Source organism: Pristiophorus japonicus, chromosome 15 (genome assembly GCF_044704955.1).
Source record: "Pristiophorus japonicus isolate sPriJap1 chromosome 15, sPriJap1.hap1, whole genome shotgun sequence".
Lineage (NCBI taxonomy): Eukaryota > Metazoa > Chordata > Chondrichthyes > Pristiophoridae > Pristiophorus > Pristiophorus japonicus.
The window spans coordinates 129,831,676-129,975,854 of NC_091991.1; the positions used below are offsets into that span (position 1 = coordinate 129,831,676).

Sequence of the window (144,179 nt, forward strand, 5' to 3'; positions counted from 1 at the left end):
TGATGTTGCCTATCTTTATAAGTGTATATGCATATGTGTGTTATATAACAGCTGTAATAATCCACCAATTATAAATTAAATTTGATCCTGTACTGAATCAATAGTGAAAGATACGTAATTTAAAATTGACAAAACACTGATTTCAAAATGAGAAAACAGAAAAGTGTTATAGACTTCAAATTAAATTGGCAACATTGGGGCATCATTAGGGTTACCAGGCAGGACAAACTCAACGGGAGTGATTTTAATTCTGCCAGCCTGGCAGAAACTGGGCAGGTGGGCAGTTCAAAATGCCCCAGTCAGTTACTCACCTTGGCGTCGGTGGGGAGCTGGTATCCACCTAAAGCTGGCAAGGCGCTTCTTAGCATAGGACAACACCAGGACCCGACTGCAATTTTTACTAAAATAAAAACAGAAAACACTGGAAATACTCAGCAGGCCAGGCAGCATCTGTGGAGAGAGAAACAGAGTTAACCTTTCGTCAGAACTGGAAACAATTAGAGATGTAACAGATTTTAAGCGAATGTAGGGGCAGGGAAAGGGGGAAGGGAGAAAATAATTTGATTTTAATTTTCTGCAGCAGAGTTCTCGGACCACCGTGTTCTGGATTAGCTGAACATATGAAGTCTGGAGGTGGAAGGAGCATTGGAGAAATAAATCCTTGAAGTGATGAAGACATGGAGAATGATTTTACAGTGGAATGGTGAAGTAGTGGCATAAGCGAACAATGTTCTGAAGATGGAAGCAGGTGGCTTTGATGACCAAGACTGTGCACCACCAAAACTGAGTGAACAGCCACGTTAGTTGACAAGAATACGTCGCATTTGCACGGTGGTTGCTGGATAGAAGAAAACAGCATGCTTTGCCAAAGCAGGTTTGAACACTGCAGAATCTCTGGGGTATAGTTTCTCCCTGAGCAGAGTTTGTGCGGCCAGTGATGGAGCATGCAGACCCGATAGTGCTGATGAGACCAGGCCATGTTAACATGCGGTCGGTGGGCTGTGGATGGAAAGTGAGAGTCCTGGAACAGCCTGCTAGCTCTGGGCTACTGCAATAATGGGCAGGCCGACTGGCCCCGGGGAGGAAAGGTCCGTTCATGACAGGTGGGGAACTGGTGTGGCAAGTTGTTCTTGTGGAGCCCTGAGGAGTATTCCTGCTCCTCCCGGCCTCATAAAAATCAACTAACAGTTAGCTTCTTCACTCATCTTTGGCTGGACTCAGTGGGTGTCAGCTGTGGGCTCAGTGGGTAGCACTCTCACCTCTGAACCAGAAGGTTGTGGGTTCAAATCCCACTCCAGGAACTTGAGCACATGAATCTAGGCTGACACTCCAATGCAGTGCTGAGGGAGTGCTGCACTGCCGGAAGTGCCGTCTTTCAGATGAGACATTAAGCCCAAGCCCTCAGGTGGATGGAAAAGATCCCATGACACTATTTTGAAGAAAAGCAGGGGAGTTATCCCCGGTGTCCTGACCAATATTTATCCCTCAATCAACATAACAAAAACAGATGATCTGGTCATTATCACATTGTTGTTTGTGGGAGCTTGCAAATTAGCTGCTGCGTTTCCCACATTACAACAGTGACTACACTCCAAAAGTACTTAATTGGCTGTAAAGCGCTTTGAGACATCCTGTGGTCGTGAAAGGCGCTATATAAATGCAAGTCTCCTTTGGACTGTCAGCTGAAGCAGTGCGGAGGGTGCACAATCCACTTAGTTGAGTCCTACAATGGCAATCGGAGAGCTATGTGCATCGTAGGACCCTGATTGCATATTAAAAGGTCCTACCACCTGACTCGGGCAATAACTCTGACCACCCAACAGTAGTCCCTGGGGAATATGGAGTCAGCCACACTGTCGGTGGGAACGAGGTGGTAAGTCATCTCCCTCTATTGTCGGGGTACTACAGTTCCATTTCTGCTGGTTGAGTGGCCTCAAAATCTCCCCCTCTGTTCCAGGATCTTGATGATGCATTTCCCATTCAGACGAGTTATATTGAACTATTGTCTGTTAGAACCTGAAAATGAGAGCGTAGTTGGCCTGGAATATGTGTGTAATCTCACAGCAGGAATAGGTTTTCGAATTAAACTAACCAATATTACATAGAACGAGCCAGCAAAGGGAACTCAGTGATGCAGTGGATTAGACATTCACCTTTCACCTCTGACACTAGGGTTCAAATCCAGCCGAGACTGATGGGATGCAAATCTCCTCTGTCTATTGGCGGTGAGGATTCTATGTGCAATGAATTTTGTGCTGTCTCAATCCAGTTTTTAGAAGGCATAGATTGACTGAAAGATAAACTGGCACTAATTGGTAATCTCACTCAGAGAAGCCACAGGGTAGCTGGTGTGGTTAATGGGAAAATGTCCCACTGCTGCCATCGGGGCTGCTCTCTGAGGCTGGGATTGAGGTATATTGTTGGGGCAGGCTAGAGGGAGCTTCACTGTACAGCTGGCTGTGCTATACACGACCTGGAAGTCTTGATGCCGACACTGGGGAAGGGAATGAAAAGCAGGCAAGTTCTACAACTGGCAGACGATCTCCGTCAGGTAGCGAAAATGAAAATTTATGACTGAGTGTCTGAAATGGAAAGCATTCCTTTCTCCAGCATTAACGTCACTCACTTTCATGAACACAAGAAAAAAGGATTAAACAAAAGGCAAAGAACTAGCAGTTTGGTGAGATGGTGGTGAGCAGTTAGGTTGTCTCAGATTTGGCACTGCCGAGACATCTGAAAAGGTTTGCACATCATATACAAGTCTCTCTATGGCAATTATACTTTGGAGCTACTGAAAAATAATGTTATTGCGAAAGCCGTGAAAAGGAGTGATTATCTAAAGTTCTGCTTCAGTGTTAGATGCAATTTAGATAGTCTGAATCTAAACTATAACCTAACATTTGGTTAGTTTCTTCAATGCCAATACTCGGGCTCCTGAAAACATGAAATATTTGTTTCGGACCATCTGCATGGCATCTAATGCCAAATGTTGAAAGGTCATCCCTAATAATGGCATGCTGATCGCAATATTTGATTCTTCCCACTCCACAATCTGGCATTACTTGTACACAACCATCTCTGTCTTGCAGCACATAAATACATCTCTGCTGATGTTACTGTGAGGCTCAGCTATCGGTTTTAGTGGATTCATTAAAAACACAGGTGTTACGCTACATTTTTCAGAAGAACTGTATAAAGGTTTGAAGGAATGCATGGTAAAAAGCAAGCTGAATGTTGCATTCTGCTGGTTTTGTGGGAGAATATGAAATTCAAAGGACCCAGGTTAAAAATCCACGCTTGACTGAAATAACTCAGCTGGAGTTTTCACCTACCGATGAGTTTTGCTGGTAGGGAAGCTGGCTTCCATAAGGCAAAATATGAAGCAACAATAATGGCTGGCCAAGCCATTCTCCAAACTCCTCCTCCCCAAGAACTGCATGAAATTGACACCTCAATTTACTCAAGTGGGCCAATTGGTGATAAACACACGAGCTTTTAAAATAACAAGTAAATGCTATTTTTTATATTCATTCTCAGGATGTGGTTGATGCTGGCAAGGCCGCATTTACTGCCTATCCCTAGTTGTCCCAGGAAGGTGGTTGCCCGTATCCATGAGCCAATGCAGTTCTTGTGATGATTGTGCTCTCACCATGGTATTTGGGTAAGGAATTCCATTGACGATGAAAGAAAGACAATATACATCCAAGCTGTGTCACTTCACGAGAACTTGGAGATGATGGTACTCCCACAACATTGTCCTTCTCAGAGGTAGAGGTCACAGGGGAAGGAAATGCTTCATTATAAAAAGATGAAGGGAATAGATTGTGTTTGAGTTGACAGTTTGTTCCAATTAAATAGGTTAGGGAGGACCAGGGGTCACAACTTTAAGTTGTATAAGGTTAGATCTAGGTTAGATGTCAGGAGGTGGTTCTTTTCCCAGACCTCTGGAACAGGCTGCCGTCTCATGCGGTGAACGCAGATTCGCTGAATTACTTCAAGCGAGAGCTGGACCTGTTTCGAGCTAGGCTGGAAATCACCTCTTACAAAAGGTAGGTACTGCATAGAATTATCAGGGCCAGAGTGATTTCCTGGACTAGTTTTGATCACCAAAGGGGGTCAGAGAAGAAATTCCCAGCTTTTTGTGTGGGACAGGCTGGATGGACGAGAGGATCTTTCCCTATCTGTCATTGTTCGTATGTTTCTAAGTAACCTTAGTGAGTTGCTGCAGTACATCCTATATATCATATATATCATATACACAACAGTCACAGTGCACCAGTTGTGTAGGTTGTAGATATTAAGTTTATTGAATGAGATACTGAATTATTAGAATGGGTACATTTGATGGAAAACAAAATCTGATGGGGTATGATTTGTGTTGCTAGGTTTGTTCTTGTGCCAAATGCTGTTACGCATGCTGTGTTAGGTTGTTGAAGTGTTGAATCTTGGAACAGATTGTTAATTGTTGAAGTCCCTGGGTAATTCATTAACATTACTACGAGAGAGAGTCATTGAGTATACGTGTGAGATAGTGTGTGAATTCAGGTGTAAGTAAGGAAGAGCGTAACAGACAGAATGTGGGAATTCCCATGTGAATGTGTACTTGCGAGAGAAATAGATTGTACCTTTGGATGCCTCTGTCCATGCATGTGAGAGACACTAATTGTATGAGGTAACGACTGTCTGTCCCACCTGTGACAGAGACTGTAATTCCCATATTGAACTGTACAGTCACCTGAGAACTCACTTTTAGATTGGAAGTAAGTTTTCCTCGATTTCGAGGGACTGTCTATGATGATGATGAGGTAGACAGACAATCAGTGTGCATGTATATGTGATAGACTGTCAATGTACATAAAAGTGAGATAGACAGAATGTCCAAGTATGTTTGTGTGTGAGAGAGACAGGCTGAGTGTGGATTCAAATGAATGCATATGAGAGAGAAACTGAGTGTAAGTACAAATGTAAATGTGTGTATGTGATGAGACCGATTGAGTGTGCTTGTGGTTGTGAGTACATGTGGCAAAATTCACAGTAATTCTTATTTAATATATTTATATATTAATGGGTGTTGTCTTCATTAGAAAGTGTTGTGCAAAAGCTTTTCTCACTTCAAACAGATAATACAGTGATGTAAAATGTATTGGAAGCCATCATCTGCTACTTGCATGTGATGCATATATATCCTTTGTCAAACAAGAATCAAATGAAATCAGACTTTTTTTTTTATTGTGTATTTTTCTCATTTTCTTTGAACACTTTTATTTATTTGTTATAATAATAGGGGTGATAGGGGGGAAAAAAGGATGGGACAGTTGATAAAACCTCCAGGAATTTTTGAATGGTAAGGGAATCAAGGGTTATGGGGAGTGGGCAGGGAAGTGGAGTTGAGGCCAAGATTGAATCAGCCATGATCTTATTGAATGGTGGAGCAGGCTCGAGGGGCCAAATGGCCTACTCCTGCTCCTATTTCTTATGTTCTTATGAAAGAGTTTGTCATAATTTGATGAAATCCTCATCCATGCCTTTGTTATCTCTAGACTTGACTATTCCAATGCACTCCTGGCTGACCCCCCACATTCTACCCTACGTAAACTTGACGTCATCCAAAACTTGGCTGTCCGTGTCCTAACTCGCACTAAGTCCCATTCACCCATCACCCTGTGCTCACTGACATACATTGGCTCATACGCATTCATTTGAATCCACACTCAGCCTGTCTCTCTCACACACATGCACATCGACATTCTGCCTATCACACATACATACACGGACATTCTATCTATCTCACATATATGCACATTGACAGTCTATCACATATACATGCACACTGATTGCCTGTCTACCTCATCGTCATCATCATCATAGGCAGCCACAACCGAGACTCCAGGATGATATGTTGCCTCCCTGGTGCAAGGGTCAAGGATGTCTCTGAGCGGGTGCAGAACATTCTAAAAAGGGAGGGAGAACAGCCAGTTGTCATGGTGCACATTGGTACCAACGACATAGGTAAAAAAAGGGATGAGGTCCTACAAAACGAATTTAAGGAGCTAGGAACTAAATTAAAAAGTAGGACCTCAAAAGTAGTAATCTCGGGATTGCTACCAGTGCCACGTGCTAGTCAGAGTAGGAATCGCAGGATAGCGCAGATGAATACGTGGCTTGAGCAGTGGTGCAGCAGGGAGGGATTCAAATTCCTGGGGCATTGGAACCGGTTCTGGGGGAGGTGGGACCAGTACAAACCGGACGGTCTGCACCTGGGCAGGACCGGAACCAATGTCTTAGGGGGAGCGTTTGCTAGTGCTGTGGGGGAGGAGTTAAACTAATATGGCAGGGGGATGGGAACCAATGCAGGGAGACAGAGGGAAACAAAAAGGAGACAAAAGCAAAAGACAGAAAGGAAATGAGGAAAAGTGGAGGGCAGAGAAACCCAAGGCAAAGAACAAAAAGGGCCACTGTACAGCAAAATTCTAAAAGGATGAAGGGAGTTAAAAAAAACAAGCCTGAAGGCTTTGTGTCTCAATGCAAGGAGTATCCGTAATAAGGTGGATGAATTAACTGTGCAAATAGATGTTAACAAATATGATGTGATTGGGATTACAGAGACGTGGCTCCAGGATGATCAGGGCTGGGAACTCAACATCCAGGGGTATTCAACATTCAGGAGGGATAGAATAAAAGGAAAAGGAGGTGGGGTAGCATTGCTGGTTAAAGAGGAGATTAATGCAATAGTTAGAAAGGACATTAGCTTGGATGATGTGGAATCTATATGGGTAGAGCTGCAGAACACCAAAGGGCAAAAAACGTTAGTTGCAGTTGTGTACAGACCTCCAAACAGTAGTAGTGATGTTGGGGAGGGCATCAAACAGGAAATTAGGGGTGCATGAAATAAAGGTGCAGCAGTTATAATGGGTGACTTTAATATGCACATAGATTGGGCTAGCCAAACTGGAAGCAATACGGTGGAGGAGGATTTCCTGGAGTGCATAAGGGATGGTTTTCTAGACCAATATGTCGAGGAACCAACTAGGGGGGAGGCCATCTTAGACTGGGTGTTGTGTAATGAGATGGATTAATTAGCAATCTCGTTGTGCGAGGCCCCTTGGGGAAGAGTGACCATAATATGGTGGAATTCTGCATTAGGATGGAGAATGAAACAGTTAATTCAGAGACCATGGTCCATAACTTAAAGAAGTGTAACTTTGAAGGTATGAGGCATGAATTGGCTAGGATAGATTGGCGAATGATACTTAAGGGGTTGACTGTGGATGGGCAATGGCAGACACTTAGAGACTGCATGGATGAACTACAACAATTGTACATTCCTGTCTGCTGTAAAAATAAAAAAGGGAAGGTGGCTCAACCGTGGCTATCAAGGGAAATCAGGGATAGTATTAAAGCCAAGGAAGTGGCATACAAATTGGCCAGAAATAGCAACGAGCCCGGGGACTGGAAGAAATTTAGAACTCAGCAGAGGAGGACAAAGGGTTTGATTAGGGCAGGGAAAATGGAGTACGAGAAGAAGCTTGCAGGGAACATTAAGACGGATTGCAAAAGTTTCTATAGATATGTAAAGAGAAAAAGGTTAGTAAAGACAAACGTAGGTCCCCTGCAGTCAGAATCAGGGGGAGTCATAACTGGTAACAAAGAAATGGCAGACCAATTGAACAAATACGGTATTCACTAAGGAGGACACAAACAACCTTCCGGATATAAAAGGGGTCAGAGGGTCTAGTAAGGAGGAGGAACTGAGGGAAATCTTTATTAGTCGGGAAATTGTGTTGGGGAAATTGATGGGATTGAAGGCCGATAAATCCCCAGGGCCTGATGGACTGCATCCCAGAGTACTTAAGGAGGTGGCCTTGGAAATAGCGGATGCATTGACAGTCATTTTCCAACATTCCATTGACTCTGGATCAGTTCCTATCGATTGGAGGGTAGCCAATGTATCCCCACTTTTTAAAAAAGGAGGGAGAGAGAAAACAGGGAATTATAGACCGGTCAGCCTGACATCGGTAGTGGGTAAAATGATGGAATCAATTATTAAGGATGTCATAGCAGTGCATTTGGAAAGAGGTGACATGATAGGTCCAAGTCAGCATGAATTTGTGAAAGGGAAATCATGCTTGACAAATCTTCTGGAATTTTTTGAGGATGTTTCCAGTAGAATGAATAAGGGAGAACCAGTTGATGTGGTATATTTGGACTTTCAGAAGGCTTTCAACAAGATCCCACACAAGAGATTAATGTGCAAAGTTAAAGCACATGGGATTGGGGGTAGTGTGCTGACGTGGATTGAGAACTGGTTGTCAGACAGGAAGCAAAGAGGAGGAGTAAATGGGGACTTTTCAGAATGGCAGGCAGTGACTAGTGGGATACCGCAGGGTTGTGTGCTGGGGCCTCAGCTGTTTACACTGTACATTAATGATTTAGACGAGGGGATTAAATGCAGTATCTCCAAATTTGCGGATGATACTAAGTTGGGTGGCAGTGTGAGCTGCGAGGAGGATGCTATGAGGCTGCAGAATGACTTGGATAGGTTAGGTGAGTGGGCAAATGTATGGCAGATGAAGTATAATGTGGATAAATGTGAGGTTATCCACTTTGGTGGTAAAAACAGAGAGACAGACTATTATCTGAATGGTGACAGATTAGGAAAAGGAGAGGTGCAACGAGACCTGGGTGTCATGGTACATCAGTCATTGAAGGTTGGCATGCAGGTACAGCAGGCGGTTAAGAAAGCAAATGGCATGTTGGCCTTCATAGCAAGGGGATTTGAGTACAGGGGCAGGAAGGTGTTGCTACAGTTGTACAGGGCCTTGGTGAGGCCACACCTGGAGTATTGTGTACAGTTTTGGTCTCCTAACCTGAGGAAGGACATTCTTGCTATTGAGGGAGTGCAGCGAAGGTTCACCAGACTGATTCCCGGGATGGCGGGACTGACCTATCAAGAAAGACTGGATCAACTGGGCTTGTATTCACTGGAGTTCAGAAGAATGAGAGGGGACCTCATAGAAACGTTTAAAATTCTGACGGGTTTAGACAGGTTGGATGCAGGAAAAATGTTCCCAATGTTGGGGAAGTCCAGAACCAGGAGTCACAGTCTAAGGATAAGGGGTAAGCCATTTAGGACCGAGATGAGGAGAAACTTCTTCACCCAAAGAGTGGTGAACCTGTGGAATTCTCTACCACAGAAAGTAGTTGAGGCCAATTCACTAAATATATTCAAAAGGGAGTTAGATGAAGTCCTTATTACTAGGGGGATCAAGGGGTATGGCGAGAAAGCAGGAAGGGGGTACTGAATTTGCATGTTCAGCCATGAACTCATTGAATGGCGGTGCAGGCTAGAAGAGCCGAATGGCCTACTCCTGCACCTATTTTCTATGTTTCTATGTTTCTATGAAATTGAGGAAAACTTACTTCTGCTCTAAAAGTGAGTTCTCAGGTGACTGTACAGTCCAATACAGGAATTACAGTCTCTGTCAAGGGTGGGACAGACAGTCGTTACCTCATACACTGGATTTCAAAATTCCCATCCTTGTTTTCAAATCCCTCCAAGGCCTCGCTTCCTCCCTATCTCTGTAATTTCCTCCAGACCCACAACCTCCACACCCCCCCCCTCGAGGTATCTGCACTCCTCTAATTCTGCCGTCTTTACGTCGTTGATTATAATCACTCAACCATTGGCGGCCATGCCTTCAGCTGCCTAGGCCCCAAGCTCTGAAATTCTCTCCCTAAACCTCTCCACATCGCTACCTCGCTTTCCTTCTTCAAGATGCTCCTTAAAATCTACTTCTTTGACCAAGCTTGGTTCGGTGCCAAATTTTATGTCTTATAACACTCCTGTGAAGCGCCTTGGGATATTTTACTAAATTCAAGGCACTATATAAAATGTTTTCTGGTCATTATCACATTGCTGTGTATGGGAGCTCTGTGTATGGGAGTTTGCTGTGCACAAATTGGCTGCCGCGTTTCCCACATTCCAATAGTGACTACACTCCAAAAGTACCTCATTGGCTGTAAAGCGCTTTGAGAAGTCCGGTAGTCGTGAAAGGCGTCATATAAATGCAAGTCTTACTTCAAAGTTTGATCCTGACGTAGAATTTCTCAATGAAGATTTTGCACTGGTTCGAAAATTGGTTGAATGGCGGGAGGAAATATTACAACTACTGAGTGTCTATAATTTACCTGGGTAAAGCCGTGGTGCAGCAGCCTGTCAGCGGCCCCCATCGCCGCGATGCCGCAGCCAATGATGACGACGCGCTGCTGTCGAGTCCTCGTCGGGGGCCTCCGCCGCTGTCAACGGCCATCAATTGCAGTATGGTCATCGACTGTGGTATTGTGAGCTGGAGCGCCGGGCCGTGGAACATTGTGGGCCGCCCCACCAGTGTGGGAATATCTCCGCAGGTCGGGGCTATAAAAAGTGCTGGAGCGCCAGGCCCTGGAATATCGTGGGCGAATAAGGGTTCGGGGCCCAGAAGAGCCGAGGGCCCAGGTGCAGCATATGTGTGCGCAGTAGGTCCGTACAGCAGAGCAGGTCTCCAATCGTTCTGGACCCTTGCTGGACACCACACTGGATCAAGCCCGTGTGGTGGCTGATGGGCAACGGTCACCACACGTTAAAAAAATCCACCCCCTCAATTGGAGTCCAGGACTGGAATATCGGGTCCTTCATTGAAACATCTGTGAACTCTCATGGAAGCAAGTCATCCTCGTTCGAGGGACCGCCTATGAGGATGATGATGTTGTTTTCTTTCAAGGCTTTTGTTTTCTTTTCTTGCTACTTTGTTTTTGTTCTTTTCCTGTAACTTCATGCATGTTATGTCCTGTAGGTGTGGATATTATTTGATCATTTAATTCTTTTGTTTCGTAATTTGTTTGTATATTCCATGTTCCTTTTGTGCATTTGAATGTGTCCCTGTTTATGTTTATATCTGTCAGCCATGGCCTACCAATGGACTTCTGGTGGAAGAAGTTTCCCGTCCTCTGTAAAAATAAAAACAGAAAATGCTGGAAATATACAGTAGTCAGTCTGGAGAAAAGGCAGTTAATGACTTCTCGGGTCAGCACCCTTCTTCAGAACACCAGGGCTTGTCCTTTTTCTTTACAGATGTCAACTAATTGCTGTATATTTCCAGCATTTTCTAGTTTAAGTTTAGACATTTGCAACTTTTCCTTTTTTAACATGTTTTCATGTTCCTCACCCTGCAGCATTAGGCAAACCACACCTGAAAAACAATCTTTAAAATCTGCCATTGATGCAACTTTAACATTAGCATTGCCAGGCCCGACACCCTTTTTCCTTTTATAGCCCTTTTGTTCATTATTTTGATGGTCCCGAGTGTTTGCAGCTGTGCTTTGAAACATTGACATTTGCATGCTGTGTTATAGCCTTTCCAATCAACACTATTGAACATCAGACTTCTGATCAGACCCATTTTCAAGCAAAATCCTTTGTGCAAGAAACATGGAATAAAGGGACATCCTGTTGGAAGATTGGTTAAAAATCACTGCAAAATGTGATTTTAAATAGGCCTACCATTTCCCTTTACGTGCAACAGGTATAATTCAGTGAGCTATTGGCAAAGCTACTCTGCATGTTGGCCAGTGTGATTTCTTTCAAAATCGCTGAATGGTTGACCTTCAAAATGTTCTTCATTGGCTTTTTGATGCAACGGCCCAGTCAGTAGGAAAGCTAAAAATCTTCATATAAAGAAAAGGAGGAGCACTTTGCGGCAATCAAAATAAACCTCTCAACTTTCAGCATCGGTTTAATGATTGTAGATAAGCTGGAAAAGCCAATCATTATAATGAGGTTTTGTTTTGTCTCTCGGATTAAAGTTGCTGGTGTCACAGCACGCAACTCACTAGGGGGTTGCAAGGCTCCAGTGCTGTCTGTATGGTTTACCTCATGCTCAACAAATTGTTTTAAATCAGCTTTTCTTTGGCGTGTAGCCAATCACATGCTAATTTAAAGATTAAAAAGAAAATTGCCTTATGATTTTTTTTTGTATTATTTGATGTTACTCCTCTGTATTCATGTACCTCTGCAATTAATTCACTCATAAATTGAATTAAAAAAACGGTAAACCCTGGAAGTCTGCAATAAACACAGAGGCCTGGCGTTTCCTCCCTGGGCTCAACCTGGAAGTTTGATCTGATAATGTGTCCATCGCACCGATGTCAAGTTACACCCAAGTATCCTCCCACTATCATTAGAATACGCACAAACTTAAAATGGGCATAAATATTTTCTATCAGAGCAGTTTAAGTGCATAACAACTAAAGCTCTGAATTCAATTATGTGATCCTTCTGGCCACATTCCAACACCTGTACAAGGAAAGCACTGTTCTTCTCACCTCTGAGTCAGAAGGTTGTGAGTTCAAGTCCCACTCCAGGAACTTGAGCACATAAAAATCTAAGCTGACACTCCTGTGCAGTACTGAGGGAGTGCTGCACTGTCGGAGGTGCCGTCTTTCGGATGGGATTTTAAACCTGTCTGCCCTCTCAGGTGGCCGTAAAAGATCCCATGCCACTATTTCGAAGAAGAGCATAGGAGTTATCCCCAGTGTCCTGGCCAATATTTATCCCTCAATTAGCATAACAAAAACAGATTATCTAGTCATTATCGCATTGTTGTTTGTGGAAGCTTGCTGTGCACAAGTTGGCTGCTGCATTTCCCGCATTACAACAGTGACTACACTCCAAAAGTATATCATTGGCTGTAAAGCACTTTTAGATGTCCAGTGAATGTGAAAGGCGCTATAGAAATGCAAGTCTTTTTTTCTTTGTTTAAATATGAAAATTTAAGTTTCAACTCATGGCACCATCATCACGCACAGGATGTTTATTAACCTACAATCGGAGAAGCTATCAGTTTTTAATGTGACTTATGTGCCATAAAAATGCATTAAAAAAAACAGAAAATACAATGCAAGCCTCAGTGAGGATCACTTTTTAAAAAAATGCTCTAAACATTGCAATAAAACGGCAACAGGATGACTTAATTTCCTGCTGCGCCTGAAAATCAGGTCGCAATGTTGAGAGATAATCCCAAGATGTGCAATTGGAGGATACTGGTGTTTGAGGGTTGGAGGCGAGGTCAGTTTTGTGGGCAGAGATTCGTTCGGATGGAAGGTTTGATGAACAGACGTAAGAGATCGCGGAGTATGGTAGCTAAGCGCGTAATTCACTTATGCCCAAAATTACACGATCGTTTAAGCCACGTTAATTGGTCTACGTAGATTAATAGCCCGGAATTTGCAGTGGGGATGGCAGCGAACTGGCAGCGTTTGCCGTCATTCCGCCGTCGAAACTGACCGCAACTTCGGGATTTGGCATCTTGAAGTTGTGTTCTGTCAATGACAGCTCCAAAACTGGTTGCACTCTGTACCCCCCGCCCCCCAACCCCCCGCCCCCACCCACAGAGCCGATAATCTGCATAATCATCCAAATCAAGGAAACTGGCAAAAACTTCAGCTCTTCCGCAGTAATTACACTGATAAATTCCCCACTAAAAGTTAGACCCAAAGGGATTAGATGACATTGGGGTTATTGCTACTTAATGAAGGTTAAGGGCCTGGAAAATTCATTTTAATTTTCTACAGTGTGAAATTTATCCATTTTAATAAAAATTTAACTTTTAAAGAATCTTTTCAAAAAAATGTTTTTACATTTATTTTTAAGTTTGTTCATCTTTATTTCAGATTTGCCTTTTCCCCGTGTGAGAGCCCTAGTCTTTGTTTTGCTCTCTCTAACAATTTTTAAAAGTTAGAATTTTATGAGCTTACCCACTTCCTTGCTCGCTGTCTGTGAGAATTCTGCCTTTTGATTGGCTGCTTAGACAGCCTGTAGCCATCACAGCAGTTCGCACTAGGGATGAAGGCCAGGAGGTCGCCGATGGGAGGCAGGCCCGAATGTCGCCTGAGGGAAGGCTCGTGCGTGAGGTAGGGCCCAAACCTGTATTTGAAGCTGGTCGGTGGCTCACCGCCATTGAGATCGCCGGGGGTTGATTGGAGCAGCTGAGTCGGCCAGTGGGGAGCGAGAAGCAAGGGTCCAGCTGGAGGAACTTGGCAGCGGGGAGATCGACCTGGACGGTAAACTGAGGTTGGGGGTTGGGGGATAGGCAGTGGACCCTTGCAGCACAAGATTTTAGGGCTTTAGAGGTAGGTGAAATATTTTGGGGGGTCAAAGTTAGGGCTAGAGGGGGCTTAGACAGTGAGGGGGAACGTTTAAGGGAGAAAGAGGTGGAGGATAGCAGCAGATGGTCAGAAGAAGGTTTTTCAGTGAGAGCTCCCTAGGGAGCTGCTATCCCATCCGCCACCTTGGGCAACTAGACTCATACAGCGGAGCATGGTCTCCAGTCGTCTTAGAGCCCCTTGCCACTGGACCCAGACCTTGCTCTGCTAAGCCCGTGTGGTAGCCAGTGTGCAACAGCCACCCCATGTTAAAAGAACTCACGCACAGGTATCTTCCACCCTTCAAAATGAAGTTCGGGACCTGGAACTCCAGGACCCTCATGTACATGGACAATTCTCGCACTAGGGGATCCCCACTATACTTTATTGATCCGAATTGAATGTTGGAAAACCTGAAGTTCTCAACACGGAGATCGCGAGATCATTGTGCGAAGTTTACTTCGGGGCCAACGGCGAATGCCTTTGCTTCATGACTGACCGCAATTTCCGGGCCAATGTCTTGCTGACCGCAAATGTGAGCCAAAACTCTCAGCCACAAAGTGCTCAAGATGCACAGCAGGCCCTGGGTTACATGAACACCCCGACATTAACTTATATTGCCTGAAGAATTATTATCCACAGTTTGTGTTTCTTTCAGATCAATATGTTAAAACGTATATTAGCATGTCATTGTTGTTGAATACTTCAATGGAGGTGTTAGCCCATTTAACTTCAATGAATTATTGCCTCTATTAAAATTGTGAACAGACGATTTCCATTAACTGGACGGCACTGAAGGGCATATGACCCAGTGTGGCAGTACTCCGAAAGAATTCTCCACTTGATTATTTCTCCACACTCTTTCAAAATTAGTCATCTTTCCCTTAGTGTGCATTATGTCTGTAGACCAACATTATAAACTTCCTTATTTCATGTATGTGAAAAGAACACATTTCCTTATTTTTCCTTACCCAAATCCCTAATGTTTTTTTCTGGAGCTAAACATACCTTTTTAGTATTTAAAACCAGCCTCCTGACCCTAGTGTCTTATTTCCATAAAGGGGAGGGTGTAGGCCGTGGCTGGAGATCTGCACCAGAGATCAGAGTGTTGGGATCTGTAGTGAATGAAGTACAGAGAGCTCGCTGGGTTTGATCAGTGAATGGGAGACGGTCCAAGTGCTATCACAATGATTAGATGGAGTGTGTGTGTAGTCCTGTCTGTCGCCGTGATCTTAGAAGCAGCTGTTCCCCCGACACAAATTCAAATTAGCCAAGGTAAGACAAACGTTCTGTAAGCATACTTATATTGTTAAGAATTCAAAAAAAGAGGGACTAATTCAATGACTTTGTCAAGTACACAAACATGTCAGACTTTTTGGGGTCTACAGTATTGCAATGCTACGTTTTAGATAAAAGATTGTAACGGTGTTTATGTGCTTTTTGCTTTTTTCGCTGTTAATTTCGCGTCAAAATCGGACAATAGATTGGGCATAACCCCCGACTCGGACATGTACAACTTGTAACATTTTTCTTAATTAACAAGCTTATTGAAATAGCGAATGAAGATTTAGCCTGTAAAATATCGCAGAGCGCATACTGTTTGCAACCGAACATATTAGTGCCAGTAATCAGGTATAAATGTCAATGTAACATCCCCCCCTGGAATTTAGCACATTGGGCACAACATTCCGGCTTGATTGGAAACTTCACAAGCTTCGAGTTGTCAGTTTCACTCTCTGTCCGGCACTTTGTTCCTGATTATTGTGTGGGGAAGGCGCTGCAGACGGCACAGAGGAGTAACAGCACTACGAGTTGGACCATCTTCATTATTTGTTAAAAACTTTAACACTGGAGAAAGCACTGTACTGCATTGGACTACATCATCAAAAGCCATAGGCTTCAGTATAACAATCAAAAGTTATCGGGAGACTATGGTCCACTGACTGATGGTGTAAGCATGGCCTCCCCGAAAAAAGAGATGATCTTACTGTCCTGGCACAACGGTTACTTATTATTTGCAAAACCAGTTACTGCTTAATTTCTAATACTAAAGCTAAACACTGTAGATGCTGGAAATCTGAAATAAACAGAAAAAAATGGAAATACTCAGCAGGTCAAGCAGCATCTGTGGAGAGAGAAACAGCTTCAGGCCGATGACTCTTTTTCAGAACTGGATGTACCAGACTTTTAAGCAAGTCTAGGGTCAGGGAACGAGGGAGGAAAGAACAAAAGGGAAGGTCTGTGATAGGGTGGAAGGCAGGAGAGATTAAAAGACAAGAGGGATGATGGTGCAAAGCACAAGGAGATGTTAATGGGACAAGTTAAGAAACAAAAGATGAGTCTAGATAGGGTGTAAATGGGAATGGCAGAATCATCGACAGCTGCCATGGGAAAACAGGAGACAGTTGCCAAGGGAGATGTGGCTGTGAACACGAGTTGTGATAGATCCCTGATCAAACACAAGAAGGGAAGCAGAAAGCAATAATGATGAACAAGGTAAAAGAGACAAACAGAATTCCCATTGGGGAGAAGAGCAGAACTTCTTCAAGGTGGGCATTTCTAGAAGAAAAGTGGCAGTAAATTAAACACCAATACAAAATACTGTGGATGCTGGAAATCCGAAATAAAATCCTGGAAATACTCAGCAGGTCAGGCAGAATCTGTGGAGAGAGAAACAGAGCTAACAAATTATTCCTTTCACACTCATCACCATTGCGGGTGGTACCCTTATATATCACCATTCACTGCAACTCACTAAGCCACTTCCAAAGCTGCACACAAATCTGTGCAAGAATGCAAAGTGTTGAACATAAAGATTTTTATTTTGACACCACGTTAACAGAAACTTTACATAAACATTGGATAAAACACCAAAGTGGCCCCTCTTGTATATTGTTAGTTGGTATGATTGCACTAGGACAAAGGTGAGTGTGAAGGGTGGCTAGTGAGATGGGGATGTGATAATGTAAAAAGAGAGGTATGTGTGGAGGTGCAAGATAAGTTGGTGTGATTAAGGATGTGCTGGAGTAGGGTAGGGAAGGCAGAGTGATGAGGATGTGATGAGTGGCACAGCAGAATGAGGTTGAATGTGGCTTTACAGTAACGTTTCGTGATCTACTGAGACCATTGGAACATTTGTGGCACTGCAGCCAGGTCCTCCTGACCACATCCCTGCTTGTGACCTCTTCTGAAATCTGCAACCAGGCTGATTGGTCTCCTGGGGAGGTCTCTTCCATCTATCGAAAGGGAAGAGACCTTCTTGCATGCTCTGATTCTCTCCATAAGCATATGGAGGGAGTCATCAGAGAACCTGGTGCAGCTCTCGCGAGGCCTCTGTGTTGTCAGTGTTTGTAACATTTCAATGCTGTTGTGTGTACTGACAGCACTATGTTAGATTAAACTTCAAATCTATGGTCCCTTTAAATATCTTGGAATCATGAATGACGTCACCAGACCCGCTCCATTTCATTGGGCCGGGTAATGCGCTGGGTGGGTTGAATAGGCCTCATTAAGGTAAGTTCGTTTTCAGTAGCGGGATGGAGCCAGCAGCCGGGTTACGACCCGCCACGGACACCACCTGCACCAGGTAGGCAACATTCTGGCCAATGGATTTAATATGTTAAAAATGCTAATGGAGAGAATAATGGGACTTATTGTAGACAAATCTTCAGGACCTGATGGTTTCCACCCCTGAGTTTTAAAATAAGTAGGTGAGGAAATTGCACATGTGTTGATCATAATCTTCCAAAGCTCCCTAGATTCAGGAAATGTACCTTTTTGCATTGCAAAATTGCAAATATCACTGCATTATTTAAGAAGTAAGGGAGGAAGAAACCAGATAACTGCAGACACATCCGTTTAACATCAGTTGTGAGGGAAATATTGGAATGTATCATCAGAGACAAAATGACTGAGCACTTGGATAAGTATTATCTGATCAAAGAGATTAAGCATGGATTTGTGAAGGGCAGGTCATGTCTGACTAATCTCATTGAATTTTTTCAGAAGGTCACCAGGAAAGTATCTATTAATGTTGTCTTTCAGCATGGACTTTCAGGAGGCTTTTGATAAAGTTATGCATAAGAGATTATTAACATAATTGAAAGTGCACAGAATTCAAGGTAACCTTTTGACATGGTTTGGTAATTGTTTGAGAGATAGGAGACAGAGCGGAGGAACAAAGGAACATTCACTGATTAGCGGGACATGATAAATGGTGTTCCGATGGATCTGTACTGGAGCCTCTGCTTCTCACCATATATATAAGTGACTTGAATGAAGAAATAAAGAGTTGTACATCCAAGTGTGCAGACAGCACTAAATTAGGAGGCACAGTAAGCCGTGTAGATGGGAAGAGGAAGTTGCAAAGAGACATAGACAGATTCAGTGATTAGCAACAAACTATGGCAGCTGGAGTTCAATGTGGGGAGTGTGAGGGCATCTACTTTGCATCCAAGAAAGACAAATAAAGATATTTTCTTAATTGAGACTTAAGAGCTGTGGCGGAGCAAAGCGATTAAGGTGTACATGTGCACAGATCACTAAAAGCTAGTACACCGGTACAAAGCGTAATTAAAAAGGATAATGGGATGTTGGCCTTTATCTCAAGTGGGGCTGGAATACAAAAGTGAGGAAGTGATGCTTCAATTCACGGAATTTTAGGAAGGATATTGTGACCTTGGAGGGGGTATAGTGCAGATTTATCAGAATAATGCCATGGCTTAAAGGGCTAAATTATGAGGACTGGTGCCATAAACATGGTCCGCATTCCCTTGAGTTTAGAAATGTGAGAGATGACCTAATAGTGGTGTTTAAAATGATAAAAAGGATTCAATAGGGTAGATACAGAGAAACTGTTTCATCTGGTGGGGAAATCCAGGGGGCATAATCTTAAAATGAGAGTTAAGCCATATACAAGTGAAATCAGAAAGCACTTTTTTCACACAAAGAATAGTGTAAATCTGAAACTGTCTCCTCAAAAGGCAGTGGGTCAATTGAAAAGCTCAAGACTGAGAGCAATAGATTTTTGTTAAGTAAGGGTTTGAAAGGTGATGGAGCAAAGGTGGTTAAATAGAGTTGAGGTACAGATCATCCATATTGATGAGGCCACACCTTGAGTACTGCATACAGTTTTGGTCTCCTTATTTAAGGAAGGATATACTTGCATTGGGGGCAGTTCAGAGAAGGTTCACGAGGTTGATTCCAGAGATGAAGGGTTTGACTTATGAAGAAAGGTTGAGCAGGTTGGACCTATATTCATTGGCGTTTGGAAGAATGAGAGGTGATCTTATTGAAACATATAAGATACTGAGGGGGCTCGACAAGGTAGATGCAGAGAGGATATTTCCACTCATGTGGGAATCTAGAACTAGGGGGCATAGTTTCAGAATAAGGGGTCGCCCATTTAAAACTGATGAGGAGGAATTTCTTCTCTCAGAGGGTTGTAAATTGTGGAATTCTCTGCCCCAGAGAGCTGTGGAGGCTGGGTCATTGAATATATTTAAGGCGGAGATAGACAGATTTTTGAGTGGTAAGAGAGTACAGGGTTGTGGGGAGCGGGCAGGGAAGTGGAGCTGAGCCCATGATCAGATCAGCCATGATCTTATTGAATGGCGGAGCAGGCTCGAAGGGCCAAATGGCCTACTCCTGCTCCTATTTCTTATGTTCTTATGATCTACTTGAATGGCGGAACAAGCTCACGATGCTAAATGAACTACTCCTGTTCCTGCATTGCTACGTAACCTTAGGGTTCACTTCAGTCGTAACAATCTCATGTGCAAATGGCCCGTATTTTGAAGTTTGTCGACATAGATTGTTATGTTTTGACTAACAGAGGAAAAGGTGGTAATCGTTTCAATTCATATTGAACATTTATACTGAATTTAGTGGTGACCTGTCTTTTCTTTACTTTTATATGTACCTTAGACCTCATTATGAAAACATGGAAAATATCTAAAAGAAAGAAGGACTTGGATTTATATAACGTCTTTCAGCCAATGAAATACTTTTTGAAGTGTAGTCACTGTTGTAATGTTGGAAACGCGACGGATAATTTGCGCATAGCAAGCTCCCACAAACAGCAGTGCAATAATGACAGATAATCTGACTTTTTTGTTATGTTGATTGAAGGATAAATATTGGCCAGGGCACCAGGGATGACTCCCCTGTTCTTCTTTGAAATAGTACCATGGGATCTTTTACGTCCACCTGAGAGAGCAAACGGGACCTCGGTTTAAAAGTCTCATCTGAAAGACGACACCTCTGACAGTGCAGCACTCCCTCAGTACTACAGAAGTTTGCGTGTCTACATCAGAGACAGGAATTGAATGTATTTAAAGAAAATTTTGAGTTCAAGTCTCTGGAATGTACAAACTGATGTGACTGTAGTCATGAAGACAACTGGGGCCTAAATTCAGGTCCGCCCGAAACGGGTCGCATCTACTGCTTTTGAAGTGTTTTTTCCACCACTGTGGATGAGGTGGCCTCATTCGCGAAATTCAGCTCTCTGGCAATTTTTTTGGAGTGGGCCAGAAGCCAGTCATAATGGGGGCAGAAGTGTGGCAGTGAGCACTCTAGAGGGGTGGAAGTGGAGGCGGGACAGAGTCTCCGCTGCTGTCAGTCATCAGCCTAGCACTGCTGACATCATGATGCATGTGCGTCACCACACTCTCCCCTTCACTTAAAGAGGAGAGCCTTCGCCATTTTAAAACTTCAGTCCACTCAGCCATCAGGAGGGTTTTGGCCGGGCCAGCGGCCTGGCACCCAAGAGGGGGTACCAGGCTGCCTCACACTGAAAACACAGTGCACCAACACAAAAAGCTGTCGGGGGCACTGTGTGGCAGGACGAAGATTTTTACAGGTGAATTTATATGGAGGTGCAGGAGATCGGCAGTGCACGCTTTGATAGGAGGGGTGGGCAGCAGCGGGGTGGAAGTGGGGATCCCCCACCCCCCGAGATGAAATTCGCTGTCGGTGGTCACTCAACTCCGCTGCTTGACCGCAGCTTTCCAGTGGTAAGAGACCTTTTCGGGAGGCTGAATTTTGGTGCAAGCATTTCACTGAGTTGGTCCCTCAAAATATTTTTTAATAATTTAAACTTCTTCACCTGTTGGAATCAGTGACAACACTTGAAAAAAAGTGCTTTATTGGTTGTATAGCCATTTGGGATGTATTGAGGTCAAGAAAGGCGCCATATATAAAAATGCACATTTTTCTTTCTTGTTTCTCACTTGCCACTGCTGAGTAGTTGATCAGAGTCAGAATGATGTAGCTGCAGGACTCATGGCCAATTATTGAGTAACAACTTGATAATGACTTAAACAGAAAATACATCAGAATCATGTTCAGAAAGAACACACAATCCCTGTGAACTAAACCAGAATAAGTTTTATTCAAAGAGACGATGCTGACAGCCAGTGTCTTTTCCCTTGCTGCAGATCATTGAGCAGAGAGGAATGGCTTCTCGAATTGACTGCCATTGTGTGAGGCTCTGTGATGGGCATGTGCAAATGCAAATCGAGACTGGGGACACCAGGAACAAATACACAGGGAAGCTAGGGAGACAAATGCTTGTTTTAAAAAAAGAGTTTTCAATTTGTTAAAATGAAAGGTGGAACAATTTGTTAAAATGAGGGTGGGTCCATTTTTCTCATGGATGTGTTCCTTTTGAGGAAGTCTAATGTATTGGAAATGGAGTAGGGCAATGTATTTGTATATTATCCTTTCACCTCTGGGACCTTGGTTCAAATCCAACCTATACAGATGGGGATTTGCTCTATTAACTTATAGGACTTATGTAAAAAGAGACGTTGATAGGCCTGGGGCCAGACCATGCAAGTGATTTGGCACAAATTGACATTAAATTAGCAATCTCACTTTCATGAGTGGTATTATTTCTTCGTAGGATGATTGGTGTTGGAAATGGGGAAACTATCACACGTGTAATGGGGCAAGTGTACTTGCTAACGCTTGTATCAAGGGTTATAATCCCGAGTGGTGACTTACTTGAGGGCTATCTACCATAAAGGAAATCCATGTAGTTAATATTTGAAACATTTATATTTTTTTCCTGTTTAAATCTAAAAAGCTGAAGCAAGCCCAGGACCCAGTGATCAATTAGACCCGCAGACCAGAATTTAATGGTTAAAACAAGTGAGGTTTATTCACCCGCACCATTTGGATCTTCAAGTGCAGCGATGAATCAAGCGGTAACAAGAATTACTCTCTAACATAGCTCTTCTCATTCTCAGTTCCTTCCTCTTGAAACTCCTCAACTGAACTTTTTCCCTGCCTTTTATCCTTACAGGCTGGGAGTTGTTCCTGATTAAAGGCAATTAAGGTCAATGATTTCTTAAAGCTGTGATCATATTGAATGGTGATGCAGGCTCGAAGGGCCGAATGGCCTACTCCTGCATCTATTTTCTAAATGCTGAGGAAGAACACCAATTCTAATGGGTAAACAGCAGCAAGAGACATTTAAAGGATAGAACGCTTTCAAGGAAGAAAAAAACATTAGCACAGTTGCCATGTAATTATGTAGAACGTAACACAGGCCTTGTTATTTGTGGGATCATGAAACAAATATATAAAGAAAGAAAGAAAGATTTGGATTTATATAGCGCCTTTCATAACTACCGGACATCTCAAAGCGCTTTACAGCCAATGAAGTACTTTCGGAGTGTAGTCATTGTTGTAACGTAGGAATGATGTACATTGCCGATGGGAATGTTGTAGGAAATATATATATATATATTCAGCAGAACACTAGGATTAATGCAAGTTGAATTCTAGTTTCAGTCATAACATTCCTGACGACAAGGGTGTCAGCCTTGGCTCAGTGGAGGCCCTCTCAACTTTGAGTCAGGTAGTCATGAGTTCAATCTCCACTCCAGGAATTGGGTCCCTAATCCAGGCTCTGGGGGCGGAGAGAGGGGGCGATAATCATCATCATCATCATCATCATCATCATCATCATAGGCGGTCCCTCAAAACGAGGATGACTTGCTTCCACGCCAAAAAAGGATGAGTTCACAGGTGTTTCAATGAAGGACCCGAACCACATCCTCAAGGGTGGAAGATGTCTGTGCATGGATTTTTTTAACGTGTGGTGGCCGTTGCACACCAGCCAACACACGGGCTTGACAGAGCTAGGTCTTGGTCCAGCGGCAAGGATTACCCAAGACAACTGGAGACCTGCTCTGCTGCATGGACCTAGTGCGCACATATATCGCAGTGTGGGCTGGCCCGTGCTGCCCCTGGGCCCCGATCACACCCCTCGACAATCTCTCGCCGCTCCTTCGCCCCGACCTTGCCGCCCCTGCTGTATCTGCCCACGCTTTAATCACCAACGTGGACCTTGCTGACGTCAGTGTTCGCTGCCATCACCCTCCTGCACCAGCTCGTGCTGCTCCCTGCAGGTCGGGGCCATAAAATGAGCAGCATGGAGGCCTCAAGCTGTGTGAGAACACCAGCGGCAGGTCGGGGTGATAATGGGGCACGAATGGCTACCGACCGGGCATGCAAAATTACTAACGCCCGCGAACTTCCCTGCCGGGTTGGCGCTGCTGCTGAAACTTACTGCCTCGATCTCCTGCACCCTGGAGATCATGACGTCATCCGATGCGCAGCGCCCTGTTATCGCCCCGGATATAAAATTCGCTTCCGCCCCCTGCAGCCTCGCCGGGCGTCCATAATGGCAGCCGCAGGAGGCATTGTGATCTCGACTGGCCGCTTGAAGAGCGCTAATTAAAGGCATTGGTGGTCAGGTAGGCTAAAATTTGATTATCTCCCCAGTGGCCAGTTTTAAAAAAACATTTCCAGGCCGAGATTGATCAGCCCTGCACTCTCTTAGAGCTGGGGCTGCTCTGTGCGTATCACAGGCGCCGTCGATAACCATTCTCAGCCTTAGGCTTCAATGACCGCAGCATTTGCCCTTCCCTTTAAGGAAGGAAAGGAACCTGTAAGACTGGCAGCGCTGCACGGAACATTGGTCATCGCTCCATTGCTACCGCCCCTCTCGTTCCCTTTAGCACTCCAAGGGAAGTGGTAATGGTTGATTTAGCACTCCACTTCCCTCTTGGAGTGCTAAACCGGAAGTTCCCGTCGGTATCATTTGTGTAGCGCCCAGTGCTCCTTTTGCACTTCCACAAAAGATATTGCCCCAAACGGGGCCAGAGGGGGTTGCTGGAAGACTGAAGGGGATCAGGGGTCAGAAGGGGGAGGTTGGAAAGCCGGAGGGGGGGATCGGAGGCTAGAGCGGGGGATCAGGGTCCTTGTGAGGAGGTAGGGGTGGTTGGAGGCCTCATGGGGAGGTCAGGAGGATGCCAGGGGGAGATCGGGGTAGATCTGAGGTCTTGGGGCAGAGGGGGTTGGATGCCTCTTCTGGGGAGTCGGTAGCCCGGGGCGGGGGGATCAGGAACAGATCGGAGGCCTTGTTGGGAGCTCAGAAGGGTCAAGGGGCGCCGGGGGGGATCTGATCATCCAACGCCAACCCACCCATTTTTTGGGGTTAAAATTCCCCTCATGGTGCCCGAATGGGGGTCATAACTGCCAGCGTGGAGCCTCACAAACCACTATGCCAACTTGTAGTCAACCTAAGATGTCAAATTCCATGTTTATTATGTAGGATTCTGGGACTTTTACCAATGTTTCAGGGATCATATTCCACAGTTATGTCCATTTTTATAGAGTTAGTCAAATTCTGTTTGTATTACACAGGATTTTTTCAAGTGTTTTGGGGATTCAATTCTGGGATTCTATCCATTTTTCATGCAAACTGTAAATCTTTGGTCTTGGCTAAAATTTGAATGGTCTATCTTTAGTTCTCCTGTGTATATATCACAAATACCCATGTAAGGTAGTCACCATCACTATATGGTACATTTTTTTCCCCAAAAACTTTGCTATCCTGAGAAAAGCCAGATTACATGTCAGCAATGGCAACGGGAAGCTCTTTATCAATACAAATGAATGCCTCCTTACATTCCAGGGTTAATTACATGAACAAATAAGATAACGACCTGTAACCACCACTAAAGATAAATCTCCATTTGTGGACAAACATACTCAGCAGATCACACCCTTACAGCAGCTGTCTCGCTGCCCTGGTGTGAAACCCTCTCCCAGCCAGCTGCAGTTTTCTTGCCTAACCCACAATTAATGTTCCAGTTAAAAATCAAGGGCGAGAAATTCCCCAGTGCCCCGTTTGGGGGCGGTAATCCAGTTGGGGAGGGACTTCCTGCACCCAGTGCGGAAGTCCCACCCCGGCCGCGAAATTGGGGTTAGCGTCCCTCACATGAAGTGGAGCGCAATGTCGCGTACTCCACTTCCTGTTGGGGCGGTATCCGTAGTGCTACTCGGGCGGGATCGGCAGCCGCGTAGCGTTGACCCATTTCAACACCCCTCTGCTTCCATTAAAGGGGAGGGCCGCTGCGCACTCTGATGGCCACAACGGGGCCACTAAGCTAGGGTAGTGCCATGGCCGCAGTCCGGCACCCAAACGGCGTGCTGGGCTGCACGATGGCGGCCCGGACCACGTCCTAGAGCAGGACGAGCAGTGAGTTAGCCAAAATGGCGGCACGCAGTGCAGCGCACCTTCCTTTTAACTTCCGCCCCGGGAGCGGAGGTCAGCCCGGTTCGTGACCCGCGAGGCTGGTGCTGACACCGCTCGCGGGCGCTAGCCAATTTCCACCGCGGGGCTGAAATGGGTCGCTACAGGGCACTAAGAGATCGCCGCACACTGCTATGATGTCATCGCCGGTCGTGTGGCGGCCCAGGCTGCTACTAGCAGGGCGTGACACTACCATGTTAGCGCCTTCGCTAACTCCCACACAATTTTGCGGGAGCCAGTAGCCTCCCCAACCCCCTGGGCGAAAACAGGTTCGCATCCCGTTTGCGACTCCTGAAGGCGCTAATGGGAGATGCACAACTGGGGCATTTCGTTTCTCCCCACCCCCCCACAAAGCATTTTGAAAAGGAATACTGGATCTTTTAGAAAAGTATGAACTATGTTCATAAAATTCCCTCTGAGTAAAATTACATGAAAAAAACGTGTAATAACCTTTTACCAGAAACACGAGTGCCTTCTTACATTTAGTTCCAAAGACAATGTGCCCAAGTTAACCCTGTTTCAGGCTATTTGCAATCAACTTGAAGCATCATTGCGGGGGAATTTTAACCCCACAAAAAATGGGTGGGTTGGGGCTGGGTGGGAGGTTAAACAGTTTAAAACCTGAATCCCGATACCAACCTGTCTCCAACACGCCCACTTCCGTTTTTAATGGAGGCGAGATGGGGATGTGGGGACGCAACCTGCTCCCAGGAGGCGGGTATCTATTTAAATATTATAATGAGGCTCCATGCCTCATGGTGATCCACCATTACAAATTTAACTCTGTCTGGCCGTGCTTCTCCGGCATTGGTAACCCTCCAGCTAAATAGAAGCAAGGAATGCTGGATCTGAGAGTTCATCATCATAGGCAGTCCCTCGAAGACTTGTTTCCACTTTAAAAGTGAGTTCTCAGGTACAGTCCAATACGGGAATTACAGTCTCTGTCTCAGGTCGGACAGACAGTGGTTGAAGGAAAGGGTGGATGGGGAGCCTGGTTTGCCGCATGCTCCTTCCGCTGCCTGCGCTTGTTTTCTGCATGCTCTCGGCGACGAGACTCAAAGTGCTCAACGCCTTCCTGGATGCTCTTCTTCCACTTCGGGTGTCGGTGGGGATGTTGCATTTTATCAAGGAGGCTTTGAGGGTGTCCTTTCCTCTGCACACCTGGGGCTCACTTGCCGTGCCAGAGTTCCGTGTAAAGCACTTGCTTTGGGAGTCTTGTGTCAGGCATGCAGACAATGTGGCCCGTCCAACGGAGCTGCTCAAGTGTGGTCAGTGCTTCAATGCTGGGGCCTGATTGAGAACACTGATGTTGGTGCGTCTAACCTCCCAGGGGATTTGCAGGATCTTGCGGAGACATCGTTGGTGATATTTCTCCAGCGATTTGAGGTGTCTGCTGTATATGGTCCACATCTCTGAGCCATACAGGAGGGCGGGTATCACTACAGTCCTGTAGACCATAAGTTTGGTGCCAGATTTGAGGGCCTGATCCTCGAACCCTCTCTTTCTCAGGTGACCGAAGGCTGCTCTGGCGCACTGGAGGCGGTGATGGACCTTGTCGTCGATGTCTGCCCTTGCTGATAATAGGCTCCCGAGGTATGGAAAGTGACCCACTTACCTGCTGGATCCAGCATCCCTCCCTCACCAACCCCCCGTGATCGAAGACCCACCGTTGACCTTTTACATCTCTCCCCCCTCCCCCCAGGCCTCCGACCGCCCCCCCACCACATGGCCTCCGACCTCCCTCCACCCCACCGGCAAGGCCTCCGGTCTCTGATCCCCCTTCTGGTCTTTGGTCCTTGGTATCGCCCCCTGAATACCCCTCTTCTTCCGGCCTTCCGACTTTCCCCTCCCACCCCAATCCTCCTCTGGCCTCCCCCCTCTGAACCCAATCCTCCTCTGGCCTCTGACCCTGCCCCCCTCCACACCTCCCGATCCCTCCCTCCCTCCTCTCTGCGGCCTAGTGCTGCAGGCCTACCAGCCTGACAGCTAGCCAGCCTCTCCATCTGGCTAACTGGGTGGGAATCAATGCTTTGACATTCTAATCAGGTCCTGCCATTAAATTCGACAGGGCCTGCGGAAAACCCATTCTCCTGGGTTTCCCGACTGCTTTCCAGCACCCCCACCTCACGCTCCCTACACGCCTCCAAATTAACATTCCAGCCATTATGGCAACTTTTAATTATAACTATTTAAATATATATATATATCGAACTCACTCATTTCATATATTTGTCTGCCATAGATGCCTTCTCAGGTTTAGGAGCATCAGTCACTCCTGTAAGCCGTATTTGCATTTTGCGTCAATGGGACTTCACTCATCCTGCTCTATATATTCTTGCATGATGGCGTAAGCCAGGGTGTAACAATAGTACTTCCTTGTGACCTGATATTTATGACTTTCGCCTATGTCCTTCTTCAAACTCTTTGATGGGTAAAGCCAACGCTTGGCTAGACAAAGCTTGATACAAATCGATAATCTGCCACATTAAGGTGAAGATACAGAACAGCGGTTATGATCAGACTCAATTAATTCAATCCGTGAAACTTACCTTTGTGCAATATTACAAAATAAATAATACACTATGCTATCTCACACCTGTGGGTCAGCTTATCTGACTTAAACAAGATAGCTTCTAATCATCCCCCAGCATTTCTAACCTTTTTACCTCAGTGGCTATGAGGAAAGATTGGAGATGTTGGGTCTGTTTTTGAAAGGGTGGTAGAGGCAGAAAGCCTCACCACATTTAAAAAATACTTGGACGTGCACTTAAAGTGCCTTAACCTACAGGGCTATGGACCAAGACTTGAAAGTGGGATTAGGCGGGATAGCTCTTTGTTGGCCGGTGCGAACACGATGGGCCGAAATGGCCTCCTTGCGTGCTGTAAATTTCTATGATTCTATGAAAGCCGTCCCAACTTTCTCTTTAGCAAACCTGACTGCCTGTGCAGCGTCCTGTTTCAAATAGCACCATTTGCCAACCTGTGTCCCAGTCTCTCTCATCTCCCTCCATTCACCCAGAAAAGGATCAAAGAATTTCCAATGCCATGGATGTGAGATGTTTAACAATGGCCAAGATAGTGTAATGAATTGCTTATTATTTACAATCTATTAGGAGACAACATCTGTGCTAGTTCATTAGCATCTTAACTGTCTATCTTCCAAGCCTTTTATTAACTGGTCTGAATGTGCCTGTGGCAGAAAAGTTGACGTTTAGTATTTTCTTACAGTTTGGGTTATAATATTTTTATTTTAAAAATCCAGCCTCTAACCTGGTGGATCAGTTCATTTTTTATCGATAAGGCCCAGTTTGTTCACTGTCTCTGGAATATGTTACAATTTGTGTTGCTTTTGTTCAGAACATTATATTTTGTATCTCTGAACGTGTAAGAGCATGGAATTAATTTTAAATCTGAGTATTTATTATCTCCAACTTTTGGTTTGCTTTGAAAATACCTGAGTCAGCTTGTGTATCATGTGGGTATGGTAGCCAGTGTATCATGTGGGTATGGTAGCCTAATGGTTCTGGTACCAGACCAGTAACCTAGAGGTTCTCTGTTCAAATCCTACCAAGTTGTGAATTCAATAAACGAGCTAATTTCTGTGCTAGCACCAGAAAATGTGGCAGCATTCCAACTACTGGTTCACTAATGTAATTCAGGAAAGGGAACCACCCATTTGTTCTGGCCCACCTGTATCTCTAGTCTCCTATCCTCTGCATAACAAACACTGCCTACTTCCACCTCCATAACATCACCTGCCTCAGCCCATCTGCTGCTGAAACCCTCAGCCGTGCCTTTGTTACACTCCAGTCTTACCTATAGCAATCTCATTCTGCGCCCTCTGCAAACTTCGGCTCATCCAAAACTCTGCTGCTCGTATCCTATCCCTGAACCAAGTCTTGCTTGCCCATCACCTCTATTCTCGCTGACCTACATTGGCTCTTGGTCCCTCAATGTCTTAAATTTAAAATTCTTATTCTCATCTTTAAATCCCTTCATGGCCTTGCCCTTCCCTATTTCTGTAACCTATGGCAGCCCCATAACCCTCTCTGTTATTCTGACTCTGGCCTTTTGTGCCTCTCTTCCCTTCACCCCACCCTTGATAGCTCACCCCACCTTTTTGACCAAGTTTTCCGTCACCCATTCTGATACCTCATTCTAGCTTGGTGTCCATTTTCAAATGTTTTCTCTGTTAGTCGCTATATAAATGCAAGTTATTATTGTTGTTGTCCCATATTACATGGCTGATTCTTAAAGCCCCAAGAGCAAAGAGGGAGTAGCAATAAATATTGTGTTGCCACATCCCAACAACACATTTAAAATATCTACTCATTAAATGACTTCAGTGGCAAATAAGAATTGTTTTTAATCACACTTACCTGACCCCATGTCTAACTGAGGTAGAAAGAGACCTTGGGCCCGAACTTGGTGGCCTTACCGCCGGCTGCCGCCGAGGTTTTTGGGTGGTTTCCCCTCAGTGCCAGTTTCCTCTGGGCCTCCTGTCAGCGGGAGGGGAGGACCGCTGGGAACCGCCCGCTGATGGCCGCCAGCGCATAAGTGTCCTCCCGCCCGCCGAGCTGGCAGATTCCTCTGGGCGGGAGTCGGTGGCAGCAGGGGGAGGGACTGCTGCCTGAAGGCAGGTCTGACCCCAACGGTAAGTATGAAGACCTGCAAAAAAAGGTTAGTAAACTTGTTTTAGTTTTTTTTTTTGCCATTCATCTGGATGGGGTCCCCTGAATGTTTTCCAGTGGTTTTTCTGTGCAAATTTTTATCTTTATGTTTCCCCCCCCTCCCTGGGCCTGACTCAATCTTCAGCGGCACTTTAGTGAGGATTGCATTTGCCGCCGAGATTGGAAGTTCCTGCCCGCTGCCGCCCAGATTCACGGCGTATGTCGTTTTTTTGCCGCCGGGCGGTCTTTGCAGATCTTTTGGAGGAATCTCCCTGTCAAAGAACCACCAGGCCTCCCGGCAGTCCTTTGGGCGGCACTTGGGCGGGCCTTAGCTTTGACCAAGTTCGGGCCCCAAATAACAAATGATGATACACATTACAGAATATCCATTATAATTGGCCAGGTTTATACTGAAAAGTCAACATGCCTAAATCCCACTCCCCTCCCCCGTATGTTAGAGACGTTAAGATTTCAGTGCAACAATAGTTCTAAATGTAACGGGTATTCTGTTATGTGTCATCTGCCGTATGGATATGCCTGTTAAGCATCGAAAGGGCTAAGGTTATATGAAAGTTTTGTCCAACACTAACAGGTAAATGTGCTTTAGCATATTTCCTCAGGTCTGCAGTCTTCTTTCACATTTGCAGCCGGGTCCTTTGGTTGCTGTAGAGATCAATCAGTCCGCACTTATCTCCTGCCAGATAATCTTGACAGGCATTTTAGACGATTCTTCACCAGAATGGGCACCCTTAAGTACCAATAAGAGCAGCTCTCCTCTGCTGTACTCAGTGCATCAACATCTGCTAATAAGCTGGCATGCTTTCAGTAACCCACCATTACCAGTGGGTAACAGTGTGAATCATTATATCCCTTCCCTTCATCTTACATGAAATGGCAGTTTAATACAGACGAATCATTGATTTCCAATTCAACCTTTTTCTTTCTTTTCTTTCTTCAGAATATAAGAACATAAGAAATAGGAGGAGGAGTAGGCCATTCGGCCCCTCGAGCCTGCTCCTCCATTCAATAAGCTCATGGCTGATCTTTTACCTCAACTCCACTTTCCTGCATTATCCCCATATTCCTTGATTCCCTTAATATTCAAAAATCTATCGGTCTCTATCTTGAATATGCTCAATGACTGAGCATCCACAGCCCTCTGGGGTAGAGAATTCCAAAAATTCACCACCCTCTAAGTGAAGAAGTATCTCCTCATCTCAGTCCTAAATGGCCGACCCGTTATTCTGAGACTGTGATCCCTGGTTCTAGACTCCCCAGCCAGAGGAAACATCCTCCCTGCATCTACCATGTCAAGCCCTGTAATAATTTGGTATGGTTCAATGAGATCACCTCTCATTCTTCTAAACTGTAGCGAATATAGGCCTAGTCTACTCAATCCCTCCTCATAGGACAAACCCTGATCCCAGGAATCAGTCCGGTGAACCTTTGTTGCACTCCCTCTATGGCAAATATATCCTTCCTTAGGTAAGGAAACCAAAATTGTACACAATACTCCAGGTGTCGTCTCACACGGGCCCTACATAATTGCAGTAAGACATCTTATACTCAAATCCTCTTATAATAAAGGCCAACACACCATTTGCTTTCTTAATTGCTAGCTGTACCTGCATGTTAACTTTCAGTGATTTGTGTACAAGGACACCCAGGTCCCTCTGAACAACAACATTTCCCAATCTCTCACTGTTTAAAAAATACTCTGCTTTTCTATTTTTTCTACCAAAGTGGACAACTTCACATTTCTCCACATTATATTCCATTTGCCATGTTCTTACCCACTCACTTAGCCTGTCTATATCCCCTTGAAGTCTCTTTGCATCCTCCTCACAACTTACATTGCCACCTAGCTTTATATTATCAGCAAATTTAGATATATTACACAGTGTATTTTATTTCTAAGTCATCAGTGGAAACCTTAAACAAAAGCTTTGCAGCCTCCCAGGCGCAGCCCATTGTGCAGTGAGAAGGTCACGGGGAGTAATTAATGAGCACTCACCCTCGAGGTTTTGCTCAGAATGGTCGTGCAGAAGCAGTTAGGAGGATGGCCCACTGAATACTGTTACCCATTCCAACCAGAAAATACATCCGTTTAATGCAAATTATTAATGGAATCATAATGGCATGCATCAGTCATATCATGTCAATCATTTTCTAGGGACTAACAGCTTCTTATGCCATTCTTCTTACAGCAGTGACTGATGCCTAGTCAAGTAAAGAGCAATACGGTGGTAAATAAAATGTTCTATTGGGTACATTACGCTGTAGATTTTGACTTCCATTCATTATTCATGTTATTACAGAACTGCCTCTTCGTCTGACTGGAGCCATTCCGGTCTATTCCTGCCCCCTCTTCTGGACAGAATTCAATGGATACTGTTTCCGCTTCTTTCCCGAGACCAAGACATGGGCTGAAGCTGATCTGTATTGTGCTGAATTTTCGAATGGACTCAGATCAGCGAAATTAGCATCTATTCATAGGTAAAAACACCCTGCAGCTGTTTTTTCATTTAGATCGTGACAAATGTTTCAACAAAAACATGTGCAAATTAGGAGTTGAATATAAATTTATTCACTAAGCTTTTACAATTTTTGAAATTTTTTATGCTATCAAATTGAACTCCATTTTTAATGTATTACTATGTTGTCAGGCAATGTAATTTGATGCTTTGAATGTACAGGCAAAAGTTAACAAAGATGTCATCATGTTGGTTAATTTGCGTTAGAACATTTGACATAACTTGGTGAAAAATTATGAAATTCAAATAAGCCTAGAGTTACTTAATTTTGTGTTTCTATTCTAGATACTGAGATTAAACTGCAAATTTTTGATACCAGATATTTTCTAATTTGAGTTGCATAGTTTCCATAAAGTTGCCGGCTACATTTATAATTGGAAATACAATTCTCTATAGAGAAAGACTTAGGGGGCAAAATTGCCCTTTTTTTATAGTCCCATTAGCGCCTCGGGGTCGCTAATGGGGCACAACGGGGTTATCTCCTGGGGAAGGGGTCATTGGTGTCTCTGGGGATATTGCTCTGGAGGTTTCGAGGGGCGTTGTGCTGTTAGCAACGTGCCACATGCTTTGTGCCCTGGGCTGGCACATCATCAGCGATGACATCATCGCCATGCGCGCCGACCCCTTTGTGCCCCACAGGGGAAATTGCCTTATGGGCGGCGAGGATGGGGCCGGCCGATGTCACGGCCAGCTTCACAGGTCGCAAAGCTGGCGATACATCTACTGCCAGGGTGTCCCTGAAAGGGGGGGCCACTTGTGCCATGGGCCGTCATATTTTCCTGTCAGCTGACTCTTCTGTCAGCCCGACAATGGCAGCCGTCGCCTCGACTGAGCCGCCATCCTGCAGCCTGGCACCCGTTATGGGTGCCAGGCTGTTGGCCCGGTCGAGAGTGTCCCTGGTAGCCCAGTGGCGGCCACCAAAGGAACTGCAGAGCTCACAGCAGCTCTCCCCTTTAATTGAAGCATCCGCGTAGTGCTGGCATGGCCGACGAGGCGCTCAGCTCCGGAGCACCTGCTGGACTCAGCGCTGCTCTACCACCCTGGGATCATCCCTCCATGGATGCTCTGCGCCGCCGATAGCGCTCCGCCTCCGCTGAGGGGCAAAAGGGCCGAACCTCGGCCGGGGGCGGAATTTCTGGTCCGGGCGATGAATGTCTCGGCCCCAGAAGATTGCCGCCTCCAAATGGGGCGTGAGGCAATTACGCCCCTTAATGTGTAAGTTTTGAACTAAAGACAATTAATTGGGCTAGACTTTCGGCACATCATCGCCCATTTAGCGCCCATATAAGCGCTGAGATGCAGGCTATCGCCCATGTTTGCTGAAAAGTGAAAACTAGCGCTCGATAATAGCCCATTTATCGCTGGCGCAACTTTCGGCAGACATGAATGAGCTGCATTGCCCGGCCTATTTTTTTTTTAATTACGTCATCCTCGTGCAAGGCCGAGAATAGTGTTTATAATGGAAACTTGCGGCCAATTATGGCCCAGATTATCGCCGAGCGCTACTTTCAGCATTTTGCCCACAATTCACCCAAGCTGGCCCAAAAAGATGCTGAAGAAAAGCTGCAATCACCTGACCTTAACTTGGCGCGACTCAGCACTACGGATGCTATTTTGTAACTCGGAGGATCTGTAATAAAAGGCTGCTTCAAGTGCTTGTCAGGATAATCACTTTGTGAGGATTCTAAGGGCCTTTTTGACTCTTGCCAATCATCTAATCACATTTGTATTTGTTGAGGACAAATTAAGGGCATTTAAAGTGATTTATAATGATGGGGCCTGTAATTTCTCAACCAGTATGGATCACAAATCACGTGCTGCAGAGTAGAGATGGAAGAAGGTATATTGAAGAGTATTATGTGTTCAATCAAAGAGGTGGCAGACTGCTGCTGCGGAGGAGGCATTACATCCAACACATTTACAGGGATAAGCGATCATACCTGGACTTGTCCGATAACATGTGCGGTAGAAGGCTACGCTTCCGAAAGGAGGTCAACAGTGAGATATGCCAATTAATTAAAGGAGATCTGCAGCCTACCAGCACCATCAGGACCACACAGCCCGTTGAGGTTAAGGTTACTGCGGCATTTTCCTTCTACGCATTAAGATCCTTTCGGGCCTCAGCTGGCCACATTTGCGGTATCTCTCAGCACGCCACACATTGCTCCATTCGACAGGTGACTGAAACCCTTTACACACGCAGGATGGACTTTATAAGCTTTCCTATGACCAGGGAGGCACAGACTGAGAGGGCTTTGGGTTTCTCGAGTATAGCAAACTTCCCCAAGGTGCAGGGAGCAATAGACTGTACGCACATCAACCGGCGAGCACCTTTACAGGATGCATAGGTGTATCGGAACCAAAAGGGATTCCACTCCTTGAATATGCAGCACGTTGTCAACCACAAGCAAATAATCATGGCAGTAAATGTAAATTTTCCAGGCAGCATCCATGATGCACACATCTTGCGTGAGAGCACTGTGTCTGACCTATTTAAGAGTCAGCCACAAGGTCACGGTTGGATGCTGGGGGATAAAGGATATGGCCTTGCCAGCTGGCTCATGACTCCCCTGCGTAAGCACCACAACGAAAGCCATATCGCTACACGCAATATCGTCGAAAAGATAATTGGAGTGCTTAAGCAGCGCTTCAGATGCCTGGACCACTCAGGAAGCAACCTACAATACCACCCTGAGCAGGTCACTGAGTTCATTGCGGTCTGTTGCATGTTGCATAACCTAGCTATCATGAGAGGATAACGATTGCCAGATGGGACTGCCGGTCCACCTCAGGAGAGAGGGGAGGCAGAAGAGGAGGAGGCGGAGGAGGATGAGGACCTCGGGGAGGACAATCAGCCTGGCGATGAACCCATGCCACCACGCCCCCCCCCCCCCCCCCCCAGCAGCACTGGAAAAGCCCTGTGGTAGTTACACAGCTGCAAAACTCTTGTGTCAGCAGCTCATAAATGAACGTTTTGTGTGAACTTCCATTGGTGACAGTTATAGTTGCGTTACATTTCGTCCTTGCCTGGCCTGGCCATGGCCATTGTTTCCAACCATTGTATTAATGTTTTACTTTACGTTATTAGAAGTCACTTCACAACAATTGTAAAGTTAAATAAAAATAAATTGAAGGTGTAATTTAAATTTTTTTAACAAACGTATATAACACCCCACCGCCTCCCCACAACCCCTAACAGTCAACAGCATTTGTAAGAAAACAATATAACAACACCCTCCCACCATCCCCAACAGTGAACATTCAACAAAAATGTTTTTCTAACAACAACAATAGACAGCACCTCCCCTCCCTATCTGTGACCATGCTTCCCTCCTGCACCTTGACCCCCCCCCCCACCCCTGTAGTAACCCCTGTTTCCCACTAACACCTCGAGTAATGGGACCAAGACGTCCTGCAGCAGAGCACGTCAAGACCTGTGTGTTGCGGGGGGGGGGGGGGGACATTGGCAGAATGCCCTCAGTGGCTGCAAAAGAAGATGTTTCCAAAGAAATGTCTTCTGAGTCAGAAGGAAGTTCTTCCTCCTGTCTTGCATCTGTCGTGGTGCTTGGTGGTACGGCATCTTGGGGTGCAGTGCCGTGTCCCGAAACTATCGCAAGCCGCAAGGCACGGACAGCGTCGGTCGTTTGCCCCATTGCCAGACCTATCTGCTTCATGCTCTCCGTTATTCATGCGGACAGTGTGGCAATGTTGCCGGTCAACCCACCAAGCGCCTGAAGGAGCTCTCGATCCACGTCGACGCTTGCCCTTGACAGTGAGACCATGTCCTTATTTGGATCTGTCCATCGCAGCACGTGCCTACCTCTCTGACTCAAGCTCCGCGGGGTCGGCATGACACTGGAGACCTTGAAGTGGCCTGCTGCAAGCCGCTTGGCCCCGCTACTTCATCTGTGGATGATGACATGGCCACAGGTATCACAGGCGAAAACTCTGGATCATCTTCCTCCTCCTCAGATTCTTGTTCCTCACCCGTGGTGATGACCACCTGCAGCGGTAAAAGGGTTGGTACAGGGGCCTCCCTTAGCGCCTCGGGAGTCTGGATAGCTGCAAAACATAATTGAGGTTATTAGAAGAGAAGGGTAGACATGAGAATACTTGTGCTGCGCTGGCATATGTACGAGGAGCAACACTACTGCAATAAATGTGAACGAGAGACGTTACATATGATTAAACTGAGAGTACAGAAGTTGCATGCATAACATTATATCATTCATATATTATAATGAAATGCCATGAAATTACTTTAAATTACCACTGGTTTACCACTGCTTTACACATTACTCACGTGGCGCAACAACAGGATCTGCACCACCATGGGTGGCAGAACGATTGTGGGTGCCCACTAGTGCTGCGGCACGTTCCTCCAAATCAGTCAGTGGGTGGAGCTCAGCAGGGCCTCCTCCGGTCCGCCTCAGCTCCGCCTGATTCTTGGATATCTTCCCCTGCAAACGTGACAAGAACATGGCATAAGCTAATTGACTGGGTACTATTATGGAAACACAACAGATATTGTAATCCACAATTAGTCACCCCACATTCTATGCTTAACGTTATATGCTAATACGGTTTGTATCCACAATGGATGCATGGTTATAACATCTACGTTCAGAGAAAATATTTAATAAGATCGTGTTTAGGAACTAATGCTTTATACCAAACATCACGTGTACAACCTTCAGGAAAGGTGTCATTTGGTGCCTGAGGGGAGATAGGCGGATTATTTGACTCGATGGAGGTCCCGCGGGAGGGAATCAGGACCGCTGATGAGCTCGGCAATGACAGGAATGTAATTAATGGGAGGGGGGGCACCGTGTCCATGGGCTATGCTCGGAGAACTCCGTGTGGCCAGAGCTAATGTCCCAAAGTGTCCCAGGGCAGACAGTGAGCCAGGGCAGCTCTCGCCCAGTCCAGGCTGGATCACATAAGAACATAAGAACATAAGAATTAGGAACAGGAGTAGGCCATCTAGCCCCTCGAGCCTGCGTCGCCATTCGACAAGATCATGGCTGATCTGGCCGTGGACTCAGCTCCACTTACCCGCCCGCTCCCCATAACCCTTAATTCCCTCATTGGTTAAAAATCTATCTATCTGTGACTTGAATACATTCAATGAGCTAGCCTCAACTGCTTCCGTGGGCAGAGAATTCCACAGATTCACAACCCTCTGGGAGAAGAAATTCCTTCTCAACTTGGTTTTAAATTGGCTCCCCCGTATTTTGAGGCTGTGCCTCCTAGTTCTAGTCTCCCCGACCAATGGAAACAACCTCTCTGCCTCTATCTTGTCTATCCCTTTCATTATTTTAAATGTTTCTATAAGATCCCCCCTCATCCTTCTGAACTCCAACGAGTAAAGACCCAGTCTACTCAATCTATCATCATAAGGTAACCCCCTCATCTCCGGAATCAGCCTAGTGAATCGTCTCTGTACCCCCTGCAAAGCTAGTATATCCTTCCTTAAGTAAGGTGACCAAAACTGCACGCAGTACTCCAGGTGCGGCCTCACCAATACCCTATACAGTTGCAGCAGGACCTCCCTGCTTTCATACTCCATCCCTCTCGCAATGAAGGCCAACATTCCATTCGCCTTCCTGATTACCTGCTGCACCTGCAAACTAACTTTTTGGGATTCATGCACAAGGACCCCCAGGTCCCTCTGCACCGCAGCATGTTGTAATTTCTCCCCATTCAAATAATATTTCCTTTTACTGTTTTTTTTCCCAAGGTGGATGACCTCACACTTTCCGACATTGTATTCCATCTGCCAAACCTTAGCCCATCCGCTTAACCTATCTAAATCTCTTTGCAGCCTCTCTGTGTCCTCTACACAACCCGCTTTCCCACTAATCTTTGTGTCATCTGCAAATTTTGTTGCACTACACTCTGTCCCCACTTCCAGGTCATCTATGTATATTGTAAACAGTTGTGGTCCCACCACCGATCCCTGTGGCACACCACTAACCACCGATTTCCAACCCGAAAAGGACCCATTTATCCCGACTCTCTGCTTTCTGTTAGCCAATTCTCTATCCATGCTAATACATTTCCTCTGACTCCGTGTACCTTTATCTTCTGCAGTAACCTTTTGTGTGGCACCTAATCAAATGTCTTTTGGAAATCTAAATACACCACATCCATCGGTACACCTCTATCCACCATCACTGTGAATGACCGCAGCTGGAGAGACTCACACAGTCTGGGTAAAGGTGACCGGACCCCTCAGTGCTCAGTTGTGCCCTATTCATCAACGTAACCAAAAAGGAGACGGAGCCCAAGTTAAAGACTTGCTCACAGCACACAAAGATTCTCCTTCTAAACTAACGTGGCAGAAATTCCGAATGTTTGCAGTCCGTCTGCTTCCAGTCATTCCTTTAAATAAGAATAATTAATACTGTTGATTAAATGTAAGGCATCTGAGCAAAATTAGACTTCAAGGGTGGAGGTTCCGACCCCAGTCTAAATCTTAGAAGGGAAGCTACCCAAGATTATCCAGCATAATTACAATCTGGCAGATTTACATTCTAATTAATTCAGTGGATCATTACAATTTAAAATGTAATCATTTAATACTTACTCTTGCTGAAGCAACCAGGCTGTTCCACCTCTTGCGGCACTGGTCTTCCTCGCACCTATCAAGGGCTACTGAAGAAACAATATCAGCGATCTCGCCCCATATTTTTTGATTGGTGCAGGAGGGAGGTTCCCCACACCCACCCCGGGTTAATTGTCCCCACCGACTTTCCACCTCATTTACAAGGGCCTCATTCGCCTCATCCAGAAGGCTTTCGCCCTCCTTCTCCCTGACAGCTCGTCCTGCTGCATAATTGTATCACTAGACATCTTTCAAGATATCAAACTGCTTGCTTTCCCTTTCCTTCTCTCCCTCTCTTTCACTCCTCTGAGCATGCGCAGATGACCCCTGAACTTCTGAATCGCGGGAAAACTTCTTTGCTTAAAAAAAAACCGTGCATGCGCAGAACGCCCGTTGCTGTGGACACCAGCCTTGCACGGCTGAATACATCGCTAAGGCCCATTTCACATCGCTAAGGCTATCGCCCAAAATAAAAAGCTGAAACTAGCGCTTTTTAAAATGGCCGATATTCCAGCGATCATGAAAAATAAAAAAAGCACTAAGGCCAGAAATATCGCCCAGCGATCATAGTGGAAAGTCTAGCCCAATGAAAAAGACCACATCTATTAGTTTGGTTTGTATCTTTTGTGCTGTATCAGATATGCAGCACGACACTGAGAAATGAAATATTTCAGATGCTGATCTGAAACCGAAACAAGAAGTGCTGGTGGTGAACCAACGTTATACATGGGCTTTATACAGAGGGTTTCCTCCAACAACTATTAAATAGAGAAAGTCAGCCAGAAAATTGCCTTCGGTTCTGTCCAAGAGCAGCAGGCCAATTTGTGAACATCAGTGTCATTGTACACACTTGAATTCATGTGTATCTTTGACTGAGATTTACTGCTTGAAATTATTAGGATCTTCCTCAGAGAAAAGTAAACAGGTGGCAGTGCCTTACAAAGTAATCATGCACCTGAGGTGTTTTCATGGAAGTTAAAACCCCTAAGAGAAATTTGATTGGTTTATAGAGTAATTCAAATGCTGAGAGTGCTTTCAGACCTCCATACACGGGGGTCAAAAATCAACAACCCTTCCCACACATTCCTGCCGTTATTCCAGATATGCCGGGTTCCAACTTTACACCGAAGTTCTGGCTTGGGCTTGTTGGGGGAGGAGCCTCTGTTTGCTGTGAGGAGGACACTCAGAGCCTGCAAATGGATATTGACAGGTTAAGTGAGTGAGCAAAAAGGTGGCAGATGGAGTTTAATGTTGGGAAATGTGAGGTTATTCACTTTGGTAGGAAGAATAGGAAAACAGAATATTTTTTAAATAGTGAGAAACTATTAGATGTTGGTTGGTGTTCAGAGAGATTTAGGTGTCCTAGTACAAGAAACATAGAGGGAGAAATTGGTATCCTTTGTGCCTCCCATTAGCATCTCCGGGGGTGGGGCCAATAACGTGGCGCAAATGGGTTTGCAACCGGGCCCGGCAAATTGAGCGACGCCCGTGAAATTCCTTGCCGCTTTTGCCAATTTCTCATCCGTGAAACAACGAGCTCTCTCCTTGGGACTGGGATCAGCCATAATGATCAGGGGATTGAGTTGGTTGCAGGTCGCCTTCACAGCCAGCAATGATGATAATGAGGATCTGCACAATATGCAACCTCCCCTTTAAGAGCTGTAAGGAACCAGTGTGAAGGATCATTCCCGAGTGCATTGCAGCTGAAATTCATTTTTACTCTGCTGGTCATGCCCCTGTAGCTCCCTAGTGAGATCATTAGTGCTTGATTTAGTGCTCCAGTTCTTTCCTGGAGTGCTAACAGCCAATTTACTGGAAGCCGAGAATCGTTTGGAGTGCTCCCGAATTTCTAGCCCGAGAGTTGGTACAGCAAGCAATTAGGAAGGCAAATGGCATGTTGGCCTTTATTGCAAGGGGGTTGGAGTACAAGAATAAGGAAATCTTTATACAATTGTATTGGGCTTTGGTGACAGCATACCCTGGAGTATTGTGCACAGTTTTGGTCTCCTTATTTAAGGAAGGATATACTTCCCTTAGAGGCGGTGCAACAAAGGTTCACTAGATTGATTCCTGCAATGAGAGGGTTGTCCTACGAGGAGAGATTGAGTAGATTGCGCCTACATTCTCAGGAGTTTAGAAGAATGAGAGGTGATCTCATTGAAACATATCAGATTCTGAGGGGGATTGACAGGGTAGATGTCGAGAGGCTGTTTCCCTGTCTGGAGATTCTTGAACTCAGGGGCACAGTCTCGGGATAAGGGGTCGCCCTTTTAAGACAGGGATGAGGAGGAATTTCTTCACTTAAGGTTGGGAATCTTTGGAATTCTCTGACCCAGAGGGCTGTGGATGCTGATGTCATTGAGTATATTCAAGGCTGAAATAGATAGATTTTTGGAGTCCAGAGGAATCAAGGGATATAGGGATAGTGTAGGAAATTGGAGTTGAGGTCGGGTTCAACCATGATCTTATTGAATGGCAGCGCAAGCTCGAAGGACCGTATGACCTACTCCTGCTCCTAATTCTTATGTTCTTATGCCTGTACAACACCAGTAGCTTAAGGATAGGAATGGAGTCTCTGACTGCCAGGAGTTCCCATGCTCCTGGCTTCCCCACAGGAGTGGATCCTCACCCACCACCACCTCTACTCAACCTGCCACAGTATACTGCAATTTGTAGCCTCTGAGGCAGGAAGTAACCCAATACGTGCCCCTAGTGCTGTGGAGGCCCGCCATTGCGATTCAAAGTTGGGATCCTCCCCTCGGAAAGTTTGCCTGGAGCTTCCTGGGATGTGCCCCCTGAATATTTTCAGCCCAAGATTACTGTACATGTAACATTTAGTGAAAAGATATGCTGTATTATCATGTGGGCCTGCTAAACCTTACAACTACCATCCTTCTGCACTCCCTCTGACACTACAGTTGTCAGCTGTGGCTCAGTGGCAGCAATCTTGCCTCTGAGTCAGAATATTGTGAGTCCGTCCCACTCCAGAGATTGAGCACAAAATCCAAACTGACACTTCAGTGCAGTACCAAGGGAGTGCTGTCGTTCACAGGAACCGTTAAACTGAGGCCCTGTCCGCTCTCTCAGGTGAATGTAAAAGATCCATTATTTCAACAAAGGGCGGGGGAGTTCTGGCCAATCTTTATTTCTCAAACAGCATCATTAAAACAGACTATCTGGTCATTTTCAAATGGCTGTTTGAGGGGCCTTACTGTGTGCGAACTGGCTGCCTCATTTCCTGAATTACAAATGTTAGTACACTTCAAATATACTTAATTGGCTGCAAAGTTCTTTTGGACCTTCTGAGGTCGTGAAAGGCACTATATAAATGCAAGTTGGGAGGGAGTGGCCCTGGGAGTCCACAACATTGACTCCAGACCCCATGAAGTCTCATGGCATCAGGTCAAACATGGGCAAGGAAACCTCCCGCTGATTACCACCTACCACCCTCCCACTGCTGATGAATCAGTACTCCACTTGGAAGAAGCACTGAGAGTAGAAAGGCACAGCATGTAGTCAGGATGTGGGACTTCAATGTCCATCACCAAGAATGGCTCAGTACCACCACTACGAGCTGGCCAAGTTCTGAAGGACATATCAGCCAGACTGGGCTTGTGGCAAGTGGTGAGAGAACCAACATGAAGGAATAACCTACTTGAACTTATCCTCACCAATCTACCTGCTGCAGATGCATCTGTCTATGACAGTATTGGTGGGGTGACTTGTGGAGCAGAAATCCGTCTTCATACTGAGGACACCCTCCATTGTGTTGTGTGGCACTACCGTCTGGGATAGATTCCAAACAGGTCTAGCAGCTCAAAACTTGGAATCCATGAGATGCTGTGGACCATCAGCAGCAGAAGAATTTCACACCACCACAATCTGCAACCTCATGGCCCAGTCTATCATTAAACCAAGCGACCAACCCTGGTTCAATAAAGAGTGAAGAAGAGCATGCCAGGAGTAGCACCAGGTGTATCTGAAAATAAAATGCCAATCTGGTAAAGCTGCAACACAGGACTGCATGCATGCTAAACAGCAGAAGAAGCATGCTTTAGACAAGCTAAGGGATCCGCAACCAACCTGCCACATTCAGTCGTGAATGGTGGTGTTCAATTGAACAAATAACCAGAGGAAAACAGGCTCCATGGACATCCCCATCCTCAACGATGGTGAAGTCCAGTACGCGAGTGCAAAAGATAAGGCTGAAACATTCGCAACCATCTACAGTCAGAAGTGCCAAGTGAATGATTCATCTTGGCCTCCTCCTGAGGTCCCCACCATCACAGATGCCTGTCTTCAGCCAATTCAATTCATTCCACGTAATATCAAGAAATGGCTGAACACACTGAATGTAGCAAAGACTAGTGGCCTTGACAACATCCTGGCTCTAGTGCTGAAGACTTGTGCTCCAGAATTAGCTGCGCCTCCAGCCAATCTGTTCCAGTACAGGTACAACATTGGCATCTACCTTACAAACTGGAAAATTACCCAGGTATGTCCTGTCCAAAAAAGAAAGACAAATCCAATCTGGCCAACTACTGCCCCATTAGTCTACTCTCAATCATCAGCAAAGTGATGGAAGGTATTGTCGACAGTGCTATCAAGCGGGACTCACTCACCAATAACCGGCTCACTGATGCTCAGTTTGGGTTCCGCCAGGATCAGTCAGCTCCAGACATCATTACAGCTTTGGTCCAAACATGGACAAAAGAGCTGAATTCTAGAGGCGAGGTGAGAGTAACAGCCCTTGACATCGAGGCAGCATTTGACCAGTGATGGTACCAAGGAACCTGAGTAAAATTGAAGTCAATAGAGATCGGGGGAAAACTCTATATTGGCTGGAGTCATACATGGCACAAAGGAAGATGGTTGTGGTGCAGGAGTTCCTCAGGGCAGTGTCCTAGGCCCAATCATCTTCAGCTGCTTCATCAATGCCCTTCCCTCCAGCATAAGGTCAGAAGTGGGGATGTTCGCTGATGATTGCACAGTGTTCAGTTCCATTCGCAACTCCTCAGGTAATGAAGCAGTCCAGCATGCAGAAAGACCTGAACATCATCCAGGCTTGGGCTGATAAGTGACAAGTAACATTTGCACTACACTTGTCCCAGGAAATGATTATCTACAAGCAGAAAGAATCTAACCACTTCCCTTGACATTCAATGGCATTACCATTACCAAATCCCCCACCATCAACATCCTGGGGGTCACTATTGACCAGAAACTTAACTGGATCAGCCACATAAATACCATGGCCACAAGAACAGGTCTGAGGCTGGGTATTCTGTGACGAGTGTCTCACCTCCTGACTCCCCAAAGCCTTTCCACCATCTACAAGGCACAAATCAGGAGTGTGATGGAATACTCTCCACTTGCCTGGATGAGTGCAGCTCCAATAACATTCAAGAAGCTCGACACCATCCAGAACAAAGCTGCTCACTTGATCGACACCCTATCCACCCCCTTAAACATTCACTCCCTCCACCACAGACACACCGTGGCTGCAGTGTGTACCATCTACAAGATGCATTGCAGCAACTCGCCAAGGCTTCTTCGAGATCACCTCCAAATCCCGAGGCCTCTACCACCTAGAAGGACAAGGACAGCAGGCGCATGGGAACACTACAAGTTCCCTTTCAACTCACACACCATCCTGACTTGGAAGTATATTGCCGTTCCTTCATCGCCGCTGGCTCAAAATCCTGGAACTCCCTAACAGCACTGTGGGAGTACCTTCACCACAAGGATTGCGACGATTCAAGAAGACGGCTCAACACCACCTTCTCAAGGGCAATTAGGGATGGGCAATAAATGCTGGTCTTGCCAGTAATGCTCACATCCCGCGAAGGATCACATTTTTTTTTGTCTTTTTTTTCTTTCTCCTAGCAGAGCTGGAGATTCCGGTTGCCCATAAACAAGGCTTTTCTCTCTCTTTCTTCCCCTCATCATTACACAACAGGGTACCTCTCTTCTCGCTGACTCCACCCACCTCAATAGACTTCTCCCTCTTCAGTACTTTGTCTTTCCATCCTGCACATCAGAGTAGTATGAACAATGACTTGTTTCATTTGTCATTCCCATCCCATATGCCGCACAAGCTAAACACGTTGTTGCTGTTGGCTTGAAGCTCAAATATTGGAGCTAATTCACTTTTTGCTTCCCCTAGCCTCTGATGCTTTGCTCACTGCTTAAGCATTTGTTGCTACTCTTCCAGGCTTCACCCTAAGCCCACCACGGCGGCATCACTGGGTTGCATGCAGAAAATAGGGCTTGGGTGGTCTTGAAAACAATCACTTATCACCGAGAAGTTCACTGTCCTGATTACCACCATGTTGTTGGGAACTGGAGCCTCCATCAGTGCATTCAAGATTCTGTCAGATTCAGGCAGCGCTTGACAGTAGTGGAGTCATTGGAAAATACATTGGCATAAGATAGGCTGCTGCTGGCCAAGAGCCTCTAACTAATTGGGGCCATATTGCTTCATAGTAACATCCCTTCCTCTGCTGTCAGGCTGCTCAGTTTTCTTATTGACACCAGCAACGTGTTTTTATATAAGGATATCAGTATATTCTTTATGTTGAAGTTGGTGATGAGATTAAGATGAGAGAAAATATATATTTTTTAATGAAAAAAATTTGGTCAAAGCTATGCAATAAAGATCCAGCTGATCTAAAATCCCGTCATGATCTGCGTAAAATCCCGTAGTAAGCTTTGTGCCTATTCTGTGTTGGTGCAAACTTTAATGACAGTTTTTAAAGGGTTAAAGCTGATGAGAGCCTTTAGAATCGAAGAAAACTGGGTCTGCATTTGCTTGTCCTATATCTTGAGCTTAGCCCCAGAAATGCAACGCCTTTGCCAAAGCCATGTTTAAAATAGGGGCATTTTCATTCTTTGTGAGAGTACATTTATTAAAGGTGGTTAGCTGGTTTCTGAGTAAGTTTGAGTCTTTTTTGGCTATTTGGAATTTGTTTTGCGTTTAATTTGGTGCATTGCTTTCTTTTGTATTTTGTTGTGTTCAGATTGGTTAATTTGCTAGTTAAACAATATAAACTGGTACCTGGGCATTCCTGTGCTGATTTCTGTTGCCCTCAGGGGATGAGGGTCAATGCCACAGGAATGCACAGATGCAAGTCTGCACTCACCTGCCATTACTCAAAGAGGAGCGTCCATTGGCCGATACAACTGGCTGCTTTCAGGCAGCTTCAGCTGACGTCACCAGATCAGCCCCTCCATTGCTGCAGATATCAGATCACGGGTGCCTTGTTTGTCACGGTTAATTACTTTTTACTTTTCCAACAGAGGGCCGCCAGCAGGTCCACAATCTTTCTGCTCAGAATTCACGAGTTGGCCTTAAGATGAATTAAAACTGTTCAAGGTGATACTGAAGTGAGGAAGGGAGGGGTGCCCTTGTTTTTATTGATTTCTCGATACTTGATCACTTCCAGGACACTCTAAGCATTTGATGTAATTGCCCAGACTGTCTCCTGCGGTCAGTACACCCGACAGGATAGAGGTCACTGCTGCTCTGCCCTTCCTGGGTACTTGCTGCCGGCTTTCTAGTGCTATCTCTAAGTCAAAAATACACACTGCATTTTTTCAAGGTGGCTGACTTCACAAGATTACAAGGTTTCATTTAAAGAACCACTAGCGACCCGGGCCCCATCCACCAATGTTATGGCTTTTATAAGTAGGAAGGGGTTCGATTCAATTAGCCTGCAGTTAGCGAGGACCGCGGGGATGAAATTGCCCCTCTCCTTAAGGCGTGTTACCACCGCAAATCGGCGGCCATGCAAATAGTCCAATTGCCCTCCCAAGGTTTCCCGGCAGTGTCCCGATCACAGCCCACTACCGCTCCGCTGCTGCCGATCCGTCTTAAGTGCGTCATCGCCGTGCGCACCACCGATCTACCCTCCCGACAGTGAAATTCCGCTCTGAAAATCTTCGGCCTACCCAGCGGTGCAAAGACCTGCTTTCCCCCGGTGTTCCACTGAGGCTGAGGACTTCTGCAAGGTGGTGCGGCTTCCCTTAAAAGGGAGGATGCACTGCCATGTTTTTTTTTGTCAGCTGACTGCCATGTCGGCCCGACAATTATGCCTCCTGGTTCAGCCGGGCCGTCAACAGGCAGCCTGGCACCCCCTCGCCCTCTCTTGGGTGCCAGGCCTCTGGCCCGGCCGACACCCTCCCTGGTGGCCCAGTGGACAGAAGTTTTAAAAGCACGGAGGCGCTCCCCTTTAACTGAAGGGGAGAGCTGTGGTGACATGGTGACGTGATGATGTCATCGCGGTGATTACTCCACACTGCCCCCAACTTCCGTCCCTCAGGTGTTGCCACTGCCGCGTATCCACCCCTCTCGTGTAGTCACCGTCCCCGTTAAGAGAGACTTCCGGACCCAAGTAAAAAAAAACAAAGAGCAGAATTTCGCTCAAGAGGTGACTTCAGCCACCGCAACGGTGAAAACACATAAAACTGGGTGGGAGTATCCTGTTTCGGGCGGGGGACAATTTCTGCCCCCAAGTGTCATCCGTGCCCACCTTTAAACATCGCATCCTTTGAGAACAGGGCTAGACATCTCATGGGAAGGCGTTCAACACTTATCACGGGAGATGACGACGTCGGTGGCACCTTGCTCGTGACTGAGCACCTACACTGTCTCCCTGGCATCCCTGTTCAGCACCACAGAGCCACAACTTCCACTCTCTCTGTCTCCTTTACCTCATAGGGTGCTACTTACCCATTCTTGCTTTCTACTCTCCTTTCCTGAATATCCACCACAGCAATAGACAGCATTGGAGGAGGAAGATAATGGCGAAGAGGATGAAAAAGAAATAAGAGCATATATATAGCGCCTTTCATGACCTTAGGATGTCCCAAAACACTTTAAAACCAATTAAGTACTTTGCTGCTAAGGAACATCCTCCACATACGCTCCCAGCAGCAGCTCCATGCCAGATGCCATGGGAAAAGGGCCACCTCAGTTCCATGACTCTTCTGTATAGCCTAAGGGCCCCCCGACCCCCGCCACCCCCTCAGTCTTGGCCCTCAGCTGGCTCCGAGAAGAAGCACGAGACTTGATGCCCATTGGGAATGCCATACTGTCTCCTGAGTACTGCAACATTGGGTGGAGGTGGTGAGAATCTGCTGCCATTCCATTCTCCTGGGAAGTAATCAAAAGCAAGTACAAATACAAAAATAAACTTAAAGAAACATTTCCTCTCTCTTCAGAAATCTGCAAGCTCTTCTTTCAGGAACTCCTCACTTCCGTCTTTAACAAATGATCCTGAACTCCTGAGGAACAAGTTTTACAATGTCGTCATCGACACACCACTTCCAACAGTTGGGAGTTGATTCCCTTCTGAATTATCAAAGATTTGGCTGAATTTGGGACAAAAAAACCCGAGTAAAATGGGTTCTTAAAGCCTTCCACCTTAAAACCGTCACTTAAAAACTGTACCAGAATTATCCTCCAAATAAATCACTCTTCAAGGCTCACCAGGGGCCCAATCTACTGCATATAGATAGCATGAAGGGTCATGACTAATCCCTCTTCCTCATTTCCCCCAACCTCTGTGCCAAATATGCCCTAAATAATTGCTGCTATTATACAAGTGGTTATAGGAGTTGCAGGAAAGTACCCCTGGAACAGATGCCACATTGAAGGGGCCATTTTTAGTGCTGCTTCTGAAGATTGGTATTACTGTGCCTGCATAGTAACCCTCTAGAACTTTGGAGGTACAGTTAATACTTTTGCAGTTAGCTTTACTCAACTCCACTCAAAGAACTGCTTTGCACTGGAGGCATGGATTTTCCAATGGAAATCCCTCTAATATTCTACAGAGCAGGAGGAGTATGAAGAGATAATGAGGCTCTTGTGTAGAATTGCACAGATATTACAACATGGAAACAAATCATTTGGCTCAACCAATCCATGCTAGTATTAATTCTCTGCACAAGCAGTAGTCTTAATCCCGTGTGCCACCGTGTTACCATATCCCTTTATTTCCCTGTCCTTCAACCACCTATCTAACCTATTCTTAAATGTTGATATGTGCTGGGTATTTGCTTGGAGCTGCTGCCACTTCGCTGCTGTAGCTTTGCTGGAAGTTTTTTTTAAAATACATTCACGGGTTGTGGGCATTGCTGATAAGGCTAGCATTTATTGCCCATCCCTAATTGTCCTCGAGAAGGTTGCGGTAGCCTTCTTGAATAAGTGGCTCACTGGGCCATTTCAGAGGGTAGTTAAGAGTCAACCACATTTCTGTGGGTCTGGAGTCACATATAGGCCAGACTGTGTAAGGGCAGCAGATTTCCTGCCCTAAAGGACATTTTAGTGAATCAGATGAGGTTTCTACGCCAATTCTCTAGTTTCATGGTTATTTACTCGTTGTTTTATTCCAGATTTATTTAATTGAATTTAAATTCCTCAGTTGCTGTGTTGGGATTCGAACTCATGTTCTTGAATCATTTGCCCAGGCCTCTGGATTAATAGTCTAGTAACATAACCTCTATGCTGCCATAAATTGTGGTGGAAACCCCATTTACAGCAGTTCTGAGGTGATTCCAGCCATGGTTTCTGCTCCAATCACTAACTTTGGTCAGGCATTCCACAGTCTCACAACCCTCTGAGCCAAACAGTTTCTCCTGCTTTCTGTCCTAATTCTCTTACAGCTAATCGTCTATGTATGTCCCCCTCCTTCTAGGCAGCTCAATCACTGGAAACAGTGGCCTTGATATTAATCCCCCCACAATGAGCAGGAGAGGGTTCGGGGGGAAGGGCAGTTAAAAGAGTGGGAATACGGGTACGCATCACCAACTTTACATGCACTCGCCCGCTGCCTTTTTTATGGCAGCGGATATTGGGACATCCGATAATGAAACATTTTGCAATTGGACTCCAACAGTGCAATTGGGAACCAGATTTGAAATTTACAATGTTTGAGTGGGGTTTCCAGGCATCGGGAAACCCGGCAGTGAAAAGAGGCAGTTCCTTATCTCCACAAAGTCTTCTGCCAAGTTCCTTCATAAGAGAAAAGTCTACATTTCCCCTGCCATCAATCAAACCCCCATAAGCTGAAAACATACACAGGCACAAACTTTACAGATTAACTTTCATTAAAAACATATTTTTAATCCCCCATTGCTCAACAACATGTCCATCTTTGTGCCGACTTCTATGAGTTGATCACTGAGTGAGATGAGGTTGAGCAATGGGTGGCTGGGATGCTCCTCGGGGCCTTAGCGGTCTAAGGTGACTCTCATCTCGGTGAAGCTGTTGTCTCAGAGGTCCCAGCTTCCAGCGGCATTTGCTTTGCCAGGCTCATGTCTGAAGCGCCCTCATGTGTAGGCATTGGAGCAGACCTTGAAACAGGCTCTATACCACTCTTCAATATCTGTGCCCTCTACTTGCAGCTCACTGGTGCTGAACACAGGCTCTTAAGTGCTACTGGTCAGTGTCATGATAGACCAAATAGTCCCAGCCAAGTCTTGGAAGCCCTGTACATTCAGGCTGACTCCCTAAGTCTACATTGAAGCAATGGCATCTGTCATCCTGGAAGCTACTTGGAAGCCGTTCCTGGCATCTTGATGCCGCAGAAATCTCCTGAGCTCTAACTGTCTCCAGGATTCTCTGCAGGCCATGGAAAACATCCTGCAATGTATTACAAATGTGTGTAATGAATGCTTCCCACTTGTCCATCATCTCAATCGTATGTGGAAATAACCTCTACTGCTTGCACTTGACACATGCTCCCTAATCGTAGCGCTTTTGAATACTGGGCTTCTGAGATCTGGATCGGTAGGTTGCTCCGCTGAGGACTGTCATTTCTCCATCACCATGGAGGAACAGCGTCTCCTCCTCTTTCACTCTCAGGTCCTCATGCTCACTAGTACTCGGCGCTTCTCCCAATGATAGCCTTTCTGACTCACTAACTACATCTTCCTGAGTGGCTAGCCCTGGGCTAGTATTGGTGCAGGTAAGATGCCATGATGGAGTTGGTGATGAAGTGGCAGGAGTTATTGATCTGGACATGCCTAGATGGCCATGTGAGTAGTTAGTCTCTTCCTGCAAAGCACCCCGTATCTCTCAGTGATGCGAGCAGTCCTTTCTCTGCCCTGTTTGCTGTTACCTTTTTCAGGCATCTCATTGTTGAGTGTGAAACATTTGTTGCTAGAATTCTTTCTTTAGTTAGAAACTGGCAAGTTCTCCATTGGGACTCTACTGTGCCAGAAAATCCATTGTTGGGGCAAATATGTTCCATGCGCCGTGCAAGGAATGCAGCACTGATAGGATAATGAGGCAAACTATGAGCAATATACAGGGAAGCACACTTCTTGTATTATTTGTGTAACCAAAGCACGTTTTCCACTGGACCTGTCACCACTGTGACTGGGTTGTAAAATTTATCCTTACCCAATACATTCAGTGTACTAAGTAAGTTAACATTGGTTTCCGTCACGGTTGAACTGATGGTTTTGCTCTCAACTCATCCAAAATAGGCGAAAGAGTAATGAACAGTGAACATGTTGTAACACTTATGTTGCTGTATAGTACTGTGTATTATCATCACAGCAATGTGTCTTGTTCTAATCCTTCATCATCCTTAACTTCAGACATCATGGCAGCTCCAGCTTAAGGCCCTCCTAGATACAGTTCACATTACCACTGTTGCTTGGTATAACAGACATATTATTTATAATTCCTTGTTTCCACCTCACTTTCATGGGGTTGACTTCTGCTCATTTCCGCTAGTAATATCAGCACCATTCAGGCAGAATTGAATGAACCTTTGCAAAAATTTTAAGTAAGTGAGTTTCACTCTAAACTACTTATGTTTGTGTTTTCCATGATCTTTTACGCTGGTATATGATTCAATTGGCCTGGATCAAGCCCCACCCACAAAACTGGCCATGTCCCCTGGTCGAACTTGCGAGATTCCACTGATTGCGTTGGTTCAGGAAGGCTCTTCAAATTGCACTCATTTTCTCAGGTGCACAGGCACTAGGAGGCACATTTGAAAAGGTTTTCATATCAAGAAACTGACTAGTGTACACCGACTAAACTATTAAATGGTTCAGTATAGTTTTTTAAAGTCATTTTTGGTGTTTTTAAATCAGGTTACTCACAGGTAGAGGCCTAGACACCATTAGTAATTTTGTTGATAAACTCACTTTCAGCTGTAGTAATAAAACTGCACCAGGTTGCCACTCTTAAATACATCAAAGAATACTGTTTAATGGAAATTTTTAACAAATGATTATGTTCTAATATGCTGCCCGATTGTGCTGGTTCATGGAAGATTTTATGTTTGTGATTATGCAAAATAATTTTAGCAGACACTTGATGTCTAACCTCACCGGCACAATTTCAAGCGTATTTTGTGCGCAATTTCCCGACTGCACCCAAAGCCGAAACTCTACACCAGTATATTTTTCTACCCAGAGATTAGTGGGGTTTTAGCAATGCACTGAGACTTCCAGAATAAGCTTAATTGATTTCTATAGCTTCATGCTGTACTCTAACATTATTTATAACTTAATCTGTCTGTCTTATTCTTTACTAGCTGGGCGGAGAATGTGTTTGTTTATGACTTAGTTAACAGTCGAGTTCCTGGAATACCTACTGATATTTGGATCGGACTCCATGATAGAAGAGTGGTAAGTCCCTATTACAAGTCTCTAGTGATAATTAGTTATTAAAGTTGTTTTAATGCTTTACCAGAGTAATGCTACAGTATCTATGGTTCAATGCAATTAATGCTATAGATTCTGTTGATCTGTCTGTTACTTTCCTGGGCAAAAAGTGACAATGGATATAAAGTCACAGTAACAGGGTTTGTTTTCCCATATGATCCAACTTTCTTCGTTAAATATCATTGCACAGTCAGTCACTTTTGGCAGTGATCAGTACGATAGTTTATTTGATTTGAGTTATTTTGCCCATTTAGAGGAAATATCAAATATGTTAATGAAAAATATAGATCAGTGGAAATGTTTTGTGTGAAGAAAGTACAACAGACAAGAATGAGGACAAAAACCAACATGAATAAAACATAAATATGGATCTAATAACAGGGGCTTCAGAAGAATACAATAGGAAGAGGAGTAGGCCTTTCAGCCCCTTGAGCCTGTTCCGCCATTCAATTAGATCCTGACTGATCTGTGCCTGAATTCAATTTTACGCACCTTTATCCCTTGATACCTAATAAAAGGACGCCTTGTCTCTGATTGGCTCTCCATTATCACATGACCTATTGTTGATTGGTTTCTCTGGAATGTGTAACTGGAACCGCCCAGCCCAAGTTCTGACTGACTTTGCAAATTGTAATTCAATCCATTTTGACTTCAGAAGCAAGAAAGGATAGATCTCCACTAACCCAGCAAAAGTCCCTAAGTTCTAGCGAAGTCCCTTACCCCAGTGCAAGTGCATGACCTTACCCGCTGCCCGCCTGTCATAGATGGGGCATTGTGTGGGGGTCACAGATTGTTAACAGGTTTATTGGGTATGAAGTGAATAGTGACAGTGTCGTGATTTCTGGATTTCATCCACTCCAACAAAGTCCCTTGTAACACACGCACCGAGCTTTCCAAGAAATTGGGTGTGGGTGTAAAGGGGGTAGAAAGATCGTGATCCGTCCTCCCTGTGTTTCCTCTCTCCCCTCTGATCTTTCTCCCTCATCTCTCTACCCCCGCAAGTCTCTCTCTCCACCCACCCCGTGTCTCTTTCTCTCTCCCTCCCCCCACCAGTCTCTCTCTCCCCACCCCCGTGCCTCTCTCTCTCCTCCCGTGTCTCTTTCTCTCCCCCCCCGCCAGTCTCCCTCACCTCCCCCCCGTGCTTCTCTCTCCCCCCCCCCGTGTCTCTTTCCCTACCCCCCCGTGCCTCTCTCTCTTCCTCCCTGTGCCTCTCTCTATCCCCCCCCATGTCTCTTTCTCTCCCCACCGTGTCTCTTTCTCTCCCCCCCCGTGTCTCTTTCCCTACCCCCCCGTGCCTCTCTCTCTTCCTCCCTGTGCCTCTCTCTATCCCCCCCATGTCTCTTTCTCTCCCCACCGTGTCTCTTTCTCTCCCCCACCGTGTCTCTTTCTCTCCCCCCCCGTGTCTCTTTCTCTCCCCCCCCGTGTCTCTCTCCCCCCCGTGTCTCTTTCTCTCCCCCCCGTGTCTCTTTCTCTCCCCCCGTGTCTCTTTCTCTCCCCCCGTGTCTCTTTCTCTCCCCCCGTGTCTCTTTCTCTCCCCCCCGTGTCTCTTTCTCTCCCCCCCGTGTCTCTTTCTCTCCCCCCCGTGTCTCTTTCTCTCCCCCCGTGTCTCTTTCTCTCCCCCCCGTGTCTCTTTCTCTCCCCCCCGTGTCTCTTTCTCTCCCCCCGTGTCTCTTTCTCTCCCCCCGTGTCTTTCTCTCCCCCCCGTGTCTCTTTCTCTCCCCGCCGTGTCTCTTTCTCTCCCCGCCGTGTCTCTTTCTCTCCCCCCGTGTCTCTTTCTCTCCCCCCCCGTGTCTCTTTCTCTCCCCCCCGTGTCTCTTTCTCTCCCCCCCGTGTCTCTTTTTCTCCCTCCGTGTCTCTTTCTCTCCCCCCCGTGTCTCTTTCTCTCCCCCCCGTGTCTCTTTCTCTCCCCCCCGTGTCTCTTTCTCTCCCCCCCGTGTCTCTTTCTCTCCCCCCCGTGTCTCTTTCTCTCCCCCGTGTCTCTTTCTCTCCCCCCCGTGTCTCTTTCTCTCCCCCCCGTGTCTCTTTCTCTCCCCCCCGTGTCTCTTTCTCTCCCCCCCGTGTCTCTTTCTCTCCCCCCCGTGTCTCTTTCTCTCCCCTCCCGTGTCTCTTTCTCTCCCCTCCCGTGTCTCTTTCTCTCCCCCCCGTGTCTCTTTCTCTCCCCCCCGTGTCTCTTTCTCTCCCCCCCGTGTCTCTTTCTCTCCCCCCCGTGTCTCTTTCTCTCCCCCCCCCCCCCGTGTCTCTTTCTCTCCCCCCCCCGTGTCTCTTTCTCTCCCCCCCCGTGTCTCTTTCTCTCCCCCCCGTGTCTCTTTCTCTCCCCCCCGTGTCTCTTTCTCTCCCCCCCGTGTCTCTTTCTCTCCCCCGTGTCTCTTTCTCTCCCCCCCGTGTCTCTTTCTCTCCCCCCGTGTCTCTTTCTCTCCCCCCCGTGTCTCTTTCTCTCCCCCGTGTCTCTTTCTCTCCCCCCCGTGTTCTTTCTCTCCCCCCCATGTCTCTTTCTCTCCTCCCCGTGTCTCTTTCTCTCCCCCCGCCATGTCTCTTTCTCTCCCCACCCCGTGTCTCTTTCTCTCCCCCCCGTGTCTCTTTCTCTCCCCCCCGTGTCTCTTTCTCTCCCCCCCGTGTCTCTTTCTCTCCCCCCCTGTGTCTCTTCCTCTCCCCCCATGTCTCCTTCTCTCCCCCCTCCCCCGCCAGTCTCTCTTCCCCCCCCATGTCTCTTTCTCTCCCCCGCCCCATGTCTCTTTCTTTCATCCCCCCCACCCGTGTCTTTTTCTCTCACCCCCCATGTCTCTTTCTCTCCCCCCCCGTGTCTCTTTCTCTCCTCCCCGTGTCTCTTTCTCTCCCCCCCCGTGTCTCTTTCTCTCCCCCCCACCGTGTCTCTTTTTCTCCGCCACCCCCCACCCCTGTGTCTCTTTCTCTCCCCCCCGTGTCTTTTTCTCTCCCCCCCCCCCACCCCCGTGTCTCTCTCTCTCTTTTTGCCCAGGTATAATTCTGGTGAACCTGCACTGTACCTTCTCCAAGCCCCATTGAGGTAAAGGCCAGCATTCCATTTGCCCTTTTGTCAGCTGTGGCTCAGTGGGAAGAACTCTCTCCTTGGAGACAGAAGGTGGAGGGTTCAAGTCCCACTCCAGGGACTTGAGCACAAGAGAATCTAAGCTGACATTCCAGTGCCATGCTGAGGGAGCACTGCACTGCAGTGATGAGGGGGTGTTGCACTGTCGGAGGTGCCGTCTTTTGGATGAGATGTTAAACTGAGGCCTCATCTGCTCTTTCAAGTGGGCGTAAAAGATCCCATGGCACTATCTTGAAGAAGAGCAGGGGAGTTATCCCTGGTGTCCTAGCCAATATTTATCCCTCAATCAACATAACAAAAAAACAGATTATCTAGTCATTATCGCATTGCTATTTGTGGGAGCTTGCTTGTGCGCAAATTGGCTGCTATGTTTCCCACATTACAACAGTGACTACACTCCAAAAGTACTTCATTGGCTGTAAAGCGCTTTGAGATGTCCGGTGATCATGAAAGGCGCTATATAAATCCATGTCTTTCTTTCTTCTTTTAATTACTCTTTATAGTTTTAGTGATCTGTTCAAATGGAAATCCAATTCCCTTTGTTCCTCCACAGCTCATAGTCTGCCACCATTAAGAAAATATTCCGATTTGTCTTTCTTGGATCCAAAGTGAAACCATCTGCTCCTGAATATATGTCTGGCTTAAGTCCCATTATTTTCTCAATTACCATTTTTAAAAACTTATATTAAAGAAAATAAGTTCCTCCCCATGACTTATTTTAATGTTCCCTTATACCGCTGATATTTTGTCCTCTTCCTTTACTGTGAAAATTGATACGCTCATAATAAAGGATGAAACTGAGTACTGTGAGCAATGAGTAAGTGTGAACTTAGCTCCTTCAATAAGACTTCAGAGTTCAAGTACCTCGTGGGTGATCTGCTTATATACCGTGCTCCCAAGGGATGTTGGGATCCTTGGGACTCCAACAGGTAGGCCCTCTGGCGGTGGTGTGATACAGGTTACCAGGGGTTAAATACATAATATCACTCCCTCGTAAAGTTAATAGTACACTTATTTACAGGGTGAGATGATCTGGGGCTTTTCGCTCCCTTGTCGATCGTCTCGGTACAAATGCGAGTATAGGTGAGTTGATTAGTTCTTCACTGGGCTGTTGGGCAGTCGGCCTTGCCCGGCTGCTGGGGATGGTGAGTTTGGCTTCATGGTTAACCATGATATCAGTTGCCACTTGTGTGTGTGTTAGAGGGTCAAAGTTGGTGGTGTCTTCTTCGGGTTGTTCGTTGCTGTTGGTGAACCGCAATTTGATTTGGTCCAAAGGTTTTCTGCATGTTAGTCCATTGGTCAATTTGACCTGAAACACCCTACTCCCTTCTTTTGCTATGACCGTGCCAGCGAGCCATTTGGGACTATGTCCATAATTGAGTACAAACACAGGATCATTGACCTCAATATTGCGTGACAAATTTGCACGATCATGGTACATACTTTGTTGATGCCGCCTGTCCTCCATGTGATCATGGAGATCAGGATGGACAAGCGAGAGCCTTGTTTTGAGCACCCTTTTCATGAGCAGCTCGGCTGGGGGAACCCCAATGAGCGAGTAGGGCCTGGTGCGGTAGCTGAGCAGCACTCGGGACAGTCGGGTCTGCAGGGAGCCTTCCGACACGCGTTTCAAGCTTTGCTTGAGAGTCTGAACTGCCCATTCTGCCTGGCCATTGGATGGGGCTTGAACGGGGCAGATGTGATGTGCTTGATCCCATTGCAGGTCATGAATTCCTTGAATTCAGCACTGGTGAAACACGGCCCATTGTCGCTGACTAGGACATCAGGCAGACTGTGTGTGGCAAACATGGCTCATAGGCTTTCAATAGTGGCCATGGACGTGCTTACAGACATTATTACACATTCAATCCATTTTGAATAAGCATCCACAACCATCAAGAACATTTTGCCTAGAAATGGGCCCGCATAGTCCACGTGGATCCTCAACCACGGTTTGGAGGGCCACGACCACAAACTTAGCGGTGCCTCTCTGGGTCCATTGCTCAGCTGAGAGCAAGTGTTGCACTGGCGTACGCATGACTCTAAATCTGAGTCAATGCCAGGCCACCACACATGGGATCTGGCTATGGCTTTCATCATTACAATGCCTGGGTGGGTGCTGTGTAGGTCACAAATGAACGTTTCTCTGCCCTTCTTGGGCAAGACCACGCGATTACTCCACCACAGACAGTCCGCCTGCAAGGACATTTCGTCTTTGCGCCAATGGAACGGCTTAATCACCTCCTGCATCTCTGCTGGGATGCTGGACCAGCTCCCAAGGAGGACACAGTTTTTTAACCAAGGACAGTAAAGGATCCTGGTTGGTCCAGGTCCTGATCTGGCGGGCCGTAACGAGTGACTTTTCGTTTTCGAATGCATCCATTACCATGAGCAAGTCCGCAGGCTGTGCCATTTCCACCCCGGTGGTGGGCAATGGCAGCCGACTAAGAGCATCAGCGCAGTTCTCTGTGCCCGGTCTGTGGTGGATTATATAGTTGTATGCCAACAGCGTGAGTGCCCATCTTTGGATGCAGGCAGAGGCATTGGTGTTAATCCCTTTGCTCTCAGAGAATAGTGATATGAGCGGCTTGTGGTCAGTTTCAAGCTCAAACTTGAGGCCAAACAAGTATTGGTGCAATTTTTCCACCCCGTAAATGCACTCCAGAGCCTCTTTTTCAATCATGCTGTAGGCCCTTTCGGCCTTGGACAGACTCCTGGTGCAGAAGCGACCGGTTACAAAATCTCCGATTCATTTGCCTGTGGTAACACACACCTGACCCCTGGGGACGACGCATCGCAAGCTAGCACTAATCGTTTACATGGGTTATACAGGAGAAGTAGTTTGTTTGAACACAATAGATTTCTGGCCTTCTCATGTGATTTCCCCCATACACAGTCGTCTCCCTTGCGCAGTACCACATGCAGGGGTTCTAGCAAGGTGCTTAACCCGAGTAGGAAATTACCAAAATAGTTGAGGAGTCCCAGGAACGACCGCAGCTCCATCACGTTCTGTGGTCTCGGCGCGTTCTTGATGGCCTCTGTCTTGGCATCGTTGTGTCTGATACAGTCTGCTACAATTCTTCTTCCCAAGAACTCGACCTCCGGCGCCAGGAAAACACACTTTGAGCGTTTCAACGTGAGTCCCATGCGATCCAACTGACCAGGTTCTTCAAGTGCTCAACGGTGTCCTGACCTGTAACCAGTATGTCGTCCTGGAAAATCACGGTGCGAGGGACCGACTTTAGCAGACTCTCCATGTTCCGTTGGAAGATTGCCGCGGCCGACCGAATCCCGAACCGTCATCTGTTATAGATGAACAGAACTTTGTGCGTGTTGATGCAGGTGAGGCCTTTCGAAGATTCCTCCAGCACCTGCGTCATGTAGGCCGAGGTCAGGTCCAACTTGGTGACCATCTTCCCTCCAGCCAGGGTCACAAATCGGTCATCTGCCTTGGGTAGTAGGTACTGGTCCTGTAGCTAAAAACGTTTAATCGTTACTTTATAGTCCCCACAAATTCGAACCGTGCCGTCACCTTTAAGTACCGGGACAATCGGACTGGTCCACTCGCTGAATTCCACCGGTGCGATGATGCCTTCTTGCTGCAGCCTGTCCAGCTCAATTTCCACTTTCTCACACATCATATACAGTACCGCCCATGCCTTGTGGTGGATGGGTCACGTACCGGGAACCAAATGGATCTGCACTTTCACCCCCGAGAAGCTTCCAATGCCTGGATCGAACAACGATGGAAATCTGCTCAGAACCTGGGCACATGAGACGTCGTCAATGGACGAAAGCGCTCGGATGTCGTCCCAGTTCCAGCGGCTTTTTCCCAGCCAGCTTCTGCCAAACAGTGTGGGGCCATCTGCTGGCGCAATCCACAGTGGGAATTCGTGTACTGCTCCATCATAGGAGACTTTGACTTCTGCACTGCCAGTTACAGGGATCAGTTCCTTGGTGTAAGTTCTTGGTGTGAATGGGGCTGAGTTTGGGCCTGTGTGCCTTGTTGCACCACAGCCCGTCGAAGGCCTTTTTCTCATTGTGGACTGGCTCGCACCCGTGTCCAGTTCCATGGATATTGGAATTCCATTCAGTTCAACTTTCAATATTATTGGTGGACATTTCCTGGTGAAGGTGTATACTTCTGCCTCCTCGGTTCGAGTCTCCAATTCAGCCTGATCCACAGTGGATCGATCTTCCCCTGCAACGTGGTGGTTTGCAGGGTTTGCAGGGTTTGCAGCTCGCCTGCACACTCGCTGAAGATGTCCCATTGTTCTGCAGCTATTGCACGCATAGTGCTTGAAGCGGCATTGATGGGCACGATGATCACCTCCACATCGCATTAACGAGTGATGGCGGACTCTGGGTCATCTGAGGTCGTGCCGCAGCCAGCATGTACATTCTGCTGTGTATATTCCTGCTCGAAAACGACGTTACTTTATGCATAGTACTGGCTGAAACCTCTTTATGCTGCAAAATTTGTTTGGTGTTGTCGCTGGTGGACATAAATGCCTGGGCTATCGTTATGGCTTTGCTCAGGTTCGGAGTTTCAACAGTCAATAGTTTGCGAAGGATTACCTCATGGCCAATGCCAAGCACAAAACAGCATTTGTTCTAGGAATCCCTCACATTTGCACTGTCCTGCGAGGCGCCTTAGTTCGGCGATGTAGCTCGCCACTTCCTGACTCCGACCGTTGACACGTGTTGAACCGATACCTCGCCAACAAAACACTTTCTTTAGGATTTAGGTGCTGCCGGACTAGTGTACACAATTCTTCATAGGATTTAGTTGTTGGTTTTACCGGAGCTAGAAGATTCTTCATGAGGCCATTGGATGTTGCCCCACAGACGGTAAGAAGGATCGCCCTTTGTTTGGCAGCGTTCTTGTCCCCTCCCAGCCCGTTGGCCACAAAGTATTGGTCGAGTCTCTCCACGAAGGCATCCTAATCGTCCCCTTCTGAGAACTTCTCCAGGATACCAACTCTTCTTTGCATTTTCGCGCGGTTGTTCATTACCTCGTTATCGCCAATTGATACGCTCATAATAAAGGATGAAACTGAGTACTGTGAGCAATGAGTAAGTGAGACCTTAGCTTCTTTAATAAGACTCCAGAATGCAGGTACCTCGTGGGTGGTCTGTTTATATACCGTGCTCCCAAGGGATGCTGGGATCCCTTGGGTATCCAACAGGTAGGCCCTCTAGTGGTGGTGTGATACAGGTTACTGAGGGTTAAATACATAACAAAAACGATATAAAGTATTCACATAACATTTCTTTATTATCCATTGTAGTATAACCTACATTTGTCTTAATGTGCCTGTATTCCTTGTTACCACTCTCTAGGGTAGAAATTACCCCCCACCCCAATCTCACCCCGTTTCAATGGTTTTTACCGTAGCTGCGGTTCAGGTCAACTCTTTTGCGAAATTCCGCTCTTTGTTTTGTTTTGTTTTGATCCGGAAGTCGGTGTAAACGGGGTCGGTGACTACACCTGAGGGGCAGATATGCGGCGGTGACAGCAACTGTGGGGCGGAAGTTGTAGGCAGTGTGGAGTGACCGCTGCGATTACATCATCATGGCTCCGTGTCACCACGGCTCTCCCGTTCAATTAAAGGGGGGAGCCTCCGCGCTTTTAAAACTTCAATCCACTGGGCCACCAGGGAGGGTTTCGGCCGGGCCAGCATCCTGGCACCAAAGAGGGGGTGCCAGGATGCCAGTTGGTAGCCAGGCCGAACCCGTGGATATAATTGTCGGGCCAACATGGCAGTCGGCTGACAAAAAAAAACATGGCGGCAGCGGCAGTGATCTCTCCCCTTTAAGGGAAGCCGCCGGCCACTGCAGAAGGCCGCAGCCTCACTGGATCACCGGGGAAAAGCTTGTTTTGGTACCGCCGGGCAGGCCGAAGGTTTTCCATGAGGACTGTCGCCATTGCGGGGTTAGATCGGTAGTGCGCACAGTGATGACGCGCTTGACACCGATCGGCAGCAGTGGAGCGGTAAGGGGGGATCGGGGCACCGCCGGAACAACTCAGGAGGGCAATTGGGCTATCAGCGGTCATTCCACCAAAAGTCGCCGGCCACTGCACTCTGCAGCGTGGTCACCGATTTGCGGTGGTAACAGGCCTAATGGAAAGGGGCAATTTCGACCCCTCTGTCTCTTAATATATTTATAAAAAATTTTACTCTTAGCTTTGATAATTCTTGTAAGCTTATTTCATATTGCCTTTTGTACATCTTATTACTTTCTTTGCATCCCTCTGGTTTTTATAGCTCTCCCAGTTTACTGGATTTCCATTTTTTCTTGCATTTCTGTAAGATGGTATTGTGGAATCCAACAGTTTTTGATTGAAAACAAAAACCTCGAGGAGTGCTGGATATTTTTATTTTAACAATGGACCGAATGGACTGAGAAAAATGTTTGTAACTGTTACTTGTGTTTGGTGATAAGAACGTATACTATTGTTAGAAAGAAAGAATTGCATTTATATTGGACCTTTCATGATCACCGGAAGTCTCAAAGCGCTTTACAGCCAATGAAGTACTTTTGAAGTGTAGTCACTGTTGTAATGTTGGATACACGGCAGCCAATTTATGCACAGCAAGCTCCCACAAACAACAATGTAATTCTGACCAGAAAATCTGTTTTTGTTATGTTAATTGAGGCATAAATATTGGTCAGCACGCCGGGGATAACTCCCCTGCTCTTCTTTGAAATAGTGCCATGGGATCTTTTACGTCCACCTGAGAGAGCAGACAGGGCCTCGGTTCAACGTCTCATCCAAAAGACAGCACTTCCAACAGTGCAGAACTCCACTGGAGTATCAACCTAGATTTACGTACTTAAGCCCTTGGGGTGGGACTTGAACCTGCAACCTTCAGTTTTAGAAGCAAGTGTGCTACCCACTGAGCCACAGACCACATTTATTTACTACACTAAGGATAAGCTATGTGAAAGGAATAAAAAAGGGTAGGGTTTCATTATTTTGCATCTTATCACAATGCTCAGAAATATGTTAAAGCATACTGAGTGCTGTTGTTATGTAGACAAACACAGGAGCCAGTGACGCACAGCAAAATTCCATAAATCACATTTGGATAGACAACCAGTTTATCTGTTTTGGTAATGGGAGGAATGCCGCCTAGGACAGCTCCCTGCTTTTCTTCAAATAGTGCTGCAGGATCTTTAACATGCACCTGAATAGGCAGACAGAACCCCTGTTTAACATCTCATTTAAAGGGTAGCACCTCTAGCCATCCATATTGCACTGGAGTGGGACTTGAACCCTTAACCTTCTAACTCAGAAGTAAAAGTATTATTAATTGATTTAAACTGAGCCTTTTAAAGAAATAAGATGAGTGCCATATAGAATATATATTGCCCATTGTTGTTATTTTAATATTTAATATTTTAAATTCAATATCGATTTAGTATTTCTTGACTTTCCTATCTCTCAGTGACTCTTAGACAGCCTTTTCCCACTGCCTATGGTTTCATCTCCTATGAAATAGTCTAGATTAGAAATGGTAGCTGGGTCACAATATTCCATTCCATTTCAAAATGCATCAAAAATTCCTATGGAAAATTGATTGAGGTTTTCAACATTAAGCTTTACTAATGTTAGTATTGTCATAATGCCTTGTGCCATAACACTATGGGGTAGATTGTTAACTTGCCACCTGTGTATAAAACTGGGATTGCAGATCGCCTGACAATGATAGAAACAGCCTGATTTCCCTTTCCATTGGAACAAATGAGAACAAAATATGGACGGTTTCTATAAGGGGGAGCCAATCCACAATATCAGTTTTATGCCCAAATGGCAAGTTGAAAATCCACCCTCTTATCTCAGGAACAAACCCTGAGAAACTGGGGTCTGTTCGGAAATGATGAAATCTTGCCAGTACCAATATGCATCTTGCAGGGTATAACGGCGGGGGGATGGGGGTTGAAAAATGAGGGTCTCTTCAAACTTAAAATATTGGATTCTCTTCACTGTTTGAAAAAAAAAGCCTATTAAGAATACTAAAATCAGGACTTGCATATTTTTTAAATAATGGAAGCACTTCAATGTTACAAAAAGCGGGGCCTCCTCATTTGTTGAAAAATTGGATACTCTTCGTACTTTCATGGCCACTGATGTAGTTTCCCCCACCCCTGTTGAAGTATTTTTCTAACCCCTCTCCCACTGACATACCTTTCCTACTTCATGCTCCAACTGAGGTCATTTTCCCCTCCCCCCCACCGCCCCACCACCGCCCCCACATTGTTTACCCTCTCCCCTTCTCTGCCCTCACCCTTTCTCCCCTCTGCCCTCACCTGCCCCATCCGGACCCTCTTCTCCCCACATTCCCTCTTGCTCTTTGTTCTTCCTCCCCGTCAAACCCCTTTAGCCCCTTCTTACCTCCTGCCATCTTTTCCCCTTTTCTCTGCCTCAGTTCAGTTATCTCCACCCTCCAACACTGATTCAAAGGCAGCACGTTGTCCTGATTACTTTTTTGAAACATCACAAGGGATTGATTAATAAAACCAAAATGTCATCGAGGTATTTTTAATATGTTTTGGTAATCACTGGCAGCATTTTGAAGAGTTGGGATGAAGAATGGCTGTGTAGTTGATGTGCAGAGTTACAATCCAGAAATAACATGGAGTGTACAGTTTATATTGAGAACTGGATTTAATCAGGGAGACATGGGATATGATTTATACAGGACTTTCTCTATATATTGGACAAAACATGTCCACTATTTAAGCTCTAACACCTATGTTCCAGTGAACTGCCCTCTGCAGAAAATCACACAACCAACATTTCTTGGGCAACTACACAGTTACCAAGGAAATCGAAGCTATTCAACTAAAATGGTTCCTGCAATCAAATCTTCAAAAACCACTGCAGAATCAATGTTTTGTTGCTTAGTTACAATTCGGGCTCTCTCCCAAGTCATATTATTTGTGTTTTCAACAAATTTCAGTTTCCATATAAGCCTGCATTCCCTCAGAGACAAACCTGCAATTGCAGAACATGGATGATTGGGAGTAGCATGCTTTAGGGCAGGGGGTGTCAAACTCAATCGGATAGTGGGCCGGTTTGGATTCAAATGCACCTCCTGCAGGCCACACAGTTGGGCCTATGAAAATGAAAAGTATAATAATCTGGTATTAATTTACCGAACATCGGCTGTATAAAAATGGTAGCTAAACTCAAGTCAATAGCCCTCATAATGTCAAAACACATTAATGAATAAAATCATATGTATAGCTACTCACTTAGTGCTGTGGTTGCTTGCTTCCTGATGCATGACATCTTTTTGTTAGTATTATATATGCAGACTATAGCTATGCTCTCTGTGTAGTCACTGTATAGTTGCATAAGATGGAGACTTGTTACCTGATGTACTATCAATAAGGTTTACACTGTGTATATACTATGCTGGCACCACTAGAAGGTGCAACTGGTGGAGACCAGGGTTTCCTGTCCATGTGACAGAGGCTGTCCACTAGAGGGCACTGTGGTGGGAGACCTGAGGGTCACCTGCATAGGTGTACAGGGCCCACTATGCTTGTGCCTCACTCTGGAGTTACGAATAAAGGACCAAGGTCACTACAGTTTAAGTACAACACATTACCTCGTGGAGTCATTCATAAGTACATTACAGACATAACAACTGGCGACGAGAATACGGACTTTCACGTGATTATGGCTACCTTTGGCACACTAAAAGACTTTGCAGAGGGTGATGATTGGTTTGCCTTCATGGAAAGACTCGAGCAATATTTCGTGGCAAATGACCTGGCAGGGGAGACGGACATATTGGCGGAGAAGCGCAAGGCTATACTGCTGATCAGTTGTGGGCCCGAGGTATACCACCTCGTCAGGGACTTGCTGGCACCCACAAGGCTAAGGACAAGGCATATGATGAGCTGACTGAACTAATTCGCAACCAGCTAAAACCAAAAGAGAGCATCCTCACGGCCAGGCACAGATTCTACACTCACAACTGACCTGAGGGCCAGGAGATTTCAAAATATGCTGCCAACCTCAGGCACCGTGTGATTTCGGCGAGCACCTCAGCGAAGCATTGCGAGACATCTTTATTATGGGAATTTGCCACGAGGGCCTCCTTCACAAGCTATTATCTGCCGACACCACAGTCAACCTTCAGAAGGCCATCAGCATCAGTCAGGCGTTCATGACCTCGACCTACAGCACCAAGCAAATTATTCATCCTGTGGACTCAAACCCGGCAAGTACTGTGCACAGAATGGTGCCTTTCACAGGCAAGACTGTAGAATGTGGTTCTGCCCAGGGCAGAGAGCACAGACCTCAGGGTTCCAGAACTCAGAGTCTGCCGAGGGGTGCTAATCGAGTAGCACCATGCTGGTGTTGCAGAGGAAACCATAGGGCTCACCAGTGTCGGTTTGCTGAGTACGTATGCAAAACTTGTAACACGAAGGGCCACCTCCAGCATATGTGTAAAAGAAATACAACTCACCATCTAGCAGAGGAGTCGGTAGATGACTTTGAATCCAGCGGGGAGTATGATGATTTGGCCAGAGAGGCAGCTCAGCCCCAAGAAGAAGTGTATGGAGTATATACCTGCACCACGGATTGTCCTCCAGTGAAGTTGGAAGTCAAGATAAACGGCATTCCAGTCTTCATGGAAGTAGACACGGGAGCGAGCCAGTCAGTGATGAGCCAGGATGCCTTCGAGAGGCTATGGAACGAAAAATAACCCGAGCTGGTTCCAGTACAGGAAAAGTTGCGCACCTACACCAAGGAGCTGATCCCAGTCCTTGGTAGTGCGGATATAAGTGTAACCCACAATGGCATGGTGCACAAGTTACCTCTGTGGATTGTTGCAGGTGATGGTCCAACGCTACTCGGAAGAAGGTGGATGGGGAAGATCCAGTGGAAATGGGAAGACCTCTTCACTCCAGCAATCGACGACCCCCATGTTCAGAGGCAGAGCAAAACCTCACCTTCGCTTGGGCCAGGCACCAGAGAACAGACCAGCGCAGCACCTGAGGCACAGATCGTCCATCACGACTGCGTGGTAATGATCCAACCAGAACGACCTAAAAGTACCAAAGGCCCTGAGTCCTGGCTAGGTGAGCGACCCAAGCCCACTCCGCTAGCAGGTGGCGCAGCGCCACTATCAGATGACTAGGACCTCATCAGGTTGCTCTGGAACCTGCGTCCTCACATACCTGTACTGCTACCTCAGTACTGACCATGACTGAACCATGAATGCAATCTACTCAATCCTAGCGCACGACCGCAAAACATAACAAATGTAAGTCACTGAACCAAGGTGTCACAATACAAACTGTAACTTCCTTTCTTTGTACTTGCACTGTGTCTGATCCTGTATGTTAATGTAATGGGCCTGCTGCATGATCTCGTGATGGGGGTGGGGAATGGATGTATGTAGCCATGGACACACACATGGATCACACCCAGAACCCACCGGAACCTCCACTGCATCATCAAACCAGCCAAACATTGTGGCAAGAGGACTAGGGGGTTAACAGGGAGAGAGCAAAGCTAAAGCACAGCCAAGGTGCAAGGGCTATTGGCATTTAAGTCTGGGGAGAGCTAAGCCAGAGCACAGAGTGCAAAGGTAATCGGCATAAAGGACTTGGGGAGAGTGATGTTATATGTGCAGACTATAGATATACTCTCTGTGTAGTCACTGTATAGTTGCATAAGATGGAGACTTGTTACCTGATGTACTATCAATAAGGTTTACGCTGTGTATATACTATGCTGGCACGACTATAGGGTGCAACTGGTGGAGACCGAGGTTTCCTGCCCCTGTGGCAGAGGCTGTCCACCAGAGGGTACTGTGGTGGGAGACCTGAGTGTCACCTGCATAGGTGTGCAGGGCTCAGTATAAAAGGCTGCCCACCATGCTTGTGCCTCACTCTGGAGTTACGAATAAAGGACCAATGTCATTACAGTTTGAGTATAACACATTAACTCGTGGAATCATTCATAAGTGCATTACAGACATAACAGTTTGGACCACTGCATCGAAGTTCGGAACACTGGACTTGCACTGAAAAAACCAGGATGGCCTTGTGAGTTAGAACCACGGATTGCCATTTATAGACCTATGTCATGACTCCCCATTTCCCGGGCCTTCAAAGGAACTCAGCGTATGGTCAGTAGAGGTACACTTGGTCAGACCAGGCATAAATTCAGGCCCCGGGGCAGATGCAGGGACCACCTAGGGGTCCAGACCGGGATCCATGTTCTGGGCTCTCAAAACAAAAGGGGCACTTATGTAAAAAAAAAAAAATTAAATCACATCCCGAAGAGTTGGGGGTCAGCCTTTAGTATTTTTGGCCAAGGCCCAGATATTGTCTTCCCTCCCCAGGCCAGCCTCTCTGAGGACACTCCTGCTCTTTCCCTGACACCTCACCACAGTGCCGCAGCTGAGATAATGCGGGTAATGTTCACTTTGGGCACAGTGACTGTGGATCAGCCGGCCATTATGCAACCCACCCGATTTTCCAATCCAACATGTGATGGATCGCAGACAGGTGCCAATGAGCCAGCATTCCATGCTGCAGCTTGTTAGGGCTCCAATATACTGGGGCTAAAATTCTGTCCTCGTCGGGTCCGTACAGAATACGTACGGACCCAGCAAGGCCCCGCAAAAGCCGGTTTTCGGCATGCAATGCACATTAAAACACGTGACGGGCCAGAGGAAGGGGCTTGGGGGGCCGGATCGAGCCCACAGGCCGTATTTTTGACACCCCTGCTTTAGTGTTAGTGAAGTAACTTTAATAGTAAAACTGCTACTGGATAGATTATAGGATTTCACAACAACACAAATTAATTTAGGAAGACAATTTACATAATATTAGCCATATGGGACACTTATGGGAACGGGTTTCTACTAATCAGATTTATTTACACATAGTGTTATATCTGTGGACCTGTATTTACTCTGTACAGCCACCAGAGAGCTCATTCCCCGGAGTCCCAAGGGATCCCATAATCCTATATTTAAGAAGGCTTCACAGGTTGGAGAGACACTCTGGAGACCTGCAATAAAAGGCTAAGGTCACACATTACTTTGAGCTCACAGTGTTCAGTCTGGCCCTTTCTCCATACACAACTGGCGAGTGAACTCAAAGATGCAGAGAGCAGTGGGCATCCTGGAGAACTTTTCAGAGGGAGATGATTGGGAAACTTTTGTGGAGCGACTCGACCAATACTTCGTGGCCAATGAGATAGATGGGGACGGGAGCGCTGCCAAATGTAGAGCGATCCTCCTCACCGTCTGTGGGGCACCAACATATGGCCTCATGAAGAATCTGCTCACTCCAGCGAAACCAACGGTGAAATCGTACGACGATTTGTGCACACTGGTCCGAGAGCATTTGATCCCGAAGGAAAGCATTCTGATGGCGACCTACAAAAGGTCTGAAGGCCAGGAAGTGGTGAGTTATGTCGCCGAGCTGAGACGCCTTGCAGGACACTGCGAATTTGAAGGGCATTTGGAGCACATGCTCAGAGACTTTTTCGTACTTGGCATTGGCCACAAAACCATACTTCGCAAGCTTTTGACTGTAGAGACCCCAACCTTGAGTAAGGCCACAGCGATAGCCCAGACATTCATTGCCACCAGTGACAATACTAAGCAAATCTCTCAGCAAACAAGTGCTGCTACAAGTACTGTGAACAAAGTGATGTTGTTTTCGAATCGTAACGTACAGGGCAGGTCACACATACCTGCAGCTACACATCCGCAGATGTCTCAGAGTCCACCATCAAGGGTGATGAATGCAAGGCCATTAGCACCTTGTTGGCGCTGCGGGGGTGATCATTGTTTCCATTCATGTCGATTCAAAGGATACGTTTGCAAGGGCTGTGGAACAATGGGACACCTCCAACGAGTGTGCAGGCGAGCTGCTAAGCCTGTTAAACCTGCAAACCACCACATTGCAGAGGAGGACAGATCCACAGAGGATCACCACAAACCAGAGCCTCAGATAGAGGAGGCAGAGGTACATGGGGTGCACACATTCACCACGAATTGTCCACCGATAATGCTAAATGTTGAACTACATGTACTCCCGCTGTCAATGGAGCTGGACACGGGCGCAAGCCAGTCCATCATGGGCAAAAAGACTTTCGAAAGGTTGTGGTGCAACAAGGTCTCAAGGCCAGTCTTAACTCCAGTTTGCATGAGACTAAGAACTTACACTAAAGAACTGATTCTTGTAATCGGCAGTGCTACCGTAAAGGTCTCCTACGATAGAGCGGTGCACAAGCTACCACTCTGGGTGGTACCGGGCAATGGTCCCACGCTGCTCAGCAGGAGCTGGCTGGGAAAGATACACTGGAACTGGGATGACGTCCGAGCGCTATCGCCCGCTGACGACACTTCGTGTGCCCAGGTCTTAAACAAATTTCCTTCACTGTTCGAACCAGGCATCGGGAAATTCCAAGGAGCAAAAGTGCAGATCCACCTAATTCTGGGGGCGTGACCCATCCCTCACAAGGCGAGAGCAGTATCGTACATGATGAGAGAAAGGGTAGAGATCGAGCCAGACCGGCTGCAATGAGAGAGCATCATTTCACCGAGTTCAGCGAGTGGGCCAGTCCTATTGTCCCAGTCCTCAAGGGAGACGGCACCATCAGAATCTGTGGCAATTACAAAGTAACTATCAATCGTTTCTCCGTGCAGGACCAATACCCATTACGAAAAGCCGACGACCTCTTTGCAACGCTGGCGGGAGGAAAGAGGTTCACAAAGCTGGATCTGACATTAGCCTACATGACGCAGGAACTGGAGGAATCATCGAAGGCTCTCACCTGCATCAACACGCACAAAGGTCTTTTTGTTTATAACAGATGCCTGTTTGGAATCCAATCAGTGTTGGCGATATTCCAGAGAAACATGGAAAGTCACAGGTCGGAACACAGTCGAGCACCTGCAGAACCTGGAGGAGGTTCTTAGTCGATTCAACCGTGTGGGGCTCAGGTTAAAACGCTCGAAGTGCCTTTTCCGGGTGCCTGAAGTGGAGTGCCTGGGAAGGAGGATTGTGGCGGACTGCATCAGGCCCACCAACGCGAAGAAGGAGCCAATCGAGAATGCACCGAGGCCACAGAATGTGACGGAGCTGCGGTTGTTTCTAGGACTCTTGAACTACTTTGGTAATTTCTTACCGGGTCTCGGCACCCTGCTAGAACCACGACATGTCTTACTACGAAAAGGGGTGAATGGGTTTGGGGCAAAAGCCAAAAAAATGCCTTTGTAAAAGCGAGAAAATTGTTATGCTCAAACAAATTACTTGTGTTGTATGATCCATGTAAGCGTTTGGTACTAGCATGTGATGCACATCATATGGCATCGGGTGTGTATTGCAACAAGCCAATGATTTCGGGAAACTGCAATTCGTTGCTTATGCATCCAGGAGTCTGTCTAAGGCCGAGAGAGCCAACAGCATGATTGAAAAAGAAGCATTAGCGTGTGTCTGTGGGGTAAAGAAAATGCATCAATACCTGTTTGGGCTAAAATTCGAATTGGAAACTGACCATAAGCCAATTATATCTCTGTTTTCCGAGAGTAAAGGGATAAATACCAACGCATCATATCAGGCACAGAAAACTGCGCCGATGCTCTCAGTAGGCTGCCACTGCCCACCACAGGGGTGGAAATGGCGCAGCCCGCAGATCTAGCCGTGGTTATTGAAGCATTTGAGAGTGAGCAATCACCCGTCACTGCCTGGCAGATCAAAACCTGAACAAGCCAAGACCCCTTATTATGTCTAGTCAAAAGCTGTGTGCGTCACGGGAGCTGGCCCAGTGTCCCAATGGAAATGCAGGAAGAAATAAAGCTGTTCCAGCAGTGCAAAGATGAAATGTCTATACAGGCAGACTGCCTTCTGTGGGGCAATTGAGTAGTGGTCCCCAAGAAGGGCAGACACTTTCATCAATGACCTTCACAGTACCCAACCAGGCATCATAATGATGAAAGCGATAGCCAGATCCCACGTGTGGTGGCTCGGTATCGATGCGGACTTAGAGTCCTGCGTTCACAGATGTAATACATGCTCGCAGTTAAGCAATGTACCCAGAGAGGCGACGCTAAGTTTATGGTCTTGGCCCTCCAAACCGTGGTCTAGGGTACACGTCGACTATGCAGGCCCGTTCTTGGGTAAAATGTTCCTTGTGGTTGTAGCCGCGTACTCCAAGTGGATTGAACGTGAGATAATGTCGGCTAGCATGTCCGCTGCCACTACTGAAAGCCTGCGGGCCATGTTTGCCACACACGGCTTACCCGATGTCCTGGTGAGTGTCAACGGGTCATGTTTTACCAGTGCTGAGTTAAAAGAATTCATGACCCGTAACGGGTTCAAACATGTCACATCTGCCCCATTTAAACCAGCATCCAATGTTCAGGCAAAGAGAGCAGTGCAAACTATCAAGCAAGGCTTGAAGAGGGTAACTGAAGGCTCACTGCAGACTCGCCTATCCCGAGTCCTGCTTAGCTACTGCACGAGACCACGCTCACTCACTGGGGTCTCACCTGCTGAATTGCTCATGGAAAGAGCACTCTAGATAAGGCTCTCATTAGTTCACCCTGATCTACATGAACAGGCAATTTCAACAAAGTGCATACCATGATAGCGCAAATGTGTCACGCGAGATTGAAGTCAATGATCCTGTATTTGTATTAAATTATGGACAAGGTCCCAAGTGGCTTCCTGGCACTGTCGTGGCCAAAGAAGGGAGCAGGGTGTTTCGGGTCAAACTTTCAAATGGACTCATTCACCGGAAACACTTGGACCAAATCAAACTCAGATTCACGGACTACCCTGAGCAACCCACCTTGGACCCTACCTTTTTTGATCCCCCAACATACACACCAGTGGCAACCGACACCATGGTTGACCATGAAGCAGAACCCATCATCCACAGCAGCCCTGCAGGGCCCAACTAATGCTTCAACAACACCAGTTTTCACACCGAGACGATCAACCAGGGCAAGAAGGGCCCCAGATCGACTCACATTGTAAATAGTTACACTATTGACTTTTGCGGAGAGTGTTGTTACATATGCAAACTTGCATTTACCCGGTACAACCACCAGAAGGCTCATCCCCTGGGGTCCGAAGGAATCCCATAATCCCTTGGGAGCACAGGTATTTAAGGAGGCCTCACAGGTTGGAGAGTCACTCTGGAGACCTGCAATAAAAGACTAAGGTCACACTTCACTTTGAGCTCACAGTGTTCAGTCTGACTCTTTCGCCATACACAACACATATAATTACTTTTAGGACCAAGGTGGCGTGTTAAACAACACAATATAATATTTGAGGACTGGAGACAATTCGTAAAGGGTTAACTAAATAAATCAGTCCGACAAGTGACTTTGCAGTTCATAGAAAGAAATACAGGATCGCGTTAATTAGCAAAAAGAGAATACAATCTTTGGAGGAATAAGCGCTAACTTAGAAAATGTTATATATCCTTGAACACCACAATGAAATGCCCAACACAGAAAGAAAGTTTTTTTTTATGTACTATCAATTCCTTTGAAGAATAGATACTTATTTTGTAATTTAGCCTGTCAAACAGGCTGATTGCCTGAACTAAACTATTGATACTTACAATCTGAACCCACAAAATTGTGACGATTACCACATGTGGGTGTTGATGAGAAATGTAAATTATCTGAGTTCGATTCAGTCCTCAATAGATGTTAGACACAATCAATTCACACCTGTTTCAAAGCACCTTTAACTCTGATCAAAGGCCAGTTACCAGCAGCCAAGATGACACCGGCTGCCATTTTAAACTAGGCACAGTTTTCATTTTGTTCAAAGCTACAGGCAAAACCTAAAATATCCTTTTTTGTCATTATCACATCTTCTATAATGTCCAGATGTCACTACATCCCACAACGCTGTAATTATGATGGAACTCATTAGATATGATATTCATCTGATGGGTGAACTGAATATCAGAATGCTCTGGTGACTTTTATTTAAGTCTTATTTGGCGATGTTTAGCCATCAGTAGAAAGTACCTAGAAGCACCAGGTCACCTACTTGAACATTTTATGTTGAAATCTATTTCCTCCAGGACTTTTCTTAATATGTTTGTGTGTTTCACTGTTACGCTTTTGTATTCAAGAGCACTTTGTGTGTGTGCATGTGTGTGGACTGGGTTATACCTGGGTTATATCTACAACAGCGAAAGACTAAAGGGCGATCTTCAACACCCTTTTAGTGATTTAAATTCAATTTAACTGCCATCAAGCTAGTATGGCATTTACCCAATCAAATTGTAACATTAAAGTCAAGTAAAAGCAACCCTGAACTTATTACTCATTCTTAAATGCAATTTTTCCCTTGAACTGAACAACCTTAAGTATAAAACTGTAACTTGCTGAATACAGCTTGAAGTTGTTTCGCTATAATCAGAGAAGTAATAAAACCATATTAAGGAAGAGCAATGCCGCTGATATCTATGTTCTGGTTTTGGACTCCCATTAAATATTGATCTCTTGCTCAGCACCACTCTCATAAATAAGCTCCCACTCCCAACTGAAGCATGAAGCGGGACTGCTGCTCCTGGTCCTGCAAGGAAACCTTGGGCCTCCCCTGCCCTGGCCTTTCCTGCCAACTTCCTCCAGCCACAATCGGCCCGGACTCCCACTGCTGCTGGACTTACCTTGTCAGGAAACGTTCCCTTTGGTTCCCCGCCGCTGTCAGGCTCCTGCTCCAATTCATGCTTCCGCCTGCCAGCCACGACAATACCCCCTCTGATTTCGGGCAAGAGACAGAGCTGAACAATTTAACTGAGGCCCGGGAGTTATAATGGCTTGGGCCTCATGCCGAGAAGACTGTGGGGATTTCTCTCCTGTTCTGAATGCCCCAGCATTCTAGCTACACACCTGTTGTAGCTTCTGCTTTGTGTCCTATAAACTTTAGAAACTGCATTAAACTGAGAAAGAAAGTAAGCGGGAAATAGGGACTTGGGTCAGACAGAGAGAGAAAGAGAGAAAGCAGACGAGACAAGAGAGGGAGAGAGAAGAAATAGACTGAGGTAGAGAGAAACTTTCTTCAAGCTAATATCAATTTTCACCCCAAAAAACTGGTTGAATTTTGACGTCAATTAATTACCTCATTGGCTAACATTTATGAGTCAGAGAAAGAGATAATGGGGTCAGAGATATATAGGTTGAGATCAGAGGCAAAGGGAGATATTTTATGCTGATAGATCAACTTTCAAAAAAACAGTAGTTGAATTCTGAAGGCAACTAATCACCTCACACATAAATAGACAGATAAATAGACAGAGAATCAGGCAGTTTTTTTCCTCAATCTTATTTCATTTTTTTTAAGTTTAATTTTGAAAGCAAATAAAAGCCTTTTTGAGAGAATCGATAGGATGAGACTAGGATAGAGAGGGGAGCAGGGAAACAAGTTGAGGGTAGGGGACCTCTGGCTACCCGCCTTTAGGGAAGTTAGTGGGATCAGGCATGTGGATGAAAAGTTATGGATGAGGTGAATGACAGCGGAGCAAGGGAAAAGGGGAGGAGTTAAGTGTTGAACAAGTAATTTCAAGGGGAAGAGGTAGGGTAGTAATAGGAATAAGGGAGTGGTAAGACAGGGTATTGTGAAGGGGTAGGGGTCACATGTGTAGCAAGATGGTGGAGAGAAGTATGAATGATTGGGAGAGAGGATGGAAAAATATACACTGAGGGCCACATTTCCCCCCCCCCAACTCCCATTCCAAATGCAGCCGTTGTTGGCCCATTTCCCCATCACGCACCATGATACCCAACCTCCCTCAATCGAAAGGAAAGAAGGAAAAGACAGAAGCAGAAGAGAAGAGAGTAAAAAAAAGAAGAATTAAGGCAAAAGAATAATAAGAAAAGGGAAAGTGTGAGATAGAAACAGAAGAGAGAAACAAAGACAGCAGAGGCAGGTAAAAGGGACCGTGTTCTCTGAATTACTGTCTGCAGCATCACACAAGATTGACGAAGATAAAGATTCCTATGGCATTAAACAGGACCAATTTCCAAATTGCCATGATCCATTCATAATTAAACTTTTATTGTGAGGTTTGTATTGTGTTTTTTGCACTGGTTTATGTTAGCTTTAGCAATATCTAAACTCAAATTGCTTCTTAGGAATTTTAGAAGTGCAATTGATTAACTAACCATCAATATGTTGCTCTCCATATTGCTGCGAAACTCTTCTAAATGGGGAGTTTACTGAGAATGTCATGCTCGGTATTGCAGTTTAGGAATTTTGTACTAACTCTGTATTAACACAGCTACTTAAAATAAGTGGCTAAAGAAATTGGGACCAAACATCTGTTGGGTGGAGCAAGTACTTTCCGATGTCAGTGCTGGGATATGGCCAAGAATTGCAGGATCAGGGGAGATCCTTCTATATACAGATGCTTGCTGGATCCTCCCAGAAAGATCATTGTCTGGCCCCCTCAGCTCCCATAATATGCGCCCCCCCCCCCCCCCACCCCCACATAAAGGATTGTTTACCATACATTTCTTGGGTCCCCAGGCTGGATCCCAGGTTATCGCCACTTCCTCCGGGGAAATGGGCGCAATGCCGGCTTACACTGGGCATACTGGCTGGCAAGGATACCCCAGGGTCCTGTAAGGCTTGGGGACACAAGAACTTCGGTGTTGGAGGTCCCTAACTCCATTCCGTCCTACACTGCTGGTCTTGCAAGGGAGGTACCTTAAGATATCCCGTAGAATCCCCGATGTAAGACTAGGACCCGGTGTAACTGGTTCCTGTCCTAATTTGGGAGCGTGCCAGACGGACTGTGGATTTTCTGCATCGTTATTTTTTAGACAGTAATTAATTATGCAGATGATTTAATGAATGAAAGTCTTCAAAATTCTTTTCAAAAATGATCATTCTTGGCAGGAAGAGGATTTTGAATGGACCGATGGGACAACGTATGACTATAATTATTGGGATGGCAACCAACCTGATGATGGGACCCAGTTAACACAGGAAGAGGAGGACTGTGTGCAGATATGGTTCCGGCAAAACAGTGGTAGGAAGTTTTACAATATATAAAGCATCTTGGATATGCATTTATATAATATAATATAAAATAAAAAACGTTTTTGCTGGAAGATTAATTATGGAACTTTTAGGAGGTGCCTTTCACTCTGGAAAAAAAATATAGTGACATTGCCAGGTAATCTACCCTGGTCTCCAAATATAAGAGAAGTAATTCAATCATTACAAATGAAGGGAATCAGGGTACATTAATTATTCCCTTCATACATTTTTTTTGTGGGATTCTATTACCTGCATATAGCTTTAATGTTAATTCAGTCACACTCATCATTCTTGCGTATAGATGATACAGTGTACTACAGTGTTCTTTTACCATTCTGTAAACAATCTATGAAATGAATGTTCCTACATGTAATTTTTGGATACTGCTCTGTTTTAAGATGTTTTCCACAATAGATGGAAAATCAAAGTTAGTGCATCCATGATTTTCCAACAAGTTGCCACTGCGTGTGAGGCTCCACAGCTGACGTGGGGTCTTGGGACATTGTGCCTGTAAAGTCAGCCTCATTAATGGAAATAGCAACTGCAGAAGTTGGATAGCCATTCAGTATCCTCTCTGTCGCAAATGGGCAACACATTATGAGATATGATTTCCTCATTTAGAAACGAGTATTAAAGTGCACCCATTTGTAGCTGTAAGCTTCACCTATCTATCCAAGTGATGCATCCAGGTACATCTGGAGTTTCCCCAGTTGGATTCATGCCTCAAATGATCTTTGACAAAATACTGTAAAGCAAGGTCAGTGGATTTCAATTGTAAGATATCAATATAGTGCAGTAACTGGTGAAAGGGAAAGAAGAAGAAGCCAATGAGGAGTGCATTGCAGTAATCAAGTCTAGAGGTAACAAAAGCATAGATGAGGGTTTCAGCGCAGATTAGCTGAGGCAGGTGCAGAGACGGGCGATATTATGGAGGCCGAAATAGGCGGTCTTAGTTATGGTGTGGATATGTGGTCGGAATTCATTTCAGGGTCAAATATGATACCATGGTTGCGAACAGTCTGGTTCAGCCTCAGGCAGATGCTAGGGAGAGGGATGGAGTCGGTGGCTAGGGAATGCAGTTTGTGGTGGGGACCGATGACAATGGCTTCGGTCTTCCCAATATTTAGTTGGAGGAAATTTCTGCTCATTCAGTACTGGATGTTGGACATGCAGTCTGACAATTTAGAGACAGTAGGGGGGTCGCGAGAAGTGGCAGAGAGGTAGAGCTGGGTGTCGTCAGCGCACATGTGGAAACTAACGCTGTGTTTTCGGATGATGTTGCCAAGGGGCAGCATGTAGATGAGAAATAGGAGGGAGCCAAGGCTAGATCCTTCGAGGATACCAGAGGTAACGATGCGGGAGCAGGAAGAGAAGCTGTTGCAGGTGATTCTCTAATTTGATAGATAGGAATGGCACATAAGATGGACATTCAGATCTTAGAAATAGTGCAGAGGGAAGCAATGCTGTTAGAGGGTTGAACTAGGAGTGATGACTAGATAAGTTGGAGCTTTTCAGTCTCGGAAAAAGACATCTCTTAGATGACTCTATAGAGGTAATGGCAATACTTAATGGGATGAGGAAAGTAAAAGCAAAATAATACTTTCAGATACATCAGGGCAACAAGACAAAACGACACAGGACCATGTTTATTAAGGGTTACTGAACCAAGGTGGGTAGATGGAGTGAAGATACAGATTAGTCATGATCTAATTGAATTGTGGAGCAGGCTCGAGGGGATGAATGGCCGACTCCTGTTCCTATGTTATGTCCTCCTCCTGTGCCTATGTTCCTATACACTGTTCCTATGTTTCTATGGTTGTGAAGAGTGACATTAGGACAGATATTACTGAATATTTATTTGAATTGGTGAATGATTTGCCAGGAAAGGTGGCTGAGACTAGGACATTGAATTGACTTAAGAAACAGCTGGAGGCAGAAACCAGACTTGGTATTCTGGACAGCTAAAATCCTTCACAGGTCAAAGCATTATTGGGATCATGTGTTCTTGTGGATGTAAGTACATTTGAAAAAATGGCTGGTGTTTTCTGCTTCTTCACTCTCTAACCTACAATTTTATACCCATTAAAATAAATAAATGAATGGAAAATCACAGTCTGGCAAGTGCAGAAGTACAAAACCCTGCCAACAGCTTAAGGTGCTCCAGAGTTATACATTGACAACGATAGTTATGTACTCACACAGATATAATGGAGCAAAGGTGCCCCATTGAAGATAGAACTTTAAAAAAACTGGCTCCCACCGCAATTGTATTGTACAATGACAGTATCTAAAAACGAATGCAAAATTACATGAGTCTTTCTGAATTCATCCTCCCCTAATTGTCAACTTATGACACTTTTCCAGTAAAACGTAATATTTAATGTGATTGCTTCGACTGGGATAAAGGGGTCCCAATGCATTTAAGACCCTGACCTTTGAACAAAGGGAGTTATCTTTCAACAATACAGAGATAGCAAAAAGCTCTTCTCTAAGGAGTCATGAGAGAGGAACTGATCGACTGGTACATACAACATTTGTACTCTTGATGCGGGACCGAAATTCAGGCACGCCAGAAAGCTGGCGCTCCAACGGTTTTTTACCTGTTTTTTCCGCCGGGAGCGATGAGGCAGCCTTTGGATCGATTTTCGGCAATTTAAATTTTTTTGATGTCAGATCAGAAGTCAGTCATAATGGGGATAGAAGCACGGCGGTAAGTCCTGCTGAGGGGCAGAAGTTGGGGCGGGATCAAGTCTCCGCCGCGGTCACTTAGCAGCGCAGTGGTGGTGACATCACTGCACATGTGCGTCACCACGCTCTCCTCCGTTAAAGGGGAGAGAATCGGAGATTTTTTAGCTTTGGCCACTGGGCCACCAGGGAGCGTTTTGGCCGGGCCAGCAGCCTGGCACCCAAGAGGGGCTGCCAGGCTGCGTGTTGGTGACCCAGCCGAACCCGGGGCAATAATTTGCCGATCGATTGGGAAGTTGGCCGGCAAAAATAAAAGCATGGCGGCCATGTCAGTGCGCCCTCCCCTTGAAGGGCCGCCGCGCTGCCGGGCCACACACAGACAGGAAAAGGTGCACCGACCGAGAAAACTGTTAGGGGCACCGTGCGACAGATCGGCAATTTTTTGACGTGAATTTGGGTCGGAGTGTTCTGGAGCTGCGGGAGAGCGGCGGTGCGCGTTTTGATGACGCGTTTGCGGCGGTTGGCAGCAGCGGGGCGGAAGTGGGGACAGGCCGAAAAATCCCCGAGCTAAATTTGGGTCGGGGCGGCCCATCGACTGCAACGCGGCGGCCACTCGATTCCGCCGCATGGCCGCTGCAAAATAGGGGTAACGGGCAGTCTCTGTGCTATCATATTGAATACAACAGTTTTACAGCACATTACAGTCAAAGCCTAGAGTGAGTTGAAGAAGTGTTTTCATGTACTTATAAACATTTCTCTGCCCACTTCACAGATAATCGTGCAGGAACCAGATCATTATCACTCACACTTTCATTAAGCGTCAGAACATAATACACCATTTGGAGATTTGCAGAAGGAAACGCTGACAGGATGATTTTAACCCTCCTTATTTGCAAGAGTGGAACATAGAAACATAGAAACATAGAAAATAGGTGCAGGAGTAGGCCATTTGGCCCTTCGAGCCTGCACCACCATTCAATAAGATCATGCCTGATCATTCACCTCAGTACCCCTTTCCTGCTTTCTCTCCATACCCCTTGATCCCTTTAGCCGTAAGGGCCATATCTAACTCCCCCTTGAATATATCCAATGCACTGGCATCAACAACTCTGCGGTAGGGAATTCCACAGGTTAACAACTCTCTGAGTGAAGAAGTTTCTCCTCATCTCAGTCCTAAATGGCTTACCCCTTATCCTTAGACTGTGTCCTCTGGTTCTGGACTTCCCCAACATCGGGAACATTTTTCCTGCAGCTAACCTGTCCAGTCCCGTCAGAATGTTATATGTTTCTATGAGATCCCCTCTCATCCTTCTAAACTCCAGTGAATACAGGCCCAGTCGGTCCAGTCTCTCATCATATGTCAGTTCTGCCTTCCCAGGAATCAGTCTGGTGAACCTTCGCTGCACTCCCTCAATAGCAAGAATGTCCTTCCTCAGATTAGGAGACCAAAACTGAAGGAGACCAAAACTGAACACAATATTCCAGGTGAGGCCTCATTAAGGCCCTGTACAACTGCAATAAGACCTCCCTGCTCCTATACTCAAATCCCCTAGTTATGAAGGCCAACATACCATTTGCCTTCTTTACCGCCTGCTGTACCTACATGCCAACTTTCAATGACTGATGTACCATGACACCCAGGTCTCGTTGCGCCTCCCCTTTTCCTAATCTGCCGCCATTCAGATAATATTCTGCCTTCATGTTTTTGCCACCAAAGTGGATAACCTCACATTTATCCACATTATAATGCATCTGCCATGCGTTTGCCCACTCACCTAACCTGTTCAAGTCACCCTGCAGCCTCTTAGTGTTCTCCTCACAGCTCACACCGCCACCCAGTTTAGTGTCATCTGCAAACTTGGAGATATTACACTCAATTCCTTCATCTAAATCATTAATGTATAGTGTAAATAACTGGGGTCCCAGCACTGAGCCCTGTGGCACCCCACTAGTCACTGCCTGCCATTCTGAAAAGGACCCGTTTATTCCGACTCTCTGCTTCCTGTCTGCCAACCAGTTCTCTATCCACGTCAGTACCCAATAACATGTGCTTTAATTTTGCGCATCAATCTCTTGTGTGGGACCTTGTCAACAGCCTTTTGAAAGTCCAAATACACCACATCCACTGGTTCTCCCTTGTCCACTCTGCCAGTTACATCCTCAAAAAATTCTAGAAGATTTGTCAAGCATGATTTCCCTTTCATAAATCCATGCTGACTTGGACCGATCCTGTCACTGCTTTCCAAATGCACTGCTGTATCATCTTTAATAATTGATTCCAACATTTTCCCCACTACAGATGTCAGGCCAACCGGTCTATAATTACCCATTTTCTCTCTCCCTCCTTTTTTAAAAAGTGGTGTTACATTAGCTACCCTCCAGTCCATAGGAAGCGATCCAGAGTCGTAGACTGTTGGAAAATGCTAACCAATGCATCCACTATTTCTAGGACTACTTCCTTAAGTACTCTGGGATGCAGACTATCAAGCCCTGGGGATTTATCCGCCTTCAATCCCATCAATTTCCCTAACACAATTTCCTGCCTAATAAGAATTTCCTTCAGTTCCTCCTTCTCGCTAGACCCTCGGTCCCCTAGTATTTCTGGAAAGTTACTTGTGTCTTCCTTCGTGAAGACAGAACCAAAGTATTTGTTTAAATGGTCTGCCATTTCTTTGTTCCTCATTATAAATTCACCTGAATCTGACTGCAAGGGATCTACGTTTGTCTTCACTAATCTTTTTCTCCTCATATAGCTATAGAAGCTTTTGCAGTCAGTTTTTATGTTCCCTGCAAGCTTCCTCTCATACTCTATTTTCCCCCTCCTAATTAAACCCTTTGTCCTCCTCTGCTGTATTCTAAATTTCTCCCAGTCCTCAGGTTTCCTGCTTTTTCTGGCCAATTTATATGCCTCTTCCTTGGATTTAACGCTATCCTTAATTTCCGTTGTTAGCCACGGTTGAGCCACCTTCTCCGTTTTATTTTTACTCCAGACAGGGTTTACAATTGTTGAAGTTCATCCATGTGATCTTTAAATGTTTGCCATTGCCTATCCACCGTCAACCCTTTAAGTATCACTCGCCAGTCTATTCTAGCTAATTCACGTCTCATAGCATCAAAGTTACCTTTCCTTAAGTTCAGGACTCTAGTCTCTGAATTAACTGTGTCACTCTCCATCTTAATAAAGAATTCTACCATATTATGGTCACTCTTCCCCAAGGGGCCTCGCACAACAAGATTGCTAATTAGTCCTTTCTCATTACACATCACCCAGTCTAGGATGGCCAGCCCTCTAGTTGATTCCTCGACATATTGGTCCAGAAAAACATCCCGAATACACTCCACGAAATCCTCCTCCACCGCATTGCTACCAGTTTGGTTAGCCCAATCAATTAAACAGAATTAAAAGTGGTCCTGAGCTGTTAGACAGTGCCGTGGTCAGGAAGTGCAAGGGAAACGGGGACTGAAGAGGGGCAGAAAATGCAAAAGATGGAGGGCCTCCCATACTGGTTGTTCCTGCTCAGAGTTCCTGTGTTGGGATGTTTAGTCCTTCTGCATTCCAAAAAAGGCCTATTGAATACGTGAACCATATGGAGCGATCTCTTGACTCCATCGCTTTCATACTTGTCTACTGTACAACATGCTATTGATGGGGATTAGTACCAATTGCGATGGCAATCATAACTCAGAGCATAGAGTCCATTGAAGAAGGGTTACCGGCATCTGTCACAGGGAGCGTGCAATCTTAATAAAGCCTTCTCTGCTATCCTCTAGCAATGAGGAGATGCCCTCCAGGGGCAGCATATGCCTACAGGCCCAGCAACACCTGAGTGTCAGAGGTATTAGTGTCAGTTCTGTGTCAGTACCAAGTCTTGTACAAGCGGTTTCTTGGGGCAGTTCTGAAAGCAGGTGCACCCCAGCAGCTGAAGCCATAGGACATTCCTGGCACTGCTGAAGGGATACTGGAATAGCGCCCTCCAGAATCACATGAAATATAGTAGACACCAACTTCTGGTGCTTCATCTAGATCATGTCCACAGACACCGTAGGCCTGAAGTTGTGAGACTTCACTCCTGGCATGGAGTCTCGCTCAGTGGGAGTGCAGATCGGAGAATCTACTGTGCAGGTCAGTGTGTCCGATATGTAACATACCTGAATGTCCAAAGCAGTGGCCAGCAAATTGGGAGCATCACGAATCAGACATGCTCCATGATCTCCATTCCAGATTCTCTTATCTGTGCAGTGCCACAATGTTGGGGTGTATATCTGTATAGGAGCACGAGTCACAGTTACTGGCAAGCAGACTAGGAAAACTCATTGAATAGGGGTTTAGTGCAGTTAAGGATCAGAAGCACTCAGACACTACGTACACAGTGCAATTAAGCATTACCAGGTAGAGAAAAGATCAATACGCATCACTTTCATTTGGAGATTCTTGGAGTCATTTCACTGAATGGAAAATTGAGTTTATCGCCACTGCTTTTAAAGGGAAAGTATGCAGCTCATAGGATGAAGAACAAGAAAAAAACGTTCTGATGTAAATGGTTAAGCAAAACAATTATTTCAGCCATTTGCAGGTTAGCAAGAAAAGAAGCAGATTATGAAATAAAAACAGAACATGCTGGAAATCTCAATGGGTCAGACAGCATCTGTGGAGAGAAAAACAGAGTTAACGCTGCAGGTCGAAGACCCTTCATCAGAACTGGCAAAGGCTCGAAAAGTAACAGATTCTTCAAGAAGTGCTGGGCCCTGAAAGGAGGAGGGGAGGAAAGAACAAAAGGGAAGGTAACCTGATAGGGTAGAAGGCAGGAGAGATTTGAGAGACAAAAGGGATGATGGGCTGAATTGAGATGGTAATGCCACAAGTTAGGAAACAAAAGATGAGTCTAGATAGGATGTGAATGGTGGAATTATTACCAACTGCCATGGGAAACAGAGAAAGAAAAAAATAATGTTTTTTTAAGTTGGGTGGGGGGGGGGGGCGGGGGACATTGTAAAAAAAAAAGATAGGAGGAAAGGGAACAAAATAGGGGCAGAGGTTACGCTCTGAAATTGTTGAACTCGATGTTGAGTCCAGAAGGCTGTAAAGTGCCTAATCGAAAGATGAGGTGCTGTTCCTCAAGCTTGTGTTGACCGAGGATGGAGAGGTCAGAGTGGGAGTGGAGTGGGGAATTAAAGTGACAGGCGACCGGAAGCTGCAGTTCCCCATAACCTGCAGTTCCTGACCCCCTTCAGTTCCTTCCTCCTGCTGCTCCTGTTCTTCCCGCTGTCCATGTACACCTCCGTTGTGAGGCCGCTCTTGGTGGCTATGTTTTGAGAGGACTTGTGCCATTTCGAACAAGCAATTCACAGTAACAGGTGGTTCTGTTCAACCTTGCGCAATAGTGCATTGCCAGATATTGCGATGTGGATCTTGACTTTGTGCCATAGTATAAAACGGGTGATAGCGAGTCGACAGACCCTTTTACATCGCTCCCGATTTTTATTTCCATTGACCATTTTACACTATTGTACAAAGTCAGGAATCTACCCGTATGTGTGCAAAGATCACCCTTTGGTTCGAAGGGACTGAGGGCTCGCTTATAGAAATGGTCCTTGACGCTGAGCATGAGAGAAATATCGAGACAATCATAAAACGTATTTTCATTCTAAGAGCAGCCAGAGGAGTTTCATACAACTATGCTCACAGATTCCTCACGAACACCACAGAGCGAGGATATATATCTCCTGGACTTGATATTCAGCTGCAGCTCAATTATCACCCAAAGTCAAAATTTCTCCTACTGTTTCCCATTTCAAATTGATTCATCCAAGAGGAGAGCTCCAACTATTTCTCTTCGATTGACTTCAACAACATTACACACATCACCAAGCTGTTAACAAGTCTTTGACAAGTTTTTTCTCTCTGCTTTGATTATTTGCTCTCAGCATTTTACACACAGGAGGAAACTACATCCTACCAAAAATAAAGCATTTCCCAGTAAATGTGTACAAGTTGTCAGTATCCACACCAGTTTACTTCATTTTGGTGATATTTTACACCAGGAGGAGATGCAGCTTTGCCAAATGAATCTTCAATTACACAGAATTACTTAAAATGTACAGCATAGAAACAGGCCATTCGGCCCAATCAGCTGGTGTTCATACTCCACACGATCTCCTTCCATTCTATCCACCTCATCTCAGCCTTTCAGCAAATTGTTCTGTTCCTTTTTCTCTCATGTACTCACCTAGTTTCCTTTTGAAAGCATCCAAGCTATTTGCCTCAACCACTTCCTGTGGTAGCGAGTTCCACAGTCCAACCACATCCTGTGGTAGTGAGTTCCATAGTCTAACCACATCCTGTGGTAGCGAGTTCCACAGTCTAACCACTCTCTGAGTAAAGAAATTTCTCCTTATTTCCGTATTGGATTTATTAGTGACTATCTTGTATTAATGGCCCCTAGTTTTGGATTCTTCCACAAGTGGAAGCATTCTCCCCACATCTACCCCATCCACCCATTCATAATTTTAAAGACCTCTAATAGGTCACATTCATGTCTTCTCGTTTCTAAAGAAAAAAGTCTCAACCTGTACAATCTCGCTCGATAACTGTAATCTCTCACTTCTGGTACCATCTTTGTAAATCTTCTTTGCACTTTCTCCGATGCCACTAAGTTTTTATAGTATGGAGACCAGAACATAGATACACAGAAACATAGAAATTAGGTGCAAGAGCAGGCCATTCGGCCCTTCGAGCCTGTTTCTATGAGATCCCCTCTCATTCTTCTAAACTCCAGTGGATACAAGCCCAGTTGATCCAGTCTCTCCTCATATGTCAGTCCTGCCATCCTGGGAATCAGTCTGGTGAACCTTCACTGTACTCCCTCAATAGCAAGAACATGCTTCCTCAGATTAGGAGACCAAAACTGAACACAATATTCCAGGTGTGGCCTCATCAAGACTCTGTACAACGGCAGTAAGACCACCCTGCTCCTATACTCAAATCCTCTCGGTATGAAGACCAACATGCCATTTGCCTTCATCACCGCCTGCTGTCTCTGCATGCCAAACTTCAATGACTGATGTACCATCTCACCCAGGTCTCGTTGCACCTCCCCTTTTCCTAATCTGTCACCATTCAGATAATATTCTGTCTTCCTGATTAGTGTCATCTTCAAACTTGGAGATTTTAATTTCAATTCCTTCATCTAAATCATTGATGTATATTGTAAATAGCTGGGGTCCCAGCACTAAACCCTGCGGCACCCCACTGGTTACTGCCTGCCATTCTGAAAAGGACCTGTTTATTCCGACTCTCTGCTTCCTGTCTGCTAACCAGTTCTCTATCCACGTCAATAAATTACCCCCAATACCATGTGCTTTAATTTTGCACACCAATCTCTTGTGTGGGACCTTGTCAAAATCCACTATTTCTAGGGCCACTTCCTTAAGTACTCTGAGATGCAGACTATCAGGCCCTGGGGATTTATTGGCCTTCAATCCCATCAATTTCCCTAATACAATTTCCTGACTAATAAGGATTTCCTTCAGTTCCTCCTTTTTGCTAGACCCTCGAACCCCTAGTATTTTCGGAAGGTTATTTGTGTCTTCCTTAGTGAAGGCAGATCCAAAGTATTTGTTCAATTTGTCTGCCATTTCTTTGTTCCCCATTATAAATTCACCTGATTCTGACTGCAAAGGACCTACGTTGGTCTTCACTAATCTTTTTCTCTTCACATATCTATATAAGCTTTTGCAGTCAGTTTTTATATTCCTGCAAGCTTCCTCTCACACTCTATTTCCCCCTCCTAATTAAACCCTTTGTCCTCCTCTGCTGAATTCTAAATTTCTCCCAGTCCTCAGGTTTGCTGCTTTTTCTGGCCAATTTATATGCATTTTCCTTGGATTTAACACTATCCCTAATTTCCCTTGTTAGCCACGTTTGAGCTACGTTTCCCATTTTATTTTTTACTCCAGACAGGGATGTACAATTGTTGAAGTTCATCCATGTAATCTATAAATGTTTGCCATTGCCTAGCCACTGTCAACCCTTTAAGTATCATTTGCCTGTCCATCCAAGCCAATTCACGTCTCATACCATCGAAGTTACCTTTCCTCAAGTTCAGGACCCTAGTCTCTGAATTAACACTGTCACTCTCCATCTTAATGAAGAATTCTACCATATTATAGTCATTCTTCCCCAAGGGGCCTCGCACAACAAGATTGCTAATTAGCCCTTTCTCATTACACAACACCCAGTCTAGGATGACCAGCTCTCTACCAACCTCCATTCAGTGATCCAACCTCCACAGCTCTCTGTGCACAATACTCGATAATTGTGGCCTGACCAGGGTCCTTTACAAGTTTAACATAATGTCACTACTTTGAATTCTGTACCCCTAGAAATAAATCCCAGTGCTTTGTTAACATTTTTAATTGTTTTGCTGAACTGCAATGCTGCTTTTAGTGATTTGTTCACCTGTATCCTTAGATCCCTTTGCTCTTCCATCCCATTCAGTTTCTTATTTTCTAAGGTGCAGGTGGTGTTTCTGTTTTCCCTACCAAAGAACATAACAACATAGTAGGCCATTTGACCCCTCGAGCCTGCTCCGCCATTTAATAAGATCATGGCTGATCTGATCATGGACTCAGCTCCACTTCCCTGCCCACTCCCCATAGCCCTTTATTCCCTTATCGCTCAAAAAACTGTCGATCACCGCCTTAAATATATTCAATGACCCAACCTTCATAGCTGTCTGTGGCAGAGAATTCCATAAATTTACAACTTTCAGAGAAGAAATTCCTCATCTCAGTTTTAATTGGACGGTCCCTTATTCTGAGACTATGCCCCCTAGTTTTAGTTTCCCCTATGAGTGGAAATATCCTCTCTGTATCCACCTTGTTGAGCCCCCTCATTATCTTATATGTTTCGATAAGATCACCTCTCATTCTTCTGAACGTCAATGAGTATAAGCCCAACCTACTCAACCTATCTTCATAAGTCAACCCCCTCATCTCTGGAATCAACCTAGTGAACCTTCTCTGAACAGCCTCCAATGCAAGTATATCCTTCCTTAAATACAGAGACCAAAACTGTACGCAGTTCTCTAGGTGTGGCCTCACCAATATCCTGTATAGTTATAGCAGGACTTCTCGCTTTTATACTCCATCCCCATTGCAATAAAGATTAACATTCCATTTGCCTTCCTGATTACTTGCTGTACCTGCATATTAACTTTTTGTGTTTCATGCACAGGACCCCCAGGTCCCTCTATACTGCAGCACTTAGCAATTTTTCTCCATTTAAATTATAATTTGCTTTCCTATTTTTTCTGCCAAAGTGGATAACTTCACATTTTCCCACATTATACTCCATCTGCCAAATTTTTGCCCATTCACTTAGCCCGTCAATATCGCTTTGTAGATTTTCTGTGTCCTTCTCACAATTTGCTTTCCCACCCATCTTTCTATCATCAGCAAACTTGGTTACATTATACTTGGTCCCTTCATCCAAGTTATTATTATAGATTGTAAATAGTTGAGGCCCCAGCACCGATCCCTGCGCCACCCACTAGTTACTGTTTGCCAAGCGGAAAATGACCCGTTTATCCCGACTCTCTGTTTTCTTTTCGTTAGCCAATCCTCTATCCATGCTAATATATTACCCCCAACCCTGTGAACTTTTATCTTGTGCAATAACCTTTTATGTGGCACCTTGACAAATGCCTTCTGGAAATCCGAATACACCACATCCACTGGTTCCTCAAAGAATTCCAGCAAATTTGTCAAACATGATTTCCCTTTCATAAAACCACGCTGACTCTGCTTGATTGAATCATGCTTTTCCAAATGTCCTGTTACTGCTTCCTTAATAATAGAATCCAGCATTTTCCCATCGACAGATGTTAGTCTAACCGATCTATAGTTTCCTGTTTTCTGTCTGCTCCCTTTTTTAAATAGAGGCATTACGTTTACGGTTTTCCAATCTGCTGCGACCTCCCCAGAATCCAGGGAATTTTGGTAGATTACAACCAATGCATCCATTTTCTCTGCAGCCACTTCTTTTAGGACCCTAGGATGTAAGCCATCAGGTCCAGGGGACTTGTCCGCCTTTAGTCCCATTTTTTACCAAGTATTACGTCTTTAGTGATAGTGATTGTATTAAGTTCCTCCCTCCCTATAGCCCCTTGATTATCCACTATTGGGATGTTTTTAGTGTCTTCTACCGTGAAGACCAATATAAAATATTTGTTCAAAGTCTCTGCCATTTCCCTGTTCTTCATTATTAATTCCCCAGTCTCATCCTCTAGGGGACCAACATTTATTTTAGCCACTATTTCCTTTTTATGTGCCTGTGGAAACTCTTACTATCAGTTTTTATATTTTGTGCTAGTTTACTTTCACAATCTATCTTCCCTCTCTTTATCATTTTTTTAGTCTTTCTTTGCTGGCTTTTTAAAAGTTTCCCAATTCTCTGGCCTCCCACTAGTCTTGGCCACATTGTATGCCCTTATTTTCAATTTGATACCATCCCTTATTTCCTTAGTTAGCCACGGATGGTTATCCCTTCTCTTACTGTCTTTCCTTCTCATTGGGATATATTTTTGTTGAGAGTTGTGAAATATCTCCTTAAATGTCTGCCACTGCTCATCAACCGTCCCACACTTTAATCTATTTTCCCAGTCCACTTTAGCAAACTCTGCCTCCACACATTTGTAGTCTCCTTTATTTAAGCTTAGGACACTTGTTTGAGATCCAACTTTCTCACCCTCCAACTGAATTTGAAATTCAACCATGTTATGGTCACTCATTCCTAGAGGATCCTTTACTAGAGATCATTTATTAATCCTGTCTCATTACACAGTACCTGAACTAAGATAGCCTGCTCCCTGGTTGGTTCTGCAACGTACTGTTCAAGGAAACTATCCCGGATACACTCTATGAACTCTTCCCTGGCCAATTTGCTTTATAACCTTTTTAACCTTCAATATGAAGGTTAAAATCATGCATGATTACTGCCATTCCTTTTTTACAATCCTTCACTACTTCTTAATTTATACCCTGTCCAATGGTGTAGCTACAGTTAGGGGGCCTATAGACTACGCTCACCAGCGACTTTTTTCCCTTATTATTCATTATCTCTACCCAAACTGATTCAACATTTTGATCTTCTAAACCAATATTGTTTCTCACGAATGCACTGATCTCATCCTTTATTAACAGAGCTACCCCACCTCCTGTTCCTTTCTGTCTGTCCTTCCGAATTGTCAAATACCCCTGAATATTTAGTTCCCAGCCTTGGTCACCTTGCAACCATGTCTCTGTAATGGCTATCATTTATATCTATTTGTGCCGTCAACTCATCTATTTTGTTACGAATGCTGTGTGCATTCAGATAAAGAGCTTTTAAATTTGTTTTTTTACTGTTTTTTCCTGCTTTGACCCCACTTTCTGATTCATTTTTATGTTTATACATTCTGTCTCTTCCTGTCACGCTCTGATTTTCACCCTGCTCTATTGCCTTCTCCTTATTCTTTGACTTTTAAAATTTTCACTCATCTGAAGCCCCCCCCCCCCCCACTAATTAGTTTAAAGCCCTCTCTACAGCCCTAATTATTTGATTCACCAGGACCCCAGTCTCAGCACGGTCTAAGTGGAGCCCGTCCCATAGGAACAGCTCCCTCTTACCCCAGTACTGGTGCCAGTGTCTCACGAACCAAAACCCATTCCTCCCACACCAGTCTTTGAGCCATGTGTTTAACTCTCTGATCATATTTACCCTCTGCAAATTTGCTCGTGGATCAGGTAGTAATCCAGAGATTATTACCTTTGTGGTTTTGCTTTTTAGTTTGCTGCTCATACTTCCTCAGCAGAACATCTTTCTTTGTGTATCACCTCACATTTATCTGTGTTAAATTTCATTTGCCACTTGACTGCCCAGTCTGCAAGTTTTTCTAATTTCACTTGTATTATTATGCATTCTTTCTCGGTGTTAGCTATAGCCCTTAGTTTGGTATCATCTGCAAATGTTGATATTGAGTTACTCGTGCCTAAGTCCAAATCATTAATGGTCCCAGCAGAGACATTTCTTGCAGTTTCTCACAATGTCCATCTCACATTTGTGATCTCCTCGCAATACTTGCTGATAATAAAAGATGAGGAGTCTGTACATAAAAATCAGCACTGCTGCAGAAAATACAAACTTGAATAGCAGAAACTTGGTAGTAAACAATACATCAGCACTCAACCACAGTGCCAGAAAATACAAATACAAAACCAGGGGACCCAGCTCATACAATGCTGTTGTGACTCTGGTGGCTGCAGAACATCAAATCAGGCTGGGAGACTGTTACACCAAGTCCAACGTTTCTGCTTAGCTGTATGGCCGGGCAGTGGTCTGGAGGTCCCGCGTCGGCCACTCAACGGCTTTTCAATGGAAATAAATGCACAGGCGCAAATATTTGAATGGACTGCGGAGCCAGTTAAAGGGACCGCGCACAACAACAAACATTCGAGGGAACACTGACCAGGTCCCGACCTTCCCTGGGAATCTCTGTGGGGCCTTGTATGGAGCAGAGCCTTTACCTGTCCCAAACAAGAGCAGCAGCGTGGCCAGGTGTGGCTGGGGACAAGGGCTCCCAGACCAGGGGTTTCTGAGTCCCTGGCCTGGTGGAAGGATGGGACCAAGTATGGGCCTGTCCAATAGTGGATGTGGGGCCAATCTTGAGGTCTGAGCCTGAGATGTAGCCTGGACCACCAAGGAATTTTGCAAGATGCATTTTCCGATGGGCCATTTAAAGGATGTCCCCACACTCTCCCGATGGCACACTGCACCACAGTTTTGCCTTGGGCTGGGCAGGCACTAAGATGCAACTCTAGTGGCATGGAGGATTGCTCTTCATATTTTAAAGTATGTGACCTCCGCTGACTCCTCAAACTTTGGCCAGGCCAGCACCGGAAGTCACAGGCGGGCATAGCCCGGTACTCATGCTGAAGATCTGTGGCCCTTCCAGTGCTCTCTTGTGACAAGTCAAGCAACTGAACAGCCGCAAATGAGATCAGGACCCAGATACACCAAGGGAGACCAGGCACTGGTCCTGGTGTGGACAGGGAGTGTTTGGACCATAGTTCAAGGAAGAAATGGAAAATGTGTACACTCTCCTGCTGAGGTATGGAGGTGTAGAGGGACTGGACAACAATGGTGAAAAATAAATGGTAGTGGTCAGAGAATCTGAAGATAGTAAAGCTGTGGAGGATATTGGAAGAGCCATGGACGTAGGTAGTTAGGGATTGGACAAGGGGGGCAAAGGATAGGCTTTAGATAACAGGAAGTACGTTCAGTGTATCCCACAGATCTGTGGTGTTTGTGCAGTGGTATCTGGAATGTTTTATTTTTACTTTTCCAGAAACTCATGAGTCATACGGCATTCAGATGGTAAAGCATTCCGTGGCAACATGGACTGTGTCATAATAAAGCGGATGTAATGGACGTTAGTGAGCTAAGGTTTCCTTAACAAAATCTGTAAGCTCTTGTTGCCTGATGCATTGATTGGTCTGGTGTTTTCAATGCGATTAAGTGGCAGGCCAGCCACAGGTACTGGCACTTCCCTAACCAAATATTGAAACATGTCACATTCTATTTGCATTGCAGTCCAAGCTGGTTGTCCTGAACTTTGCTCCCTTAACTGAACAACTGTCTCCAAACACCATGCAGCTTGGCAAAATGTTGCCAACAACATTCGAAAAGTGTTGCAAACCCTCCAGGTGGGTGTGTCCTCTTGCCTTGTGTAGGGAAGGTAACGCCCACCGGGAGGGGCTGACAATGTACAAAATGGCTGCCACAGCCTATGCAGTGGATGGAAGCACCTCATGTAATGGTATTCCATTATGTGCTGTAGCAACACTGGCCACAACTGATGTCCAAGATTCGTCCCTGGCGTCCAAGGTTGTCATGGTGGCATTTAATTTTTCAAATCCCAGAAAGCCTGAACAATCGATCGCAGCACAATTGATTGCGTAGGCCGGGATGGTAACTTTGAAAATTAAAGAAGATAATATCACATTTTATCAACAACTCAAAGGCCATCAGTAAAGTTCCACTCCAACCCCAGGCAGACTCCAGGTGGAGGCTGGGGAACCTACCAAAATTATGTTATTGAATCCCCCCGCTCTCCTCGAAGGCTGGAAGATCACCCAGGGTCAAGGGTGCTGTTTCATGGAGATGCACCCTTATTCCTCTCAAGTAGAAATCCAGCCTTGGTTGCTGCAATGCACCGAAGAGTGGTATCAACATGCTGAGGTAATGCTAAACCTATAAAAATCACTGGTTAGGCTGCGGTTAGAATGGGTCATTTTAATCTAACTCACCCAGGAGATGGGGTGGAACGCTGGTTTTACACACAGCCCAATTTTACTCTTCAATTACTCTCCACCCAATCCCATCAGCTGCTTGACAGGTCGGTTGGGTTGAACTTTCCTCCGGTGTCCAATTTCGGTGCCCTACTTTAGCAAGGGCATGAAGGCCACAGAGAGACTCGTTCGGACCTGGAAATTCAGGTCCATCATTGAAACACCTGTGAACTTTTCGACATGGAAGCAAGTCATCCTCGATTCGGGGGACTGCCTGTGATGATGACAGAAGTGATTCACTAACACGAGGCCAAGAATGGATGGTCTTAGTTAAGAGAAAAGACAAGAGAAACTGTGGCACTGTGCATTAGGTTAATAAAATATCCGATGGAGGTATTCAAAATTATGATGGGGTTTTGATAAGGTGAATGGAGAAAAGTTGGCCCTTCCCATTCAGGGAAGGGGGCGAGGGGCGCGGGCAGACGCAGTTTAGCAGTCAGCAAACCCGGGTTTCACTTAGGTCTTGCTGATTTTCACAGTGGGACATGATTATTATTTTTGAGTTTCCCAGCCCCAGCCAGTTTGAGGACTAGCCGGCTGTCGGACGGGTAGGCCTGCGGCAGTGCTGTAACGGTACTTACCTGTTCCATCCAGCTGTCCTCACCTTCCTTCAGTTGCCAGGAAACCCAGCTGGCCAGCTTTAAAGATAAAATCTTAGGCACACAGCTTCATTAAAATAATTAAATGAGGGACCCGTCTGCTGTGTCAAAATGGAAGTGGCCAGGTTCCAGGCAGGTTTGTTCAGGTTTGAAATTTTTTACATTTTAACTTCCCATCCCACCCAAACCCACCACTTTTTGGGAGGTTATAATTCGGTTGCGTTTATTTCCAACACCACATTTCTGATTGGTCGCCTTGGAGGACAAGACACACCCTTCAGTTTATCTGGAATGTGTAATATGGTCCTACCTGCCGAAGTAATCAAGTACTTTGCAAAGTGTAATTCGAGCCATTCTGACTGCCAGGCTCCATGGAACATTAGGGCTCGCTCCCTCTCCTCTCTCTCCTCCTCTCTGTCCCCCTCTCTCTCCCACTTCCCAAACAAGTTCCTGCCCCCCAACAGATTCCTAACCTTCCTTGCACCCGCCCACCGAGTTCCTGACCTATTCCCCCTGCCCAAGTTCCTCCCCCTCCCCGGCCAGGTTCCTCACCTTCTCCCCGAACAAGTTCCCGACATTCCCCCCGCCCAGGTTCCTGTCCTTCTCTCCACAACCCACCCGTCCCGAGTTCCTGACCTACTCCCCCTGAGCAAGTACCTACCCCCTGCCCCCCCCGGCCAGTTTCCTCACCTTTTCCCCCAATATGTTCCTCATCTTCCCCGCATCCCCCTGTCGCCCCATAGATGGGGCATTGTGTGTGAGTCATGGATTGTTAACAGGTTTATTGGGTGTGAAGTGAATAGCGAAAGTGTGATGACTGCCAGATTTTGTCCAGTCCAATGATATCACTTACTACACCTGCACCGAGTTTTCCGAGAAATCACCATGCCTAAGGGCAGGAGGAGAGAACATGGTGCAGGTGTAAAGAGGATGGGTGCGGGTGTACAGGGGGTGGAGTTGGAAGAACGTGATCCATCTTACAAACTGGATCATGTTCCCGCTCTTATTTCCTCCATTAGACCTGGATCACATACTTACCCATCCCCACAGTGCTCTGCATGATCTTTACCACCCCCGCCCCCCGACTCCCTGACCTCTCTCTCCCTCTCCTCTCCCTCTCTCCCCCTCCTCTCTCTTCCCCTCCTCTCTCTCCCCCTCCTCTCTCTTCCCCTCCTCTCTCTTCCCCTCCTCTCTCTTCCCCTCCTCTCTCTCCCCATCCTCTCTCTCTCTCCCCATCCTCTCTCTCTCTCTCCCATCCTCTCTCTCTCCCATCCTCTCTCTCCCTCCCATCCTCTCTGTTCCCCTCTCCCCATCCTCTCTCTTCCATCCTCTCGCTCCCTCCCCATCTCTCGCTCCCTCCCCATTTCTCCCTCCCTCCCTTCCTCTCCCCCTCTCTCATAAGAACATAAGAATTAGGAACAGGAGAAGGCCATCTAGCCCCTTGAGCCTGCTCCACCATTCAAAAAGATCATGGATGATCTGGCCGTGGACTCAGCTCCACTTACCCGCCCTCTCCCCGTAACCCTTAATTCTCTTATTAGTTAAAAATCTATCTATCTGTGATTTGAATACATTCAATGAGCTAGCCTCAACTGCTTCCTTGGGCAGAGAATTCCACAGATTCACAACCCTCTGGGAGAAGAAATTCCTTCTCAACTTGGTTTTAAATTGGCTCCCCCGTATTTTGAGGCTGTGCCCCCTAGTTCTAGTCTCCCCGACCAGTGGAAACAACCTCTCTGCCTCTATCTTGTCTATCCCTTTCATTATTTTAAATGTTTCGATAAGATCACCCCTCATCCTTCTGAACTCCAACGAGTAAAGACCCAGTCTACTCAATCTATCATCATAAGGTAACCCCCTCATCTCCGGAATCAGCCTAGTGAATCATCTCTGTACCCCCTCCAAGGCTAGTATATCCTTCCTTAAGTAAGGTGACCAAAACTGCACGCAGTACTCCAGGTGCAGCCTCACCAATACCCTGTACAGTTGCAGCAACACCTCCCTGCTTTTGTACTCCATCCCTCTCGCAATGAAGACCAACATTCCATTCACCTTCCTGATTACCTGCTGCATCTGCAAACTAACGTTTTGGGATTCATGCACAAGGACCCCCAGGTCCCTCTGCACTGCAGCATGTTGTAATTTCTCCCCATTCAAATAATATTCCCTTTTACTGTTTTTTTTCCCAGGTGGATGACCTCAAATTTTCCGACATTGTATTCCATCTGCCAAACCTTAGCCCATTCACTTAACCTATCTAAATCTCTTTGCAGCCTCTCTGTGTCCTCTACACAACCCGCTTTCCCACTAATCTTAGTGTCATCTGCAAATTTTGTTACACTACACTCTGTCCCCTCTACCAGGTCATCTATGTATATTGTAAACAGTTGTGATCCCAGCACCGATCCCTGTGGAACACCACTAACCACCGATTTCCAATCCGAAAAGGACTCATTTATCCCGACTCTCTGCTTTCTGTTAGCCAGCCAATTCTCTATCCATGCTAATACATTTCCTCTGACTCCGCGTACCTTTATCTTCTGCAGTAACCTTTTGTGTGGCACCTTATCGAATGCCTTTTGGAAATCTAAATACACCACATCCATCGGTACACCTCTATCCACCATGCACGTTATATCCTCAAAGAATTGCAGTAAATTAGTTAAGTATGATTTCCCCTTCATGAATCCATGTTGCGTCTGCTTGATTGCACTATTCCTATCTAGATGTCCTGCTATTTCTTCCTTAATGATAGCTTCAAGCATTTTCCCCACTACAGATGCTAAACTAACCGGCCTATAGTTACCTGCCTTTTGTCTGCCCCCTTTTTTAAACAGAGGCGTTACATTAGCTGCTTTCCAATCCGCTGGTACCTCCCCAGAGTCTAGAGAATTTTGGTAGATTATAACGAATGCATCTGCTATAACTTCCGCCATCTCTTTTAATACCCTGGGATGCATTTCATCAGGACCAGGTGACTTGTCTACCTTGAGTCCCATTAGCCTGTCCAGCACTACCCCCCTAGTGATAGTGATTGTCTCAAGGTCCTCCCTTCCCACATTCCCGTGACCAGCAATTTTTGTCATGGTTTTGGTGTCTTCCACTGTGAAGACCGAAGCAAAATAATTGTTTAAGGTCTCAGCCATTTCCACATTTCCCATTATTAAATCCCCCTTCTCATCTTTAGTCACTTTCTTCCGTTTTATATATCGGTAAAAGCTTTTACTATCTGTTTTTATGTTTTGCGCAAGTTTACTTTCGTAATCTATCTTTCCTTTCTTTATTGCTTTCTTAGTCATTCTTTGCTGTCGTTTAAAATGTTCCCAATCTTCTAGTTTCCCACTAACCTTGGCCACCTTATACGCATTGGTTTTTAATTTGATACTCCTTTATTTCCTTGGTTATCCACAGCTGGTTATCTCTTCTCTTACCACCCTTCTTTTTCACTGGAATATATTTTTGTTGAGTACTATGAAAGAGCTCCTTAAAAATCCTCCACTGTTCCTCAATTGTGCCACCGTTTAGTCTGTGTTCCCAGTCTACTTTAGCCAACTCTGCCCTCATCCCACTGTAGTCCCCTTTGTTTAAGCATAGTACGCTCGTTTGAGACACTACTTCCTCACCCTCAATCTGTATTACAAATTCAACCATACTGTGATCTTTTACTCGGAGATCGTTTATTATTCCTGACTCATTACACAGGACCAGATCTAGGATAGCTTGCTCCCTTGTAGGTTCTGTAACATACTGTTCTAAGAAACAATCCCATTTTCATTCTATGAATTCCTCCTCCAGGCTACCCCGTGCGATTTGATTTGACCAATCGATATGTAGGTTAAAATCCCCCATGATTACTGCCGTTCATTTTTCACATGCCTCCATTATTCCTTTGATTATTGTCTGCCCCACTATGAAGTTATTATTTGGGGGCCTATAAACTATGCCCACCAGTGATTTTTTTCCCCTTACTATCTCTAACCTCCACCTACAATGATTCAACATTTTGTTCATTAGAGCCAATATCATCTCTCACAACTGCCCTGATATCATCCTTTATTAACAGAGCTACCCCACCTCCTTTTCCTTCTTGTCTATCCTTCCAGATATCCCTGTATATTTAATTCCCAGTCTTGGCCACCCTGCAACCACGTTTCTGTAATGGCCACCAAATCATACCCATTTGTAATGATTTGTGCCGTCAACTCATTTATTTTATTTCGAATGCTGCATGCGTTTAGATAGAGTGTTTTAATACTAGTTTTTAAACCATGATTTTTAGTTTTGACCCTTCCTGCAGCCCCTTTATATTCATACATATTGTCCCTTCCTATCACCTTGTGGTTTACACTTATCCCAGTGCTACTCTGCTCTGTTGCCTCCTGCCTTTTGCGTTCTTTCTTGGGGTCCTGTTCATCTGAGCTCTCACCCACTCTAACTCGCTCAGAGCCCTCTCCTGGGTTCCAAATACTCCTCGCATTGAGGCACCGAGCTTTCAGGCTTGTCTTTTTATTACACTTTGACCCTTTAGAATTTTGCTGTACAGTGGCCCTTTTTGTTTATTGCCTTGGGTTTCTCTGCCCTCCACTTTTACTCATCTCCTTTCTGTCTTTTGCTTCTTTCTCCTTTTTGTTTCCCTCTGTCTCCCTGCATTGGTTGTCATCCCCCTGCCATATTAGTTTAACTCCTCCCCAACAGCACTAGCAAACACTCCCCCTAGGACATTGGTTCCGGTCCTGCCCAGGTGCAGACCGGTTTGTACTGGTCCTACCTCCCCCAGAACCGGTTCCAATGCCCCAGGAATTTGAATCCCTCCCTGCTGCATCACTGCTCAAGCCACGTATTCATCTGAGCTATCCTGCGATTCCTACTCTGACTAGCACATGGCATTGGTAGCAATCCAGAGATTACTACTTTAGAGGTCCTACTTTTTAATTTAGCTCCTAGCTCCTTAAATTCGTCTCGTAGGACCTCATCCCGTTTTTTACCTATATCGTTGGTACCTATATGCACCACAACAACTGGCTGTTCACCCTCCCTTTTCAGAATGTCCTGCACCTGCTCCGAGACATCCTTGACCCTTGCACCAGGGAGGCAACATACCATCCTGGAGTCTCGGTTGCGGCCACAGAAACGCCTATCTGTACCCCTTACAATAGAATCCCCTATCACTATCACTCTCCCACTCTTTTTCCTGCCCTCCTGTGCAGCAGAGCCCGCCACGGTGCCATGAACCTGGCTGCTGCTGCCTTCCCCTGATGAGTCATCCCCCTCAACAGTACCCAAAGTGGTGTATCTGTTTTGCAGGGGGATGACCGCAGGGGACCACTGCACTACCTTCCTTGCACTGCTCTTCCTGTTGGTCTTCCATTCCCTATCTGGCTGTGTACCCTTTACCTGCAGTAAGACCAGCTCACTGAACGTGTTATTCACGTCATTCTCAGCATCGTGGATGCTCCAGAGTGAATCCACCCACAGCTCCAGTGCCGCAATGCGGTCCGTCAGGAGCTGGAGACGGATACACTTCCCGCACACGTCGTCATCAGGGACACCGGAGGCGTCCCTGATTTTCCACATGGTACAGGAGGAGCATAACACGTGTCCGAGCTCTCCTGTCATGACTTAACCCCTAGATTAACTTAGTTTGGCAACAACAACGTTAAATGTTACTTACTGATATAGAAAAGAAAAAGAAAAACTATTTACCAATCACCAGCCAATCACTTACCCCCTTGGCTGTGACGTCACCTATCCCGGACTCGCGCTGCTCCGAGCTCCCGCCTCCTCAACCGACTGCTAGAACTGCCCGACTCCCGCTGGCCTTTGTAGGCCTCTCGACGACCCTGGACTCGCGCTGTTCCGAGCTCCCGCCTCCTCGACCCTCCTCCACCCCTCCTCCCCCCCTCTCTCTCTCCCTCTCTCCCGCTCTCTCTCCCCCTCACTCTCTCTCCCGCCCTCTCTCTCTCCCTCTCTCTCCCATTCTTTCTCTCCCCCTCCTCTTTCTCCCCACTCTCTCTCCCCCTTCGATCGCCTCTCTCTCCCTCTACAATCCCCTCTCTCCCCCTACGGTCCCCTCTCTCTCCCCCTCTGATCCTTTCTCAGTCTCCCATCTCCAATCCCCTCTTTCTCCCCACATTCTCTCTTTCCCACTCTGATCCCTTCTCTCTCCCCTCCCCCTTTCTCTCCCCCCCGGCCTCTTTCTTCCCCCCATCTCTCTCCGCTCCTCTTCCCTCCTCTCTCCCCCTTGCTCTCTCCCCCTCGCTCTCTCTCTCTCCCCCTACTCTCCCCCCATCTCTCTCCACCCCATCCAATTCCCTCTCTTTCTCCCCTTTCAATCTTTTCTTTCCCCTCGCGCCCAACTCCAGCCACCAACAGGTCCAGCCAGTGAACTTCTCCTCTTGGACGAGGAAAGTGTGGCCCAGGGTCAGGCCGCAACGTTGGGTACTGCGCTTGCGCAGATTCAGTAAACAGCGCACATGTGCAGAACGGGATCGGGTGTCCACGCGCAGCTCCGGGATACCACACCCATACAAAGATGTTCGTGCAGATAATCACAGCGTTAGAATTACCCCCATTATTTCCAATGATCAGTGAATCAGTAACTAGAAATATAAATTTAAGATTGTTACCAAAAGAATAAAGGAAGAGTTATTTGATCTGGCAAATTGTTGGATTGACACTCCTGGACAGACAAGTTTGGGCATCTGTAGGATGTCTTTACTGTGAGTGGTGGCTGGATATGTGTGGGTAAACAGAAGTTTGATTTCCTCTTCTCCTGGGAATTATGGAAAGACTTAAGTCGAGTATGTGAGCGGGAGGTGGTGGGGGGAAGCAGGCAGGGGGAAGGGTAATGACTCTTTGTAGTCCATTAGTGAACAGCACTGCAGCCAGAAGCTGTCTGAGTGGGGTTTATATATAGCACTCTTCACCCATTCCGTGTATGTTTCAGAGAGAGGAGAGAATGTTTTAGTGCGGTGAATGCGATTCTTTGTTATTTTCTCTATATTCACAAGTAAGTCTATTAAGTTCTTTATATTATGATAAATCTACTTTGTATCTTTATTGCTATTTATCTATCTGTTCACTGTTAATAAATGTGTTTGTAGTTTATAGCCTGCGCTACAGTATGATAGACTGTCTATTCTATTGCTTTCCAAAGTCAAGGTAATTGCGTGGGGGCGTGTGTTCTACCCAGTAAGCCAAAATACGGTGACAAGGAGTGGAATTACCAAGGCCCCACTCCAACTACTGGGTGCTAACCTGTAGTGGGTGGCTTATCAGAAAATCGAGAGTAAATTACCTTAGATTGTCTACCTATTAATGTCAATGGATGTAAAATCTGAGGCAAAGAAGCTGTGATTTTCAGATAAGTCACCTGCTGTGGGCAAAACCCCACTGGTGTGGCAGGGGCTTGGAAAGTTAGGCCCAAAGATTTATGTTCGAGCTCGAGGACATATAGTAGTTAAAGAGCTGGGCAAAAATGCTGCACTCACACAAATAATTTCAACAAGGATATGTTGTGTTTAGAGGAAAACTTGTGCATAATAGGAGGGCAGAGAGTGTAACAGGTGATGGAGCCTATCAACAGAAGCCATAGACAGGATATGATGGCTTCAACAGCAATACTCTCAAACCCAGTGGACCTGAGGAGTTGGAGAGTAAGCACAGACCAACATTACTCATTCCATGATTTCCACAATATAAGCGTAACTGTGCATGTAGTGACCATACATTAGGACAAAAGATATGTGGAATAGAAATTGGTATGTGTTACACCCTTTTATCAGCCGCAAATGGGCAGAACGTTGACAAATTTATCAGTGGAACGACCCAATTTGCGTATGCATTCGGTCCACTGCTGAATTTGTCGGGCCCATTGTTTTAGGCATCTTGGGTGGCCACCTCAAACAGTGTTATCTTGCATATGTTAATTAGGAACCTACCGCCTCTTGAAGGACCCCTTGGGAAAATATATTTACGATGAGCAGTGCCGGGTGAACACCACTCAGAATTCCTGCAGTGTCCAATGGAAGGTCCTTTTTAAAAAAAAAAAATTGAATTAGATAAAAACCTTCCTTTTGAGCCAGGTTGAGCAGCCACAATCATTGCAATCTCTGGCCCCTTCCCCCGTGGTCCGCACCAACCCCACTCCTGGGGCTTTCCTTCGGACCGCTGCTGGTGAGGCAACTGGGCCGAAATTCGGCATCACGTGCAGGGCCAGTATAAAAGGTTGGCTGCCATGTTGTTTAGGCACTCTGGTGTTGTAGTAAAGAAGACTAAGGTCACGCTAAGTTTAGCTCACAGTACTCAGCCTCGTGGAGTTCTTCTATACACAACAATTGGCGACGAGTAACTGAATACGAACCTTCACGCAACCATGGCTGCCATTGGAATATTAGAGAGATTCGTAAAGGTTGATGATTGGGAAGCCTTCGTCGAGCGTCTCGACCAGTACTTCGTGGCCAACGAGCTGGAAGGAGAAACTAACGCTGCCAAGCGCAGGGCGGTTCTCCTCACCGTCTGTGGGCCTAAAATATACAGCCTCAGCAAGAATCTGCTCGCACCGACAAAATCAACGGAGAAGGAATACACAGAGTTGTGCACATTGGTTCGGGACCACCTCAAGCTGAAGGAGAGTATCCTCATGGCCAGATATCGTTTTTACACGCACCATCGCTCCGGGGGCCAGGACGTGGTGGATTCTGTCGCCAACCTGAGACGCCTCACGGGACCTTGCGATTTTGGAGCTGCGTTGGGGCAAATGCTGCGGGACTTTTTCGTGCTGAGCATCAGCCACAAGGTCATTCTTTGAAAGCTGCTGGTTGCCGAAACCCTAGACTCAGCTGGGCCATCGCGATCGCCCAGGCATGCATGGCCACGGACAATAACACCAAACAGATATCTTCTCAACATCGAAGCTCACCAGCAAGTACTGTGTATAAAATGACATCGCTAGCAGGCTGAACTGCATATGGCAGGGCCTATACGTCTGCGGCTGCAAGACCTGTGATGACACAGAGTCTGCCATTGGGGGTGAATATGAATCCATTAGCACCGTGTTGGTGCTGCAGGGGTAATCATCGGGCCCATCAATGTCGATTCAAGCACTGTGTGCAAAGGCTGTGCAACGATGGAGCACCTCCAGCGAATGTGCAAACATGCTGCGACATACCACGTGGCAGAGGATGATCGATCCGGCACGGATCACGCAGCACAGGCAACTCAACCCGAGGAAGAAGTGTATGGGGTACATACCTTCACCACCAAGAGCCCTCCTATCATGCTGAAAGTCAAACTAAATGGAGTTCCAGTATCCATGGAGTTGGACACGGGTGTGAGTCGGTCAATAATGAACCAGAAGGCTTTCGAGGAACTGTGGGACAATAAAGCAGAAAGGCCCAAACTGAGCCCAATTAATGCAAAGCTGCCTATCTACACCAAAGAGCTCATACCAGTCATTGGAAGTGTGGCAGCGAAGGTATCGTATGATGGAGCTGTGCATGACCTATCATTGTGGATTGTTCCAGGCAATGGCCCAACGCTGTTCGGCAGAAGCTGGCTAGAAAAGATTAGATGGAATTGGAATGACATCAAAGCACTATCTTCAGTGGATAACTCCTCGTGTGATCAAGTGCTGAGCAAGTTTCCCTCACTTTTAGAACCAGGCATCGGCAACTTCACAGGTGCCACGGTACAGATCCATCTGGGCCCCAATGCACGGCCCGTCCATCACAAAGCTCAGGCGGTTCCATACATGATGGAGAAAGTTGAGATCGAAGCGGACAGACTCCAACGCGAAGGAATCATATCGCCAGTCGAGTTCAATGAGTGGGCCAGTCCAATTGTTCCGGTGTTGAAAAGCGATGGCATGGTCAGAATCTGCGGAGACTACAAGGTAACGATTAACCGAGTCTCACTACAGGACCAGTACCCGCTGCCCAAGGCGGATGACCTGTTCGCAATGTTAGCGGGGAGGAAGTCGTTCACCAAGTTGGACCCAACCTCCGCCTACATGACACAGGAGCTGGCTGAATCTTCGAAAAGACTGACGTGCATCAACACACTCAAAGGGCTGTTTATATACCACAGATGCCCTTTCGGGATTCGCTCGGCTGCAGCCATTTTCCAGAGAAACATGGAAAATTTGCTGAAATCTGTTCTGTGCACCATTGTGTTTCAAGACGACATCCTGATCACTGGTCATGAAACCATTGAGCATCTACACAACCTGGAAGAGGTTCTAAGTCACCTAGACAGAGTGGGACTCAGGTTGAAACACTCCAAGCTTGTTTTCCTGGCACCAGGAAGTTGAATTTTTGGTGAGAGAGATTGTAGCAGGCGGCATCAGGCCCACGAACTCAAAGACAGAAGCCATCAAGAATGCACCCAGACCACAGAATGTGACAAGAGCTGTGTTCGTTCCTCAACTATTTTGGTAACTTTCTACCCGGGTTGAGCACGTTGTTAAAGCCTTTGCACATGTTGCTACGTAAGGGTGACGACTGGTTTTGGGGCAAATCTCCAAGACACAGCCTTTGAGAAGGCCAGGAACCTGCTATGTTCTAATAAGTTACTTGTACATTATGACCCATGTAAACGTTTAGTGCTAGCTTGTGACGCCTCATCGTACGGGGTCGGCTGTGTGTTACAGCAAGCCAATGCATCGGTCAACCTCCAACCGGATGCATACACGTCTAGATGTCTGTCTAAGGCTGAGAGAGCCTATAGTATGGTCACGAAAGAGGCGTTAACATGTGTATATGGGGTTAAGAAAATGCACCAGTACCTATTTGGACTTCGGTTTGAGCTTGAAACTGACCACAGGCCGCTCATTTCGCTGCTTTCAGAGAGCAAAGGTATAAATACCAATGCTTTGTCCCGCATCCAAAGATGGGCACTAACATTATCTGCTTATGACTATGTTATCCGCCACAGACCAGGCACTGAAACCTGTGCCAATGCTCTCAGCTGGCTACCATTACCCACCACTGGGGTTGAAATGGCGCAGCCCGCAGATTGCTACTGGTCATGGATGCTTTTGAGAGCAAGGGGTCAGCTGTCACAGCTCGCCAGATCAGGACCTGGACCAGCCAGGATCCTGTGCTATTATTAGTAAAGAGATGTGTCCTAAATGGGAACTGGTCGGCCGTTCCCGGGGAAATGCAAGATGAAATTAAGCCGTTTCACCGACGCAAAGTTGAAATGTCCATCCAGTCGGATTGTCTCTTATGGGGTAATCGCATGGTTTTGCCAAAAAAAGACAGGGAAACGTTTATACGCGACCTACACAGTACCCACCCAGGCATTGTCATGATGAAGGCAATTGCCAGGTCGCATGTTTGGTGGCCCGTCATTGATTCGGACTTGGAGTCATGCGTGCATCAGTGCAACACTTGCTCGCAGCTGAGCAATGCACCAAGGGAGGCTCCACTGAGTCTGAGGTCTTGGCCCTCCAAATCGTAGTCCAGGATCCACGCAGATTTTTCCGGCCCCTTTCTAGGAAAGATGTTTTTAGTAGTTGTGGACACTTACTCCAAATGGATTGAATGCGTAATCATGTCATCCAGCACGTCCACAGCCACCATTGAAAGCCTCCGGGCCATGTTCGCCACCCATGGCTTACCCGACAATGGACCATGTTTCACCAGCTCAGAATTCAACGAGTTTATGACCCACAATGGCATCAAGCATGTCAGGTCTGCTCTGTTTAAGCCTGCGTCTAACGGTTGAGTGGAGCGGGCAGTCCAAACATTCACGCAGAGCATGAAACGTGTGATGGAAGGCTCCCTGCAGACCCGCTTGTCTCGCATTCTGCTCAGTTACCAGACACGACTCCACTCGCTCACCGGGGTTCCCCCAGCAGCATTGTTAATGAAGAGAGCCCTCAAAATCAGGCTCTCCCTAGTCCACCCGGATCTTAATGATCACATGGAAACCCGGCGACACCGGCAGAACATGTACCACGATCGCGCGGCTGTTTCACGTGACATTGATGTTAACGACCCTATGTTTGTTCTGAATTACGGTCATGGTCCCAAGTGGGTTGCTGGCACTGTTTTGGTCAAGGAAAGGAATAAGTTGTTTACAATCAAACTGTTAAATGGCCAAATGTGCAGAAAGCATTTAGATCAGACCAAATTGCGATTTACTGACAACCAGGAACAACTTGAAGAGGACATTACCATCGACGATCCACCATCACACACCCAACCAGCAATCGACCTCTCTGTCAATCATGAGGATGAACCCACTGTTCCTGACAGTCTGGTCAGACCAGCCGTAGTGCAGTGCAGCAAAGATCCGACCAACTCACACTCGCCAGGATTTGAACTTGGACGATCAACCAGGGAGCAAAGGGTTCTGGATTGCCTCAACTTGTAAATAACTTGTACTGGAGACTTTGGGGTGGGGCGGGGGGGGAGTGATGTTATGTTTGTAACTATGTAATACTTGCCACCAGAGGGCGCAACTGTTGGAGTCCAATGGTCACCTGCACACACGTGCAGGGCCAGTATAAAAGGTTGGCTGCCATGTTGTTTAGGCACTCTGGAGTTGTAATAAAGAAGACTAAGGTCACACTAAGTTTAGCTCACAGTACTCAGCCTCGTGGAGTTCTTCTATACACAACATCTTCAATGTTAACGAGGCCCAGGGCCCAATTTCGAAAACAGGCCCAAGCGAATTATTCCCCCTGTTTGTTCATTTACTCATAATCGCATCTGCTCTCTTCACAAAGCAAAGACAATCAAGTGGTCTTCATTGATCGCCTGAAGAGGTACAACCACTACAGTACCAACCATCACCTCCCACAATTATTTTAAGCACAATCTCAGCTACAGGCACTTTATATCAGTTACTCAGTGATGTAGCTGAGGAAGTCACAGGGTACAGGACACTAGTTTTGGGGATTGATGGGAGGCCAGCAAGTCACTGGGTTGAGTCTCTGGGCATTCAGACCTGAGTAGGCCAGATTTCCAGTAGAGGTTGTTACAATATATGTGATATCCCCTGTGGGTGCTTTTGGCGTGATTTTATGGTGTAGAAATTGAGGGCAATGGTGGCCTTCAGTGCCACTGGTAGTACATTGTGGATTGTTGACTCCCTCCCACATCATGCATTGCACCTCCTTCATGTCAGGTGGTTAGCTCTGTTGTGCTACATGTGAGCTAGCTTGTTGTGAGTCATGTGCTGCCTGTGCCCTCTGAGTCTGCCTTCTCCTCTGTTTCCTGCTGCACTAGAAGAGACCCTGCAATTGTAGGGGTCACCTGGGCAGTCCACGAAAAATGTCCGCTCCATTTACCTCTATCAGTATTCCCCACTGTGCAATTCTGCACAATTGTTCATGATTGACCCTACAAACAAGAAATCTACTTGCATATTTTCTGAACGCATTTTGAATAAGAGCAATCTTCAGGTCCGGGCTAAACATGGACAGATATGTTAGCATTTTATACTAGCATTAGATCTGTACTGTTTACAGCGAAAGTCAGAAAATAAAGGGAATTTTGGCCCCTCAGTGGTACTGAAACTTCTTGACATGGTGTTCATTACCTGTAAACATTGATTTGTGTTGTTCTGTTCTTCACATTATTTGTTATTCTTGTAGCAGGACTGCACTGGGTTAGCACATTGCCTCCCCTCTGGCACCTGGGTTCAAAGCCAGCCCCGATTAAAGAAATGAAAAACTTCTCTTCTTAGCCATTTGGTGTGTAGCCTTACACAAGGAGTTAGAGTTTCAACCCAGTTCCTAGCGGAACAAATCCACAGCCTAAAATCTCCATAATCTGACAATAAATTGATACTACCTCTCAAAGAAGTTATAAAATGAATGGCACTGGAACTGGAAATATCACATCGGTGCTGTCTGAGACTAGGCTTAACATATAGGAAGCTTTCCACTTCATGTAAGCCGTGCTCTACCTGATCTGTACGTTATTTGATGCTGATACTGTGTGCAAGAAGTGACCATAACACTCCTATTCTTCACCAAGCCCTCTTCTCTTGAGTTAATTATGAATGGACATAAAGTAAAAATGGACAAATTATTTAAGATCAGGAACTCAACTTGCATTTTTCTTTTTCTATTCCCAGCTCTTAGATCCTGGAATGACAATCGTTGCAGTCGTGAATTTTCATTTGTTTGTAAAATTCCTTCCCTGGAGAACAACTAACCACCATGAGTAGCTTGGGCTGTTTGGAATTAATTTTGAAGATTATTTCTCTGCAGCATCGATGCAGATGCATTCTAGCCAACTGGGAAAATCAATCTTAGAAGTTCTGATCAAAATGCCACACCATTTTAACGCCAGTACTGTCTGCTCTGGGTCGGAAAACAGAGTTTGGCCTACCTTCTGGCCTTTTTATTTTCAGGCTTCAATTAATCATATTCCCTTTGATATGTAGTATGATTGCATTGTGTATAGCATAGCACCAAACTTTAATATTCTCAGATCGACTTTCTGTCCCAACACATGGTCTTGATTTTTGATTGATAGGTCAAACTTTATTTCCAAGAATGTATTAGTTAGAGGTTTGTCATGTATATTTATCTTATGTTAGATCACAAACCCATCAAAATATGTACTCATTAAAATTTAACAAAAAGAACTCAGACATCTTATGTGACTATGACAAGGATAAACTCTCCCTCCTCATCCTTCTCAACCTGTCTGCAGCCTTTGATACAGTTGACCACTCCATCATCCTCCAACACCTTTATGCCATCATCCAGCTGGGTTGGACTGCACTCGCCTGGTTCCATTCTTATCTATACAGCCATAGCCAGAGAATCACCTGCAATGGCTTATTTTCCCACTCCCGCCCCTTACCTCTGGTGTCCCCCAAGGATCAAGCCTTGGCCCCCTCCTATTTCTCAACTACATGTTGCCCCTCAGCGACATCATCTGAAAACACAGTGACAGTTTCCATGTGTACGCTGATGTCACCCAGCTCTACCTCACCACCATCTTCCTCAACCCCTCCACGGTCTCTACATCCAACACTGGATGAGCAATAATTTTTTCCAACTAGGTATTGGGACGACCGAAGTCATTGTCTTCGGTCCCCAACACAAACTGCGTTCCCTAGCTACCAACTCCATCCCTCTCCTTGGCAATTGTCTGAGGCTGAACCAGACTGTTTGCAACCTATTTGATCCCCGAGATAAGCTTCCAAAAGCTATCCGTGGAATCACTCAAACCGCCTATTTCCACCTCCGGAGCATCGCCCATCTCCGCCCCGCCTCAGCTCATCTGCTGCTGAAACCCTCATCTATGCCTTTGGTACATCTAGACTTGACTATCCCAACGCATTCCTCACCGGCCTCCAATTTTCTACGCTCCGTAAACTTGAGGTCATCCAAAATTCTGCTGTCCATGTCCTAATTTGCACCAAGTCCCATTCACCCATCACAATGGCTCCCGGTCCGGCAACTCCTCAATTTTAAAATTTTCATCCTTGTTTTCATATCCCTCTGAGGCCTATCGCCTCCCTATCTTTGTTATCTCCTCCAACCCTACAACTGTCCGAGATATCTGCGGTCCTCCAATTCTGGTCTCTTAGGTATCCCTGATTTTAATCAATCCACCATTGACACCCGTGCCTTCAGCTGCCAAGGCCCTAAGCCCTGGATTTCCCTCTCTAAATCTCTATGCCTGTCTACCTCTTTGTTCTTTTAAGACGCTATTACCTTTGACCAAGCTTTTGGTCATCTTCCCTAATCTCTCCTTATGTGAATCGGTGTCAAAGTTTGTTAATGCTCCTATGAAGTGCCATTGGATATTAAAGGTGCTATATAAATACAAGTTGTTGTTGTGATGATCTTGATGTTAATTCAGAAACTTGTATTGTGGTATCACAGCGACATTACTATGTCTTATATCTGGGGTATTATAATCTGTATAATCTTTCAGATATATTAGTTCATGTACAAAAGTGCAGCTGCCTACCTGTAACAGGGGTTGAAACAATTTGATGGGAAGGACGCTATGTGGACTTAACCCTAGAGTTTTAATTAAAATTTAGCAATAACCAAATGTTTGTTGGTGACGTTGTCCAGATATTGAAAAGTGCCAAATTATACAATCAATAGTTATTCAAGACCCCAAAAAGTTTTGTGTTGAATATCATAAAATATGAAAATGTTGACACCATGACTGAATGCAATGTCAAGTTTATCAGTCATATCATTTCCAGACGTGTTTCTGAACTGGCTTGTTTCCATTATAAACAACATTATGTACTCTCCTAGTGATATGTCCAAGTGGAAAAAACGATACTGTGTTCGGAATGATAAATTCCACTCTCATTCATGATATCACAGAAGAATTACTTTGTGACATCATTATTAAGGAAACTTCTACACAATTTTTGTTTCCAGTATTTGACAAGCAAATGTAAAGCATAAACAACAGAAACCTGGAAATACTGAGAGGCACCAATAAATATATTTACAGCATTTAGGATTGTGGGCGCATAACATTAGTTAAACGTATGTGTCCTGAACATCTCTTGGAGCTTTCAAAATTGTCTTTTATAATGTTGATAGTGTTCAATTGAGAAGTAGACCATTTCATTATTGGCAGTTTGTATAAGTGAAAAGCTGCAATCTTATTCTATTGTATGTTTCATTTCAGTGCACAAATGGCCCTGCACTCTTTAAAGCAGGGAGCCACTGAAAAAGGCAGCTTTCAGATAGCTCTTTCGCTGCTTTCTATATCAGTCAGTTATATTGATTTAAAAGTTTTACTGTGTGGATAAAGAGAAAAGGGCTGCTAACAAAACACGGCAACTTTTTCGAAAGGCTGACATTATTTCTGGAGCACAATTAAAATTGATTGTGGCAAAAATGGAAGCAAATAAAATGAAAAGGATTTTTTTATTTGACTCTTTGTCAGACAGAAAAGGAAGAACAAAATATATACTGCGGCTGATTTTGGTCCCTCTTTCAGTTGACCTAACATGCACTACCATTAAACACAGCAGTCCAAAAGAAATCCAACTATTTAGAATAGAACATTTTGTTCCACGTAAATCGCAACCACTTATTGCTTGATTTAATGGGCTGCTTCTTCCACAGTGCAAGCTATTACCGCCCATTACTGTTTCTGCTGTGTGTGTACACAACAGGAAATCTATCTTCCTTACAGCAGCAGAGTATTTTCTGATACACTCATCCCTTTTTTATTGACCAAGACCTCAGCTTCCAACCTAAATAAACTGCACATGTCCAACTACATTTCCATCTCAAAGATGCTAAGTCTTGTGAGTCAGTGCAGTTAAAAATAATAATTCCACTGTCACCGGGCAGTGTTCTAAAAACTGTAACACTGAATATGCAAACCAAGTGTTTTGTGGGATATTGTTGCTATAATGTTAACCTTATTTATTTTCTATGATAGACCAAGGAATTAGCTCCGTACACGTATGGTACTTTTGTATAGCTCTTTACTTTCAATTTATTCAGTGACCGATAGTCACACAATGAGCTTTTAGGCAGTATTTTACAGAAAAATGAGATGCACACACTGTATATTGTTAAAATGACTTGTAAAGGTCTTAATTTCTGTACAGTTGATATAAAATAAAAAGCTTTTTCTTTTGTTATGCTTCAATTCATTGACAGGGAACGAGACAATGAAATCCTCACATTTCCATGGTGTTTGTGTGCTGCCTAATTTTAGGGATGGGCAATAAATGCTGGCCTTCCCAGCAACACCCACATCCCGGAGCGAGTAAAAGAAAAAAATTACAGGTATTTTTGTGGCTGGAGCTCCACATTTTAAACATAGATTGAAGTTGTCCTTCATGTAGGTCCAACCTTTATGAGCCGAAAGCACGGAATGGGCCACATGTGACTATGCAAAAATACTAGTTACCCCCTCCTCCATACACATAAAATCTCTTGTATAGGTTGGGGAGTTCAGACTACACTGGCATGGTGGGATATTAGAAACATAGAAACATAGAAAATAGGTGCAGGAGCAGGGCATTCGGCCCTTCAAGCCTGCACTACCATTCAATATGATCATGGCTGATCATGCAACTTCAGAACCACATTCCTGCTTTCTCTCCATACCCCTTGGTCCCTTTAGCCGTAAAGGCTACATCTAATTCCCTTTTGAATATATCTAACGAACTGGCCTCAACAACTTTCTGTGGTAGAGAATTCCACAGGTTCACGATTCTCTGAGTGAAGAAGTTTTTCCTCATCTCGGTCCTAAATGGCTTATCCTTATCCTTAGACTGTGACCCCTGGTTCTGGACTTCCCCAACGTCGGGAACATTCTTCCTGCATCTAACCTGTCCAATCCTGTCAGAATTTTATATGTTTCTATGAGATCCCCTCTCATTCTTCTAAATTCCTGTGAATATAAGCTGAGTCGATTCAGTCTTTCTTCATATGTGTAATATATGTCAGAAGTGCTACTCTTGAGGTAAACCATGCTCTTAAAGGGGTTAAATTCACAACACAACAGAGCTGGGAGCTGCAGATTAGGATTCAGCTGAAGGCCTTGAATTAACTGGATTCGGAGATGAAGTAAATGAGCAAGTATGTCTTTGAGGGGGGTCAGAAATTGTTGATGGGGTCAATGTATGCTGGAGAAGCACCTGGGCATTAAGTTACAAGGCGCATTGAAGCAGCAGCTATGTGCAAATGATGGAGTTAGGACATGGTGCCGTCACCCATCATCAGTTCCATAACTTTTGCCTTCCTGTCTGCCCTTGAGAATCCTTCCTTAAAAGTGGCAGTGTGGGAGAATCTGTTCATTAAGGCAGACATTCTTCATTAAAGGGACGCAACCTAACTGAGATTACATATGGAGACTTTGGCCCTTATCTTGGGAGGTACTGTAGGTTGTGACATTTTTTCCACTTTTAACTCAGGAAGCCTTGCTCTACATTCTGCATCACCCTTGGAAACCATTCTATGTCAAGGCAATTACTGAGTTACGATCAGAGATCTGCGTAATAGGCTTTCCAATGGGAATTCAACATTACACGATCCATATGGAGTAAGCGGAGCAGTGGGAGGTTCTAAGGTAAACAAAATTAATTAAGCAGCAGCAGAGCAGAGCCAGACAATCCCAGCAGGATCTATATAGCCAAGTGCATTTTCCAAGGCCTTTCTGGCTGTGCTTCAGTCAGTGGAGCTCTATTCATTGCTGCAGCCAGATCTGCAACTCCAGTTCATAGTATGCACAGCTCTCAACGGGGCAAAGAAAGTGATCCCAGCTTTCAACATTTATGACCTTTTCCAGGTCAGACAATTTTCTCTGCATGCCTCTGTAATGCCTTATTTGCCAGTGCAGCACAAGTTATACAATTTGACAGTTCTCCCGCAGAGATGGCTGAGAGGATCATCAGATTTCCCAGTTTTTGTCGGGGCTATTGATTGCAGCCGTGTGCTTGCCCCAAATGTAATTGCCTGTATTTATATGAACTGCAAAGGCCTCCATTTCCTAAATGTGCAGCTTGTTTGTGGTGATAGGTACAGCTGTTTGCACGTAGATTGGCGACATGCTGGAAGCTGTCATACTCTGTCGACCTAGTGTCTCAGCTCTGTCTCAACAGCAGATGCAAAGGGGTGACGATCTATACCTGCTACTCTCATGGACCATAACATTTCTCTGTAGGACCACCAGTGCAGCCAAGGAGAGAAGCACACATGATGACAAGGATAAGAATTGAGCATGCCATTGGAATGCTCAAGCAAAGGTCCTGGTGTCTGGGTTGGCCTGGGGGTGCCTTGCAGTATGAGTCCAGCACCGCCTCGCAAATTGTGTTATCCTGGCAGCCTCCCATCCTCCACCCTCCATAAATTTAAGTTCATCCAAAACATTGCTGTCCCTTATCCTAACTCCCATTCACCCATCACCCCGGTATCGCTGACCTACATGAGCTCCCTATCCACCAACACCTCAATTTTAAAATTCTCATCCTTGTGTTCAAATCCCTCCGTGGTCTTGCTCCTCCCTATCTCTGGTCTCTTGTACATCCCCCAGTTTACGTCACTCCTGTTATGTATGTAAACATTGTAACTGTGTAAGACTTGCCATCAGAGGGCGCAATTGTTGGAGGCCCAAGGGTCACCTGCACACCTCGTGCAAGTGAGTATAAAAGGTTGTCTGCCATGCTGCTTAGGCACTCTGGAGTTGTATTAAAGAGACTAAGGTCACATCAGTTTTAGCTCATAGTACTCAATCTTGTGGAGTTCTTCCATACTTAACAATTGGCGACGAGTATCAGGTTACGAACTTTCATGCGATCATGGCTGCCGTTGGTATTTTAGAGAGATTTGTAGAGGGTGATGATTGGGAAACCTTCATTGAGCATTTCGACCAGTACTTCATGGCCAACGAGCTGGATGGGGATGATAAAGCGATCAAGTGCAGGGCAATTCTCTTCACCGTGTGTGGGACCACAATATACGGCCTCATCAAAATTCTCTAGCATGGAGAAACCAGTGGAGAAGACATATACAGAGTTGTGTATGCTGGTTCAGAACCACCTCAAGCTGAAGGAGAGCATCTTAATGGCCAGGTATCGCTTCTACACGCACCACCGCTCCGAGGGCCAGGACGTGGCGATTTATGTCACCGACCTGAGACGCCTTGAGGGAACTTGCGAATTTGCTGGATTTTGGTGGGAAATGCAGCGGGACATTTTTGTGCTTGGCATCGGCCATGAGGTCATTCTTCGCAAGCTGCTGTCCGCCGAATCCCTAGACCTGAGCAAGGCCATCACAAAAGCCCAGGCATTCATATCCATGAGCGACAATACCAGACAGACATCTTCCCAGCATCAAAGCTCAGCAGCAAGTACTGCGCAATAAATAACGTCGCTAGCAGGCAGAACTGCACATGGCAGGGCCTACACGTCTGCAGCTACAAAACCTAGGATGACTCCGAGTCCGCCATCGGGCATGAATGCAAATCCATTAGCACCATATTGGCGCTGCGGGAGTAATCATCGAGCCCATCAATGTCGATTCAAACACTACGTGTGCAAAGGCTGCGAAACAATGGGGCACCTCCAGCGAATGTGGAAGAGTGCTGCGACTCACCACGTGACAGTCAGCAGAGGATGATCGATCCGGCACGGATCACGTAGAACAAACAAGAGAGGCAACTCAACCCGAGGAAGAAGTGTATGGGGTACACATCTTCACCACCAAGAGCCCTCCTATCATGCTGAAAGTCAAATTGAACGGTATTCCGGTATCAATGGAGTTGGACACGGGGGTGAGTCAGTCAATTATGAGCCAGAAGGCTTTTGAGAAACTGTGGGGCAACAAGGCACAAAGGCCCAAACTGAGCCCGATTCAGACAAAGCTGCACACCTACACTAAAGAGTTCATACCAGTCATTGGCAGTGCGGCAGTTAAGGTATCGTACGATGGAGCTGTGCATGATTTATCACTGTGGATTGTACCAGGCGATGGTCCAATGCTATTCAGCAGAAGCTGGCTGGGAAAGATTCGAGGGAACTGGGACGACATCAAAGCACTATCTTCAGTGGATGATGCCTCGTGCGCCCAAGTGCTGAGCAAGTTTCTGTCGCTCATTGAACCAGCCATCGGCAACTTCACAGGCGCCAAGGTGCAGATCTATTTAGTCCCCGATACAAGACCCGTTCATCACAAGGCTCAAGCAGTTCCATATATGATGAGGGAGAAAGTCGAGATCGAACTGGACAGATTTCAACGCGAGGGAATCATATCGCCAGTCGAGTTCAATGAGTGGGCCAGTCCGATTGTTCCGGTGTTGAAAAGCGATGACACGGTCAGAATCTGCGGAGACTACAAGGTAACGATCAACCGAGTCTCGTTACAAGACTAGTACCCGCTACCCAAGGCGGATGACCTGTTCGCAATGTTAGCAGGGGGGAAGTCGTTCACCAAGTTGGACCTAACCTCCGCCTACATGACACAGGAGCTGGCTGAATCTTCAAAAAGATTGACATGCATCAAAGACGCACAATGGACTGTTTATATACCACAGGTGCCCTTTTGGGATTTGCTCGGCTGCTGCCATCTTCCAGAGGAACATGGAGAGTCTGCTGGAATCGGTTCCGCGCACCGTTGTGTTTCAAGACGACATCCTGATCATCGGTCGTGACACCACCAAACACCTGCACAACCTGGAAGAGTATTTAAGTCGACTAGACAGAGTGCGACTCAGGCTGAAATGTTCCAATTGTGTTTTCCTGGCGCCAGAGATCGAATTTTTGGGAAGAAAGATTGCAGCAGATAGAAACATAGAAACATAGAAACATAGAAAATAGGTGCAGGAGCAGGCCATTCAGCCCTTCTAGCCTGCATCGCCATTCAATGAGTTCATGGCTGAACATGAAACTTCAGTACCCCATTCCTGCTTTCTCGCCATACCCCTTGATCCCCCGAGTAGTAAGGACTACATCTAACTCCCTTTTGAATATATTTAGTGAATTGGCCTCAACTACTTTCTGTGGTAGAGAATTCCACAGGTTCACCACTCTCTGGGTGAAGAAGTTTCTCCTCATCTCGGTCCTAAATGGCTTACCCCTTATCCTTAGACTGTGACCCCTGGTTCTGGACTTCCCCAACATTGGGAACATTCTTTCTGCATCTAACCTGTCTAAACCCGTCAGAATTTTAAACGTTTCTATGAGGTCCCCTCTCATTCTTCTGAACTCCAGTGAATACAAGCCCAGTTGATCCAGTCTTTCTTGATAGGTCAGTCCCACCATCCCGGGAATCAGTCTGGTGAACCTTCCCTGCACTCCCTCAATAGCAAGAATGTCCTTCCTCAAGTTAGGAGACCAAAACTGTACACAATACTCCAGGTGTGGCCTCACCAAGGCCCTGTACAACTGTAGCAACACCTCCCTGCCCCTGTACTCAAATCCCCTCGCTATGAAGGCCAACATGCCATTTGCTTTCTTAACCGCCTGCTGTACCTGCATGCCAACCTTCAATGACTGATGTACCATGACACCCAGGTCTCGTTGCACCTCTCCTTTTCCTAATCTGTCACCATTCAGATAATAGTCTGTCTCTCTGTTTTTACCACCAAAGTGGATAACCTCACATTTATCCACATTATACTTCATCTGCCATTCATTTGCCCACTCACCTAACCTATCCAAGTCACTCTGCAGCCTCATAGCATCCTCCTCGCAGCTCACACTGCCACCCAACTTAGTGTCATCCGCAAATTTGGAGATACTACATTTAATCCCCTCGTCTAAATCATTAATGTACAATGTAAACAGCTGGGGCCCCAGCACAGAACCTTGCGGTACCCCACTGCCTGCCATTCTGAAAAGTACCCATTTACTCCTACTCTTTGCTTCCTGTCTGACAACCAGTTCTCAATCCACGTCAGCACACTACCCCCAATCCCATGTGCTTTAACTTTGCACATTAATCTCTTGTGTGGGACCTTGTCGAAAGCCTTCTGAAAGTCCAAATATACCACATCAACTGGTTCTCCCTTGTCCACTTTACTGGAAACATGCTCAAAAAATTCCAGAAGATTTGTCAAGCATGATTTCCCTTTCACAAATCCATGCTGACTTGGACCTATCATGTCACCATTTTCCAACTGCGCTGTTATGACATCCTTAATAATTGATTCCATCATTTTACCCACTACTGAGGTCAGGCTGACCGGTCTATAATTCCCTGTTTTCTCTCTCCCTCCTTTTTTAAAAAGTGGGGTTACATTGGCTACCCTCCACTCAATAGGAACTGATCCAGAGTCAATGGAATGTTGGAAAATGACTGTCAATGCATCCGCTATTTCCAAGGCCACCTCCTTAAGTACTCTGGGATGCAGTCCATCAGGCCCTGGGGATTTATCAGCCTTCAATCCCATTAATTTCCCCAACACAATTTCCCGACTAATAAGGATTTCTCTCAGTTCCTCCTTCTTACTAGACCCTCTGACTCCTTTTATATCCGGAAGGTTGTTTGTGTCCTCCTTAGTGAATACCGAACCAAAGTACTTGTTCAATTGGTCTGCCATTTCTTTGTTCCCTGTTATGACTTCCCCTGATTCTGACTGCAGGGGACCTACGTTTGTCTTTACTAACCTTTTTCTCTTTACATACCTATAGAAACTTTTGCAATCCGCCTTAATGTTCCCTGCAAGCTTCTTCTCGTACTTCATTTTCCCTGCCCTAATCAAACCCTTTGTCCTCCTCTGCTGAGTTCTAAATTTCTCCCAGTCCCCGGGTTCGCTGCTATTTCTGGCCAATTTGTATGCCACTTCCTTGGCTTTAATACTATCCCTGATTTCCCTAGATTGCCACAGTTGAGCCACCTTCCTTTTTTATTTTTACGCCAGACAGGAATGTACAATTGTTGTAATTCATCCATGCGGTCTCTAAATGTCTGCCATTGCCCATCCACAGTCAACCCCTTAAGTATCATTCGCCAATCTATCCTAGCCAATTCACGCCTCATACCTTCAAAGTTACCCTTCTTTAAGTTCTGGACCATGGTCTCTGAATTAACTGTTTCATTCTCCATCCTAATGCAGAATTCCACCATATTATGGTCACTCTTCCCCAAGGGGCCTCGCACAATGAGATTGCTAATTAATCCTCTCTCATTACACAACACCCAGTCTAAGATGGCCTCCCCCCTAGTTGGTTCCTCGACATATTGGTCTAGAAAACCATCCCTTATGCACTCCAGGAAATCCTCCTCCACCGTATTGCTTCCAGATAGCATCAGACCCATGGATTCAAAGACAGAGGCCATCAAGAAAGCACCCAGACCACAGAATGTGATGGGGCTGCGTTTGTTCCTGGGATCCTTCAACTATTTTGGTAATTTTCTGCCCGGGTTAAGCACTTTGCTGAAACCGTTGCACATGTTGCCACTTAAGGGTGACGACTGGGTTTGGGGTAAATCTCAAGAGACAGCCTTTGAGAAGGCCAGAAACGTACATTGTTCTAATAAGTTACTTGTACTGTATGACCCGTGTAAATGATTAGTGCTAGCTTGCGAGGCATCTTCGTACGGGGTTGGCTATGTGTTACAGCAAACCAATGTATCGGGCAAACTTCAACCAGTTGCATATGCATATAGAAGTCTGCCTAAGGCTGAAAGAGCCTACAGTATGGTCGAGGAAGAGGCGTTAGCATGTGTATATGGGGTTAAGAAAATGCACCAATACCTATTTGGGCTTTGGTGTGAAACATAGAAAATAGGTGCAGGAGTAGGCCATTCGGTCCTTCGAGCCTGCACCACCATTCAATATGATCATGGCTGATCATGCACTTCAGTACCCCATTCCTGTTTTCTCTCCATGCCCCTTGATCCCTTTCGCCATAAAGGCCACATCTAACTCAGCTTGAAACGACCACAAACCGCTCATTTCGCTGTTTTCAGAAAGCAAAGGTATAAACACCAATGCTTCGTTCCGCATCCAAAGGTGGGCACTAACATTGTCCACCTATGACTATGTTATCCACCACAGACCAGGCACGGAGAACTGTGCTGATGCCTCAGTCGGCTACCATTGCCCAATACCAAGGTGGAAATGGTGCAGCCTGCAGACTTGCTTCTGGTCATGGATGCTTTTGAGAGCGAGGGGTCACCCATCACTGCTTGCCAGATCAGGACCTGGACCAGCCAGGATACTGTGCTATCACTTGTAAAACGTTGCGTCCTCAATGGGAGCTGGTCGGCCGTTCCCGGGGAAATGCAAGATGAAATTAAGCTGTATCACCAACGCAAAGATGAAATGTTCATCCAGTCGGATTGTCTCTTATGGGGTAATCGCAAGAGTTTGCCAAAAAAAGGTAGGGAAACGTTTATACCTGACCTACACAATATCCACCCAGGAAGAGTCATGATGAAGGTTATAGCCAGGTCGCATGTTTGGTGGCCTGGCATTGACTCGGACTTAGAGTCATGCGTACACCAGTGTAACACGTGCTCACAATTGAGCAATGCACCAAGAGAGGCTCCATTGAGTCTGTCATGTATTCACCCAGCATTGTAACCCATGTATAATCTGACCTAAGTTGTACACTGTGAGAATAATGACCACTAGGTGATGAACTTGTGGGAGACACTCCTAATCTGGACTTTTAGATATAAAAGGGGAAGCTCCACCCACTTCCATCACTTGAGTGCTATGGAATAAAGGACAGGTCACAGACTGACCTTCTCTCAAGCATGGGCCTCGTGTGCATTTATACTGTATAGTAAGGATGTATCAATGGTGACGAGGATGGGATTTAAACCACGTGAGCATGGCCACGAGCAGAACAGACGAGAGGTACTGTGTTAAGGAATGGTTGGGACAGAGATTCAACATTGTTAAAGCAGCACACAGTTCTCCAGGCAGACAAGGGCAGTCGGGCATGCCCCAACATGTAGTCGAACCCAGAGGGGGAGTTCGACAGAGACAATGGCAAGCTGAACGGCGATTCACGCCATTACAAGGGACAATGCAGCCAGTAATGGGGCCATCAATACCTGTTAATGGTGCACTCAAGGACAATAACAGGGGCAGTCAGGGACGATCGACTGGCAAGGAACCTTTTGTTTCAAACAGCAGCTCATGCTGGAGGCGTGGAGGCACACACTCAGCCGGAGTTTGCAGAGAAGAGCAAAATACCTGCAGAAATTGCAGAAATGAATGCTGGGGGAAATCACTGGAAGCTGAAGTTCAGCGAGTTCATGTGGAGCACGTATACAGTTCATACACCAGGACACCACCGATAATGATGAAAGTACTCCTCAATGGCATCCCAGTATCAATGGAGTTAGACACAGGGGCCAGCCAGTCCCAGATGGGTATCAAACAGTTCGAAAAGTTGTGGGCGTCCAAGGCCAGGAGGCCAAAATTATCGCCGAATGACACACAGCTACGGACATACACAAAGCAGATCATTCCGGTGCTAGGCAGTGCCACGGTAGTCGTGACCCACAGAGATTCGGAGAACAGGTTGCCACTCTGGATTGTCCCAGGGGACAGTCCTGCACTACTGGGGAGGAGTTGGCTTGCGGTCATGAACTGGAAATGGGGCGATGTCAATGCAATTTCCTCTGTGGAGCGAGTATCATGCTCACAGATCCTGGACAAATTTGACTCATTATTTCAACCCGGCATTGGCACTTTCATGGGGGCCAAGTAGTGATACACATAAACCCGGACGCCAGGCCAGTATACCACAAGTCCAGAGCGGTGCCGTACGTGATGCGGGAAAAGATAGAAGGCGAATTGGACCGTCTGCTGAGGGAATGCATCATCTCGCCAGTCGAATTCAGTGACTAGGTGAGCCCGATTGTGCCGGTGCTCAAGGCGGATGGGTCGGTCAGGATATGTGGTGATTACAAGGCCACCATCAATCAGGTGTCACTCCAAAGCCAGTACCCGCTACCGAGAGCGGAGGACCTCTTTGCGACGCGATCCGGTGGCAAACTTTTTTCAAAATTGGACCTAACCTCAGCTTACATGACCCAGGAGCTGGCGAGTGAGTCGAAGAAGCTGACCACCATCATGACACACAAAGGGTTGTTTGAGTACAACAGATGTCCGTTCGGGATTCGCTCGGCCGCCGCGATCTTCCAACGAAATATGGAAAGCCTCCTTAAGTCGATTCCAGGGACGGTAGTTTTTCAGGACGACATCCTCATCACGGGTTATGATACTGAAGAACACCTCCACAACCTGGAGGAGGTGCTACGCAGATTGGACCGGGTAGGGCTGCGACTGAAAAAGGCAAAGTGCGTCTTCCTAGCTCCAGAGGTAGAATTCCTGGGGTTGAGGGTAGCAGCAGACGGGATCAGCCCTACTGCATCCAAGACGGAAGCGATCCAGAGAGCACCCAGACCCCGTAACACGACGGAGCTGCGTTCATTCCTGGGGCTCCTGAACTGTTTTGGTAACTTTCTTCCCAAATTGAGCACACTGCTCGAGCCGCTACACGTGCTCCTACGCAAAGAGCACGAATGGGTCTGGGGGGACAGCCAGGAAAGGGCTTTTAATAGAGCATGCAATTTGTTATGTTCCAACAATCTGTTAACGCTATATGACCCATGTAAGAAACTTGTGTTAACGTGCGATGCGTCGTCCTATGGTGTCGGGTGTGTGTTGCAGCATGTTAATGCCAAGGGTCAGTTACAGCCGGTAGCTTATGCCTCCAGAAGTCTGTCCCAGGCAGAAAGGGGCTACGGGATGGTAGAAAAGGAGGCGCTCGCATGTGTATATGCGGTAAAGAAAATGCACCAGTACCTGTTTGGCAGGAAATTTGAGCTGGAGACAGATCACAAACCCCTAAAGTCCCTTTTGGTCGATAACAAAGCCATAAATGCAAACGCATCGGCCCGCATACAGAGGTGGGCACTCATGTTAGCCGCCTATGACTACACTATTCGGCACAGACTGGGCATCGAAAAACTGCGCCGATGCACTCAGCAGGCTCCCACTAGCCACCACTGAGGGGGCTACCGAGCATGCTGCTGAGATGGTCATGGCTGTTGAAGCTTTCGGAAGCGAAGGCTCACCTGTGACAGCCACGTCAGATCAAAGTCTGGACAAATAGAGACCCGCTATTGTCTCTAGTCAAGAAATGTGTCATGAAAGGGGACTGGGCAGCCACGTACAGGGCATGCCCTGAGGAATTTAAACCATTTCACAGGCGCAGGGATGAACTCTCGATTCAGGCCGATTGCCTACTGTGGGGAAACCGCGTAGTCATGCCCCAGATGGGCAGAGAGGTGTTCATCAGAAAACTCCACAAGGAGTACCCGGGCATTGTCACGATGAAGGCAATTGCCAGGTCACACGTTTGGTGGCCAGGGATAGACGCAGATCTGGAACTTTGTGTTCGCAGGTGCAACATGTGTGCCCAGCTGGGCAATGTGCCAAGGGAAGCCCCCCTTAGCCCCTGGCCAAGCCTTGGTCAGGCATCCATGTGGACTACGCAGGTCCTTTCATGGGAAAAATGTTTTTGGTTGTAGTAGACGCCTACTCCAAATGGATCGAGTGTGACATTTTAAATTCAAGCACATCCTCTGCCACGATAGAAAGTCTACGGGCAATGTTCGCTGCCCATGGTCTACCGGACATCTTGGTCAGCGACACTGGCCCGTGCTTCACAAGCACTGAATTCCAGGACTTCATGGCAGGCAATGGAATTAACCATGTCAGAACGGCACCATTCAAGCCGGCCTCAAATGGCCAGGCAGAACGAGCATGCAGATAATCAAACAGGGGATGCTCAGATTCCAAGGGGGTTCCCTACAAAGCCGCTTATCACGCCTCCTGCTGGCTTACAGATCCCGACCACACTCGCTCACAGGGGTTCCACCTGCTGAGCTGCTAATGAAAAGGACGCTCAAAACCCAGTTATGCCTTATATACCCCACCATGAAAGAAATTGTCGAGAGCAGGCGCCAGTCACAATATGACTACCATGACAGGAATACGAGGGCACGATGTATTAATGTAAATTTCCTTGTTTTTGTCCTCAACTACGCTGCAGGGCCCAAATGGCTCGCAGGCACTGTGGTTGCCAAAGAGGAAATAGGATTCTGGTAGTTAAACTTACCAATGGACAAATCTGCCGCAAACATGTGGATCAAACAAAAAGGAGGTTCAGCAACCCCATAGAAGAAGCAGAGCAAGAACACGATATAGAGTTCACTCCTCCACAGGTGACCGAACACAGGAAGGGAGGAACAAAGGAAGGAGAGCCCAGTCACTGTGGGCAGTCCGGACAGGCCTGAGGCACCGTAAACAACAGATACTCAAGCCAGCACCCAACAACCGGAGCTCCAACTCAGGCGCTCTTCAAGAGAGCGTAAACCACCAGAGAGACTCAACCTGTGATCCCAATAAGACTTTGCGGGGGGAAGTGATGTCATATATTCAACCAGCATTGTAACCCATGTATAATCTGACCTAAGTTGTACACTGTGAGAACAATGACCACTAGGTGGTGAACTTGTGGGAGACACTCCTAACCTGGACTTTCAGATATAAAAGGGGAAGCTCCACCCACTTCCATCACTTGAGTGCTATGGAATAAAGGACAGGTCACAGACTGACCTTCTCTCAAGCATGGGCCTCGTGTGCATTTATACTGTATATTTATACTGTATAGTAAGGACGTATCAGAGTCTGTGTTCATGGCCCTCCAAACCGTGTTCTAGGATCCACGTAGATTTTGCTGGCCCCTTTCTCGGGAAGATGTTTTTAGTTGTAGTGGACGCTTATTCTAAATGGATTGAATGCGTAATCATGTCATCCAGCACATCCACTGCCACCATTGAAAGCTTCTGGGCTATGGCTTGCCCGACGTCCTTGTCAGTGACAATAGACCGTGTTTCACCAGCTCGGAATTCAACGAATTTATGAACCGCAATGGCATCAAGCATGTCAGGTCTGCACAGCTTAAGCCCGCATCCAACGGTCAAGCGGAACGGGCAGTCCAAACTATCAAGCAGAGCTTGAAATGCGTGACGGAAGGCTCCTTGCAGACCCGCTTATCTCGGGTTCTACTCAGTTACTGGACGCGACCCCACCCGCTCCCCCTGCAGAATTGTTAATGAAGAGAGCACTCAACACCAGGCTCTCCCTAGTCCACCCGGATCTAAATGATCATGTGAAAACCAGGCGTCACCAGGGCTGTGTGGGCTCCTGGTCCTCCATTGGTGGTGGAAGTCTGGTCATCCCAGGGTTCGACGGGAAAGCTGGAGGGTAAAGCCCTCTCGCTCCCGCTGGTGGCCAGGGGGTGTAGGGCCGATCTGGGGCAGGTTGCCAGTGGTGGTTGCTGTGCTGCCCATTGACCGCTGTCCCTGCAGTGATTCTGCTACCACTGGGTGTTTGTGAGCCCTTCCTGGGGCATCACATTGGTCCCAAAAGTCCAGGCTACATGGTCAGGTAGCCCGCTGGACCTGGGGGTCTCCCATGGGGGGTTTCCTCTGGCATTGACATTGTACCTTTAAAACCCGGTGTCATTTACCTTTCTATCTTTTAGATGCATGACACATTGGCTCCGATCGCAACTATTCGACTCTACACTGTTATCTCTCTTCATATTTTCACATTTTGCACTTACAATACTTGCTTGTGTATCAGTATCTCTATACAGGGTTATATTGATCCCATTAGCATTTCTGGCATCACTATTCAACGGTACAAACTTGTTACTTACATCACTTTTAGAAGCATTCATTACATTTTTCCCATTAGTTTTTACGGCATCACCATTTAACATTACATTTGTATACCTGCATTCATTTAACGCTTTAACTTTAATATCACTGGCATCGCTGTGCCTGGAGTGGAACTGTCCCTTTAATTGCCTTGGGTTGCTGGTCTCCTTTAAGAGGACCTTGCAATCTTTACCCCAATCCGGTTCGCCGTTCGGTGCCACGTGTTGCTCCTCCAACGCTGCCCCTCGTTGTCTGGTCGTGGCCATTTTGATTCCAGGTGCTTCGCCTCATGGTGCGGCCACCATCTTCTCTCTCTCCTCGAGGTAGGCTGCGGTGATCCTTTTCTCCCCAGGTTCGTCCACGGCTGCTGGGAATCTGCCTTCTACATCGATCTTCTTCCCTCGGAGTCCTGCCACGGCCCGGACGGTGAGGTCTGGTCGTTCGGGTTGGATCATCTCATTGTGCAGTCTGTGTCATCGCCATGTAGTCGAGCTGGATGGTAGGATTTCCACGTGCTGCGATGGATCCAAGTTTGGAGCCACATAGGATCGATCGCTGTGGTCCGGAGGCCGTCGTCACTCCGACCGATTTGGACTTGCTTCATCCAACTTCTTCCCAACAGCGTTGGATCATCACTGGCAACGATCCACAAGGGGAGCTTGTACATCGCGTCGCCATGGGATACCTGGACGTCTACACTGCCAACGACTGGGATGGTGCCTTTTGTATAGGTGAGCAGCTTTGCCTGGATTGGGGACAGTTTAGGTCATTCAGCGGGATTGTTCCAGAGTTTCTCAAAGGCTGCCTGATTCATCAACAACTGGCTCGCCCCTGTGTCGATCTCCATCGAAACCGGAACCCCGTTGATTTCCACTTCCATTTTCCAAGGGGAATTCTCGATGGAGCAGGTATATATTCCATACTCTTCTTCCAGGGGCTAAGCAGCTTCGTCTTCATCAGTGTCCGAGCCCAGGTGATCAGCCAACTCTTCAGCGACTCGGTGAGTAAAACTTTTTCTACACATTTGCTGAAGGTGACCTTTCGCATTGCAACCTTTGCAGGTATAGTCTTTGTACCGGCACTGGTGGGCCCTGTGGTTTCCTCCACAGCGCCAGCACGGGGCTAGCTGGTTGGCCCCATATGGCGGACTCAGGGTTGCGGGACTCGGGGCAGGATTCTTGCCTCTGAAAGTCGCCATTCTGTTCACTGTGCTCGTCAGTTTAGAGTCTTGGGTGTGGGTCATCATTCATTTGGAGTTGCAGACCGAAATCATGAAAGCCTGGCTCACTTTGATTGCTTTCTGCAGGGTGACCATAGTGTCCGCAGAGAGCAGTTTATGGAGGAGGCCCTCGTGGCCGATTCCAATAACGAAAATATCCCTTCGTGCTTCGATGAGGTGGTCGCCAAAATCACATGGTGCAGCCAATCTTCTTAGACCTGCAGCATACTTAGCAATTTCTTGGCCTTCGGGCCGTTGGTATGAGTAAAACCAGTGCCTGGCTGTGAGGATGCCCTCTTTGGATTTAAGTTGCACTTGTATTAAAGTTACGAGCTCCGCATAGCTCTTGGTTGTCGTCTTCGCTGGAGCTAGCAGGTCCCTAACGAGGCCATGGATAGTGGATCCACAACTGCTGAGCAGGATGGCCCTGCGCTTGTTCACCAGCGAGATCGGTGAGTCCCCAGCCAGGTTGTTCGCGATGAAGAAATGTTCTAACCTTTCCACAAAGGTATCCCAAACTTCCCCATCAGCGAATTGTTGGAAGTTGCTGAGATTAGACATGTTGTGCGTGGAAATTCGTAACCTTGTCGCTGGTTATTGTATCTGCAAGCATGCTGTTAATGACTCCACGAGGCAGGGGTATGGCACTTGAACTGTACAGACTGTAGTCCTTTATTGCAGCTCCTAGAGTGAGGACACCAAGAAGTGAGCTCCCTTTTATACTTGGTTACCTGCAGTGTACATGTGACCCTTAGGTCTCCAGCAGCAGCACCCTACCCTCTGGTGTACAGGTATGGTATATACAGGGTGAAGGTACATTCAGGTCTAATGTTACAGTACATCATTGATATGCATGCATAACAGGGCCGCTGGCACTCTCTTGGCCAAGGAGGGGAATAGAGTGTTTATGGTCAAACTATTGAATGGACAAACATGCAGAATCAGACCAAATTGTGGTTCACCGACAACCAGGAACAACCTGAAGAGGACGTCACCATCATCGATCCACCAACACACACCCAACCAGCAATCGACCTCGCTGTCAATCAAGAGGATGAACCCACCATTCCCAACAGTCCTGTCAGACCAGCCGCGCCGCAGTGCAGCAATGGTCTGACCAACTCACCCATGCCAGAGTTTGAACTCAGACGATCAACCAGGGAGAGTAGGGCCCTGGATCGTCTCAACTTGTAAATAATTTGTATCAAAGACTTTGGGAGGGAGTGATGTATGTATGTAAACATTGTAGCTGTGTAAGACTTGCCACCAGAGGGTGCAACTGTTGGAGGCCCAAGGGTCACCTGCACACCTTGTGCAAGGGAGTATAAAAGATTGTCTGCCATGCTGCTTAGAGTTGTATTAAAGAGACTAAGGCCACATCAGTTTTAGCTCACTATACTCAGTCTTGCGGAGTTCTTCCATACTTAACAACTCCACCATTGGCGGCCATGTGTTCAACTGTCTAGGTCCCAAGCTCTGGAATTCCCTCCCTAAACCTCTCTATCTCCGTCTCCTCCTTTAAGATGCTTTTTAAATCCTACCTCTTTGATCATGTTTTCGGTCACCTGTCTCATTCTTTGGCTTGGAGTCAATTTTTATCTGAATACGTTCCTGTGAAACGTCATGGAATATTTTGCTACATGAAAGGCACTATATAAATGCAAGTTATTGTTGAGGTAGCATATTGTGTGCTTTATGAATTTGCAATCAGGAAAGGACTGATGGTCGATGTCCAAGAGGATTGCAGAGAGCCTGATGATGGCACTAATAATATTGGACCTGGCCCATGGAGAACAGGAAACAGGTGTAGCAGCAACAGCTGAGACAACCTCACTTGGCACACCTTCACACAGAGCACTATTTGGAAGTCTCAGCCCATCAAACATCTGCCTTCTCTCACCAAACTCTCTACGGAGCAAGGAAGAACCTTGCTCCTCACAGCTAGCCATTGCAACATAAATCTGAACCGCAACATCAGTGCATTATCTGTTCCTCATTGCCATGGCAGAAAAACAAACACCATGCAGTCCTTACATCAAATGTTCAAGTGATTTGTTACAATTATTGGGAAAAACATCCTTTGGTTCTGTCACCTTGCACATCACGCAAGCTTTTGCGTGCCCTATTTTAACCTGAGGGTCTGAGATGTAGATAGTGCTGCAAAATATTATGAGCCTCTTGGGAGGAAGGGCACCCAAGTCGTGGGAGGGACACAGGACAGGCTGACTCTTTATCACGGGCTCCTTGGCAGCCTGATCCTGTAAAGGTGAAGGCTTGTACAGGCAGAGCTGATAAAGAAAGACTTGCATTTATATAGCACCTTTCAATACCACCGGATGTATCAAAGGACTTTACAGCCAAGTACTTTTTGAAGTGTAGTCACTGTTGTAATGTGAGAAATGCAGCAGACAAGTTGCGCACAGTAAACTCCCACAAACAGCAATGTGTTATGATAATGACCAGATGATCTGTTTCAATGATGTTGGGTAAGGGATAAATACTGTCCAGGGCACCAGGGATAACTCCCCTGCTCTTTTTCTAAATAGTGCCATGGGATCTTTTACATCCACCTGAGAGAGCAGACAGGGCCTCGGTTTAATGTCTCATCAGAAAGACAGCACCTCTGACAATGCAGCACTCCCTCAGCACTGCACTGGATTTTATGTACTCAGGTCTCTGGAGTGGGATTTGAGCCCACAACCTTCTGACTCAGAAACAAGTGTGCTACCCACTGAGCCATGGCTGACACTGATGGAGTGCTCCACTCTGCTGCTGTGAGGGAAGGCAGCTTCATCGGTGCTGGGAACAACATTCTGGTTACCAGTGATCTGAGGGAGCATGGACCTCACTGATTCACAAAGATTCTTAAATATCTGAGAAAGTATCAACTAAATGTGTTTTAGTAGCTCCAAGATGCTGCCTTGCATTCTTTGCAATTAGTTTGGGACTGACCTCCCCAGACTGTCCGCCAAGACTTGCTGCCCTTCATTCAATGCGTCCACATTCAGTTGCCTGGATTCCTCATGAAGTGGGGGGACGTTTGCAGATGCTCCTGACATTGGCACTTTCTGCAGGCTGTCGTGCGATGAGCTGAAAAATCCTGGATGTTGGCGCACAGTGGGGCAGTGGACTCCACCACTATTCTAGTCATCTGCCACACATCTTGGGAAAGGACAGATGTTTCTGCTCTGCTAGAATCCTTCTCTTTATGGTGGGAGCTCTTTCATCATCCATTTTCTCTGTAGCCAGGGGCTGAAATGATTTATACCTCCATTCAACTACATTAAAGGAAGAAAGAGAGAACTTGCATTTATATAGCACATTTCACAACCTAAAGACCATCCCAAAGCACTTTATAGGCAATGAAGTTCTTTTGAAGTGTAGTCACTGTTGTAATCTAGGAAATGCGACAACCAACTTGAGAACAGCAAGTTCCGCAAACAGCAATGAGGTAATGGCCAGTTTATCTGTTTTAGCCATGTTGGTTGAGGGATAAATATTGACCACGACAACAGGAGAATTCCCCTGTTCTTCTTTGAATAATGCCATGGTATCTTTTATGTCTACCTGTGAGGGCAGACAGAGCTTTAGTTTTTAACATCTGATGCGAAAGGCAGCAACTCCGACACTGCAGCACTCCCTCAGTACTGTACTGGAGTGTCAGTTTAGATTTTGTGCGACTTGAGCCCACAGCCTTCTGACTCAGAGGCGTGAGCACTGCCATTGAGCCACAGTGAGGCACAAGCTCCACATCACATCTGCATCTCTGATTCCTTGTACTCTGTGTCTCACCACGTGTCAGTTCCTTTTGTACACTACCTGTACCCCTTTGAATAGGTGTGTCTGGGCTGCTCAGTGTAAGGAAGAGGGTAAATGACAGTGGATGAGTGGTCACTAGTGTTGCGAAAAGTAGAGAAAGAACACAGTACTATAAACATTGTGCCGGAACTTTTAACTTTGGCTGGGGCATAAAACGAGCGACATCGGATTGGCCGACCGTTATACACCTTGACTGATTTTGCTTTCCATCATAGTCGCTCGTGCTCTGTGATTCATAAGAACATAAGAAATAGAAGCAGGAGTAGGCCATTTGGCCCCTCGAGCCTGCTCCGCCACGTAATAAGATCATGGCTGATCTGATCTTGGGCTCAGCTCCACTTCCCTGCCCACTTCCCATAACCCTTCACTCCCTTACCATTCAAAAATCTGTCTATCTCCACCTTAAATATATTCAATGACCCAGCCTCCACAGCTCTCTGAGACAAAGAATTCCACAGATTTATGACCCTCTGAGAGAAGAAATTCCTCCTCATCTCAGTTCTAAATGGGCGACCCCTTATTTTTAAACTATGCCCCCTAGTTCTAGATTCCTCCAGGCATATACTTTGTCGAGCCCTCTCAATATCTTACATGTTTTAATAAGATCACCTCTCATTCTTCTAAACTCCAATGAGTATAGATCCAACCTGCTCAACCTTTCTTCATAAGTCAACCCCTTCATCTCAGGAATCAACCTCGTGAACCTTCTCTTAACTGCCTCCAATGCAAGTATATCCCTCCTTAAATAAGGAGACAAAAACTGTACGCAGTAGTCTAGGTGTGGTCTCACCTAGAGACCTCACCTGTTCATGACACATCCAAGGGCTCCAGTAACTGTGACTGGAAACACAGTAATTACTGTTGTAACGTGGGAATCGCGGCAGCCAATGTGCACACAGCAAGCTCCCATGAACAGCAATGTGATAATGACCAGATAATCTGTTTTTGTTATGTTGATTGAGGGATAAATATTGGCCATGACACCGGGGATAACTCCCCTGACCTTCTTCAAAATAGTGTCATGGGATTTTTACGTCCACCTGAGAGAGAAGACGGGGCCTCGGTTTAATGTCTCATTCAAAAGACAACACCTCTGACAGTGAAGTACTCCCTCAGCACTGCACTGGAGTGTCAGCCTAGATTTATGTGCTTAAGTCTCTGGAGCGGGACTCGAACCCACAACCTTCTGACTCAGAGGCGAGTATGCTACCCACTGAGCCACGTAACATGAAGATTCATACCTTCAGCGCGAGTTTTCTTTTCCTTCATTTTAGCCTCTCACATCTTAGCTCTCTCTCTCTCTCTCTCTCTCACTACAGGCTTGTCAATGGTTGACATGGTGTTTTAGCCTTTTCTCGTGGCGTAAGGACCCCCCCCCAACCCCGCCCATTCTGACACTTCTCTTTAATTGTCTGCACATCTTTAAATTTCATTTTCTTGTACTTTTCTGTTCTAACCACTCATGCGCTCCCTGAACACATCCAAACCCGCACCTGAAGCTATGCATATATTGATAATGAGTTGTCCACAGGTCAGGTCAGGGTCAGATCTATTTCTAATCAGTTGGGTATAAACCACATGAATATTAAAAATCTAGGCTATGGTCTCATAAAATTGCGATTAAAACATTTAGCAACAGCTGGCCACTTCTTTAGAATCTTAGTCCAAGAGTTACTAAGCAGCTGTTCCCATTTAGGAATATGGCTCCAAGTTTCTCCCCAAGAGGTTCCCAGGAATTTGCACTAGTGCTGAGCGGAGGCATAAGCCTTGCTATTTTTCCTCTGTGTCAACACTGACGGTGGAGAGGTAACATTGGCACTCAGTGTAAGAATTGAGTCACTGAGCACTGGGTTGGGTGGGGAACAAGCAACCTGCTTTCTCATAGCCTTTATACCTCATCCTGGCCAATATTTAACCCTCAATTAACATAACATAAACAGATTATCTGATCATTATCACATTGCTGTTTGTGGGAGTTTGCTGCACGCAAGTTGGCTGCTGCATTTCCCACATAAATGATTATTCTCTCTCAAAAGTATCCTGATGGACTGCACTCCAAAAGTACTTAATTGGCTGTAAAGCGCTTTGAGACGTCTGGTGGTCGTGAAAGGTGCAATATAAATGCAAGTTTTCTTTTTTTCTTTCTTTCAAGTATGTTTTTTCCCCAGCAGGTGTTTATTGGTGTCAGGAGCCATGCTCTCTCTTGTCCTCTGCAATCCTCCTCTCATGGACTTGTTTGTCTCAAAGACTGAGACCATCAGATCAGCTGCCTCTGCCATTTCCCTTCCCCTTGCCCACCAGAACAAACTTCTACTGAGGTTACCCCCTGCCCTAGCCCTGAACCCGCATCTCTCTCCAGTTTCTCGCTGATCTCCCTTCTTGACCTTTCCATGCTCATCTTGTCCATGAGACCTACTTCCTGCTCCCTTGACCCTATTCCCACACAACTTCCATTTCTGGCTCCCATGTTAGCTGACATTGTTAACAGTTCTCTCTCCTCAGGTTTTGGCCCCCTACTTTGAATCTGCCTTCATCACACCTCTCCTCAAAAAACAACCCTTGACCCCACTGTGCTTGCAGGCTACTGCCCCATCTCCAACCTCCCTTTCCTCTGCAAAGTCTCTGAAATCCGTACCGATCTTTCCTGGAACTCCATGTTTGAATCCCTTCAATCTGCTTTCTGCTCCTGCCACAGTACCGAAACGGTTCTCATCAAATGACATCCTCTGTGACTGTGGCAAAGGTAAACAATCCCTCCTTGTCCTCCATGACCACTCTGTCCTCCTCCATCACCTCTACACCACCATCCAGCTGGGTGGGACTGCACTCGCCTGGTTCCTTTCTTATCTATCTAATCATAGCCAGAAAATCACCTGCAATGGCTTCTCTTCCCACTGTAGGGCGTGGTGGGTTTGTCAGCCTTTTCTGAACTTGACGGTTCGAATCGTCCCACTCCCTAATTCTAGGGCTTGGAATTATTTAGGGGATGTGATAGATATAGACAGACAACTGTTTGGTGCAAGAACAAATATTTTATTTAAAAAATAGCACACCACACTAATTAACTTAATAGCATAAAACAAAATGTACAGAAAAGGGGGAAAATGTATACGCAACGGGTACAGAGGTTATGCAGTGAAAAGAAAACCACCTCCCACCACTACACTAACTAAGTTAGGCTCTGAAATATCAGGGACTATGCTCACCAAAGGATTTCTCCACAGTTTAGACCAGTTGCACACTACTTTCTCTCTCCTCGATCTTGTGGATTCTTTGGCTGGTTGCGGTGTTTTCGGTATTAGCACTGGTCGACGTTTTGATGGTAAATAAGTTTTTTTCCTTGAGTCAGCGCTGGATGATTGTTGGTTTTTCAGTGACTCCGAGGCGTCTTGTTAGGTTCTTGTTGTGTTGCTGTAACCTCGTGTGGCAAGTTAGATGTTTCAAAGCCAGAGTCAAAGAGCCCAGAGTCCAAGTGTTTTTCCAGAGTGTTCTCAGGTACGTTTCTTCAAAAGTGTTTCCTCAGCCCAAAGGTTACCCCAGCCCCAAAGTTACCACCAAGCTACCAGTAAGGCCCCCAGTTATACCTGAGAGGCTGCTTAAACTTTCCGCCAAAACTCAGTGCACAATTGATTTTTGATGACTGCTTTTGTGCGATTTTGGCAGGCTGATCACTCTATTGTGATCCCTTTGTGAGAATTTTGGTGGGCTGATTGAGCATTAGCATGATACAAGATTCCCAAAGGTGTTGATGGGGTTTTCGAATGGTGCTGTTAGAATGTAATCAGGTCTTGATACTGTCCATTGTGTGTTTTGCTGATGCCAGGGTTTTTCTGTACAGCCGTTTTAAGAACTATTAAAATATGTATGTATCTGGGTCCCTGGTAAGTGGGCTTTTGTTAGACTGCTAATGTCTCCCTGGGGCCTTCCTCCCAGGTGGGTTAGCAGCCCTATAAGGATTCCATTTCCCTATGCAGATCCAGCATACAATTTAAAGTGTCCAAACTCAATCTAAAAGGCCCTAGTTTAGTCCAAAGGCATCTAATAGTGAGATATTTCTGTCCACATTTCTCCTCCAAAAGTCTAACCCTTTTAAATTCCAGACACATGTCCTTTGAGTAGGGGTCCCAGAATTTTGTGAATCCTGCACCACTCCCCCATCAATATCTCTGGTGTCCCCCAAAGGATTTATCCATGGCCCCCTCCTATTTCTCATCTATATGGTGCCCCATGGCGACAACATCCGAAAGCACCACATCAGTTTCCACATGTATGCTGACGACACCCAACTCTACCTCTCCACCACTTCTCGCGACCCTCCATGGTCTCTAAATTGTCCGATTGCTTGTCCGACATCCAGTCCTGGATGAGCAGAAATTTTCTCCCATTAAATATTGGGAAGACCGAAGCCATTGTCTTTTTTCTCCGCCACAAACTGCCACTGACTCCATCCCTCGCCCTAGCATCTGTCTGAGGCGGAACCAGACTGTTCACAACCTAGGTGATATATTTGACCCTGAAATGAGCTTCTGGCCACATACCTGCGGCATAACTAAAACCGAATTTTTCCACCTCTGTAACATTGTCCGTCTCCGCCCCTGCCTCAGCTCATCTGCTGCTGAAACCCTCAATCATGCCTTTGTTACCTCTAGACTTGACTACTCCAATGCTTCCTGGATGGCCTCCACATTCTACACTACGTAAACTTGAGGTCATCCAAAACTCGGCAGCCGGTGTCCTAACTGGCACCACGTCCCGCTCACTCATCACCCTGTGTTCATTGACCTACATTGGATCCCGGTTAAGCTACACCTCGATTTCAAAATTCTCATCCTTATTTTCAAATCCCTCCATGGCCTCACCCCTCCCTATCTCTTTAATTTCCTTTAGCCTCACAACCTCACGAGATGTATGCGCTCTTCTAATTCTGCTCTCTTGAGCATCAGTGATTATAACCGCTCAACCATTGATGCCTTCTGTTGCCTGAGTCCTAAGCTCTGGAACTCTCTCCCTAAACCCCTCCGCCTCTCTACCCCTCTTTCCTCCATTAAGACGCTCCTTAAAACCTACCTCTTTAACCAAGCTTTTGGTCATCTTCCCTAATCTTTCCTTATGTGGCTCGGTGTCAAATTTATTTGTTTTGTCTAATAAGACTCCTGTGAAGCGCTTTGGGACGTTTTACTACGTAAAAGGTGCTTTATAAATACAAGTAGTTGTTCTCTCTCTCTCTCGGCCGCTCTATCTCCTTTCCATTGTAATTCTGTTTCTGTGGCATTTCCTCCATGTTCCTTGAGTAACAGTTTGATCCTCTCTATCGTTTCCCCATCGATTCACTTCCCAGTCTCCTTGTTCTGCCTCTTCAAGTGATTCTTTTCCCTTATGATTCAAATCTAAGCTCTGGTTAATTTATTTACTACGATATAAAAAATGGTTTAGTTAACTGCTGCACTACATTGCTGAAGCTGTAAGCAAAACTGACTTCAGTGTACAATAAAGTGACTTCTTATTAAAATAGAGGTCATGAACTTTGGCAGAAAAAAATCAAAGAGCAAGTTATTATTTAAATGGAGAAAAATCGCAAAGTGTCGCAGTACAGTGGGACCTGGGGGTACTTGTGCATGAAACACAAAAGATTAGTATGCAGATACAGCAAGTGATCAGGAAGGCCAATGGAATCTTGGCCTTTATTGCAAAAGGGATGCAGTATAAAAGCAGGGAAGACTTGCTACAGTTGTACAGGGTATTCTAGGGGGTGGTCTGTGGGTCAAGTTCAATTCTGACCTTCTGAGCGGTTCGAATTGCTCCCACTCCCTGGGTTCTAGACTTTGAATTTATTTGGGGAAGTGACAAAGTACAGCAGACAACTGGCTTTGGTGCAGAAACTTTGATTTTATTCAGGAAAGAAAAGTACAATGTCAAAACTTACAATCTCTAGAATAAGGAACACTTCATTACACATACAAAAGGGGTTACAGAAAATAACACACCTCCCATCTCCCAATGCCTAAATCTGACTAGGTTAAACTCTAGGGTAACAGGGATAATGCTCACCAATCCTCTTATTGACAGCGGTGGTTCGCGGTTTCGGGTTCGCTGAACTCTGTAGGTTCTGCTTGCCGTACTCCGAATGTCGTGGAAGACTTCTTGCTGCGAAGTCTTCAGTTGGGGTGAGTCCGCTGATACGGTAAGGCGCAGTTTGGATTTATGGGATGAGTACCCATTTTCTTCTTGTAGGAGCAGGGCTTTGGGTTACTTTAGGTAATGTTTCACCGGTTGTAAGCCAGGAATAGATTGTACAGTGGAAAACTTTCGAATCTTCGGTTTCTTCTCGAGTAGTTTCTTTCTTAGGATTCGTCGATCACGGTGGTTCGATGTTACCACGTTGGCTATGGTCAGTTGTTGCCGCAATGAATTGGTGATGTCTGAAGTCACTGGGAACTGCTTTTCTCTGCCTTTTTGATGATGTTCTTCATTCTTCTTCAGTGGCAGAACAGTGTAACCCAGGTGTGCCATTGAGGTTGAGGACGCGGATGGAGCGGATAGTGCAGTGAAGGCTCTAGTTGCTCAAAAGGCCCCTCAGAAAGCTCATTAACCCGTAAAACAGGGCCTCAATTATACTCAGAGCTTTTCTAATCTGCGCGCCAAATCAAACCTAATTCTTTGTCTTAGTTTTGGCGAGCTAGATAATTCTTTGTTAAATTTTGGCGGCTCGTTAACGATAACTTGTTTCGGATGTGTCGATCTGTTGGATTCGAGTTGCGATTGTAAAAATTAGTTGTGGTGTTTACATTGTTTGCCTGGGCTTGGATTTTCCATGCAGGCCGGAAAAGTGATTAACATTATGCGAGTGCTGGATGGGTTTCATGCTTAGAGCTATAGCTGGCTATCTCTGGGTCAGTTGTTGAAATGTTAATGTCTCCTGGAGAGCAGAGTTTTTGAGTTTACACAATTCCTCAGACAATTTGTTTAGCTCTAATATCCGAGACAGCTCCAATACCCAAAGACTGGCCTTTTCAGAGGTTAGTAGTCCCCTGGTATTACAGCCCTTTTCCCTTGCAGACCCATGCATCTTTTAAAATCCCAAAGTTCATCTTAAGCGAGTCCAAAATGATCCTTCCTTAGGGTTTCTTCACACAGAGGGGGAATCTTTGAATTTTGAGAAAACTTCGAGTTTTACAGTATTAGTGAGGCCACACCTGGAATATTCGTGCAGTTTTAGTTTCCATATTTACGAAAGGATATACTTGCTTTGGAGGCAGTTCAGAGAAGGTTCACAAGGTTGATTCCGGAGATGAGGGGGTTGACTTATGAGGAAAGATTGAGTAGGTTGGGCCTCTATTCATTGGAATTCAGAAGAATGAGGGGTGATCTTATCGAAACATATAAGATTATGAGGGAGCTTGACAAGGTGGATGCAGAGAGGATGTTTCTATCCATTTGGAACATGCATCCACCACCACCAAAACATTTTGCCCAGGAAAGGACCCGCATAGTCAATGTGGATCCTCGACCATGGTTTGGATGGCCACGACCACAGACTTAGCGGAGATTCCACTGGTGCATTGCTTAATTGCATGCAAGTGTTGCACTGATGTACACATGACTCCAAATCAGAGTCAATGCCAGGCCACCAAACGTGAGACCTGGCAATGGACTTCATCATCACAATATGGGATGGGTACTGTGTAAATCCCGTACAAATTTCTCCCTGACTTTCTTGGGCATAACAACACGATTACCCCATAGAAAACAATCAGATTGAATGGATAGTTCGTCTTTGCGACGGTTGTAAGGTTTGGTCTCATCACACACTTCCCTGGGAATGGCCGACCAATCATCACTAAGGACACAACATTTTACAACTGATAAGATCGGATCCTGGCTGGTCCAGGTCCTAACTTGTTGAGCAGTGACAGGCAACCCTTCACTCTCAAAGACATCCATGACCAACAGTAGGTCTGCGGGCTGTGGTGTTTCCACCTCCGGCGTGGGCAACAGTAAACAGCACAATTCTCGGTCTATGGCGAATGATATAATCAAAGGCAGATGTCAGCGCCCACCTCTGGATGCGGGATGACGCATTGGTATTGATACCTCTATGCTCTGAAAACAAAGATATGAGCGGCTTGTGATCGGTTTCAAGCTCGAAACGACGCCCAAACAGATACTGGTGCATCTTTTTAAGCCCATATAGGCGGGCTAAAGCTTCTTTCTCCACCATGCCGTAGGCTCTTTCCGCTTTAGACATGCTTCTCGACGCATGACTCGTGCAAGCGTCACAGGCCAATACTAAACACTTGCACGGGTCATAATGTACCAGCAACTTGGTGGAACAAAGCAGATTTCTAGCCTTCTTGAAGACCCTGTCTTGAGATACACCCCAAACCCAGTTGTCGCCTTTTCTGAGCAGCATGTGCAGTGGCTCTAAAAATGTGCTCAATTTCGGTAAGAAATTACCAAAGTAGTTGAGAAGACCAAGGAATAAATGCAGTTCCATTACATTCTGGGGTCTGGGTGAAATTTTAATGGCCTCTGTTTTTGAGTCCGTAAGCCTGATGCCGTCTGCAGCAATCTTCCTTCCCAGGAATTCGACTTCCAGTGCCATAAAGACACACTTTGAACGTTTCAGCCTGAGCCCCACTTTGTCCAGACGACGTAGAACCTCTTCCAGGTTGTGCAGGTGTTCGTCAGTGTCACGGCCTGTGACCAGAATGTCATCTTGGAACACCACGCTTCTAGGGACGGACTTCAGTAAACTCTGAAATATGGCTGCAGCCGAGCGAATTCCGAAAGGACACCTGTTGTAAATGAACAGGCCTTTATGCGTATTGATGCACGTAAGTTTCTTCGACAATTTGTCAAGCTCCTGTGTCATATAGGCCGACGTCAGATCCAATCTGGTGAACGACTTTCCTCCGGCTAGCGTTACAAACAGGTCATCAGCCTTTGGTAATGGGTACTGATCCAGTTTAGAAACTCAGTTAATCGTAACCTTGTAGTCTCCACAAATCCTGACAGTGCCATCACTCTTCAGCACAGGAACAATGGGACTAGCCCATTCATTAAATTCGACTGGTGAAATGACCCCTTCACGTTGGAGTCTGTCCAGTTCAATTTCGACCTTCTCCTTCATCATGTACAGGACCGCCCGGGCTTTGTGATGGACGGGTCTTGCATCCGAGTCCAGGTGGATCTGCACCTTGGCTCCCGTGAAATTGCCGATGCCCGGTTCAAACAGCGAGGGAAATTTACTGAGCACTTGAGCACACGAAGTCTCATCCACCGATGACAAAGCTTTAATATCATTCTAGTTCCACTTTATTTTTTTGAGCCAACTCCTGCAGAACAATGTTGAACCATTGCCTGGAACGATTCACAGCGATAGATCATGAACCGCCCCATCGTACGACACCTTGACTGCTGCACTGCCAATCACTGGTATGAGCACTTTGGTGTAGGTACGCAATTTTGCATTTACTGGACTCAGCTTGGGTTTCACGGCCTTGGTGTCCCACAGCTTTTTGAAAGTCCTCTGGGTTATAATTGACTGACTCGCACCCGTGTCTAATTCTATAGATACCGACACGCCGTTCAATTTTACTTCAATCATTATTGGTTGGCACTTTGTCAGGAACGAATGTACACTATACACTTCCTCCTCGGGTATCCCGGGTTGCATTGCCGGATCCGCTCCAGATCGGTCATCATCACCCACGTGGTGTGTCGCAGCATGCTTGCTGAGGTGTGGACACATCCGCTGAAGGTGCCCCATTTTCGCACAGCCTCTACAAATATACTGCCTGAAATGGCACTGATGAGGCCGATGATTGCCCCCACAATGCCAACAGGGCGAGATTGGGTTCGTGCCCAATGGCGGACTTCGAGCAGCTACAGGTTTCGCTAACACAGTCGGGTAGGCCCTGCCAGGTGCAGCTCTGCCAACCGACGACACAATCTGGTGCACAATACTTGCTGTGGAGTTCTGACTCTGCGAGGATATCTCCTTTGTACTATCGACCGTGGTCAGGCAACCCTGAGCGATCGTGATGGCCTGCTCAGATCCAGCGTCTCCGCAGCCAGCAGCTTCCACAGGATCACCTCGTGGTTTATGCCTATTATAAAGATGTCGTGCAGCATGTCTTCCAACGCGGTTCCAAACTTACATGGCCCAGCGAGACGTCTCAGGTCGGCAACAAATTCCGCCATGTCCTGGCCCTCAGAATGAACATGCTTGTAAAAGCGATATCTCGAGATAATGATGCCTTCTTTAGGTTTGAGATGGTCCCGAATCAGAGCACACAATTCCTCATAAGTCTTTTCCGTTGGATGTGCAGGTGAGAGCAGAATCTTTATGAGTCCATAGATTTTTGGGCACCAAACCGTGAGGAAAACCGCCCTGCGCCTAACTGCGTCAGCGTCTTCATCCATCTTGTTGGCCACGAAGTACTGGTCGAGGCAATCTGTAAAATCCTCCCAGTCTGCTCCATCCACGAATCGCTCCAGGATTCCAACGGTGCTCATTTCTTTTGTGTATGAAAGTTCATATTGTGCCTCGTCAATAACTCAATAGGCTTAATACCGTGAACTCAATCAGGTGCGACCTGACTCTACTTTATTAGCTCTCAAAGTGAGGATTAAACATGGAGGCTTTCTTTATATACAAGGGCTGCACGTGTGTGTCTGTGGCCCAATAACCTCCAACAGTCGCTCCCCCTGGTGGCAGGTAAACCCGGCATACATACATGACAGTGGAATTCACTGTCTCAGAGAACTGTGGAAGCTGGGACATTGAATAAATTTATGAAATAGACAGTTTCTTAAACGATAAGAGAATACGGGGTTATGGAGAGCAGGCAGGGAAGTGGTCCTGAATCCATGATCGGATCAGCCATGATCATATTAAATGGCGGAGCAGAGTCGAAGGGCCATATGGCCTACTCCTGCTCCTATTTCTTATGTTCTTTTGTAAACTGCTTGTAAGAAATGTTATCGATACTCCGCTGAGTTGAAAGATTAGGACAAAGGGCAAAACTTTCCTTTCATTTTCAGTGGGTTCTTGGCGATTTTCTCGGCGTTACAACTGTTTTTCCACCTGGCAAAAGAATTCCCCCTAGTTTTTTAATGGTATCACCTAAATCTGAAAATGCCTGCCGGGACCAAACTGCCGATGTGCACCGCCGAGAAAATTGCCAGGGCGTAAGTTTTGTCTCAACGGAAGCCCATCCAAATCGCCGAGGGAATCACCCTGTGAAAGCTGCAATGTAAGGTAAGTTAAAGGTTATTTATTTATTTTTTTTAATTGTAAAGTGGCAATTATGTGTAAATGTTGGGAATGTTTTTTTAACTTTTTTGTTAGTGAAAATTCTTTTTTAAAGTTTTCCCCCCTCCCTAGGTCCAACCGCAGCCTTGGACTAAATTTTTTAAAAAACGCCCGTTTTACTTAGTTTCCCCTTAACCGCCGAGAAAACCGTCGAGAATAATGGTGCAAGATCCATTTCCTCACCGGGCGATTAGTTTTAACTTAAAAGTGGAAATTTTTGCCAGCAAACGTCAGCAGCTTTTCTGGGCAGGCAATCGGCCAAAGTTTCAAAGTGCTGAAATTTAATCAAAGCAATCAGCCTAAAATGTGACATTCATTTTCAAATGATAAAAGAATGAAGCACAGCAGAGGGCTGCTACTTCAAAGTTATAAATATTTTGAATTAGTGCAAAAGTGCTAAGCAGTTCACTTTGTATAAAATATCTGTACTTTACACAAGGCCAATATGGATCCACACTATAGTAACTCATACCATTGTGTCTGTGAATGTTCCTTTCTGAGTATCTCTCCTGCTCCAAACAAACCTCAGCACTCAACTTAGTTAACCTACTTTAAATACACAGGTAAACAAACCTTTCTGCAGCGAAAGGTTGACTGTGATTATCCAAGACAGGATGTACTTGTCAAACTCATACTTGGTGGGCAGTATTTTTGACCTGTGTAATGGATGATGTTCTGTATCTAAGTCTATCACCAGAGGACTAGTTTGTGGAATCTCCAAAATGGTGGTGCCAGTGAATTTCACTGTCATTTTGTAACAATGAAGGGTTGAGCATTTTCAGTTAGATAATGTAGCTCTCATCCTTAGAACTGTAAACAGGAATTGTTCTTTTGACAATTAGTGAAGACCTTTTCACCACTTGTATCCTTTATTTTAATGTTATATACATTTCAGCGAATTTTTGACCTTATCACCCAGGAGGCCCTAGTGATTGAGAATGGAAGACATCTCTATTTTAGATTCCATTATCAGAATTGAACATTCCCAGGTTAATTATAGCACAGTCAGTTAAATAAAGCTGACCTACTCTGCCCAAACAATAGGCCTCAGTTGTGATAGCAAAACCATGCCCTCCTACTGCACCAGAATGACAATTTCTATACCAGCTAACCTTGCGACCTCTGAGTGAGAATGCCAATTGATTTAGAATTAGAGGCAGTGTTTTTGTTTTGTGGCCTCATGTTGTGGAGCTAAATTTAGATTACCCAAAATCATCTAAATAGACCTCTGTAGCTAGCGATAAGAGATTTTGTGCCATCAGTATGGGTTGGATTCACACTCAGACCCAAGAAGGAAAGACAATGTGCTGACCTATGCACCACCAGTACACTTTCAGAAATGAAAAGTTGCATAGTTTGTAGCTGCTATTATAGTTTAAATTAGATCAGTTTTGAACAAATAAACAAAGAGATAAAGATAAATGCAAAGAGATGTACGGCCGCATTTCACCAACCTTGGCGGGTCCGTGCAGGCGACGTTGGTGGCAGGTCCAGATCTCGCTGCTAGCTCCAGCCTGCTCTGTAGAAGCGATTTTCCGTTGATTGGGCTTGTTAAGCCCGCCCAGCGTGTTTGC

General features: G+C 46.0%; 1 protein-coding gene across 1 annotated transcript; it reads left to right on the forward strand.

The window, feature by feature from the left end:
* The first annotated feature begins 15,365 nt into the window (after positions 1 to 15,365).
* On the forward strand, positions 15,366 to 109,256 carry clec19a (C-type lectin domain containing 19A). Its single transcript, XM_070901752.1, has 5 exons — positions 15,366 to 15,453; positions 32,775 to 32,952; positions 53,154 to 53,247; positions 77,273 to 77,405; positions 109,177 to 109,256. Exons 1-5 carry the CDS (start codon positions 15,366 to 15,368, stop codon positions 109,254 to 109,256), a joined length of 573 nt encoding a protein of 190 aa, XP_070757853.1.
* The last annotated feature ends 34,923 nt before the right edge of the window (positions 109,257 to 144,179 follow it).

Bases quoted from the DNA above. Each gene is read 5' to 3' on its own strand.
- clec19a (XM_070901752.1), top strand. From the start codon at position 15,366: ATGATTAGATGGAGTGTGTGTGTAGTCCTGTCTGTCGCCGTGATCTTA. The intron at 15,454-32,774 runs GTAAGACAAACG...ATGTTATTACAG, and splicing joins ACAAATTCAAATTAGCCAAG to AACTGCCTCTTCGTCTGACT. The intron at 77,406-109,176 runs GTAGGAAGTTTT...TTCTATTCCCAG, and splicing joins ATGGTTCCGGCAAAACAGTG to CTCTTAGATCCTGGAATGAC.